General features: G+C 34.6%; 16 protein-coding genes, 1 non-coding gene and 2 pseudogenes across 27 annotated transcripts; 9 read left to right on the top strand and 10 right to left on the bottom strand.

Moving 5' to 3' along the window:
* Positions 1 to 10,309: 10,309 nt before the first annotated feature.
* LOC129305122 (uncharacterized) lies at positions 10,310 to 11,573 on the bottom strand. Its single transcript, XM_054945056.1, has 2 exons — positions 11,330 to 11,573; positions 10,310 to 10,718 (listed from the first exon to the last, which is right to left on the bottom strand). Exons 1-2 carry the CDS (start codon positions 11,484 to 11,486, stop codon positions 10,450 to 10,452), a joined length of 426 nt encoding a protein of 141 aa, XP_054801031.1. The 5' UTR covers positions 11,487 to 11,573; the 3' UTR covers positions 10,310 to 10,449.
* A 19,061-nt stretch (positions 11,574 to 30,634) lies between these two features.
* Positions 30,635 to 35,810, top strand: LOC129305289 (protein REVEILLE 8). Of its 4 annotated transcripts, XM_054945313.1 has the most exons (10): positions 30,639 to 31,049; positions 31,680 to 31,737; positions 31,826 to 31,949; positions 32,036 to 32,194; positions 32,303 to 32,428; positions 32,528 to 32,637; positions 34,884 to 34,943; positions 35,104 to 35,205; positions 35,290 to 35,418; positions 35,497 to 35,810. In XM_054945313.1, exons 1-9 carry the CDS (start codon positions 30,898 to 30,900, stop codon positions 35,395 to 35,397), a joined length of 999 nt encoding a protein of 332 aa, XP_054801288.1. In that variant the 5' UTR covers positions 30,639 to 30,897; the 3' UTR covers positions 35,398 to 35,418; positions 35,497 to 35,810. The 4 variants fall into 4 exon arrangements, with proteins under 4 accessions (XP_054801289.1, XP_054801288.1, XP_054801291.1 ...); XM_054945314.1 differs by lacking the exon at positions 31,680 to 31,737 and having other exon boundaries at positions 30,635 to 31,049; positions 31,789 to 31,949; XM_054945316.1 differs by lacking the exon at positions 35,497 to 35,810 and having other exon boundaries at positions 35,104 to 35,195; positions 35,290 to 35,421.
* A 1,227-nt stretch (positions 35,811 to 37,037) lies between these two features.
* LOC129305288 (60S ribosomal protein L4) lies at positions 37,038 to 39,665 on the top strand. Its single transcript, XM_054945312.1, has 2 exons — positions 37,038 to 38,378; positions 38,940 to 39,665. Exons 1-2 carry the CDS (start codon positions 37,275 to 37,277, stop codon positions 39,051 to 39,053), a joined length of 1,218 nt encoding a protein of 405 aa, XP_054801287.1. The 5' UTR covers positions 37,038 to 37,274; the 3' UTR covers positions 39,054 to 39,665.
* A 2,807-nt stretch (positions 39,666 to 42,472) lies between these two features.
* On the top strand, positions 42,473 to 43,425 carry LOC129305624 (serine/threonine-protein kinase-like protein CR4). Its single transcript, XM_054945608.1, has 5 exons — positions 42,473 to 42,512; positions 42,577 to 42,645; positions 42,732 to 42,832; positions 43,079 to 43,117; positions 43,213 to 43,425. The coding sequence occupies exons 1-5, from the start codon at positions 42,473 to 42,475 to the stop codon at positions 43,423 to 43,425; spliced, it is 462 nt and encodes a 153-aa protein (XP_054801583.1).
* An 807-nt stretch (positions 43,426 to 44,232) lies between these two features.
* Positions 44,233 to 46,971, top strand: LOC129306391 (nuclear transcription factor Y subunit B-10-like). Of its 3 annotated transcripts, none has more exons than XM_054946982.1 (7): positions 44,233 to 44,422; positions 44,559 to 44,786; positions 44,893 to 45,022; positions 45,238 to 45,243; positions 45,352 to 45,426; positions 45,524 to 45,574; positions 46,584 to 46,971. In XM_054946982.1, exons 2-7 carry the CDS (start codon positions 44,572 to 44,574, stop codon positions 46,620 to 46,622), a joined length of 516 nt encoding a protein of 171 aa, XP_054802957.1. In that variant the 5' UTR covers positions 44,233 to 44,422; positions 44,559 to 44,571; the 3' UTR covers positions 46,623 to 46,971. The 3 variants fall into 3 exon arrangements, 1 of the variants encoding a protein (XP_054802957.1); XR_008592206.1 differs by adding an exon at positions 46,201 to 46,269 and having other exon boundaries at positions 44,255 to 44,422; positions 44,893 to 45,243; XR_008592205.1 differs by having other exon boundaries at positions 44,244 to 44,479; positions 44,893 to 45,243.
* A 906-nt stretch (positions 46,972 to 47,877) lies between these two features.
* LOC129305902 (pentatricopeptide repeat-containing protein At3g09650, chloroplastic) lies at positions 47,878 to 50,494 on the top strand. The gene has a single exon (XM_054946098.1). It carries the CDS (start codon positions 48,085 to 48,087, stop codon positions 50,302 to 50,304), a length of 2,220 nt encoding a protein of 739 aa, XP_054802073.1. The 5' UTR covers positions 47,878 to 48,084; the 3' UTR covers positions 50,305 to 50,494.
* LOC129305901 (probable DNA helicase MCM8) lies at positions 50,289 to 57,620 on the bottom strand. Of its 2 annotated transcripts, none has more exons than XM_054946096.1 (17): positions 57,397 to 57,620; positions 56,768 to 56,908; positions 56,551 to 56,668; positions 56,213 to 56,435; positions 55,899 to 56,062; positions 55,409 to 55,672; positions 55,094 to 55,189; positions 54,754 to 54,906; positions 53,353 to 53,423; positions 53,109 to 53,227; positions 52,670 to 52,799; positions 52,463 to 52,508; positions 52,177 to 52,360; positions 51,872 to 52,046; positions 51,405 to 51,575; positions 51,197 to 51,310; positions 50,289 to 50,881 (listed from the first exon to the last, which is right to left on the bottom strand). In XM_054946096.1, exons 1-17 carry the CDS (start codon positions 57,580 to 57,582, stop codon positions 50,831 to 50,833), a joined length of 2,406 nt encoding a protein of 801 aa, XP_054802071.1. In that variant the 5' UTR covers positions 57,583 to 57,620; the 3' UTR covers positions 50,289 to 50,830. The 2 variants fall into 2 exon arrangements, with proteins under 2 accessions (XP_054802071.1, XP_054802072.1); XM_054946097.1 differs by having other exon boundaries at positions 56,213 to 56,420.
* Positions 57,621 to 65,604: 7,984 nt separating this feature from the next.
* LOC129305623 (uncharacterized) lies at positions 65,605 to 74,730 on the top strand (annotated as a pseudogene).
* LOC129307563 (small nucleolar RNA R71) lies at positions 66,101 to 66,206 on the bottom strand. The gene has a single exon (XR_008592451.1). It is a non-coding gene; the product is annotated as a small nucleolar RNA R71 (small nucleolar RNA).
* A 9,087-nt stretch (positions 74,731 to 83,817) lies between the features above and the next one.
* Positions 83,818 to 87,206, top strand: LOC129305980 (PWWP domain-containing protein 5). The gene is given in 4 exon segments (XM_054946234.1): positions 83,818 to 84,077; positions 84,219 to 86,409; positions 86,412 to 86,618; positions 86,621 to 87,206. Coding segments are annotated over 3 exon segments (2,649 nt in total). The 5' UTR covers positions 83,818 to 84,077; positions 84,219 to 84,227; the 3' UTR covers positions 86,881 to 87,206.
* Positions 87,207 to 87,989: 783 nt separating this feature from the next.
* Positions 87,990 to 89,735, bottom strand: LOC129305979 (40S ribosomal protein S23). Its single transcript, XM_054946232.1, has 4 exons — positions 89,575 to 89,735; positions 88,663 to 88,818; positions 88,450 to 88,576; positions 87,990 to 88,301 (listed from the first exon to the last, which is right to left on the bottom strand). The coding sequence occupies exons 1-4, from the start codon at positions 89,577 to 89,579 to the stop codon at positions 88,161 to 88,163; spliced, it is 429 nt and encodes a 142-aa protein (XP_054802207.1). The 5' UTR covers positions 89,580 to 89,735; the 3' UTR covers positions 87,990 to 88,160.
* Positions 89,736 to 91,492: 1,757 nt separating this feature from the next.
* LOC129306401 (mitochondrial import inner membrane translocase subunit TIM14-1-like) lies at positions 91,493 to 93,733 on the bottom strand. 3 transcript variants are annotated; one of them, XM_054947000.1, is made up of 3 exons: positions 93,611 to 93,733; positions 92,837 to 93,035; positions 91,493 to 91,877 (listed from the first exon to the last, which is right to left on the bottom strand). In XM_054947000.1, the coding sequence occupies exons 2-3, from the start codon at positions 92,995 to 92,997 to the stop codon at positions 91,721 to 91,723; spliced, it is 318 nt and encodes a 105-aa protein (XP_054802975.1). In that variant the 5' UTR covers positions 92,998 to 93,035; positions 93,611 to 93,733; the 3' UTR covers positions 91,493 to 91,720. The 3 variants fall into 3 exon arrangements, with proteins under 3 accessions (XP_054802975.1, XP_054802974.1, XP_054802976.1); XM_054946999.1 differs by having other exon boundaries at positions 92,837 to 93,009; XM_054947001.1 differs by lacking the exon at positions 93,611 to 93,733 and adding an exon at positions 93,081 to 93,318 and having other exon boundaries at positions 92,837 to 93,009.
* Positions 93,734 to 96,061: 2,328 nt separating this feature from the next.
* LOC129305753 (protein IQ-DOMAIN 2-like) lies at positions 96,062 to 100,684 on the bottom strand. Of its 3 annotated transcripts, none has more exons than XM_054945792.1 (6): positions 100,273 to 100,684; positions 99,493 to 99,592; positions 99,081 to 99,398; positions 98,574 to 98,792; positions 98,330 to 98,449; positions 96,062 to 97,072 (listed from the first exon to the last, which is right to left on the bottom strand). In XM_054945792.1, exons 2-6 carry the CDS (start codon positions 99,565 to 99,567, stop codon positions 96,392 to 96,394), a joined length of 1,413 nt encoding a protein of 470 aa, XP_054801767.1. In that variant the 5' UTR covers positions 99,568 to 99,592; positions 100,273 to 100,684; the 3' UTR covers positions 96,062 to 96,391. The 3 variants fall into 3 exon arrangements, with proteins under 3 accessions (XP_054801767.1, XP_054801766.1, XP_054801768.1); XM_054945791.1 differs by having other exon boundaries at positions 99,493 to 99,634; positions 100,273 to 100,683; XM_054945793.1 differs by lacking the exon at positions 100,273 to 100,684 and adding an exon at positions 100,176 to 100,267 and having other exon boundaries at positions 99,493 to 99,634.
* Positions 100,685 to 103,479: 2,795 nt separating this feature from the next.
* Positions 103,480 to 105,604, bottom strand: LOC129305622 (beta-1,4-xylosyltransferase IRX9-like; the record flags this gene model as incomplete). Its single annotated transcript, XM_054945607.1, has 3 exons — positions 103,480 to 104,214; positions 104,675 to 104,906; positions 105,270 to 105,604. Coding segments are annotated over 3 exons (735 nt in total), but the record flags the coding sequence as incomplete, so codon positions are not given.
* A 110-nt stretch (positions 105,605 to 105,714) lies between these two features.
* LOC129305621 (beta-1,4-xylosyltransferase IRX9-like) lies at positions 105,715 to 106,376 on the bottom strand (the record flags this gene model as incomplete). Its single annotated transcript, XM_054945606.1, has 1 exon — positions 105,715 to 106,376. A coding segment is annotated over one exon (657 nt), but the record flags the coding sequence as incomplete, so codon positions are not given.
* Positions 106,377 to 109,770: 3,394 nt separating this feature from the next.
* Positions 109,771 to 116,499, bottom strand: LOC129305620 (DEAD-box ATP-dependent RNA helicase 57). The gene is given in 18 exon segments (XM_054945605.1): positions 109,771 to 110,199; positions 110,202 to 110,279; positions 110,282 to 110,332; positions 110,741 to 110,871; positions 110,873 to 110,889; positions 111,410 to 111,532; positions 112,141 to 112,232; positions 112,314 to 112,519; positions 113,196 to 113,237; positions 113,239 to 113,430; positions 113,502 to 113,556; positions 113,559 to 113,579; positions 113,642 to 113,757; positions 114,121 to 114,212; positions 114,312 to 114,433; positions 114,530 to 114,586; positions 116,194 to 116,333; positions 116,423 to 116,499. Coding segments are annotated over 18 exon segments (1,677 nt in total). The 3' UTR covers positions 109,771 to 110,134.
* Positions 116,456 to 122,182, bottom strand: LOC129306872 (importin subunit alpha-9). Its single transcript, XM_054947646.1, is given in 20 exon segments — positions 116,456 to 117,023; positions 117,189 to 117,485; positions 117,487 to 117,501; positions 117,577 to 117,603; positions 117,605 to 117,636; positions 117,772 to 117,804; positions 117,807 to 117,852; positions 117,979 to 117,992; positions 117,995 to 118,090; positions 118,093 to 118,127; positions 119,078 to 119,157; positions 119,408 to 119,460; positions 119,463 to 119,492; positions 119,495 to 119,590; positions 120,372 to 120,431; positions 120,434 to 120,473; positions 120,710 to 120,863; positions 121,289 to 121,325; positions 121,328 to 121,436; positions 121,439 to 122,182. Coding segments are annotated over 20 exon segments (1,626 nt in total). The 5' UTR covers positions 121,646 to 122,182; the 3' UTR covers positions 116,456 to 116,858.
* Positions 122,183 to 128,021: 5,839 nt separating this feature from the next.
* Positions 128,022 to 129,852, top strand: LOC129305619 (uncharacterized; annotated as a pseudogene).
* A 10,727-nt stretch (positions 129,853 to 140,579) lies between these two features.
* On the top strand, positions 140,580 to 141,586 carry LOC129307212 (uncharacterized). Its single transcript, XM_054948101.1, has 3 exons — positions 140,580 to 140,803; positions 140,916 to 141,106; positions 141,309 to 141,586. Exons 1-3 carry the CDS (start codon positions 140,719 to 140,721, stop codon positions 141,327 to 141,329), a joined length of 297 nt encoding a protein of 98 aa, XP_054804076.1. The 5' UTR covers positions 140,580 to 140,718; the 3' UTR covers positions 141,330 to 141,586.
* Positions 141,587 to 142,071: the final 485 nt, after the last annotated feature.

The raw sequence follows: 142,071 nt of genomic DNA, 5'->3' as shown, positions 1-142,071 counted from the left end.
CAATCCACGATAATTTAATATTACTCAAGGTATAACCTAAAATGTATTAAAAAAATTTCTTATTTTGATTATTTTTAAATAATTTATAAGAGTAGAGATTTAATTAACTAGCATTGGAGCTCGCAGTGATTTAGTATCACTCACGGTGCCTCACGGTGATTTAGTATTACTCGTGAACTTTTAAAGTTATAAGAAAGATGGAATTGAAATATAAAATATTAAGTGAGTATTGATTGTAAAAAAAAAAAGGACAAATACGCTAGATCACAGCATTGCTACATAACCTCTAATTAAAGAAGAATAAAACATTAAAATTCATCATGTGGCATGAGATCCAATACATGAACATTATGCCAAAACAAGTGAAGACAAAATAAGTACGAGAAAGGTAGACTTGGCAAACATGAAGTTATTTTGGACAAGAAACGAAATGCAAAAAGAAAAGTCACATAATATCAAAAAAGAAGTCAAATAGAGATAAGAGAATTTAGTAGTCAGATGTATAATTATAACAAAATAAAAATCATCTGTGGATTCAAAAGTAAATCTAAAATGAAAAAATTGATATAAACATAAGAATGGTGTTCAAAAGATCACTCAACTTTGCACTTAACCTAATATGAACATAAAAGTCGTGTACAAAAAGGTCACTTACCTCTAAAGTTTCATCAATATATTCAGTCGTCTCTTCTTTTAAAAATTCCCTCCTGATTACCTCTCCCCCTTCTCCTCTGTAATTATCTCTTTTATAGGTGCTAACTAAAGTTCTCTTACTTAATGATAGAATTAAAAAAAAAAAGAAAACTTTTATTTTGACTTTTTTCATTATTTTAGGTTTCAAATTTTCCTTTATTAATTAAAAGCAAATCCTAGTTAAGGCATACTTTTCTCAAATCAGATTTCAAATATTTTAAATTTTATTTTTTAAAAAAAGTCAACTTTAATGGGAACATAGTTAAGAAAATTTGGGGTAAAAAATATTATTGTTATTATTATCACAAAAGCCTCTCCTTTTTTATTCCTCTATTCTTTTATTTTATTTATTATATTTTTATCAATTTTTAACTTACACTTAAAAATTCAAACAAAATACAGTATTTACAGAAATTATGTGAAAATTAGTTAGGGTTCCTCTTTTTTTTTTCCTCCTTTTCCTTTCCTTTCTCAATTCTTGTCATTCATGAAATTTTTAATTAAAATAAATTTATTTAATAAAATAAAATCAATGGTGAGAATTGAAAAATGAGAGAAAATGAAGGTAGGAATCCCTCTCCCTATAAAAATGTCTAGAAAACTCACTTTACCAAGTCAACGAGTGGATGAAGACAAAATATTGAAAAGAATAATTATTTAATTCTTATAATAATTATTTAATTTTTATAATTTTAATTTAATTGTAACATAATTCTTAAATTTTGACTTAGTGGCTTAAATTTTATAATTTTGACTTAATTGTAATTTAATTCTTAAATTTTGGCTGAGTGTAACTCAATCCTTATAATTTTACAAATTTAAAATATTAGTCCATATATTTTACAAAATAAAATAAGATTAAAATTATTTTAAAATTTTAATTTTTATAAAGATTAAAAAATTTATTAATTTAAAATATTAATCCTTAAATTTAAAAATAATTTAAGTATTCATAATTAGAACTTGCGCATGGCAAAGTGAAATGTATTCATTTGGGGCCTACTTAACAATAGGAATGCAGAATATTTTTGGAAAAGGGAATTCACAAACTCTTGCTTGTGCTTAGATTGATCAACCAGACACTAAAAATAAACTTGTTCAGACAAAAACTTCTAAGGGCAGAATAATAAGAAACCAAAATAATAAGTTAAATTATGGTAGAAAATAATAAAAATACATTGCTCATATATTTAAATAGTGATATAACATAATCTGAATATGATCAAGACAAGATTAAATAAAATATTTTATTATACTTTGTTTTATTCACGTAATAGTTTATTTAAACTATTTTGATTGTAAAATAGTGTTACCCAAGCTAGCGGATAAAAAAAAATTGGTTGCCCTTTTGATTTAAAAAATAAAACATATTTATGAAGAACTTACCATATATTATATTATCATTTTAATTTGAACATAAAAGGACAAAACAGATACAAAGATATTAGAATATTTAGGTGGTATGAACTGAATATATTGTGAGTAATAATCTAATAGCCAGATTTTAAATTATCATTATTTTATTTTTTAAAAATAATTGATATTTTAAATTGGGGCATCAATTTTGTAGAAAAAATGACAAAACAAGATGAAAAGAAAAGGAAATAAACAGAATATTTTTATTAATTCATATATGTATAATACTGATCAATCATGTAAAAGATTAGAGAATAAAGATTTGCAAAAATAAATTAATTTATATTTAAGTAGTAATATAAACATGTTTTAATTAGAAAGATTTTGATTGTTATTTGGATAATTAATTTTTAAGGGGAGAATATATGATTTTTTCATCGTGAAAAAAATAATAATAAGAGGTAAATTATAATTTTTAAAATTTAAAAAAATTATAAAAAATACTTTTTTACTTGTTGTTGGCCCGTTAACCCACCAACTCATTGCGAGTTGTGTGGGTTGACAAAATTCAACTTGCACAAAATGAGGGTTATGCCAACTCATCCTGTCAAACCCGCAATTGTTGTGGGTTAACCCGTGGGTTACGGATTGATTCATATTACAAGCTCTATTGAAGGCTGTTCTCCAACATTTTTGTGCAACAAAAAAAATCAAACTCTAGAATTAACGAGCCACCACTAGATGATTAAATGGGAGAATCTTTGTTTGGTTGATAATGTGTGCCCCTTGCAATTTTATTTATTTATTTTTATTGGCAAGGATAGCATGATAATGTTCTTGTGAGAATTTGATATGTTTTGTCTCGTGTAGTGTGCCCCTTGCAACCATTGTTCATTGGACTCGACTTCTCTCCTTTAAGAGAAACCTCCTCTGCCTCTCCTTTGAGGCAGAGGTTTAATCTGAACCATCTAGATCTAATTTAGAGGGTTCAGATTTAATTTTTTTTATTTTTATTTATGTTTTTAAAATAAAAAATATATAAAATTATAATTTTTTTAATAAATATATTTATCAATTTGACAATTCAAATTTAATATAGACGATCTAAAATTAATAATAAATTTTTTTAATAAAGTTACTGTTCTATTCAAAATATATTTACATTGTCTAAAATATATTTAAAAAATTAATTTAAATTTTTTATATTAAATTTGAAGCATTTATATTGAATATGGATTGTCAAATTGATTAGTATATTTATTAAAAAATTTATAATTTTTATATATTTTATAATTTTAAAATATAAATAAAAATAAAAATAAAACTATTAAATCTAAACCATCTAGATTAAATCTGAAGGATCTAAATTTTTCTCTGACTTAAAGAAGAGGTAGAAGAGATTTTTCTCCTAGGCTTCTCTCAAAGGAGAGAAGCCAACTCCTTATTCATTGTTGAAAAGTTTATGTTGTTTGAAGTTTTTTTTTTTGGTTATAATAATATGTGTTTGTCTTTTTTTAGATCGGTGCATTATGATTGTAGTTTAAATTTTACCGGTTTATTTATGGATGCTTTATCTTTTGTTTTCTTTTTGGATGTCAGGTTTCAATCTTTCTTTGTTGTCATGAAGAGCATCTCAAACATTCATTTTTATCTTGATTTTTTTTTTTAAAGCGCAAGGACTAGATTGCCTACAATTTTATTATAGGTGTTATAATTTTAGAATCTTGTTGGCTTGTATAGAATATCATCCTTATTGTGCAACACAATCTCAAGGAGGTGTGGTGTTTGCAGTGAATGTTCTGGATGGAGGTATATATTGATAAACAAGTGTGTGTTTGGTTTTTTAGTTTGTTAAAAATCCATTTGATGAAAGTTCATTTAACAAAAATTAATTTAGTAAAAATTAATTATTATAATAAAATTTATATTTGGATACTTTTTTTAAAAATCAGTTTGATACATTAAAAGTTGTTTAGATTATGATTGTGAAATGTACTTTTAAATGTATAATTATTAAAAAAGACATTGATTCATGATGATTTATAATTTTTATTATACAAATGTAATATATTTAAAATATTTTAAATACGTAATAAAGATTTTAAATAACATAAAATTTGATATATAATGCTAAAAACTTGATCTCTAATTATTTATACTTTTTTAATTTGTAATTTTAGAAAATGTGAAAAAGATTTGTAATTTTTATTATATATTGATGTTAAAAATTAACATGATTAAATATTTAATTTATAATGATAAAAACTTGGTACCTATATATTATTATTGAAAAGATAATTATATTTTTAATGAATTGACTATTTTTAAATAAAAGAATAAGAGATTAAATTTAAAATAGTATGATCAAATAACATCTTACTTTTTAAATTTATTTTTTAAAAGTTTCAAATAGTTATGTTTCTTAAATTTACTTTCAATCATTGTTTAAATGTGCTTTTAATATGTGTTTTTTTATAAAATATTTTATACAAATAACTTTTAGTATTTTAAAAATAAAATTTTATTTTTTAAACGTAAAACACAAGCAAATCAAAGGGCCCCTTAAAGCACAACAGACACAGCAAGACATGAAAATTCAAACAAATGAGAGGATTTTGTGCATTGAAGGCAAGCCTACCCCGCCGATAAGCACAATGTCTATGTAGGGCTCTAATGCACTCCCGAAACAAGTGAGGACAGGGTTTCGTGAGAAATTTGAGGAAATGACAATAAAGAAGCGCACAAAACTCTATATCCCATTAGCATTTCGAGGACTGCCCAAAGGCTATATCATAATCTGTGAGAAATATAAGGGAATGCTCCTTTATTTGAGCAGGATTAATCAGTTCATCGCCTACTTGAATGCTTACAATCCCAAATTTTACAAGCAACCCTGAACCTCCACCTACACGGGATCATTAGGTTCCAACATAAGACAATCTCCCATCACGCACATGTCTCTCCATCTGCCCTGAACATCATAATCAACTGTCAATAGCCTACTCTCACCTCTCCCAGTGACCTATGTCTCTTCAAGCCATGAAACGCATCAACCCCAAATCCAATTCATCAACAAGTGCAATGTGCTATGCTCCTAGTTGATCAAAATCATGAGTGAAAAACGGTGAGCCAACATAAATAAGCTTTTCGTTCCCTGCTTGACTGGGCCCCGTTTGTTTATAAATTATTTTTATAATCTCTGTCTAAGCTTAATAAGAATACGGGAAAAAATATATTTTTTATTATTTTGATAAGCTATTTTGAATACCTTATGAAAATAATTTGATGCGGTAGATGAATAAGAATGCCATAAAAATGCAGAGTTACATGAATATGTTTATAAAATTTTAAAATCACTAAATAATAAATTACTTTTTATAAATAGAAATCCACAAAGATATCATAAAATTTGAAGAGAATTAAATGATAATCACTTTTCATTGTTATAACTAAATATAAAATAATATCTGCTTTTATAAAATCTTTACTAAATAAATTATTATAACGTGTAATTTTTACCAAATTCTACATGCACTCTTTCTCCTACCTTATTTGAGAAAAATCGTACATTAGATCTCATTTTTTTTTTAAAGTAACAGTCTTTTATTTAAATTTAATGTTGGTGGCAAAATTATTTCAACTTTAATTGTTTGGGATTTAAAATGTATAAAATAAAAGTTTGAGATTCAAATTACATCTGAATTATTAATTCAACTTCAAATTATATATTAACCCCATATAATATAGGCCAACTTTTGAAATTCCCTCCCCTCAAGATAACGTTGCACGAATGCTCTGTTTTTTGTCTTCTCTCACTGTGCACCGAAATGAAATTCTAATGGGGAAATGAATTTTGTCTTGCCACTTTTAACATGTGGCGAGACAATACTGGCCGTGGTGTTTTGCTCAATAAAATATTCATAATATTAAGATATTTATAGCATGTTAAGTTGAAAATATATCTTCAATAATTTAATTTAATGTCACCTAACTTTATTTATATTCATCATTTTCTAAAAACATGACTTGAAATAAAATCCTCAAAATTTAATTTCACATTAACCCCAATCAATTTTTAATTTATTTTAATGGGTTAAATTTAAACTTTTGGGATTTTTCACAGTTTCACCGTTTAATTTTTGAAAAAAGTTGCATTGAATACCCTTCGTTAAAAAAATTAATTTTTACCACTGGTTGGGCCAAAAAAATGCAAGACCTACAAGAAAGGACCTCAAAAAAAAAAAAAATCGATATCAACTTTTTTAGGATACTTATTTGTCTTACGACTCTTTGAATTGAATGGGACCACTCAAGACCAGTGTTTGTATGCCATTAGGGCAACAGGAAGGCACTTGACTTTTGTGTTTGATGCTGCATTTTAGTGTCCTCAGTGCATTGTATTTTATTATTTCCCATTTTCAAGTAGCCTTTTATATGTTACATATTTTACTAATAAAAAATAATAATTCGCCATTAAATTTTAGTAAAGTCATCATTTTCCATTCTCAAGCAATCACCATTGTTTTTATGTTTAATGTCAAATTTTAAATTGGAGGCAAAATTATCATTTCACCAAAAATCAACATGTGAAATCAATTTCCAGAGACTATACAATATTATCACATCTCACGAGATTGTTTTGTCATTTGCATGTTTTTAAGAGTATTTTTTAATAATTTATTTCTTGATATAATGTTGCATATCATCAGTACACCATTTTTAACTTTTCTTATTAACTATTAAAAGCATAAAAAAATTGTGAGTTAAAAAAAAAAAAAACACTTATTAGATGCCTGGTTAAGACTCAAGGCTCTTTGAATTGGATGGGGCCACTTAAGACCGGTGCTTGCACGCCATTAGGACAGCCGGAGGGCACTTGACTTTTGTGCTTGATGCTGTCTCCGTGAGAGACATGGTTGTTCAACGAGAAAGAAGAAAACTATCTACACGCAGGCACTGACGTCGATGAATCCGACCTCTCCCAGTGATCATGCGCACGTGTGCTCGATTAAGACCATTGACTGCTATTTAGTTGGGTAGCAATAATTCTCACGATCCCATTTGGCAGTTGAAAATGGTCAGTACCTATTGTCGTTGTAATTGTCTGAGACGATACTGTGCTTTTTTCATATTCTGACCAGTCCACGAGGCTTCAATAAGTCAAAAATTCTGAAAATATGCGTTTATCTATAATTATCCATATTTTGTTTTGCCCCCAATCAGAGATGTAATCTTCCGATTTCCCATTCAGTGAACGACGATTGTACATGAAATCGTATAAATGGTTGAAGTAGATTCTAATGTTTATTAACGTCGCTGACAGTTAATAAAGCCTAGGAGATTCTCCCTGCATCGCTGTCGCTTTGCTTTAAGCTAATAGCCATGGAGTGTGGACCCGTAAACTGATTGACCTTTTGCTTTAAGGCAAAGAACAATTTTCGGGGCTTTCACCGGAAAACCCATCATTGAAAGTTACTGCTTAAAAAAAAACTGCAAGAGACAGAATTCATCTCGCAATTGTTTACCATAGAGCTGAAAAGTTTTAAGGTAAGGGGAAAAAAAAATCAGATAAAGATAACAAGCAAGATCTGGAACGTGAGAAGTTGAGAATGAAAGAGTAGAATCTGCATATATCAGAGGCTATGCACCTTAACAGGGAGCACAAACAAAGCTACAACTGAGACACAGAGGCAGAGAAATAGAGCAGCATGATAATACAAATACAACACCAGAGAAGAATGGGGTGGCCTGCAAATTATGGGGAACTCGCAGAGACAAGAAAACTACCATGAAGTTCATATAAATTCCTGAACTCAGATGCGAGCAGAATGATCAGTTTTGGAAGGACGTGGCTCATCTGTCACCTTTTTTACCTTCATGAACCTGCACACGGCTCTTCTTCCTGAGTCCTGTATCATTCTTACAAACTTGTTCATTATTCTAGCTTTGATCTGCCCTCTTTTTGGAAGAGACCTACCCCTCCCGGTGCTTGTAGAACGAGAACCACCCTTTTCTTCAGTTCTTTCCATTTTAATATGTTTTCGGAAAACAAGCATAAATAATAGGAGAGGAAAAAAAGAATATAAGTGCTCAAGTCTACAAGTATTGAGAGGAACAAAGGAGCAGAGCATATGTATATACGCAAATGACACGTTCTTAACTAAAATTTCTTTCTCCTCAGGAGAAAAAAGACTAATATAACACGTATCCAATGCAAATGACAAGGGGGGAAATAAAGCACATTGTCAGACAAATAACTTCACTTGCTTCACTGCAGTCACTTAAGGATCCATCTTCCGCGTGGAAAAGATTGAGCTGTCAAGTTTATGCTGCTTGAAACTTTTGTTGCAATAAAAAATAAAGTCAACGAGGATTCATCCATTAGTTATGTTATATATACATGGAAAGTTAAAAATCATCACAAATATGACCCACTAAACAAAAATAACAATAAAATACAAGCAGCTTGAAAGGCAAGTCGGCAAGTAACTTAGGTAATAATAATAATAATAAATCAGCAACTGGGTAAGCACTTAAATCTCTTTTCTCTAGTATAAATAGGTGCATTGATAAGTCATTTGTGGGAAAAAAAAGTGAAAGCAAGAAAGCAAGTGTGAAAAGAGAAGGAGAGGACTGGTCAAAAGAGAAGGTGGCGTGGGTGAGTGAATAAAACGAAAGAAAGACGAAAAAGAAGGAGAAAGGAGAAGAGGACTCACGGAGGGAGGGAGAGGGAGAAGAGAAAAAGTTTGCAATTCGTGTATTTTGTAATTTGAGTTTGGAATAAAAGTTTCTTTTTCTCTCAAGACCCTTTTCTCATTTTTCTTCCGGCTCATTGTAACCTAGACAACTCACCTAACTGTGTTTTTGTAAAACATTAAGAAAGTTCAAAGAATAAATTTTATCTCAGTGCAGATTGAAGCGAGCATTCAAATCTTGATTAATAGCCATCCGTACAGTGCAAAATCCAACATGATGTCGGGTGATTAACAGACGAAGTGGGGAGTTAAATCATTCAGACACTGTTTGGGTGGATGATTAGGTAAGTCACAGAACACAAAAGTCAGTTTCTTGCTATAATTAAGTAATAAGCATTGCCTTACAAGATCATAACACTTTGAATTGCGAGGCCGTGCATAGACCTCGATCCGTCTTGTTTACTTCGATTGGGATCCTCCTCGTTTCATTGTCTGCCATGAAAGGGACTTGAAAGCGTCATCTACTTTACAAGGGAGACAAGCCTAACTTGTGTGTTCTTTTTGTGAAAGCAACGTAAAGATTTTATATGCTCAGCGATGATTAGCAGATAGCTCTGCTCTATTACTCAGTGATAATCTCATGAACCGTCAAAGATTAACATCTTCGTCGTTTCTCCAAGAATGAAATGAATGAATCTTCTGAGTGCTGTAAAAATTCATAAAGGAAAGCAAAGCAGGACAGTTGAACTACTAGTGGCGCTTTTCATTTTTTTTTCCTCTTCAGTGTCCGTCACTAGTTCTGAATTGGTTGTTACATAAGCAGGACGAACTGTTTAAAATGGATTAACAATCAGAGTGTCGATTCTCGTCCACTATTCACGGACATTCTGTATAGAATTGTATTTCCAATCAATTGCTCGCGAACCTAGTTCATCTTAATCCGAAACGAAATATCATGTAATCTGTTAGGGCCGAGAATAATTTATGACATTGATGAAGTCTTTCTATCACACATCCACACTGCCATCCGTTGGCCAGCAGGCATGTTGTGATACACGAGCCGAACTATAATAACGTGGGCTTGGACTATGAGTTAAATTATATTAACAGGCCATATTATTATTGCAGAAAGCTAGGGGTATACAGCTTAGTTGGTCACAAGGTGCTAGGGTGGTGTGAATAAATTGGTGAAGTCTTTCCCTCTGATGAGCTTCAGCTTCTCCCACTTTCCTCCTGTGAAGTCTCTCCCTCTTCCCTTCTGAGATATTTTCTTCTCACTATTGCTGCTGCTACTTCATCCTTCTGGGGTTCTTTTTCCTTCTGAGAGTTTCTGTTTTAAATTCTTGATTGCTGGCTTGTTTGCTTGAAGCTATTTGACAATATATTCAGAGAAATTTCTTTATCCTGCTATTTAGAGGTTTAAAGCATTTGTAAGATAACCATAACACATGTTTCAATGTACATCTCTCCTAATGTCACTTCACTTCAGCTCGTTTCATCACCAAGTCTGGATACTCCTGAATTTGTAATGTTGTTTGGGCCAACATGATTATGCAATGTCAAAGTAACAAGAATTCTGAGGATAATATTTGTTGCCGGTGGATGAATCAACATGACAAAGAGTAAGAGATTAGCAACCACATTGATAGGCAATTCACAGTTTCAGTGAAGCCATGGTTTACTTCTGAGATATAGAGCAAGGATATCACTTGATTGGTGCAAGAATGGTATATAACAAAAGGAATGAAACAATTAAAATAGCCCCCACTAAAGTGAAGCCAGGACTAGTCCACAACATGAGGTTTGATCTCTCTGTTCTTTTGATCGGATCAGTCTCCTCAGAGATTGGGAACTCTGATCGCCTTGGATTCCAGCTCACGTACTTGTCTGGAGAAAACTGGGAGAAGAGTGATTTTCTCCCTTGCTTCCTGAAGTTTGACCATGCCCTGTCCCAGTCTCTTGAAAATTTGTCTCCTGGGACATTTAACAAACAGTTTCAGTGCGAGTCTTCCCGAGTTACATTCCACCTCAAAAAAATTTATAAAACTTACATTATGTCGTGACAATCCTAAAGCAAAGGGTGAAAAATTGCCCAATAGATTCTTTGCATTTGGAGAGACAATACCAAATGATACTTAGGAAATTACTATTATGCTGAAGCATTGAGGATTTAGACACACACACATACACACAGCCATTTAAGCAAAAGAAGAGGGAATGATCATGCACCAATTAGCATTCTTTTCCATTGATCGCAGAAATAGAAAACATATGCTTCTAAAAAATTGACTTTCACCTTGATTTATTGTCTGGCAACGACCGACAAGTCGGAAATTGGGCATCTTGGCACATAACTTGAGCAATTTCAGATTTAACTAGATTAGCTATCTATTTTGAGGACCATATGAACCGCCCTAGAGCAAAGATTAAAGTAGATCAAGCATATTGATGCCTGGAATTTAAACAAGAGAGAACTGAAATAACTCCAAACCAACGAAAATAAGTTGATTTAAAAACTTCATCACTTCTCAAAACAGGAAAATGAAAAGAGAAAAAAAAAAAAGATGATTGGTAGATAGCAGTACCGTTATCATTATCATCGCCGTTTTCTTTAGATTCTTGAAAATCCCTTCTGGAACAGAAACTTTTGTAAGGCGAGCAAGATGACGATGATCTTTGGTTTCGAGAGAGGAAGGGATGGGATATAATGCTTCGGATCCGAAACTGAATATCCATTTGCATGATGACCAAGATTCCGATTATGACTCCGAGCTGCTTCAGCTGCAAACTCCGGATGTGCAGGACAGCGTAGGCCAACGTCTCCCGCTTGGCCCTTATCCTTCATTGTTCTTTCATGTCTCAAATTTAGCCACGTCACCCATCTGTTTAACACGTGTCGTTTTCTGGAAGCTTATTCTAAAAGAAGCCTTGCAAATTAATGCGATGGTATTGATGAGTACAAATAAATTTGATTGATTCGACATTGATGATTAGGATTAAATATAAAATATTTTAAGTTTAAAATAGTACTAATTTGATTCTTAAAATTTATATTGATGGTCACAGATTTAAAACTTTTTATGGAAGATTCGAAATTGAAAATTTAAATGGCGGCTGTATTTGCCGCAATTTATAATTTATATTTTTTATTATTTGTATGATTTTTATCTTTATCGTTGAAGTTTAAAAATATCATTAATGGTTGAAGTTTTTCTTCTTAATTTTTCGAAACGGTTTTAAGGCAAGAAATTCCTTATTTCACCGACAAATATCGGGTCCAACAAAAGCTTTCACAACATGACGGGTTAAAATTAAGCACTCTCAGCTGTGATTATTGCAGGAAGATGCTGTGTGCAGTAAAAATTTTCCTTTATTTTGTCGAATTTGGACTTTGGAACTCAGATTTAAGCTTGCATACCCTCAATCAAGTTATTGCTAACACTCATCTACTTTCCTTTTCAATTTAATAGGTGAAAATTGAGATTTATTGGGATTATTTTTGGGTCCTATTTTTTGGCTGGTTGATAAAGTTTCATAGCTTCCAGAGGTGAGTTTAATAGTTCCTTAACCCCATTCATGATCTTGATTATTGGATTTTTACATATTATGATTGATCGGAAGAACCTTATTGTTGGAAGAGTAATGTTGAATTTTTGAGCATTCAATGATTGAGAACATTGATTAATTGACTTGAGTACTTGATTATTCTTGTTGGAGTGTGAAATTGTGGTAGGTTTGGAAGCTAGCCGGAGTTTGAATTATAAGATATTTAATTTTTTTTAAAATTTTGGTTTGGTTGATTAGATGGTCATTTGGTTTGAAAATTTATTCAATTAAAAATTCTAGATATTAAAGATTTTGAATTTTGTTGGGTTTGGAATTGATCTGGTTTATTATTTTGAACTGAAGGTTTTTATAACAATGACTCGTTTAGAATTAAGTGGTAAAATTATTTCAATTAGTGGTGAATGAATGTGAATTGATCATCTAATTATGATGGGATAATTCTGACACTTGAAAAGATGTTATTGAATATTAACGTGTGTATGTGTGTTTTGGTCATTGATTGGGCCTTGTAGGCGTTATTGTGAACTTTCTAGTAGTTGAGTTAATATCTTTGGATTGTGGTATGGAGTTTTTTAGCTTTACTTAATGGTTTAGGCTTTTTGCTCTTCTAACTTGAATGGTTGAAGTAATTAGGGTTTAATTTTTGCTGTAACATGTGTGTGTGTGTAGTCCTTGAATGTCTATGAGAATTTTTAGAAAATTATTATTCATTGTACAAACCTTGTTTTTTATGTTGAATCGTGTAAATATTGATCGAGTACAATTTCATGATATATATATATATATATATATATTATGTTTGCAAAATGATATTTAAAAATACATATTGATATTGACACTTTGAAAAGGGGTTAGAATTAAATTGTTATATTGAATGCAGTTTAATATTTGAAAAGTTATGAATTTATACTGAAATCACTTGACCTCAAAAAGGGGATTAGAAAATTGGTCTAAGCAAGTATGTTTAGCTATACATGTATACATTTGAGAAAACATGCTATCATTAGTAGTTGTAAGGGGATGTGAGTATGACTTGGAATGATTACATATTGTTTTATTTCGTACCCTAAGAGGATTATTGTTGTTTTGAAAGTACATTTCATTTTTCTTGATATTTAAATGAGATGACATGACATGATAAGAGAATGATCTTGTGTGGTGATTGGTAACAACTTATTGAGTTAAAGTTCCTTAAAGTCATGTGGTACTTGTTGATCCTTAAAGGTACATCCTATGACAAGAGGAGAAGGGGATGATATATAATACCTACTTCCTTAACTACTATCCCTAGCTTAAAAGTGGAGGGTTAAAGTAGAAGAAAAGGTGTCCACGAAACCTCTAGTGGCTAAACCATAAAAGTTGATGCAAATCCATGTCTTTTACATAAATTACAGTGACCTCTAACCAAGTGCTACAAAAAGCGAGAGTCATGGGTGCAGTCTTTAAACCTCTAATCTCTTAATTAAGAAGGAGAGTGTTGGGTGTGGTTGTGGAAGATGATTTTGACTAATTACCCCTTACTGAGCATAAAGGCCTCTATTTAGCGTAATTAAGATAAATCGTTTTATGCAAGGATAGAAATTGATAGTAATTATATATATACATATATATAACAATTATAGATTGAACTTTGAAATGGTATTTTGTTTGGAAGCATGCATCTCCCTTTTTATAAGACTATATTGTATCATGGTATGCTTGTTTAGCTTAAAATTACTCTTCAGTTACTGAGTTTTCCTATTTCACCCCTCATTCTAACATTTTTTAGGTGAAAGTTATAGCTTGCTGTTTGCACATGGTGTTAAGGCTAGTTTGACCTAGTATATGGTCATCCTTTTACACTCCTATGCATGTAATTTTTGGCCAAGTGTCTTCTTTGTCTATTATAAACTACTGGAATGTGATGCCTTTATTATGATTTATCGATCGGTAGGGATGCCATCTGTTGCGCCTAGTGTAATTATATATATGTATGTATGTATATGTATATATAAAACAATCATATGTTGAACTATGAAATGGTATTTTGTTTAAAAACATGCACATCCCTTTTTATAAAATTACAAAGTAAGAGTCACATCTTACTATTTGTGCCTGGTGACGAGGCTAGTTTGACCTAGGTATATAGTCACCCTTTTGTACTCCCATGCATGTAGTTTCTAGCCAAGTATGTTTTCTGTCTATTGTAAAATACTGGAACATGATACCCTTGTTATGATTTGTCAGTAGGTACAGATTGTCGGATAAGGCTGACACTTAAGAAGGGGGTGAATTGAGTAAAAATTAATCTTTTTGGAGAATCTTAAAGAAAGGGAGACAGGTACAAGGAGTTAAAAGATTTGATATAAGAGATTTATCCTAGTTCAGCTTAAATCTTGGCCTACGTCTAGTCTTCAATATCACTTTTAAGATTTTCAACTATAATCACAAGCTTAAATGGGTGCTTGCAACCTCAGTACAATTCACAAGACTTGACTAGTTTTGTTCTAATTAACTAACCTTTCTACAACTAGCAAGTTGTTATAAATCACTTGAAAAAATTTCTTTTCAAGATTTTACTTATTTATAAAGTAAAATTCTCTTAAAGATAAACTCTTTAAAAAGAGTATATTAAATATAATGAAAGCTTAAGAAATATGAGAGCTTTTTTATAAGATTTATCAATAATGATAAACAAATGAATGTAAGACTTTTTAATGCACCAATTGAGAGCTTTTAAGAATGTTTAAATAAGGAATAGTTCACTCAAATATCAGAATTCTTATTTTAAACTTGAATTGTGTCATATATATTTTTGGCAGTGTACAGACCATTGGAGTAGTAATTGTAGCCATTGGTGACATCTCTTACATGCAATCAGAAGATTCATGTGTGAAATAAAGCTAGGTAAGTTCTAGTCAAGCATATATGATAATTCAAGCGTAAATACCAGGGTGACTCACACTTGTTTTATAAGATAAGAAGATACAAACCATTTTACATAACAAAACAGGCGTGGTTCCCTCAAGCTCTCATGTGTGAATTGGCTAGTAGAATGTCAAAGCCAATCTAGATAGGGGTAAGCAAAACTGAATTGAAACAAAAAATCCAATCGAATTTTGTCGATTTGACTCAATCTATTTAGTTTTTTAGTTTGATTCAGTTTTCTTTTAAGAAAAATTTTAGTTGATCGGTTTAATTTAATTTAGGAATTATTGGACTAAATAAACTGAACTAACTAAATTATACATATTTTTCTTTTCATATTTATGAAAATGTGTGTCGCACCCAGAAAAATGCGACGCGGACGGCACGCGAGCGGAGGTCCCAGCCTTCACGGCGGGAACCGGATCGAACGAGGAGTCGCCACCAAGATTTTGAGGTAAATCTCGGGAAACCGATTAAAAGGAGGATAAGGGTGGTCTGCAGAAACAGAGAATAGGTTCGGGAGTCGATTGAGTGTGGAGAAGGTGTTAGGCACCCCACAACACCCGTTCGTCAGAACAGTTACCTGAAGTTTGTTGTGCTTTTTTAATATGATTTTATAATTATTTTAATTATCCCTTTTGTATTTATGTGTTTGATAAAAATGATAAGAATTATGTGAGAAATGTTTATTTATTTACGAGGGAGGACGGACTTAACTCAGAATCTGACTCTGAGGCCTACGTACCCTGTGATGGGGATCAAAGTCCACGTAGTTCGAGCTTAAAAATTTGTTGGTGAAAATACTTTTTGAAGGGAAATTAATTAGAAATAACTCATCATTTTGCAAATAAAACAATTTCTGAAATTTTGATATGTGTGTTTTAAATTACAAAAGGTAATTTGATTTTAATTATTTTCTCCATTTTTGAATTTTTGGAATAAAGAAAGGAAAGTGTTTAAAATTATTTTCCTTTATGTTTTATGATTGGAAATTTTAATCGCAGTACCTACAGAACCTTACTGGCTTATACGGTAATGCAATTACTCTAAATATCTGCGGAGATTCTGAAATCTCACACGATAAAAGAGTTTGGCAATTTAATTTATTTATTTATATTCTTGTGTACATTTTTAAGTATTCATAATAATTTTTTTTAGCATGTAAATACATGTTTTGAAGAATTTTAATCAACATACCTGCAAAGCCTTATTGACTTATACGGTAATATGATTATCTTAAATATCTGCGGAGATTCCAAAATCTCACACGATAAAGAAATTAAAATTATTTAAATATATCTTTAATTAATTTAATATATAATTTATATATATATATATATATGTATTTTAAAAACTTAATCGTTATATCTGCAGAATCTTATTAACTCATACGATAATACGATCATCTTAGAAGTCTACGGAGATTCAAAAATCTCACGTGGCTAAAAGATATAATTAGTAAATTTGATTACAATTTAAATGCATTAATTTGATTAATTAATTTTCTAAATTGTGTATTATATGATTATTTACAAAAATCATTTATTTATTATAAAAATTGAGAATCACTATATCTGGAGGACTTATTATCCCACATGATGATGTGACTAATTTAAGTCTCTACGAAGATTCTTGAAATCTCACATGAGATTTAAATAAATTATTAATTTAGATTATATAAAAGAGATTTAATTTTAATGATGGGCCTTTAGAACCCATATTAACATATAAGTTTTGCTCTCGTATCCGTGAAACCTTATTGATATACACGATACGAGATTATCCTAAATATCTACAAAGATTCAAAGTCTCACACGATAAAAGGATTAAATAATATTTACCTTAAATGTATTTTAATGCGTAATTATACATCGCATATTTTTAAATATAGAAATCTTAATCGTTATACCTGTGAAGCCTTATTGACTCATACGGTAGTACGATTATCCTAAAGGACTACGGAGTTTCAAAAATCTCACATGACTAAAAGATCCAATTAGAAAATGTGATTATAATTCAAATTTATTAATTTATTTAATTAAAACCATAAAAACATTTATTATTTTATTTGCAAAATTTGTTTATTTATTTACCATATAAATCGTGAATCACGATATCTATGAGGATTTATTATCCTACACGATAAGGTAATTAATTTAATTCTCTACGAAGATTCTTGAAATCTCACGTGAAACTTAAATATTTATTATAAGATTGATTCTCATACCTGCAAAACCTTATTGATTTGCACGGTATGAAATCATTCTAAGTGCCTACGAAGATTTTAAAAATCTCACATGACAAATAGATAGCCAAAATATTTGTATTTACAGTCAGTGTGTAGTATTGTGTGTAGCTAAACAATTCATGCAATAAATGCCATGGAAAGAACAGAGAAATAAAATATTTTGACAATTCACTATTCTTTTGACTTGAGGATATATTCTAAAAAATTAGATTTGGCATAAACTTTTAGCAAGATCATAACCACGATAGATACGACTCCAAACCCCAATCAACCTCACAAATTATTAATATTTTCACAAGCTCTCCTTTTTTATTTTTTTGTCAAACACCTCTCATGTATGTTCTAAATTCTACATAAAAAAATATTTAATTCTCAAATTTTTAAATGCCTAAACATACATCTAGAGTAGTGCCTAAACATATCTGGATCAGTCCACACCCTTAACATCTATCAATAAATATATGTTCATCAATAAATCCGAATTAAGGGAGATGATATAATTTAAATATTACCTGAGCAGCTTATGATTCCAGGCTTGCATTCTTCTTCCTCTCAAGACGACGCTTTCATCACATCAACCTCAAGTTTTGAATGTGTTTCAGGTTCTCTGTTGCTTGTAAAACATCCAGAACTCGTGTGACTGAGGGAAGAAGAACATGGTGATCTCGTTTCATCCACAAACTAACGTGAGCATGCATGCTACTGTTTATGCATGTTCTTCTTCTTGCTCTCTCAGTTCCAATCCCTATTCAGTCATCCTCCAACTTCTGCTCTGTCTCTACTCTTGGTCTCCGTTCTTATACTCTATTTTTCTTCCTCTCCCCCTTTCCAGTTTCGGTCTCTTTGTTTTTTCTTTGTTGCACTTTGTTTTTGCTTCAGTTTCCTCCTCTCTTGGTCTCTTTCTCGTCCGTCTCTCTCTCGCATTTTTGGCTCTCTTTTTTTTCAATCTCTCCTCTCTCGATCTCTCTCTTCTCTTCCTCGGTCTTCGTCTTCCCTCCTTCCTCCAGTTTTCCTCACTGTCTTTTCCTTGCTTAAACCTCTTGTTCTCCATCTTCGACTCTCTGTCTCTGTTTGTCCTTGTTCCAGCTGCTGTGCTCTCTCAATCTCCTTCTCAGTCTCTCTCTCCTCCAAAAATCCCTCTCTCTTATTCTTCTTTTCTGCTCTGTTTCTCGTTCAGCCGTGTTCTCTTCTTTTCATCTCTGTTTTCTTCCTTTTGTTTCTCTTTTCTCCTCATCTCTGTTTTTTCAGTTTCTCTTCTCTCTCGGTCTTTTCTCGCTCTCTGTCTCTCGCTCAAACGCTCTCAGCTCTCTCTCTTGTTCCATTTTTCTCTCCTCACGAAATTTTTCTCGTCCCCCCTCTGTTTTCTAGTTTCTGTGTCTGCTCTTTTTTTATCCTTCTACTTGCGTGCGTCCTGCATTTTCTCATTCTGTTTCTTTTTTTTGTTGGCCGAAAGTGTATGTACGTATGTTGGTTGCTTGCTGCTCCTTCTGCTCTGTTTTACTGTGCATGCATGCGTCTAATCTCTTTCTGCATTTTTCTCTGTGTGGCTGTATGTTTACGTGCTTCCTTTTGCTTTCTTTCTCTGCTGCGTCTGGGCTTTGCTTCTTTTCTTCTTGTTCTGTTGCGTCTGCGTGTGTGTGTGCGCGCTCTATGCATGCTTGGTTCTTCTTGCTTTTCCTTCTCCTGTCTGCATCTGACCGAGTAGAGAGATTTTGAAACCAATGGGTTGAGATTCAACCCCTTTTTTTTTATTTTGTTAAATTATTATATTTTTAAAATATAATCCTAAAAAAATATTAAATTTTATTATTTTTTATATATTTTTTGTTTATTTATTAAATTTAAAAAAAATGCCCGGACAAAATACGGCGTTCACAATGTGAATAAATTTTTATCTAGGTAAGTAAGAAACATCTTTCTACTACTTGCAGTAGTAGTTTTTTTTGTTTAATGTGATGTTCTAATTTCTTTATTTATATAATTTAGTTTTTAATGTAATAGTACTAAGTCTTATTAATTTTCTTATGAATTATAGTATAAGATTGCTATTTTTTGTTGGCCTCTAACATCAAGGGAAAAAAATTGGATAGAAAATTATATGAACAATTAAACTCCATAGACCTAAATCAAAGTCCATGAATTGAATAAACTAATCGAATCAAACCATTATAATTTGGTTTAGCTTTAATTTAGTTCAATCATGTATTTTGATTTGATTCGATCTAAATTTTTTATATAATTTGGTTGACTAATTTTAGAGAAAGTAGAACTAAACCAACTGAATGTTCACCCATAAATCTGGGTGAAAGATCAAGCATGAAATGGTTGGTTACAAAATCCAAACCATTCTGAAAGACAAATTAAGTGTGGAACACTCTTCCTCTCGTGTGAAATAACTAGTTACAAAACCAATCTATTCTGTTAGACATATCATGAGTAGAACCAGTGTGCATTCAAGCGTGGATTGTGTGATTAAAAAGACTTCAATGAATAAGTGACAAATCATGTAAGTACATGATGTGAAATAGGCTTGATCATACGTGATTTGAGTCTTTATATTGTGCAAGTGCACAATACGATCATACAATCACTCATGTTCACACTAGCATGTTATCAACCACAACAATGTACCTAATTATTTGTTAGCATATGAAATGTAATAATCATATATCTTATCTCATTATACATTTTCAAGGGCACACAAACAAACAATTACAATCACTTAACATCTTATATTCCAATTCTCATCATTTCATCATCATATATTCACATCACATTTCTCACCATATCATATCAAGTTTTCCCAACAACACATAAAACTATACATTATCATGTTATAATATCATTATCACATATTGTGTAGATATCATAATTATCATCATAACTAAACATGTGATTTTGATCATTCGATCATCATATTATCATAGCCTTGTTTATGCTTTTCAAAAACATGTTACATAATAGTAAATATAAAATTTCAACGATTCTTGTCAATCACTTAACATTATTGAAATGTAAATCAATTAACATACAATTACACAAGATAGATTCCCTCGATTGCTTTAAATTTTAAAGTGGTCAAAGGTTTATCTATCTACTATTGCTTCTATAACTTGATCTCAAGCTCAAAATGATGCACAGATGATCAATCTACAATTAACCATATCCATACTCGTCAATACCACCATTTACATAATTCTAACTTCCTATTTCAATAACGAAAATACCTAAAACTTTAATTTCTAGCACATAGGCTTACCTATTGGGTTTATAAACTCCCTTTGGCTCATATTAACTTAAATAATCCTTAATATTTTGTCTAACAATCCATAATCATACTTAGAGAGTTTATGATTCATTCATTAATGAGAGCTCAAGCCTAAGAACACCAAAAATCATTAAACCTAGGTTTAGATACATTAAACAACTTCCATTAGCCTTATTTAGACTAATGAATTTGGATCCATCACCATATAGGTTCGAAAATCATTTCCTATAATTAAACCATAACCAAAAGTCTATTAAGGGAGGAAAATGGAGGAAGAGAGAGACTTAAGAAGCTTACCTCAAGTGATTAGAGTCCTTAAAATGCTCTAAATTACTCCACACTCCAAGCCCTAGTAGAGCAAAACTCATGCTCTTCATTCTCTCTTTAAAACCTCTCTACCTCCCTTTATTTTTCAAGCCAATTCATACCCTTTTAACTGTTAGATTTAATCCATGAGTCACTATGCTTATCATATGTGCCACAACATATGGCATAAATAGGGTTCCTTTACTTTTTTATGACTTGTGTATTGCCGCATGCCATGCACACACTACAACATATGGTACAGAGACACCTCCCCTAGTTTTTCTCCCCTATTGAAATCCAAGTTATAACATCCTCAAAATTTAAACTTAATTAACTAAGCTTAATTAGAGTAATTAAGTTTATTGATATGATGTATGGCCAAAGAGGTTTAACGAGCATATTTAGTTGTAATGTTAGCCTTAAATGTAGGTCCAAAGTGAAATCAAGTTACCCGAATGTGAAAAGGGAAGAAAATCTAAAGGAGGAGATTTTATGCCACACGCCATGGTATGTGGCTTATCTACTACGCCAATGAGCTTGGGCAAGACTTCTCTGTTCTATGTGCCATGGCATGTGATGCATTCGCCATGGCATATGGTCAATTTTTTACATAAATAAAAGCATTCAGCAGCTTGCGAAATAAAGAAAGAAGGGAGAAAAATGAAGAGAATCACAAGGAGCTCTGCTAGGGCTTATAGAATTTGAGTATTTAGGGTATATTAAAGCTTTTAATACATCTAAGGTAAGACTTTTAAGCTTGCTTCTTCCCTTTCTCTTCCATTTTCCATAATTAAAAAGTTAAGGTTTGGTTGAAAAAGATCATATTCATTCCATAAAGACTATGGGTCCAAACCTATTGACTTAAATAAAGTTAATAGGAGTTGATTAAGCTATTTAAACCTAGCATTTATGATTTTATGGCTTTTTGGTGGTTGATAGCCATAAATAAACAAAAATCCACCATCAATAAGGTGGTTGGAGCAATGTGGCTCTATTAATAATTACTTAAGAGTCCAATAAGGTTAATGGAAGTTATAAGAAGCTTATAAACTTTATGGATACCCTTGTAAGTGAAAAGATTGAATTTTATGATTGAATAAATGTTTGATTTGATAGTAAAGATTGTGTTAAAAAGGGATATTGATAAATTATATTGTAATTAACTGTAGAGTGAGTATATTTGGCACCATTCAAGTTTCATGGAAGCTTTAGTAGAGTATATTTGATAGGTAAAACTTTTAACTTCTCAAAATTTTAAGGTAACCGAGGGAATTATGTCTTGTGCTTTTGTGTGTCGATTGATTTATATTTAAGAATTTAAATGTGTGAAATTGATTGAAATGTAAGTGTGGCACAAATTACTTAAAAAATCCACTATGATAATGGTTTTGTAAAGTTTAATGACTTAGTACATGTAAAATTCTGTGAAACATTATTAGTAGAGTGTTATAACATTGTTTCTTTAGAGTTCCACGATGTAATTATTGTGGAGTTCAACGATTATATGTTAAGTAAAGTTCATTAAGTTGATGTGCGGACAGTTCAATGAAATAGAGTTTGTAAAGTTTAATTACGTGATATGTATGGAGTACAATGAAATGAGATGAGTACAATGATAATGTTACATATGCTTGAATATTGAGTAATTGTATGCCTTGAAAATGTTGCATTATTATGCATCATATGATTTTGAGAGGCGGGAATTCGCTTGAGAAGAGGAATAAATAATTAAATTCATATGGTAAAGCTTCTATCAAAGCTCGATGGTTAGCCTAGACCTATTTATAGTTTTTGTTCCATTTGTTCAATGAAGGATTGTCCCCCTAGTTCAACGAGGGGCTCAAATCTAGCTTTTTTTTACTTGTTTAATAAGAAAGTGAGTTTAAGGAAAATGACACCCTATAGTGCGAGAAAAGGAGGGAACTGTGACCCATTAGTAAGTTGGGCAACCTTTATTAGGTAACCTCTCACTCATGTTTTAGTTAGGATAGTCTTAATTTATAGACGATCCCAATCTATTATAGCCCATAATTTTGTGTTAGAGGCATAAGGAGGATATAAGGAAGGTGCGGTTATGCATATAGTAATAAAGGGACATATGATTGTCCGTATTGTGACCTTAGTGAAACAAATCACGTGAATGGATTTAATTTTATATAAAATTGTATTACCAGTTTATTATCTCATAAGCGAGTGTTACTATGAATGAGAATTCTAAATTTGCGCTCTTAATCATGTTAATGGCTTAAAATTGATATTATTTCCTCTTGTATTTAAATTGATTAACATGCATTAGTATAAGTTAGATGGACCTTAGTTATTGAATAGTTGTACTCACCCCATTATCTTTAATATTACATGAACTGGCTCATCGGAACATGAACGAGGGAATCAGAATAAGGCCTAGGATTGTGATCTAAAATTAGTTAGCCTTATTTACTTTGATTTTTTATTTGTATAGTTCAAATGATGTTGCCAACTAGGAACAGTTCATGTCGTGTTTTACTTACACTATGTGTTTTGTTAAATTATATTGTGTATTTTGGGTCCTAAGGTGCATATGTACTGATTGTAAAATCTATAGTAGGGCCAAAATATTAAGGCAAGTAAGGGTTGTGTATGACACTTGATTTAATATGATTAATTAATGGATTGTGTAATTAGATGCTCCCCTTTTTTTTGTGATAGGGGTTAAGATATGAAAATGTATTATATATGGTATGTTAGTGATGTGGTATACTGCACAAGTCTATTTTAGTCTATGGAGTGTGGTTTGGGTTGTGTTTGTAACTTGTAGCTTTTGGAATGAGTTTTGGGCACTTTAATTTTGTGGGATTGTGAAAAATAATAGATTTTAAAATGAGTGTCCAACTTTTGATTAAGTAAAAATTTAATTATGAAACTAAAGCCATTAATTAGAATTAAGAGAAATCTCTTTGTAGGCATTTAGATTGTCTCAATTAGATGTTGGACTGAGGAATAGGGTGGGTCGAAAGTTTGCCCTAGTTGTTGTTATTTTTACAATAACATTGTTATCAAAATCGTGTGATATGATGCGGTGCATGGCATAAAGGCATAAAAGTGGCAATACATGTGTGTCAAGCCATGGTGCACGCCTCTTTTCTACATTGATTCACTATTTTCAACTTTTCAGCAAATTCCTTGATTCCTTTCTGAGATCTCATGCTTTTGCATATTGATCAAACTTTGATTTTCAATTTCTAAATATTTTTTAGGATGCTTTAAAACTTCACCTCATTTCGGACCTATATCTAGGGCTAAAAACACGACCTAAAAATATTTTTTAGTCCTCTATGTCCACATACCACACTAATCTCACTTAACTATCCTTAATTAATCTAATTAACAAGAGGTTTAATTTTCAAGATGTTACAAGATACATGATTAATAATGTAACAACTTTAAAATTAACCTCATGTTTAATTAGGCTAATCAAAGGTGATTAAGAGAATTAATATAGCGTGCGATTATAGAGAATTAATGAATGTTTTAAGTTGTGGTTTTGACCCTAAGATTAGGTTTGGAGTAGAGTTGGGACCCTAAAACCTTAAGAAGAGTGAAAAATAAGGAAAAGTACCTTTGTGCCATATGCCACGATGCACGAGTCATAAAAATGCGAAGGCCACCTTTCTGCATCAATTGCCGTGGTGCGTGTGACATGCACCACAATGCATGGCCACAAAGTATGATGAAGAACGTGTGTTTCAATTAAAAAAAATAAAGAGAGAGAGAGGAGAGTTGAATAAGGGATGAGGGAGTATGAGTTTAGCTATGTTGGGGCTTATATGCTTAGAGGATTAGAGATATTTTAGAGCTATCTAACATCTTGGGTGAGTTTATATAGCTTTAACTTTCTTTCGCCTTTTATTTTCTCAAGATTTTGAGTTAGGGTTTGCTTAAGTAAGATGATTTTCGGTTTATATAGGCTATGGGTCTAAACCCATTGATTTAAATAAAGTCATGAGAGTTGTTTAGGTTATTTAAATCTAATATTTATGACTTCACACGTGTTTGGTGAAAGGATGTTATTTATAACTGAAAATAGCTATAAATAAAGTTGTTAAAGGAGTTAAGTGGCCATTAATGATGGTTTAAGTGTTCACTGTAACTAATGTGAGTTAAAAGGGAACTAATGAACTTAATGAGTATGTTTAAACGTTAGAGATTGGAGTTTTAAATGTTGAAATCTATGTTGAAAGACTGCCATTCAGAGCTCAATGTCTTGCTTCTACATTTTATTATCCAACTTGTCATACAAGGGACTTAAATCTAACTAGTTTTTTACTTGTTCAACAAAGAAGCTAATTAAGGGTACGATACCTTATAGTTTAAGATTTGGGAGAAACCATGATCTACGCATAGTAGCCTTAGCCTGACAACTCCTTATAGTTGAAATGCTTAAGTAGTCTAAACACATGGATGAATCCCGTTGAGTGAAATAGCAAATGGTTTCATATTGAAGGTATTAGGAGGGTATAAAGATGTCATTAGTAGAGGACATTGTTTGTTAGCTGAAATACAGGTTTGTATGATTGGATTCAAAATGGCTTATGACGTGGGGTTTCAAGAAATTTGATGGAAACTAACTCTATGAAAATTTTGGATCTCCTGTGCTTTGAACTAAGGCCTAAGCAGCATGACCATGGTCATATTAAGGAGGCTTGACATCTTCTTAGAAGAGAGTGAGAGGTATAGATGCAGCATGTAAGGTGCGACCATAATAGGGCAGCTAATTTGCTAGTTAGGCAAAAACTAGATGCTATGCCTAAAATTCATTTAATTATTTATCCTTTGACTTTATTAATCTGTTGAGTTGGATTAGCCTAACTATGCTCGTATGGGGATAACTTAGGTAGCTTTGTTGTGCCTTTTGGTAAAAAAATGTAAAAAAATAAAATTGATAAAACTTAAATTTAAAAGAATAAATCAATAATTGATGAAAAATTAAGAAATTGAAAGTTTTATTATACTTAATTTTTATAAACAAGTCAACTTTATCAAAAAAAGTTGAACATTAAATTTCTAGGCTTCTAGCTACTCCTTAAAGAAAGAGCAACCCCTGCAATGAAGCTAGCTATAGTTTTTTTGGATGAATTAAGAGCATTCTTAATTGTCAAGAGATATTAATATTTCTTTGGATATTTAAAGCATATGATGGGTTCATTTTGGCTCTATTTACTTTGTAATGGACGTTTATCTTTCAACTTCTTACTTATATAATTTCAAATGAGTATAAATAAAATACTCCATCTGTATTAAATTATAAGGTATTTTTAAAAAAGTTTCTCCATCCCAAAATATAAGTCATTTTGAGAAGATTAAAGTTTTATTAAATAGATCAATTTTAATATTACCCATTTCTTTTTTTATAATTAATTTTCATCACTTTTCTTTTTAATATATTAAATTATGAGTATTTTAAAAAGTTTATATTTTTATTTTGAGAAGATAAAATTATTAAGTGTATTTAACAAAATTTATTAATATATAAAATTTTATTTAAAAATGTTTTATAATTGAAGGCGGAAGGAGTATTTTAAAGGGAAAATGACAATTAGGTCCTAAAGGACTAATTTTATTCAAGGTAAGTCCCAAGACATTCTGAAAGGTAAGTTAAGTCCCTAGGTCCTTGAGTAGCATTTTAATATAATGAAAAATGATCAAAATACCCTTATTTGGCTGATGAAAATTTAATGTTTTTCCTTTTCTACTCTTCCCTACCCTGTTCGTCATCCCTTCCTTCCCTGCCCTGTTTGTTGTCTCTTCCTTCCCTACCCTGTTCATCGTCTCTTCCCTGTCTCCTTGCAAGCGAGTAAAGCTCTCTGTCGTCTCTTCCCTAAGCTGTTCAATAAAGCTGTCTGTCATCTCTATTATAGTCCTGTTTGACGTCTCTTCTCTGCTCTAAGTGATCAGTTGCTTAAGTCATCAATCTGTAATCCGTTTTGGTCATTAATCTTTGATGGGTGTGATGTATTTGCCTAGCTGAAGAGTCTGATCCTCATCGACATTCACCATTTCGATTATGTAAAAATTGCTTCTTCTTCAATTTTTTTCCCTGAGTGTCTTAACTGAAGGGGGACTATGTAGTTTGTACAAGTGATGACATGCTCAAATGGATTTTAAGTTTGAAGTTATACATTGTACCCAATTAATCAAGTTTGCAACTTTGTAACTCTGTAATTTGTTTTCACAATTTTATTCCCAACTTCTAATATTAAAACATATTTATAATGTTCAAGTTATACATTATACCTAATCAATTAAGTTGTCAAGCAACTTAGATACCCAAATTTACAATTAGCTCGAGACAAATTTGCCACTGATTGTTAAAATTTTGGATGGAAGAACCATTGAATTTTTAAAAAAGTTATTATTCTAGGACAACGCTCCAGTAATTTGTAATTCAAACACCAGATTTTGCAACTGTCTTATGAATAATTTGCAACTTCTTTTCAAAATTTTGGGTGGAAGAACTATTGAATTCTTAAAGTTATTATAGGATAATGCTCCAGTAATTTGTAATTGAGACACCAGATTTTACAACTTTCTTACAAATAATTTGCACCTCCTTCTTAAAATTTTAGGTGGAAGAACTATTGAATTCTTGAACTTGCAAAGCTTCCAAATTATTTTAGGACATGGCTCCAATAATTTGTAACTGACATACCGGATTTTGCAACTTCATTACAAATAAATTGCAACTCCTTCTCAAATTTTTAGGTAGAATAACTTTTAAATTCTCGAACTTACAAAGCTATCAAATTATTTTAGGATAACGCTCCAATAATTTGCAACTAACATACCAAATTTTGCAACTTTACTACGAATAATTTGCACTTCCTTCTCAAAATTTTGAGTGAAATAACTTTAAATTCTTAAACTTGCAAAGCTATCAAATTATTTTAGGACATGACTCTAGTAATTTGCAACTAACATATTAAATTTTGTAACTTCCTTACGAATAATTTGCAACTCATTCTCAAAAGTTTGGGTGGAATAACTTTTGAATTCTTGAACTTACAAAGCTATCAAATTATTTTAGGATATAACTCCAGTAATTTGCAACTAACATACTAAATATTGCAACTTCTTTACGAATAATTTGCAACTCATTCTCAAAATTTTGGGTGGAATAACTTTTGAATTCTTAAACTTGCAAAACTACCAAATTATTTTAGGATATGGCTCCAGTAATTTGCAATTGACATACTAAATTTTGCAACTACCTTATAAATAATTTGCAACCTCTGTTTGAAATTTTAAGACAATACACTTTTAATGATTACAGAAGATATGAACTATACATATAAGTTGCATGTATTAATTCATCTAATGCATCTGCACATATCAGTTGTCCACATACACAAAAGCATGAACTTGGATTTATATAAGAGGGGTTTCTATGTACCAAAAAAATCCCTCAATACTACCAATATATATGTATAAAAACCTATATATGTTAACCAAATCTAACTTGATCTAAAACTACCCATATATATATATATATATATCACCTAAATCCAAGTTCATGTGATAACCCATTTACAATAACATCAACTTGGATTTAGATTTCTATACCTCTTTCGTATACGACCTGCTTCATGATAATGAGAACAACGATAAACCTTCTTCTACTGATATTGAGACTCAATCCTCATATGACAAGGTCTTCCAGCTAATTGAGATGTTCTAGGAGGCAGCAAAAAGGTTTGGCTTATAAGCTTAGATACTGTCAATGCATTTGGCTTTGACATCTTATGGGTCTCAACATGATGCATGGTGCTATTGTATATTTTCTCCTATGAACTACGAAGATAACATGCATAGTACAATACTATATTTGTAGATTTATTGTCTACAATCATCAGCACTCACAAAAATCTGCCCAGGTCCTACTAGCAAATCCTTCCACTTTGTTGCATTTAGCTCAGGCATTGGTGCTGGAATACTTTGTATTGCACATGGTAGAACTTCAAGATCTTGTGTGACATGTGAATTCTTAGCTGAACATCCTGCTCTGCATTTTCATTCAAATCATGTTTACTACTACCATCCATATTCACATTAGCATAATATTAATTATGCAATTATTAAAAAAAATTACCCATCAATTGAATCTCTTGTTGCCTTTGTACTTTGCTGTGTCTTCCCAATGATGTACACATGAGCAAAATTATCATTTAATTTCATTAATTGATTTATCCCTTCATCATCTTTAAGGTCTAAAAGAGCATTGCAATCAAATTTCACTGTGTACTTCAACTCTATTTTATCTAAGTCACAGTTCAAGCATGATGAAATCAATTTAACAAGTCATTCAAGAGATATTCCTTCTCTAATCATTTTTCCATTACAACTCCCTCCATCATAATGCATTGTCCCATGCATATCTTTTACAATATCTCCACCAAAATGAAAATAACAAAATTTTTTTAAACAACTATTTTCCATCGTACCCAATAATATCAACCTACAAGAAACAAAATAAAATATAATAATATATCGCTTAGAAACAAGTTGCTTTTGACATAAGTAATTTTCGCATCAGTTAAACAGTGACAACGTTTCATCTTAAAATATGGACACTTGATAGTATTTCTTACACTTTTAGTTGCAAAATGTTGAATTTTCATGCCAAATATTTAGAAACACGAAATAAAAAAAGATCTTTCATGTTCAGTTGCAGAAAACCGTTCCATCTTTTTCCTTACGAAAGCCATTTTAGAAGAAATTAGATCTTCATGGAGTAAACCTTTTTGTTCAGATGCAAGGATTTGTAAAAAAACAAAAAATACCTACCTACACGCATCAGCACAACTCCTTAAGCTTCCTTGAGTCAATAATTAAGGCAACTCACCTCTTCCAAGCATAACTATTTCAAGAATAGATGTTCTTTAACATACAGCTCTACCACTTACATGAAGTTCTCATTAATGGCGGGAAAGAGACAAATTGGGAGGAAAATATTGAAGCTGATGAGTGTACATGTTATATTTACTCATAAGGGCATTTTCGTCATTTCTTTCATAATTCTGATTGGGAAAAAACAGTATGGAACTTGATTGGCCTTTTAAAATTAATTGGGATTTAATTAATATAAAATTAATTTTTTGAGACTTGATTCTCATTTTCCCTATTTTAAACATTAATATTATCTTTGATAAAAAAAATCTAATATTATCTTTCCATACAAATTTTTAATATAAGGTCATCCTAGATAAAAAAAAAAATGAAGTCATTTAAAAAATATTAAAATTTTTGACAGACCTCATCCTGGCTTTTCAATTACCCTCCCAGAAGGGTTGCGTTCTGCGTTGGTCTTATCCTACTGACACGTAGGCCAACGAGTCCCTCCAATTTAGTGGACGAGAGACACGCCCACGTAGTGATCACCAAACTTAGGTGGGAACCACTGCTTTTCAAAGCTTCCCCGATCATTTCCCAATGCTCCAAAAAATCGGCCACCATGAACGGTCCGTGTCCTATTCTCTACATCAAGGTCTATCCCTAGTCCCTACGAGGCTACAACATCATTCTCGCGCTCTCATGCGCTTCCATATGTTTAATTCGGGTGCATTGCGGGTGTTTATGGTGCAGGCGACCACACCGTAGTGGTCCTCCTCGTAGGGACGGAACATCGCGTGACTGGAAATCGGCGTAGTGGAAGTAATCTTTGGAAAGCGGCCTTGGCGATTTCCCGGCCTCATGTTGGGCACCGCACATATACGCAAAACCACACATTTAGGCAGACCAGCCCGCCACATTCGAGTTCTTCTCATTCTCTCTCCTCTACTTTCTCTCTCTAACTTTTGAGTCCATGTGCTTCTGCTCTGAGCATGAACTCCACCACTTCGAATTCTCAATCAATGGCGACCTCGACGCCCACTGACGGGTCTGGCAAGAAGGTGAGAAAGCCTTATACTATAACCAAGTCGAGGGAAAGCTGGACCGAGGAAGAGCATGACAAGTTTCTTGAAGCTCTTCAACTGTGAGTCTCAAATGCTTCTTCCCTGTTAATTTTCACTCAACGATGTCTCCACTTTCTGTTTTTCTTTTGAGCGTTAATCTGATCTAGCTTCTCTACTTCCCGCGCCAAATTGAGTATTTCTAGATTGTTTTAGATCAAGCTGAGAATGCGTTTCTGGTTCTTTATCTTCCTTCTTGATCCTTAATATTGCCGCCGCAAGTCTCCCAGTCTTTGATTGCCTCCACAATTCAATTAGCCTTTTTAGTCATTCTTTGAGTCGGTAACCATTTCGAATTCCTCTCGACCTCTTGGAGAATCCATTGGGGCAAAGGCGTGTAGGTTGAACATTTCTGGACTGGAATGGGTGGACGGGGAGCTTGTTTGAGAAAGTTTTCACATTAAAATAAGAAAATGAGAAAATTTAAATGAGAGAACTTTACCAATTACCATTACTGTGCTAGCTTTTTGTCAGGCATTTTTTTTTTTAAAAAAAACGCGTCAATGTTCATATTCTATCATGATTCGACGGATAACTCGCCATTTTTCACTGCATTTATATCAGGGTAGTTTATTTGAGTTTTCAAGAGTACTGCAATTATTTATCAAATAAACTCTGCAATTAAATTTCTGACGTATAGTTGGATTATTCAGATTTGACAGAGATTGGAAGAAAATTGAAGATTTTGTTGGTTCAAAAACAGTTATTCAGGTTAGAAGACAGTATTTCGTCTCTGATTCTTAATTATTATGTTTCATTCAGGCCTTATTTGTTGCTAGTTTCTTTTTTCTCTCCCAAGATTCGAAGCCATGCCCAGAAATACTTCTTAAAAGTTCAGAAGAACGGGACAATTGCACACGTGCCTCCTCCTCGACCTAAGCGCAAAGCTGCTCATCCGTACCCACAAAAGGCACCAAAGAATGGTATTCTCCTATGTCGATTGTAACATTCTCCTGTTCCAAAATGCATAATGTTTTTCACACCCCTGACATCATCTCTGGGTTGGCAGTTTTGGTTCCATTGCCGGCATCCATGGCTTTCGTTTCTTCAACAAATACTATTGCACCTGGGTATACCACATGGGACGAAACTTCAGTGCCGATTAATGCTGGATCAAACAGATACATACCCTGTCAGGAAGAAATCACCACCCTTCATGGGAATGAAGGCATGCTTACGTATTTCTTTTGTTTTTAATTTGACATAGACAGTATGGACTGGCTGAATTAAAGGGAACTTTCCACCACTTATTATGCATATGACGTTACTGATTCAGCTGATATTGGATCAAAGGGGATATCAAGGATTAGCAACAGCAGTCTCAGCGGTGTTGAAACCTCTACTAGAATGCTACAAGGTTCTGAGATGCCAAAGCAAGGGAAACAAGGTCCAGTGCTTCATGGTAATCTCCTTCTATATATAATTTTTTATTTTTTTACATTCTTTTCCTCATTGATTATTATTAGCTGGTTATAATTGGTCCGTTGACCATATGCCACAGGCTTACCAGACTTTGCTGAGGTTTATAGCTTTATTGGAAGTGTATTTGATCCAGATACAAAAGGACATGTCCAGAAGCTGAAGGAAATGGATCCTATAAATTTTGAAACTGTGAGTTCATTTATATCTATTAGAATTTCCTAGATGCAACCCCTCTGATACGTGTGTATCATCCTCTCTTATTGCTAGAAGCAATTAAAGGTTAAAAATAAGCTGAAAAATCTGATTCTGAGTGTTATATATATTCCCACGCTTGATTTAACTTTAGATTCCTGGATATGAACCTTGTTTCCTGTCATAGTTACGTAGTGGAACCATAATGCATCTTGACATATTTTTTCTTTTTTGAATTGCAATTTACATTTCGCTTGACATTGCTTAAACTAGAACAAGTTCTCGAAGTCATCAAGTATTGATCTTCTTCTTCTTGTTTTTTTTAAAATAGAGTATTTGTGGGTTGATACAATGATACTATTTCCCACTTTACATTCAAGGCTTAAATAATGCATTGGTCGTATTTTCATGGCATCTATTAGTCACAAGATAATGGAACATCTCGCTTAAAATATACTTTCTACAGTTTAGGCATGATAATCTTTTACAGATCTAGTCAATATCGGGAATGATTGTGGGACATGAGGCTGATCTCACCCACCCTTTTAAACTTGATATATATTGTCCCCAGACCGCAACAAAAAAGAATGAACAGCAGGGCAAAAAGAAAGCAATACTTAGGGCGTGTTTGGGATATCAGAATTGAATGGAATAATCATTAACAAAATGGAGGGGAGTGACAATTCATGTTTCATGCTTCATTCAACTGTTTGTGAGTTTTATGGGGTGAAAGGATGGTCGTAATTGACCATCATTTGAGAGTTCTTATAGAAATATTATAGAATATAATGGATTATAATTTCTTTTCAATATTGTCGTTATGAGATAATTTAAATGGAAGAGTGTGAAATAAATTCTTATTTCATGACTTTTTCATGGCTCGTAATAGCTTAGTAGGAACATATAACCCAAAAAAAAAATTATAATAATACACTGTACATAAAAATTTATTCATAACCTCTTTTATGCATGTACTGGACCTTTTATTTTTAAATTAAAATTTTTAAAGATAATCAATAATCATTTAAAAATTATGTTACTGGACAAAAGTATTATTGGAATTTTATTGGCCGCCGCCGCCACAAACAGAATACAACCAAAACAAAAAATATCTGGAGATATACTTGGGTTTTGTATTAATACAACAGAATTACCAGTAGGTGCCTTTTTCTCTGCTTCTTTTACTCCTTTCTGTTTACTGCTATTGGTTTTGGGGAAGAAATATTTAGATTTAGGCTGAGTTCTGTCACAATTCTTTTAGAATGACATTATATATGCATGTGTGGCCCTTGCCAATGGCATTCTTCGTTAAATAACTAATTTTTTGACACTTTTCTTAACTGGTGGTGGTTAATAGCAAGGCATAGACTTTAGTCTTGAACGTGAGTTGATAATCTTGGCTTTTGATAGACCAGTTGAGAAAGAACGCTGGGATCAAAGGACACATGAACTTTTGTGGGAGAACTAGCCATGCATGAAAATCTGTCAGTTTTCATCGACAGGATTTCAAATAAGAATCAGTTGATTATGATTTTTGTGATGTAACTAAACCATTATAGGCATGAATTCTTCAAACCAATGTAGAAACTCAGTCCAGTTAGTGCAAACAAACTCATAAATATTTTCAAAATTAAATAACATAGAAGGTGTAAATCAGTGTTTGAGTCTTGTAGAAACCCTTATGTTATGAAATATGAATATAGCCAAAAGGCTTCTGAATCCTGGTATCATCATATTTTGAATCTCGGCAGGCGCATCTTGTAAGCTAAACGGACTTTCATAAACTCATGAATGTCAGTTATGAGTGAAACTTGGACAAGCAAGTTAATTCTGAATTTCTTGAAGGAGAGGGAGTTTGTCAGAACAATTTTTTGTATGTGGTTTTTTGCGGGTGATATCCACGGATGAGGATTATTTTTCATATGATTGGGGTGAGGGGTATTCTTATAGTTATAATATATATATATATATATAATTTTTGGTTATTCTATCTTTGATTCCCACTTTGGGAGACAGGAAAAATTGGATTCATGATAGCTAATGATTTTTTGAAAGGCCATTCCTTGCCATTTTAATTCCTTCTCAAAATTTCTTCAGAACAATGGCTAAAGTTTTTTTGCATTCTACTCGATCCAAAATAAAATTCCCAAACACATAGTTATTTTATAACTTGCTTTGATTTTTCATTTCTGAGCTGACTGTGGATTGACAAGTGTATAATTTTATTTGGTTGTCTTCTGTAGGTTTTGTTGCTGATGAGAAACCTCACTGTCAACTTGTCTAGCCCTGACTTTGAGCCTTTTGTAAGCTTCAATATCAATTTTAAATATTGTAATCATTTTCTTTTACAAATCATTTTATCTTTTAATTAGATAGTGCAATAGTGCAAATCATTTTCAGTGGATATCCTTTGCCGTGAGTGATTTAAGATGAAAAGCTTATCCTCTGCTTTGCCTTTGGTAGGTTATGCAGCGACTGAGTCAAACCAGTTTTATTTTTGGGATGCCGGGAAGAGTCATATATGGAAAAAGAAAACATTTTTATTGTTGTCCATGGTTGATCTTGGTTTATGACTAAACATAGATGAACATTTTATACGATTTATTTGTGAATTTGAGCTGAACTTGTTCATTTTATTGGCTTGTTTAGAAGGTGGTTTTGTCATCATATGTTGCCAGTACGAAGACAGCAGAAGTTACCGCAGGAATTGCTGCTAAAAAGGAAACAACAAACGATCTATCATGTCAACCTGCTTAACAACTGGAAATTAGCTGAATGGTATGCAATTTTCATGATCGCATGTTCTGTAGTTTTGTTTTATTTACCTATTTATGCCTGTAACGTCTGCTTCTACAGTTAGGAGGGTCCAATTTGCATGGAAAGATGCCATTTTGCTCAGCCTCCAGCAAGGCAGGGAAGTGTCTTGGCCTCGCTGTGAACTGAAACCTGTAAATGTGACAATATGCCTTTGTAACCCCAGCCCATGAGAATACGTAAAGGAATGCTGAAAGAGCAGAAATGTTATCCAGCTGATTCTAAGGTCCATAGGATCGTAGTATTGCATGTGGTTCTTGTAGCTGTACTAGAGATGTTGCCCCTTCCAACTCACCCTTAGGTCAGTGTTATAAAATATTTTTGATGTTCTAGTGCATTTTACAATTAAAAATGAACTCGAAAGTCTAGCATACTTGGTTCCGTGGTTCACTCCCTAAACCCTAACCCCACCCCCCCAACAAAAAAAAAAAAAAAAAATCCGGTTGAGTCGCTATTTTAACGCTCATTAGCTTCATTAGTTTGAATGAAGCGAGCATTTTATTATTAAGAGAGCTTTTAATTTTTCCCGGTTGGTTATTCATTTACTTTTGTTGGGGTTGTGTTTGCATTTATTTTTCTTTCTTTTTTTAAAAAATGCAGATTCTTCTCATGTAACAGTCATTTGTATGACCCACTCCCACTGCCTATCTTGAATATCAACAGGAGGGACTAAGGTCATGTTTGGCAGGCGAGATGAAACTTTATAAGGGAGATTAACTGTCTCATGATAGCTTGAGACCGTGCTTTCCTAAAAGTAAAAAAGGGGTGGAAATGGTGGAAGCTCTTCGGAAAGAATGATTTCTTGACAACGTTTCAATTATTCCAGTTACCCTAATAACAATATGTTAAAATTATATCTTGCTTACGAATTAAAAAAGCAGACATAATATTTAAAAATAATGATATAATATTAAAATAATTATAATTATAATATTGCAGATAATGTACACTAAAATGTTTCAAACGCTATTTTTAAAAATATATCGAGTTTAAGAGTTAAAAGGTTATCATAATAAAAAATTTAATTGGGGGTAATATAAATCTTTTTAGCATGCTTGCTCTGCCACATGGCATTGATTGTTCGTATTCTATTTTGAGCTAAAAAATTATTATTCATACTCTCTCTGTCCCTTAAAAAGAAAAAAGTGCAACGAAACGTCTCCTAATTAGGATTGGATGTCTCAGAGACCTTTTGATATATTTATTTCAAAAACTCGAGATCTCAGATATTCTCTCGCCCAGAAGGCCGGAATACAATAATACCGGTAACTAAGCGAGCGCGTACGTGTAAAGAAATGAAATCCAATCGAAAAATACTTAAATAAATTGAATATATCACGTGATTTATAATGTATTCAATAAAAACATGATATATAAATAATATTAAATATAAATTAATTTTAATATTAATAATAGTTGAAAGAGAAAATATAAGAAATTAAATATATATTTTGTTATAAAAATAAAATTAATTTAAAAAATATCACACAAAATTTTATTTAAATCACTTAAAATATTTTAATTAAATAAATTATAAATAATGAGGTACATTTAATTTATTTAAATATTTTTCAATCTCATCACTAATCCGGAAGAAGGCTCACCTCAACCCAACTGTCTTAATTTTCTTTTTTTTCACCCAACATTTTACAACGGCTTGTACTTGGCCCATTTTGCTGAAAGGGCACAGACCCAAAACTCAGTTGTTAAAATTACCCATTTGCCAAGGTGCTATATATCTGATTGTAAACAATTGGAAACACCGAGTCCGCCCAAAACCCTAGCGTTCCATCTGTTCCTCGACCCTTCCCTCATCCGCGATGGCTGCAGCAGTTCGTCCACTCGTCAGCGTACAAGTTCTTGAGGGCGATATGGCTACCGATGAAGCCCAGACAGTTCCACTTCCTGATGTTATGAAGGCATCGATTCGACCCGATATCGTTACATTCGTCCACTCCAACATTTCCAAGAACAGTCGGCAACCCTATGCTGTTAGCAAGCACGCCGGACACCAGACATCCGCCGAATCATGGGGTACCGGTCGTGCAGTGTCCCGTATCCCCCGTGTCCCGGGTGGTGGTACCCACCGCGCCGGTCAGGGGGCTTTTGGTAACATGTGTCGCGGTGGACGCATGTTCGCTCCTACGAAGATTTGGCGTCGCTGGCACCGTAAGATCAATGTCAATCAGAAGAGATACGCTGTCGTTTCAGCTATTGCTGCTTCCGCAATTCCATCCCTCGTTTTGGCCCGTGGGCACAGAATTGAGTCTGTGCCCGAAATGCCTCTGGTGGTCAGTGATTCTGCTGAAGGTGTTGAGAAAACTAAGGAAGCCATCAAAGTGCTGAAGAAGATTGGTGCTTTTCCCGACGCCGACAAGGCAAAGGACAGCCATGCAATCCGTCCTGGTAAGGGTAAAATGAGAAATCGCCGATACATTTCTCGCAAGGGTCCTCTGATTGTGTATGGAACTGAGGGAGCAAAGGCTGTGAAAGCTTTCAGAAATATTCCTGGAGTTGAGATCGCGAATGTGGAGAGATTGAACCTTCTTAAATTGGCTCCTGGTGGTCATCTTGGGAGGTTTGTTATTTGGACCAAGTCTGCTTTTGAGAAGCTGGATTCGATTTATGGATCGTTCGACAAGCCATCTGAGAAGAAGAAAAGGTACTTTCTTCCTAGAGCTAAGATGGTTAATTCTGATTTGGCGAGGATCATCAACTCCGATGAGATTCAGTCCGTCGTGAGGCCCATCAAGAAAGAAATTAAGCGGGCCCCACTCAAGAAGAACCCGCTTAAGAATCTCAATGCTATGTTGAAACTGAATCCATATGCTAAAACTGCCAAGAGGATGTCACTTCTGGCTGAAGCGCAGCGTGTGCAAGCAAAGAAAGAGAAGCTTGATAAGAAGAGGAAGTCTGTCTCTAAGGTGCGTTTTTCCATAAGAAAGCCATTCTTGTGCAATCATCACTGTCTTATTGTTAAAAAGCATCTTCGGTTTCCATCTCTTGAGTAAATATCGCTAGTTTACTTAGAGGTTCAATTGTTTAGCTTAATCCCCGTTCTGTGAATGATGTAAGAGTTGGTTATATTTCTTATCATCAATTTAAGTCATTTGATGTGACGTGCATAGATTTATTTCACATCCCATTCACTGCTAATACTATGTTTTTAGTGAAAGAATATTGTTTTTATGATCGGAGGCATCTGTAAGTTGTTTCATTTCTTGGATGTTTATTTGTGACTTTGTGTTGCGCTATGATCTAGCAGCCTGTTTTACTTTGTCAATGGAACGTGTTGAGAAATGAAGACAAGACATTAGTATAGGTTCATACAATATGTTTGGAAGAGTCTAAGTTAAGTAATGATGTTCCACGTATTAATTTTGCTGGCGTACCCCCTTTTTTTAGCTTTGATTATATATTGTTGCTAGTTATTTGCATGCTTTAGATTAGAAATTGGTTTAATCGAGTTTCGTCTGCATTGTCAGGAGGCGGCTTCTGCTATAAAGGCTGCTGGAAAAGCATGGTATCAAACGATGGTGTCTGATTCTGGTTACACGGAATTTGAGAACTTCTCTAAGTGGTTGGGTGTTTCCCAGTGAAGTAAATCACAAAGATTTTGTCTTTTGTTTCGATTCTATTGCATCTCGTTTGCATTTTTTTTGACATATCGATCATAGCCCATAGGTGGGAGGAAAGCTAGCTAGACGACGGAGATCATAGATTTTTTGTGCCTTTTATCTCCCACCACAACCTAACTGGCCTTTACTGGTTAGTTGAGAGAGATTTTATAATTAGGATTGCATTTGAATACTTTGTGATCCCAGTTGTCGCCATACCGCATTTGAAGTCAGACCATATGAAATTTTCTCTGTTGAGTGATATCATCACCCATTTTCTTTTTCCCATCAGCAGTATATCATCAAAGTATATATACCACAAGCCAATTTTCTCCTGTTACTTTGATATTTATTTGTCCTCAATTTTGTATTTGCCTAGCAATCTGCACTTTAGAATTATCCTAGTTCAGATGTTGAGAACTGCTGCACTGAAAGTTGGGTAATCACTCATGAAGACATCCTAAGCGTAGGGGAGATTTGTTATTCTGCATTTTTGCACTTTTTCGTTCTCTTTTTGGGTAAAATTGCCTATATGGACTAAATGATAATCATATTCCTCCCTGAGGATCTCTGCATTATAATTCAATTTCTCAATTCAAGCATGTCGTTTAAATCCAATTGAAGTGAGACTAACTGAACTGTTAATCACTGGAATTAAATAAATAGAGTGTTCTGGGGAAAATAAATAAATAAGTGTGTGTTTGGTGCCGAGCTGTACGTGATCTGGAAACAGAAAATGTGAAGTGGGAAATAGTAACTTCAGCGCCAAATTATATATCGTCCAGGCGAACCGAGTTCGGTTTCTACCCAATGAGTGACGTGTCATATGAAGTTTGAATCCTTTTGTAAAATGTACAATGCATTTATCAATGAATGAATCAAAACAACTGTTAACAAACTAAGCAGGCGTGGGTTCTCAACAAGTGGCCAGTGGCCACTGCCATTTATCCTACCACACTGCCAATTACTGGTACTTTTGGATATGCGGTCGTCTTTGAAAATAGCTGTGAACTCTGGAGTAAAATTAAATGGGTTGATCAAATTTATAAACTAATCTCTTAAATTTATAAAAGATTTTGATCAATCCCATATTATCATTTGATCAATTTGTTTTTAAAGTTTCATGCAATTCTAAGGGCCTATTTGGATATTGTCTATAATTAATTTTAGAATTCAAAATCATGATTTTGAAAACATTTATCCAAACACCTTCATTGGAGTGTGTTTGGATTTTAATTGACAAAAAAATTGATTAACATAATATGAGAATATTTGGATAAGGGTTTTTAAAATTGGTTTTAAAAAGTTGAAGATATTTGAATAATTTTTTTAAAATTAATTTTAAATGTGTAAATTACAATAAAGGATATTTATTTTTATAATGTAATATTAATAAAATTAATCTATGTAAAAAAATAAATCACTGTATCAACATGAAATAAATTTAAATATATGTATGCTAAATATGAATTATGATCTTCGTGAAACAGGATGGCACCATAGCATTTAATTATGCTCCAACAAGGATCTCAATGACCTTTAATTATTTTTATACTAAAAAGAAATGCACAGTCGGAATTCTAAAAATAAATTTTTTTTTTGAAAAGGATGGATTCGAAACAGTTCCTAGGAATGAATTTCCTGTACCCCACCCTCAACTGTCAAATCCTCTTTTTGATGGAATAATAGCAAAAATCACTGCCATCTTGCTTTACAAAGCAAAGGGGGCACCGCTGCAAGCATAGGAGACCTTGGAGAAGACGCTTGGTGTGAGGGGTAGGAACAAGAGTCTCAGATTTTTATCCCCCATCAATCACAATGGATTCACCAATGGAGGAAAATTTAGCTTTTTCAAAATGGAGTTTTGGAAAGGAAATGGAGCTTCAGAAATAATTTTGCCAAAGCCAATCTCACATTTGCAATGATATGCTTATTTAAGAAATCGGGCCTGTTACAGAGCCGTCTGAAAAATGCGAAGGCAATGTCTGGTACAATTTGGAGTTTTGCACTGAACACAGGGCAGCTGCAATTTTTTTTTAAATTTTAACAAATAAATAAAGAAAAACTTCTATTAAGACCCATAGACTATAGTTCATAAAAAGGAAAATCTGAGAAATTTTGAAAATTTATTGCAAATTAAGACCATTGAATTGAAATTAAAATGGACAATAAAAAAACATGATTATCCCTGTTGAAAGAGAACAAAATAGCGGGAGGAAGAGACGGAAGCGCGGGAAGGCTCCCTATCATTATTATCATCCCTATTCATCGATTCTATTTGCTCCGTCAACAAACCCAGGATCGTCCTTTCTTCTCGGTCTCTCCGAATTGATTCCATTTGCTTTTATCGGTTGCAGGTATGTGCAAAATCACATGTTATCTGGGACATTGCTACCCGGCCTTTTGAGTAGAGAATTTTACTTGTTAAAAACAAAAAAACTTTCATTGCGAAATATTAAAAAAATAATTATCCAGAAAAAGTGAAGGAAATGATGGGCAGGTTCAATCTAAGGATAATTGCTGATTATAATGAAGTTATTTAGAAGGCTATTTACGTACACATGGCTGGATTTTGGAGCTTAATCTTCGCAAAAGCTATTTTGTTTCTCAACAACTACGTACTCTGCAAACATCAATCTTCATAAAGAGAGCAGAAAAAAGACCCCCTTGTCCACTTATTGCTTCATCTGTTGCGGCTGGAATTCTAGCTACATTAATTGCTGTCACATGTGGCCTGTTTGCGTTCTTTAAAGGAAACATAGGAACTAATACGCGAGGTAGGAATCGTGGATAATTTATATATTGTCTGTCAGGATATGTTGAGGTCTAACATAATTTATGTATGTTTTCCGCTTTTTATAGATGATAAGGGTACTCAAGAGATTGCTGCTTCCGCAGAAGGTGCTTGTCACTTCAGCCGTCGTGAACTTGAAACTGCTACAAAAAAGTTTTCGAGCAATAATCCGGATCAAGGAGAAGAAGAGTTCTTCTTCAATGAGGTAAGTAGATAATAACCTGCATTTAATAAGCCTCTTGGAGTATTTTTCCCACATTGAAGATATCGATCCCTGCATGCTTCGTTTAATGCCATTTTCATATCGTCATCTATGTTGTTTGCTTTATTCTAACAATAAGCCCCTTCAATCTCATTAAAGGGGAAAAATTATTAAAAAGCACATTGTTTTCGAATAAATCATGTAGCTCACTTTTTTATGGGAACAAATACGGGAGCTATGAAATTTATCGTTTACGTTTTAATCAAGTCATTTTTATGTTTAAAAATCAATTTCTTTTTTGCGTTGATCCAGGTAACGCTTCTTTCAAAGATGCATCACAGAAACTTGGTACAGCTTCTTGGTTATCGCCTAGAAGGAGAAGTCAGAATTCTTGTTTAAGGGTTAATGCATAATGGAAGTCTGAGGAAACAACTTGATGATACCGGTAAGCCCACTTGATTTAAACAAAGCGCAACGTCCATATACTCAACTTTGCTAACTTCTTTCAGGCCCATCATCACTTCAAAGTAATCTCAATTGGAGCCAGCGCCTTCAGATTGCAAAAAATGCTGCCAGAGGTTTCGTTAAGAATAATAATTTAGACTGAAAAGTTTGATTGCCATTTCTCTTGTTGAGAGTTTGAGGCTTTTATTTGTATGCTCAGGGATCGAATATATTCACTGTGGCCATGCTGCTGTGGTCGTCCATGGAGACTCGAAAAGAGATAATATTCTTCTTGACGACAGCATGAGAGCAAGGTTTCAGGTTTTGGCCTTCCGAGACTTGGATCTGGCGGCCGAATAGGGGATATGGACCCTGAGTGAGGCCTTTGCATGCCAAGCGAAATCGTAGTCTTCCATTTTTAATAGTCAGTCAGAGTTGATCAATAACCATTGGACGTTTCATATAATTAACACGTCAGAAAAACTTTCGTTAATCAGGTTCCGTAGTCCCCACAAGGATGTTTATAGTTTTGGAGTAATTCTTCTGGAACTGATGTCGGGTTAACAGGCAGGCACTGATGATGGGAGCCAAATGATCGTGGAGTGGGTGATGATTTTGATTTCCCCTAAAATTCTAATAAGTCGATGAAATATTTGTGCTTGAGCCAAGTTTTGAACTTGAATGAATTAATTGTATGACAGGCAGACTCGCACATCGGCACAGGAGATATACAGGCTATTATGGATCCCTCTCTAGGCGAGGATTGCGACGTGAAATCAGTAGAGAGAATAGCAGCGTTAGCGAAGAAATGCGTGAAACCTCAACTGGTTGAGAGGCCGCCAATTTCAACTATTTTGGAGGAGATCCAACGGGCAATCTCTGTAGAGATAAATAAGGGAAAGGGCATTCATTGAGCGGCGTCATTGTAAAGCAGCACAGAGTCTTACTTGCAGGTAAGCACGCTGTTTTCCTTTCTCTTTTCTACTTCTTGCAAATGACAAGTTGACTAAGCACTCTCACGTAGCCGAGAAACCTTCAACGTTAAACAGTGTACTCTTTCGCCCTTATCCTGTCTTGTGTTCATGACGTTTTTTCCTCCATGCATATTAATTACTTGACCGCATCAATATAACCGGTCACATATTAACAGCGTGTAACATGCTGGTGCCATAACCTGATTCCAACCCCCCACCCTCCAAAAAGAAAAACAAAACAAAAACAAAAACAAAAAAAGCAAAAACAAAAAACAAAACAAAACAAAATAAAAACAAAAAAAAAAACTGACTTCCCTTTTTTACGCGACAGTTCTTTCTTCACATACAGTTTTAACCAAGGTGAATATAATTGTGCAGACATTCTCTTAATTTTTTAACTGAAATGGTTTTTACTGATCTAAATATATCAGTATATAGTATGTCTAATGTATAGAGAAATGGATATGAATAAAAAAAATATTTTGCTTTGAAACATTTATAATTTATTATTATTATTTAAAAAAATAAGAATAAAAAGGTGTAAGTTTCGTTCCCATTAATTTTAACACAAAATTATAAATTTTATTATTATTTTAAAAAACGTGAAAATAAAAAACTTAACGATGGCGTAATTGGTACGAATCGGCGCCTGATAGGGCCGAAACCCTAAAGAAACCCGGCATCGCAGATCTCAACACGTGGTCGAATGAAACCGCCAGCACTCAACTGAGAGAGAGGGAGAGTGTTAAAAAGCGAGCAAAGGAGGCAGAAACCCTTGTTTGTCGTCTAAACAAAACGGACGGTGCTGATAGGCCTCGCTCTCGCATCTCAATCGTCTCCGCTCTCCTTTCTTCTCCAGCGTCCGATCGCTCTCCATTCTCTCCGATCCATACCTCTTTAAACTCGCGCCAAATACAAATTCATTCCTTCCTCTCAGGTTTCCATCCTCCTCCTCCTTTCCCTTCATCCCTAACACGTCCTTTCCCTTCCCGAGGTATTCGCTTAGATCCGCATCTAGGGTTTCTCTTCACGCGATTTTACCATGTTTTTCTTTGATTCCCCTGTTGCTTTAGGGTTCCGGCGACGATGGCTGAAGCTCCGGGCAGTCCAGGCGGCGGCAGCCATGAGAGCGGTGAGCATAGCCCTCGCTCTAATGTCCGTGAGCAGGACAGGTTTCTTCCCATCGCCAACATCAGCCGAATTATGAAAAAAGCACTTCCTGCTAATGGAAAAATAGCCAAGGACGCAAAGGAGACTGTGCAGGAATGTGTTTCAGAGTTTATCAGCTTCATCACCAGCGAGTATGTTACTTACTTTATTGTGCGTGTACACACTCTTCTCTACTGTATAGAATGTACTATAAGGCTGTTTCTCTTGGCTTAATTATTTTGAGCTCATCTGATATAGGGCGAGTGATAAGTGTCAGAGAGAGAAGAGGAAGACAATTAATGGCGATGATTTACTTTGGGCGATGGCAACTCTAGGTTTTGAGGATTATATTGATCCCTTGAAGATTTACCTGGCCAGATACAGGGAGGTAATTTATATTTACAGTGTCGTTCATTTTTCTTTAAATGCTGAGAAACACAAAAAAGAAAAGGTTGGTGGATAAAGTCCAGAGTCTTGATCTATTATAAGTAACGGAAGTACTGCACACAATCATCGTGTTATTCTGTTAAGCTTTGCAATTTACTGATGGCATTATTTCATGTTTTTCAACGATTTCCTCGGGGGCTGTTGGGAATGTTGCAGATGGAGGTAAATATTATTAATCTTTATGCTATTTGAGTACTATTTTCACTTTCCATTTTTTTGGACTTCTGTAACTTCTTGTTTATGATGTGTTTTCTAATTATGGCATGTCAGGGTGATACCAAGAGTTCTGCAAAAGGTGGAGATGCATCGGCCAAGAAAGATGTTCAACCTAATCCTAATGCTCAGGTGGAATATATGTAGATGCACTATGCTTTAGATGCTGAACATTTATCTTAGGTTGCAATAGCATCTTATGTTGCCATATTGTGTGTGAAATTGACAGCTTGCCCATCAAGGTTCATTTCCCCAAGGTGTTAATTACGCAAATTCCCAGGTAATCCCTTTCTGCCTGACTCTTCTCTTTTCTATGGCATCATGTTGATAAATGGAGTTGAGAGTGTGTTTTTAAAATGTTTACTTACAATATAATTATATATTTCACCTATATTTCCCTCAAGATAGAAATTTAGTGCTGGGGAATACATTTTTTTAAAATTTTTGGAGAAAGCATTTATAACTATTGGTGATAGATTCACTGAAGGACTTTCTATGATCGATATCCTTTCTTTTCAACAGCTTTTAGTTGAGCTTAGTTAACGAACTTTTACAATATGGTGTTTCCAGTAGCATTTTGATTGGTTTTTAAAAACATATTGATTTTTGATAAGGTTCATCTTCTAATTAATGCCTGATGACATTCTAGTCTCTACAAGTAAGTTGTTAAATTTATTTAGTGGCTAGTTGGAATTCATGCCCCCCCCCCCTGAAGTAGCTGGAGATAAAATTATCACCACAGGTTAATACTTAAGTCCAGTGCGATCTTTTGATCCCCCTGTCTCTCCACTCTCTAGGATTCGTTCAGTAGATTTGTGTTTGGATATTTTTATTGGTTGACTTAATTCTGGTTGAGCATTTAAAGTGCGTCATTGATTCTGTCTTCTCATTTGATTGTACAAACAGTGGAAAATGTTAGCACTGTGCCGGCCCTTGATAGATAGAAGGTGTAATTTGGACAGACTTTAAAGAGAAGTTAGTGTGATTTACTTTTTTTTTTTAAAATCTCTTACTAAAACTTCTAATTGTGCGAATGTTGCTATTGGATTAGTCTATTGCTTGCTTCCTTTTGGAAGTTCTAATTTGGCTCTTCCTCAAATGTATTGTTTGTGAAACGCTATCTTAATTGGGGTTGTGCTTTTTTAATTTCATTTTTTTTTCATGTATAAATTATTTTTTTGGATAAAATAATAAAATCGTTTCATGTTGGTGGCAAGACATGTGATTTACCTCGGTTATGAATTTATGAGACAAGTATTTATTAAATCTAACTTGTATTTTTGCCACAGGCTCAACATATGATGGTTCCTACGCAGGGTCCAGAGTAGTCATTGGTATTTGTTAATCCGTCCCTCCGTTGTCAGTGGAGTTATGGTCCCCAAAAATAAAATCTCCAGTGGAGATTTATTCGGTGCCCTCGGCTTTCTGAATGCATTTAATATTTTGTGAATACTGACATTAGGAGATCGTGGTTCTCGTGTCCAGATAATTTTTATCAAGGTTTGTATATTAGTATTGGAGCAGTTTTACTATTTCTGGGAGCTTTATTGTAAATCCTGGATTGCATGTTTGTTTGATTCCATTAGGAGGAAGGCTTTAGCATTATTCACTCATGATTTTATGTAACTGATTGGAAAAAAATAATTTGCTATATTATTTTCGTATCCATTGGACAAAGCGGGCGTCTGGCTCTTGTTTTTTCTTCTTTATCCCCCCTTTAAGTTAGGGAAAATTTTCAAGTTATTTTTTCTACTCAGTAGGTGGATAGATTAGACGAAAAACCTGATGGGAGATAGACATGCGTTCAATTGTCCCGAACATATTTGCATTGAGATTTGAGAATTGTGGGGCCATAAATGTCTCAATAAAAAAATAAATTCTAGGTTGATTTTCTTTTGATCATAGTTGTAAGAAATAACAATACATTGTTTGTTGTATTTACTTTTTTTTTTTTGGGTCTTCATTAGAAAGGAATTTTATTAATGAGACCAATTATTAAAAGGAATCAGATAATTGTTAAAAGAAAGTATTTTAAGAAAAAAACTTGCATTTATTACATGTTTATTAGTTGACCTAATTTTAAATGTATTTCTTAATTCTTAAAAGTAGTTATTCACCTTTTATTTTCAAAATAAAGGTTGAGAATCATGTGTACATTTTTTGTGTGACAAATTTGTGTTTAAAGTTTTAATTAATTAATTAGTAATTGATTGATCTTGGTCTTTGCATTTTTTTTGAAAAAATGTAGTGAAGTCTATAGTCTTTATTATTTAAACTCTTGTTAATATAATTAATCTAGTTATTTTTTAGTTTTATTTAAGGGTTAAAGTGTATTTTTTGTTTTTGAAATATTTTTTTAAAGAGTATTCAACACCTTGTTTTAACATAACATTTTTATTCTTTTTATTAAATTTTTTTAATTAAAAAAACAAAAACACTTCATTTTAGTAACTTTAGATAAAATCATTTTAATAAAATGTTAAAATGTTGGGTGTTAGTACAAAAATTTTTCAGAGGTAACTTTTACTCTTTATTTAATTTTGAACGGTTATTGTCTTATTGACCGATCAACACCGTTTTGTGGTTGAAGATTTTACGTTTTTGTTTGCGATATTATATCGTGCGAAAGGCACCAGGCTTCATTAGAAACTACAGGACGTAATGCCCAAAACGTAGAACCTGCAATTTCCATAAAACCTGCAAACGGATCCAGCTGGTCTCTTATCCTCTGCTCAAACTCAAGACAGTCCTCACATCACCTTCTTTCGTGCTTTCCCAAATGAAGCAGTCATGAATGCTTCCCTGCTACCTCCTCCACTGCCACCCATCTTCTCTTCTTCTTCAGTCTCTAACCCGTGCCCTCTTCACTGCGTCTCTTCTCCTTTCACTCTCGCCGCCTCCAGACCCGCTCGCTCCTTTCTCGTTGGCGCGGCTGCCAACTACGCCGATCCATCAGACCTGTCTCCGATTTCCACCACTTCTGACCTGACTGTCGAAGCCCTAGATCAGAAACTGCTAACGCTCCTCCGCCAAAGGAAAACAGAAGAGGCCTGGATTGCCTATACCAATTCCACCCACCTCCCTAACCCCACCTGCCTCAGCCGCCTGGTTTCTCAATTATCCTTCCAAAATACGCGCTCGGGTCTCACGCGCGCCCAGTCTATAGTAACTCGGCTTCGTCATGAGCGTCAGCTCCACCGCTTGGATGCCAATTGCCTCGGCCTGCTTGCCGTGGCCGCTACTAAGGCCGGCTATACGTCCTACGCCACGTCAATCGTCAAGTCCATGCTTCGCTCTGGCTATCTTCCCCACGTGAAGGCCTGGAGCGCCGTCGTCAGTGATCTTGCTTCTTCCGGCGACGACGGTCCCCTGGAAGCTCTGAGGTTGTTCCAAGCGGTCACTCGGCGTGTCCGTAAATTCAATGACCTTCAAATAGTTTCAAACTCGCGGCCTGACACGGTTGCATTTAACGCCGCATTAAATGCTTGTGCGAACTTGGGTGATAGTGAGAAGTTCTTGCAGGTGTTTGATGAAATGCCCCAATATGGTGTTGAACCTGACGCCTTGAGTTACAACGTCATGATAAAGCTATGTTGTAGAACTGATAGAAAAGACCTGCTTGTGTTCGTGTTGGAGAGAATCTTAGAGGCAGGAATTCCTCTATGCATGACTACTTTGCATTCCCTAGTCGCAGCCTATGTTGGCTTTGGTGACTTGAAGACAGCAGAGAAGGTAATTCAGGCAATGAGGGAACAAAGAACGGATCTTTGCAAGATACTAAGGGAGTCCAATTCAGTTATTTTTGGCCAAAATGGTGAATCCGTTTTCAAGAAGTTGCTTCCAAATTTGAAAAACCAGGGTGACAGTGAGCCACCATTGCTGCCAAAAGTATATGCTCCCAATTCCAGAATTTACACCACTCTAATGAAAGGTTACATGCGGGCAGGTCGTGTGAGTGATACAGTGAGGATGCTTGAGGCAATGCGCCGTCAGGATGATCAAGCTAGTCATCCCGATCATGTATCATACACCACTGTGGTTTCAGCACTTGTGAAGGCAGGTTCAATGGACAGGGCTCGTCAAATCCTTGCTGAAATGATGAGAATTGGTGTGCCTCCAAATCTGATTACCTACAATATTCTGCTTAAGGGTTATTGCATGCAGCTGCAAATAGATCAGGCAAGGGAGCTGCTTAAAGAGATGGTTGGTGATGCAGGGATACAACCCGATGTGGTTTCCTACAATATTCTCATTGATGGGTGTATCTTAGTTGACGACAGTGCTGGGGCTCTTGCCTTCTTTAATGAGATGAGAGCAAAAGGAATAGCTCCCACAAAGGTTAGTTATACAACTTTGATGAAAGCTTTTGCCTTGTCAGGTCAACCAAAGCTGGCTCACAGGGTTTTTGATGAGATGCTCAATGATCCTCGGGTGAAGGCCGATATAATCGCCTGGAACATGTTGGTGGAAGGATATTGCAGGTTAGGGTTAATTGAAGAAGCAAAGAAAATAATTGAAAAGATGAAGGAGAGCGGATTGTATCCTGATGTGGCCACCTATGGCAGTCTTGCCAATGGAATTGCGTTAGCGAGAAGGCCAGGAGAGGCACTTCTACTTTGGAATGCAGTGAAGGAAAGGTGTAGGGTTGAGAAGGAAGGAGGCAAATCTGATTCATATATTGCACCGCCACTCAAACCAGATGAAGGGCTTTTGGATACTTTGGCTGATATCTGTGTGAGGGCGGCTTTCTTTAGGAAGGCACTGGAAATTGTGGCCTGCATGGAAGAACATGGGATTTCTCCCAACAAGACTAAGTTTACTAGAATCTATGTAGAAATGCATTCAAGAATGTTCACAAGTAAGCATGCTTCAAAGGCAAGACAGGACAGAAGGATAGAGAGGAAAAGAGCAGCTGAGGCTTTCAAGTTTTGGTTGGGATTGCCTAATTCTTATTATGGAAGTGAGTGGCGCTTAGAACCTATTGATGGGTATGATTCTGACTTGGTTTAGTGATTGAGTCACTAGCAACGCAGCGCGTCCAAAAAAAAAAAAATTGATGGTATATCCACTTGTGAAACTGAATACCAATGTTAGTATAGGAAAGTACGACACTGTTAAAAAATGTACTGACACTAGATACCATGTCAAGGCCCCTATAAAAGGGGTAAAAAAACATTTATATTACATACGTTAAACTATACATCTTTTACTATTTAACTTCTGTTAGATGTCCGTTTCATGATAAAAAATAATGCTGCAAGAAAGTGATCAACGTGCATGATTACATATTGTGCCTTCTGTTTATCTTTCTTAATGAAGGATCAGCGGCTGTATGTAACTACGTTAGTCTCAGTTTAAAGCACAACTTAATCACGAGTTCTTCGAGTCAAGCTCAGCCTTCTGTGCTGTACTCTTGTAACAGTTATTACATTCCATGGCGCATCCTCAGTTTTTCATACGCCTAACATACAGTATATGGGCTGGCCCAAAAAAAGCATTCTGTATATGGGGGGAACGGCCATCGCCTAACCTCAGTTTAGCCCTTTACCCTAGTTGATTGGCTTCGTGTACATGAGGAGGATAACACCTGCACAAGTCCAGGGAAGATGCCTGGCCGTCAGACTCGATAACACATCATGACATGATAAATAGCTAAATGCTCTGGCTTAGAATCTGTGATTAGTGGATTGTCAACGTAATATATCATCCATTCCCTACTTAAAGACTAGAACTGAGGTAACGTCATAAGCCCATCAATATTATGATGATGAGCTCCAATCTTAGCAGGTATTTGAGATGAATGCAGATTTGGGTTGAGGTTTTATATTCAAGTCGTATGTCGGCAGAATATCCTGCTACGCAGAAAAATTCACGACGGAAGAAAGCTAGAATGCCACCATACCTGGAATGTCTTGGGTCCCTTTTTGAGTAGATAACCAACGCTATTTAAATTATCGATGAAAGTGTCAATATCAGGCACTTGTAGGCCAATCCTATCCGCCAGACTATATATTTCCTGAAAATGTGACACACACACCTCTTTGACTGACAAAGTTACAAAAAAAAATAACCAGAAAAGTTTAAAAAAAAAAAAAAAAACTAATGCATACGGATATTGAAAAACAATCTTTCTGCTGGAATTCTGATTGTTTATTGAGGGCACTTAGGAAGCGTTTCGCCTCTTTCTGTTGACTCATTCCCCCACTTCGTCCAAAATCCACAAATCCATGCTCATCAACATATTTATCATACAGGGATTCCTTCATTATTTCAACTACATCCTGCAAACACGATGTTGTTATCTCAAAATATTGATGACAAAAATATTGCCCATGAAGAAACAATCGTCAATACACTTGTATTGGTAACCGGGACTCCTATATGATCATTAATTCCTATGAAGCTAGGGGAACAAAACGACTATTTACCGTTTAACTTGTTTCTCTTTCATCTCTTCAAGGTATTTTTACGTCGGCTATTGATTTGTGTAACCCCCAGAGTAGCATCTTAATTAAACAAGGACCGATACAACTAGATTATTCAGTTCAATACTTCAATCCCAAAAACCAGAACTAACCATGGCATCCTGGGCCGTTATTTCTTCTCTCAAGTCTAGCCGAGCTCGAGCTTCAGCCAGCCTCACTAGGCTTTCAAGTTGCCTTGCCGTTATCGGTGTACCGTCAGCTGAAGTATTATGATCTCTCAGTCTAAGGTAAAACTTTTGTAGGATTTCTGCTGCGGGTTTGGACATCCTGATTAAGCGGAAGAGACAAATCAATTAAATAAGATTCTGCTTGAGATGAAATTATAATTAAAATCTTATAAGCTGTCCAAGGGATAATTTCCGCTTGAATCAGAAGATAGAGTTGACCATCTGATCACCTAGGGAAGACAAAACTCCTCGCATAAGCAATGTATTTTCGAAGAAGTTGAGTAGGCAATGGAACAAAGTCACTATCTCTTTGTGGGTCAAGTCTCAACTTTGAAACTAAAGAACCAGATCTAACCCCTAAATCTATGCTTTCAGCATTCTGTGGCACCATAATTCTCGAATCAGAAGGTAAATCTGACCAAAAGCAACAGCCTCCGTCGGTAAATTTGGATAAATCAGTAAGTTGGATACTCTAGCAAGCACAAAAATTCATGATAGAGGGAGGAAAGAGGTAACCTCTACGTTGCTTTTTGACTGCTAGTTGTCCATTCCCAGCATGCAGCTGCAGGATACATTTGAACCATTCATCTTTGGAGCCAACAGAATGACGTAAAAACATAGAAACAGAGTTGCCATTGCCATCCGCCGCGGATGAGATATGAACGTTATGCAATTTTGCCCACCAGCAGCACCATTTAAAAGTGACAAGGAATGATTACTTACTGACATTATGTGCTCCGAGACTCGCTTGTCCAGAAGTTCATCAGGTTTATCCAGCAGTATGAAAACTAGATCAAATCGGGACAGCAGGGCGGCACTCATTTTCAAGTTTTCATTCACAGTTTTTGCACGGCTGCGATGGGAAGAAACATGTTAGCTGCTTTGATATAAAATTCACGTAACTCTTTGTAGAATTTATCAGCAGAAACAATTTCCTTGAGTACAGACTTGAGTTACGGGATAATAAAGTCATACGAATTCGTAGCAAGCTAAAGAATTCATTTATATATATTTATTTGAAATAGAGCAAAAGGCGAGGAATATTATCCATTTTTAACTAGTTTGTGACTTTTTTTGTGATAATCCAAGGCAGAATATCAAGGTAAGATCAGTCCACTGATAAAATAGTGGGATTAGATTAAAAAAAGAGAAAACAAAATACTTATAATGACCGCCGACTGGATTTGCTGCCGCTAACACAGAAGTTCGAGCTGATAAACTTGCGACCAGTCCTGCCTTTGCAATAGAGACACACTGTTGTTCCATGGCCTCCAGTAGAGCCTGTATGATTGCCATAAGTGAAGGCTTAAGTTCAAAATCGCAATTGGAGTTGAGTTACTTGAAACTGATCCTTTCACTGGGAAAAAATTACTAGAAATTGATCACCGGACTACCAGAAGACATACCTGATGTTCAGCTGACATTTTATCGAACTCATCAATACAACACAATCCACTATCAGCCAGCACTATAGCACCTATGAATAATATCATTCCAAAAGATGCGAAGTTAAGAAATATATTATTTTACAGAAACCACAGCAAAAACTGGTAGACCCAATTCGATGGAGAAGTGATGAGAGAAAGAAGAGGAAACGAAAGTCTTTTTGCACAACCAAATAAAAGAAAACAAAACAAGGGCAACAAAGTTAAAAAGAAGCTATTAGAAGTACGAGCACGCACACACACGCGCACGCGCACGCGCACGCGCACATTTATCTTGATTCTTTTTGTCCTGATTGTAAAGTGATAACATCACACATAGGAACTGTACAAATATAATCTTAATAAATAGCATGCATCTTCAGATACGGACAGCCTCAGATAGACAAGGGCATCATTTTGTCTATTTATCGTAAAAGCAACTCAGCTCTTGTCCAGCTAATGGTTTGATAACTTAGGTTCCTGAGTTATTGAGCCCACACTCGAAACAAGAGTTTATGTTGAAGCCATGACAACAATCATTCTTAATTGTTATTTTAAGTTTTATTTTTTGTTCGTCAAGCTAGGAAGCATGCATCATAATCACGCTACAAGCCAGACAAAAATACTTATTTACAGAAGCTCGTAGTCGTCAGATGTGGCCTACACTCAAACTAAAACACCAATTACAAAACAGCAGATATTATTTCTACTATAGAACATAGATAAGATCATAATTTCGATGAAGAAGTAAACAACTAAAGTTAAAATATAATATGACCCGAACCAATATCTCCACAGAAACAGCAATAAAGACAATAATAACAATAAATGAGAGGAAAATGCTGAGGTTTTGATATTAATAAATTGAGAGAAACAGAATCAGAGTTACAAGTCTTCCTCTGATTCTGGCCAAAACCCTATCTCCCCTGAATGATCACAAAAGTAACAACATTACAAGCTCAAACCTCACAAAAGGGTTCACTCCTTCTGGCATTCGAGAGGCCAGTCTCTCCTCTCCCTTCTCTTCCTCTTCCCCGGATATCCCCACAATACAAGCAAAAAGATAAAATATACCCACAGCATGGACAGCATGGCTTCCCCCCTAGCCCATACCTCCCAAAAGATCTTAGTTATGGTCAAAGATCCCACGCTACTGTTCCTTACGGCTAGAGACCGAAGGATAAACCTCTGGACCAGTTACCATTATTCTACTAGAGTCATTCTTCCCCTTTGACTTCCTTTGATAAGTCTTAGTAAAATAATGAGGGGCTCTATCAAAATATCACCAAGGTAAAATACTGAAAACAGTTCTATCAATCATGACCGACCACAAATAAACCTTAAGTTCTAGAATCAGTGAACTGAAGGAAGAGAAACGTATACCGGCCTCAAAAGCATAGTCACTCGTCGTAGGATCCTTTACTACAGCTACTGTGAGGCCGGCTTTTGTTGTTGCATTACCACAGACATAGATGCCTCGTGGAGAAACAGCGGCTGCTGCTTGCAGCAATTGGCTCTTGCCCAGTCCAGGATCACCTAGAAAATGAAATTAAATGGTACAAGCTAGTAATTTTATCTCCGTCACTTTCCATCATTTCACCTTAATTCGTTTAACTAGTTTAGAAAAAGTCGTCATAAAAAAACAATTCCACTTCCTCGTCAGATAAACAAGATTCCGATGTTTGAGTCCGTTTAAAAGGTAATGAAACGACACTAAGCATACCGACGATTATGACATGAATGTCGCCCCTTACAGGAACCTTATTCTGATCGATAGAATGTTTTCGTACTCCCCCAAATAATGCCAGCGTAATCCCAGCTGTCAAAATAGCAGCAAATTAGCATTACGTCACCATTCTATACGATTGATTTCAGAGCTCATGCTCGGAGAGCATCATTTATGTACCTGAGGAAGCAAATAATCAGAAGTTAGCAACATTATAACCAATGAATTTACAATTAAACAAATTGCATAAGTAGAGTACTTCCATCCAAAAGTATAACATTTTCAGCCATTGGATGTGCAACATAAGCATACCTTTAACAAGCTCATGCCCATAGATAGATGGGCATATAGATTGAAGGATTTGCCGAAATAAATCCGAGCCATGCTCCATTGAAAATTTCACAATAAACTCTAAATCCCTGGAAGAAAATGAAAACAAATCAAGCAGCTCAGCTGGTCTTGCTTTGGAATTAGTATCTTGCAAATCCTCATTTGCAGACTGTGACTTGGAATTTTGTATGGAAACAGCTTCGAGATACAAATAGTAAAATCCCTGGCTTCTGTTCTTCGATTTTCCTGCGTAAATACCATCAAGCTGCATTAGACGTGACTAAATCCAATGTCGAACATGAAAAAAAATAAAAGGAAAGAGATTTGTATTGGATGATTCGTCACATGAAGTTTTCCAAAACAATGGTTATCCTTGCTCACAAACTTGGTTGCTTTAATTTCAATATCCATGTAAAATGTTGATGCCTAATACAGAGTACCATGTGCAAAGGGAGAAAATTGCGTTTCATACCTCCTCCAATATCCATGTAAGTGTTAATTCCTCTTATAATTCCAGTAACAGTCAACACATCTCCAGGTATGCACATATCAACGAGATCTTGGATAAGCTCGCATTCCACTGTTCGAGGAACTCTTCCTTCTTCATGGTCTTCGGGTTTTAGGAGTTCTTGCAACCTGGTGCAGCATGAAATTCATACAGCAAAGCACAAAAACTCATATAAACGTTAAGGGTTTTAAGAACCTGAAACTCCCACAGGAAAGTATAAAAAGTTGAAGACGACTTGCACAAAAGAATAGAAGTTAGCGAGGAATTACAAGGCTTACCTTATTTTCTGAAAATCTATAGCTTGAGCTGTAGATCGTAATGGGTTAAACATTTTGCTCTTGCAGCCATTCAGATTGCAGATTGAGGGTGGTGAAAATTTTCCATCAGGAAATATACGCCTAATTCTTTGTTTGCACTTTCCGCATTCAAAACTCATTTCTGTCACGAGAGGCCTGACAGTGGTGGCCTTCACCACAGTACCACGCACTGAAACAAGTTTGTCTGTCAAGTCACCAAATGTTATACTATATCTTTTTTCTTGAGGCATAGGTAAGTTTAACCCTCGTACGTATGGAAAACAAAGTAACAAGCTACTACAAGGGGTATTATAATATACCAATATATGCTGCTTTCAAGTTTTTCAGAGCAATCATAGTTTCTGGACAGTTATGCAGTCGGATGTCTACTTTTGCACCATCCTCAAGTTGGTCACTCTCCCATTTGGTAATAAGAACCTGTTTCCAATTTTGAGCAAATTATGCCTTGGCCTACACATGATAGACAATGCAAGAACAGAAGAGACAGAAGCAAATGCCACCGTGCAATCCCCATACCTTATGAACTGCAGCGCTCATGCACAAGAGAGCGATTTTAGGCTTCTCCTCTAACATCTTATAAAATTCCTCAATATGACATATTTTTTGAAACTGCTGGAAGTCAAGTGACAATGCAAAGCTGCCGTGATGATTTTTTACCTGCCAACAGCATATTAAAAATCGTCCCCACGTTGACGCCTTATGAATATACAAGGGTGTTCAGAAAGCATGAGAAGGTGCAATTAACCATTTAAATCCAGAAGTGAACCAAAATTAGAGCGGGCAAAAAAGAACAAAGTTACCCGGTGCAGAATCAGAAACTCGAATATCTCTAGACTCTAGAGTCTTGGTTTCTATTTCAGGTTACAGCATAATATAAATAACAACGAAATTCGTGCAATTATAAATGGACCAAATGGTTAGACCTTGATTGCTCATAAAATGAGAGCAGCATAAGTGTTCGTTATGTACAAACCATTGTCTATAAGTTAATTACCGACGACTCTTGATAATCAATCGAAAAAACATTTGCAAAGTTATGGGGAAAAATCCATCAATATAAATTTCCAAAATATTTTAAGACCGGTAGGAGTAAAAAAATAAAATAAAATAAAGGATCGGAAGGTTCGACGACGCGGGAGTATTACCTGGGAAGTTAGGTTTTGGCCCGATGGAGAAGAGAAGAAAGAGACGAGAGCAGACGTAAGGTCGAGCCAGCTTTGCTCGACTGTGAAAAGCTGCTGAGGAAAATAAATGCCCACTACATCCACGAACCCACTTGGATCCAACGAGCCATATCCAGCTATGTGCCTCTCTAACGGAGTTCCGTACATCCCGATTCCCTCCGATACGTTGCCGCTCCCGCGGCTTCTTCTTTCCTCAGCTTTTGGCGGGAGTCTTTTCTTTTTCTTTTTAAATATCAAGAGCAAAGTATTAAAAATTGAATCGATCATTAAATCGATTCGAATTAAGGATTAATGATTTAATGAGAGTCAACTCACAGTCAGACTGATTTCAATTAAAATAATATAAAAAAATTTATATCCATAAAAATATTCATATTTAAATGTGAAGAAATGAAAATTTAAATAAAAAATATTAATTCTACTTAAATAACTTTGACAAAAATTTAATAAAAAGAGAAAACCTTATACATATAAATACCATCACAACTAAAATTCAATGAACTTAGTTAAATTCCAAATAAAAAAATTAAATAAGTTAATTTAAATAATATCTAATAGTAAAAGCAACTCTTTTCATGTGATGAAGATAGTATGTACTGATTTTTGGTAGAGAGTTAAGGGGAGGAAAGAGCAAAAGTAGAGTAGGTAAAGCAAGAGGGAGGGAGAGACTAGATCTAAGGTCTAAAAGTGTAGATAGAGATGAGCAAATGTGAAGCAGATATGAGCAATGATGGAGACAAGCTCCAGCTCTTAACACTAACACCAATAGAGATGGCGAGGTTTCAAAGAAGCAAGACTGATAACAAGAGATAGTGAATTGATGGCAATGATGAGGTTTCAAACAAAAACATTTTGAGAAGAAGAAAACTTCAACAACAAGAGGCTGAGATGAGAGGTTTTAGATTCAGGCATGAGTTTCTTTTTTTCTTTTTAAAGCCAACGATATCATTTTAGGGCTTTAGTAAACAAAAAATATAAATCAACTAACTCGTCCAGCCTATTGGGTCACAACCGAGTTACCTGGGGTTGGCTGAGTTGGTCTGAGCTAGCAATACTCCCAGTTTGGTCATAACTCATAACTCAGACCGATCAACTAGCTTGTTCAACGAGTTACTTTTGAATTGATCGGTCCGGTCCAATTTTCCATTCACTGATCAAGAGTAAAGAAATGTGACCAAAAATAAATAAATGAAAATGAATTGGATATTTTTTTTTTTTGAGCAAGACATACATCTAAATAGTATATAATTTATTGAACATTTTATATCAAATATATTAATGACAATTCACTTGTAGTGGGGAGTTGGTTAAAAAAAGTTATTAATGAATTAAATTGTATGAAATATTTTTTGAGTAAATTTTTATCTAATAACGATGTGACTATACTTGTTTCATTTTATTATTGATTTCAATTTTAAAATGCACCAAAAAAACCTAAAACCTTTGTTGGAAACTTTATCCATTACCCCCATTGCATTAGGTGGTGTATATATGCCATTTTATTCTTATTTTTTTTAATACACCAGAAAAAAATATAAGGGAAAATTAGTGAAAAGGATTTGGTTAGAATCAAAATTGGTCATAGAAACCAAAAGTACTTGAAGGACCAAGCTAAATCTTTTATTCATTTAACAATGTTATCATTTGATCAAAATGCCCTTGTCTTAAACAAAGAAATTTGAAAAAGAAAACCACCCTTTCTTCTTCCTTGCTTTGCACAATTCAAAGAAACGTAAGAGTTTAGAATGTCGTGCAACGATCGGTAATAAGGGATAGACTTAATGGAGTAGCAATAGCCATTTGAGGTGTAACATTCGGAAAAATTTAACCCTAAATTAGCTTAATAAATGAGGGTAATTAAATAAATTTATGTGATGTGTGATTATAGAGAGTTAACGAGCATTTTAGATTGTAACTTTAACACTAGGATTGGATTCAGAGTGAAATCAAACCACTCAAATGTTAAAAAGTGAGAAAAATAAAGAGAAATAACTTTATGCCACATGTTGCGATGTGCGCACAAAAAGACACAGCATATGGCCAGTCAAGACACGAAGAGCCCTCTCTGTATTACATGTTGCAGTACATGGGGCCCAGAGCCACAACTTATAGTACGGTTTCTGTAGAATTAAGATGCGAATCTGGTGCAAAAAATAGAGAAAAGAAAAGAGGGATTGGGAGAGACACAAAGAAGATGAAGAGAGCTCTTACAGGGCTTCAATTCCGAGAAGATTGTAAATGTTTCTAAGCCATCTAACCCTATGAGTAAGTCTTCTAAACTCTTCTTTTCTTTTTTCCAATAAATTTTTCTCCAATTTTAAGAGCTAAGGCTTGTGATAGAAGTAATTTTCGATCCATATAAGTTATAAGTCTGAATCCATTAACTCAAATGGAATTTAATAGAAGTTGTTTTGAGCATTTAAATATAAAAATTATGGGTTTTGACATTATTGGTTTGCAAGCCTCATGAATGTCTGAAAATGAGACATTAATATGGTTTTTAGATGGTTGGAAGCCATTAGTGACAATGTAAAAGTTTAATAAAGTTATATAATGTTAAAGAAAGTTAATACACCTAATGGATAAGCTTAAACGTGAGAAATAAGGGCATTGGATGTTTTAAAATGGAAAATGAGAGTTTAAAGTATATCTTGTAGCAATGTTAATTAAATTTAGACTTAATTAATTATATATTAATCATCTGGCCACCATTTTGGGCTTGAAAAGCAAGTTTGGAAGCGAGATATCAAGGAATAAACATTTGACCTCTCAAAATTTTGAGATAACTGAGTGAACCTTACTTTGGGTTTTGTTAATTGAATTTTTAATGTGAAAATGAGTCTACTTGCATGTATGATTGAATTTGTAAATGTGAAAGCATGTTATAAACTATATCTTAGTATATTAATTTTAATCCTACATAAATGAAAGTTGAATTTGAAATAAATTTTCAAACTATAAATGTACATTGAAATAAGAAATTTATTATGTGTGATATGTGATGTGATGGTGATGTAGTTGTATTAGTATGTGATTATGACATGTGAGGCTAAATGAGAATTTGAATTAGGTACAAAATTGAGAATGAAAGTGGATAATGTTGTGAAAATAATATTGATACTCAATTGGGTAGTGTATTATCATAAGCCCCATATATTAATGTTGAATTAATGAAATTATAAAATGAGTTAGCATTGTACATTGTATGATCAGTTGGCAAGAGTTTGCCTAAAAAAAATAGTAGATAAAATCCACACAGTACTTATGGTTGCCTTTTGGTGTATGAAGGCATAACATTTTCCACTATTTGTTGAGAGATTGTTTTATAATTTGTCAAGGGATTATAACCTAGCGAACTCCACCTGTTTATCAAGTAAATTAGCTTAAAATATATGACACCCTAAAGATTTGATAGTAGGGGAAATCATGGTCTAAGAGTGAGTTTTATGGTCTTTAGCCAAGTCACACCTCATAAATTAGTGAACTTAGGTAGTTTAATCACAAAGACAAAGCCTTGTTTGGTATTATAGCTCAGGATTTAAGTGGGAAGATATAAGGAGGATACAAGGTGGAATTAAGTTTGTGGCAAGTTATAATATTAAATATGTCATTGCCATATGGTTGTGCGTATTGTAGTAATATGGACGGAGTTGTGAATTAGGTCATTGCCACATGTTGATGAGTACAAGGGCAGTGTACCCTATGGTTTGAATTGTGAAATATGTATATGAACTTAATAGGTGAAAGTTTAACTTGTGTCATATATAAATACAAAATTTAAGAATTCAACTTCCTGTGCTTTTTTAAATCAATTGATATGTAACTACATAGAACAGGCATACTTTAGTTATTAAGTGACTAGACTCACCCTTCTCTTTTAATATTTTACAGGCTCTAGCTCTAGTGTAGAAAGGAACAAAGCTCTAGGTGTTTAGGAATCTAGAATTCCTATTATAAAACCTCTTATCTAGATTTTTTTTGTGTAATAAATAATATATTGCCAATTAGGATACATTTTATTTACACTTATACTATAATGTTGATTAATGAGGTTTGCGATGTATCTTGGGCTTTGAGATGTTGTATGTGAGATGCTAAAGTATTCAATAGGGCTAAAATATTAGTGTAAGTGAAAGTGCGAGGATTATGATTTGACCATAGTTGGGAATGTTGTTTATAAAATGTAAAGTCAAAACCTCCCCCTGCTATTTTTGATATAGTGATTAAGGGGTGAAAATTTATTATGATTAGAATCATGTGTGTGTGGTGTGCTGTACAAGTAGTCATGAGTTCGTTAAGTATGGTCTAGTTATTAGGAATGATATTTGGCACTTGTATGGAGTTTTATATACCTTTGAGTTGTGAAAATGATTGAAAATATGTTAGGATATCTAACTTCCTTATGTAACTTAGTTTAAAAGTAAAACTTGTGTCATTAATTAGTTTATGAAAACAACTTTCCAATGTCCATAGCCTAAAGCTTTATGTTTATCCTAATTTGTTGGGGCTTTTGCATATATATTCCATTTTATAGAACTAAATCCAATAAATAACCTAACATTTGTTATATTTTGCATTATAACCATTTTAATATTTAGTTGAGTTTTATATGATAAAACTACCTCTCTTTGCAAATAATATGACCTTCTTTTAAATACTTTTTTTGGATAAAAACCTTCTTTCAAATACTCAAAGATAGAAGAGAGTTTCATTTGACCTTTTTTTTTAAATGATGAGATTAAACATCTTATATCTACAAGATTAAACGGCATCGATAAGTTTTCACTCATATGATTTATCAATAATACATAATTGTATATCACTAATATACTATCGTAGATTAGAAACACAAAGAAATATAATAATTTTTTCAAAACAGATCAAGCACAGTTTGTAAAAAATTCTACACATCTTAACTTATCAAAGAGAATCAAATACTCAAACTAATAGATCTCATTTTCCATCATAAGAAATGACAAGATTAAACATTTTTATATTTACAAGATTAAATGGTGTTGATAAGTTTTTACTGATATGGTTTATCTAATATACTATTATAGATCGAAAACTAAAAAAAGGTCATCTGCCCAAAACATATCAAACGCAATCCGTAAAGATTTTTAAACATCTTAACTTATCATAGTGAATTAAATACCCCTATGTAATTAAAATTATGGGTTTACTTTCATCTTCACCTAAGGAAGTCTAGCAATGAGACTCATTTACAGGGGAAAAAAATTGAACTACTCATGTTGGGATGTCTCTTGCAGGAGAGTACACTTATCAAGACAACAAGAAAGCAATATGTGAATATCACCTAATTCCTTCACCTACCAAGAAATGGAAGGAATTATTTTGCAAGGGAGAGAGATGAAACGTTCTTACTCTACTAAGCACAATTAATGAATGAAACACATGGTAATCAAAAGATTAGCTCAAAGAGTGATTACCAAGGTTTAATTCAAAAGTAAGGGATCCCAAGTTTTCTAAATAGAAACGAGTTAAAATCGATCAAAATCTTTCATATCAGAGTAAAAATAAGTTTCAAAAGCATGAGATACCTCAAAAGAGCGAAGGAAGTAAAAAAACAATTGAAAAATAAAACATGTGCTGTGACACAGGGCAATGTGCTACAACTCGTGCATGCTGCGCCGTGGTGTGTTGCTCTCTGTGCCACGGGCCGCGGTGTGTTGCACAAAATTTTCACTGGTTCTACTGTCATTTGACAACAGAATTGGGGAAACTTCTGACTCGCCCTGATTCTCCGTCTGACATCCGAATAAAATGATCTAAGTGTTTACGGAAAGCTCTTTACCTGAACTAGCTAATGGCATAGGTTTCACTTTCAAAACAAGTCATACTACAAAGTTAGACACCCAAACACATTTTAACTACTTTTCAACACTTTTACATAAAATGGATGTCCAAAACTCTCAATAAGTGCCAAAAGCTTTTTCTAACACTTGAATCATGTCCAATGGATCTAGGAATATCAGTACAACACGTCACAAGCACTAAAATATTATTATAACAAAAATTCACTCCTCAACCTCATTTTACCAAAAATAGAGGGGGAGGTAATTTGTCATTGCATTTCACTCAAATCATTCAAAACATACTCAAATCTTTATTTTTACATTTGCACTAGTATTTTTACCCTATAAACATACACACATATATATATCAACATACATAAAGGCTAAGGACCCAAAATATAATTCTAACATTTTTAACAATTAAAATAGTGTAAGTGTGGTGATATACATCTTAAAATTGACAAGTCATATACTATTACACAATTAAATCTAAACTAGAGGCATATAGTAGGAACATGCTAATTTCTCACGTCTTTAGTCTTCTCCCTCTCAACACCAAAGCTAGAGCCTGAAAAATGTTAAAGGAAAGGGATGATTTAACCATTCAATAACCAAGGTTAAACTTATCCTATACAGTTATATATCAATTACAAATCAAATACATGCACAAGGAAATCAAGTATGTAAAACAAGTCCACATATATCACAATTTATCATTCTATAACTTTTTTAACTCTCATAACTAGATGCATTGTCACCATATTCTCAGATATGTGACATGATCCATACTCATATGACTTGCCACCACTTAAGATGTGTGACACACATCATGTAGTTACTATTAACCTCTAGAAGTTCATGTTATTTCATCACATTTTCCTTAAATTCTAGTCCATTTTGGTTTAATTGTATATGTTTTTATTGCCCAATTTAGGAAAATGTGCATTTTGTTTTGGGCTTGTGTTCTTGGCTTTAATTTGATATTTTTAGCCTAATTTCATGTTATTTTGATTGAAGTTTTGATTAGAAGCATTTCTGGAGCTTTGTGGATGTTTTTGGAAGGCTTTTGGATGAAGAAATCAAGAGCAAAATGAATAATTTTCGTTAGCTGTAAAAACAGTGTAAAACTGCCAAAGTCGTCCCAAAGTCGTGACTTTCGTTCGCGACTTTCGCTGCTGTCAGAAAAACGCTGCGTTTCATTTATCAAAAATTGGTTGGCTAGGTACATATAAGCTGAGAGCTCGACCCAGAACGCATTCTTCAGACTTTTAGACACCTTTGGAGCTTGGTTGTACTAGGGTTTGGGCATTGGAAGAGTTGGGATCAAGAGATTGAAGCTTTGAAGACATTTGGAACTCATTTTCTTCGGTTTTTCTATTCCTCTTCCCTTTCCTCTCTTGTAATCTGAAATGGGTCCACTTATTTTGTATATTTGTAGCTTGTGGATGATTATGAGTAGCTAAACCCTTTGTTCTAGGATTATTTAGAACCCTTGTATGGATTAACACCATATTTCTCCTCTCTTTTTGTGATTAATGATATATATGTGTTTATTTTACTCTTTCCTTAATGCTTCTACTTGATTGGCCACCATTTAGATGTTGGGTTCACTTAATTGATGCTTGAGAGGGCTAGGTTGAGTGTAGAACTTGGGTAAAATTGTGTAAGAACTTGATATTTGCATGTTGAATGGATGGTTTTGCTAGTAAGATAGAGATATACTTGCTAGCCTTGCATAGCCACATTAGGGTTGGTGTTTAAAATTGAGTTTTATTAATTGTAACAAGAGATTGGGCAATTAATTTAACTAAACACTTGTTCATGACTTGAGAGAGCTCGTCTAAGTATTTTTAGAACCCTAGGTTAGCACTTATTTTCATTAAAAGCATTTATGAGAGGAGGTAATTTTGGTGTTATGAAATGCAAGGGGGATAAATAATCCTAGGTCCTAAATTGTGTTGGAAGTTTGTGAATCACTCACTTTTCTTTATTTTCTAGTATTAGCTTTATAAGCAAAATTATTTTCACCTAACTTTGTGTAGCTCAACTTGATCAAATTTGCTTAGTCTTTTGCTTGATCATTGTTTTTGAATAAATCCTCGAGGGAACGATACTCTACTCATTTTATATTACTTGCTACAACCCGTGCACTTGCGGTGAGCAACAAGTTTTTGGCGCCGTTGTCAGGGATTTGCTTTTGAAAATATTTTGATCAACCTTAGACTAGTAATATTAGATTTCGCTTGAGCTTTGTAGATATTAGTTCTAGATTTTTATTTTTTTCTTTGTTCAGTGCTTTTGTTTTAGTTTGATACTTCTTGGGTTGTTTCTTCTTCAGGTACCCATTTGGCATATGCAAGTCATAGGCCCAGAAGGATTGGAAGTGATACTTGAAGGATTGACAATCTTTGAAGAAACCGAGTCTCTTAATTCTGAAAGAACTCCTGAATCAGGAAACATGGCAGAAGACCAGTATGACACCGCCTCAGTCAATGACTTTGCTAACCGGAATCTGAGGGGTACTCAATCTTGTATTCGAATGCCGGAGTTTCAAGCACATACTTTTGAGATCAAGCTCGCCATGATCACAATGCTTCAAATAAATGGTGTGTTTCATGGTTTATTCAATGAAGATGCTAACAAGCACTTGATGTCTTTTGTGGAAGTATGTGATTCTTTCAGACAAAATGGGGTGCCTAAAGATGTCTTGTGCTTGCGATTATTTCCAATTTCTCTACAAGACAAGGCTAAAGAATGGTTCAACAATCTTCCCGAAGGTTCTATTGGTTCATGGGAGGATCTTGAGAACAAGTTTAGAGCTCGATTCTTCTCTGATGATAAAACAGTGGAAGCAAGAGATGAATTTCTTAGCTTTAAGCAATATCCAGAGGAACATCTCTATGCAGCTTGGGAGAGATACAAGATGTTGATGAAGAAATGCCCTAATCATGGAATGGACAAATGGGTAGTGATTCAGATTTTCTGTAATCGTCTGAATCTATCTTCGAAGGCTATGGTTGATTCTATCATAAATGGGGGATATCGGAATGTGCCTGTCAATGAAGTTTTTCGCCTCTTAGACCAATTGTCTGCGAATAACACTCAAAACACGGATAGAAGGAATACATCAATGGTGACTAGTGCTAAAGATGATTCCTCTTCCCAGATTGTATCCATCTTGAATGCAATGAACAAGCGTTTTGATGTGTTGGAATCTCAAATGCAAAGGGGAAATTCTCATAATGTGCATGCTGTCCAAGCCATTCCAATTGTGTGCAATCAATGCAATGATATGCACATGCCCGATCAATGTCCTCTTTATATGACCACTGAGTCTGTCAACTATATGGGCGAGTTTCAAAACCCTCACAACAACCCTTACTCTCAAACATACAACTCAGGATGGAGGAATCATCCTAATTTTTCATGGAGTCAAGGGAATTCTTCAAATCAACCTTCATCCTCTAATGTCGAGCCACTTCACCCTCCGGGTTTTCAAGCTCCACCAAAGTCAATGCCGGTTAAAGAAGAGGAGTCTAGAATGGAAAAGATGCTAGCACAAATCTTGAGTAATCAAGAGTCTGCAAGAGTTGAAACTAAGGCAACTCTTACTCTTCATGATACCGCAATCAAGAACCTCGAAGTGCAAATGGGGCAATTAGCTTCACAAATGAATGCTATGTCAAGAAGTAATCTCCCTAGTGACACCATTCCAAATCCTAAAAGGATGGTAAGGAGGAGTGTAAAGCCATCACTTTGAGAAGTGGGATGCAATTACCCGAAGTTCTTATGCCAAGTGCAAGTGGTGTGAGTAGTGGTGCTACTAAGGTGATTATTGATAATGAAGTGATTAATGAAGAAATTATGGTTGAAGAGTGTGATAACTCGAAGAATGACCAAGAAGAGAAAAAGATTGAAGATCAAGCCAAAAGGTTGGTGATGAGAAAAAGCAACTAGAGGCCAAGCCAAAATATATGCCTCCACCACCTTTTCCTCAAAGGCTTAGGAAGCAACAAGAAGATGGCCAATTCAAAAAGTTTCTTGATATGTTCAAGCAATTGCATATCAACATTCCTTTTGTGGAAGCTTTGGAGCAAATGCCCAAATATGCTAAATTCATGAAAGATGTGCTCTCTAAAAAGAGAAGGTTCAATGAGTTTGAGACGGTTGCTCTAACAAAGAGTTGTACGGATATCATTAAGCAACTACCTCAAAAGTTGAAGGATCCCGGTAGCTTCTCAATTCCGTGTCATATTGGGAATAAATTTTTGGGTAAGGCATTATGTGATCTTGGAGCTAGTATCAATCTTATGCCTCTCTCTATTTTCAATAAATTGGAGTTGGGTGAAGCTAGACCAACAACCGTGACTTTGCAATTAGCGGATAGAAGCTTGGCTTATCCACGTGGTGTTATTGAAGATGTTCTTGTAAAAGTGGATAAATTCATTTTTCCGGTTGATTTCATTGTCCTTGATTGTGAGGTGGATCGTGATATTCCTATTATCTTAGGAAGACCATTCTTGGCAACTGCTAGAACCTTGATTGATGTTGAAAAAGGTGAGCTTACTATGAGGGTGGATGATGAGCAAGTCACTTTTAACATGCACAAGTTGATGAAATCTCCCAAAGATCTTGAGCAATGCTTCTTTGTTGATATGCTTGATCAAGTTGCACAAGAAGAATTCAATAAGGCAATTCCTAATGATTTTTTAGAAGCCTTGTTACTAGGAGCTCAATTAAAGACTCAAGATGGAGAAGAGTGTATGGCTATCATGAATGCATCACCGGTTTATCCTAGAAACCGTGTCCAATTTGAATCTCTAGACTTATCTTCTCTTGGTAGACCATCTTTGAAATCCTCTATTGAAGAGCCACCATATCTTGAGTTGAAGACATTACCTTCTCATCTTCGGTATGTCTATTTAGAAGCCAACAACACTTTGCCAGTGATTATTGCTGCGGACTTGAATGAACAACAAGAAGAGCAACTTGTGGAAGTCTTGAAAGCTCACAAGAGAGCTATTGGGTGGACTATTGCCGACATAAAGGGTATTAGCCCTTCAATTTGCATGCATAAGATTTTTCTTGAAGACAATCATAAAACTTCTGTGGAACATCAAAGAAGGTTGAATCCTATCATGAAGGAAGTTGTGAAAAAGGAGATCTTAAAATGGCTTGAGGCGGGCATTGTCTATCCTATTTCTGATAGCTCTTGGGTGAGCCCAGTTCAATGCGTTCCAAAAAAAGGAGGCATGACTGTAGTGGCTAACACCCACAATGAGCTAATTCCTACTCGCACTGTCACTGGGTGGAGAGTATGCATGGATTACCGGAAGCTAAATGCGGCCACTAGGAAAGATCACTTTCCTCTTCCCTTTATCGACCAAATGCTTGACAAATTAGCTGGAAGGGAATTCTTTTGCTTCCTTGATGGGTATTCAGGCTATAACCAAATTGCCATAGCTCCAGAGGATCAAGAAAAAACGACATTTACTTGTCCTTATGGAACTTTTGCTTTCAAGCGCATGCCTTTTGGGTTATACAATGCACCGGCCACTTTTCAAAGGTGTATGATGGCAATTTTCTCTGATATGATTGAGCAAACTATGGAAGTCTTCATGGATGACTTCACGGTTTTTGGGGATTCATATGAGGAATGTTTGATCAACTTGGCCAATGTGTTGAAAAGATGTGAAGAGACCAACTTGGTCTTGAATTGGAAAAATGCCACTTCATGGTTAAGGAGGGCATAGTTCTTGGCCATAGAGTCTCCAAAAATGGCTTGGAGGTAGATAGAGCCAAAATTTCGGTGATTGAGCAACTTTCTCCACCTACTAATGTTAAGGGTGTGAGGAGTTTTCTTGGTCATGCGGGATTTTATCGCCGCTTCATTAAAGACTTCTCCAAAATAGTCAAGCCTCTTTGCACTCTTCTTGAGAAAGATGCTGAATTTAAATTTGATGATTCATGCTTGAAAGCATTTGAAGAGTTGAAGAAAAGACTTGTGTCTGCGCCTATCATGATGGCTCCTGATTGGAGTTTGCCTTTCATTGTGATGTATGATGCTAGTGACTTTGCTGTGGGTGCTATGCTTGGCCAAAAGAAAGAAAAAGTACTTCACCCAATTTACTATGCTAGCAGAACACTTGATGATGCTCAAGAAAACTACACCACAACTGAAAAAGAGCTTCTTGCAGTGGTGTTTGCTTTTACCAAGTTTAGATCGTATCTTGTGGGTACTAAGGTGACAGTTTACACTGACCATTCAGCTTTGAAGTACCTATTCAGCAAGAAGGAGTCTAAAGCAAGGTTAATTCGATGGGTACTACTTCTACAAGAATTTGACTTGGAGATTATTGATAGGAAGGGTACTGAGAATCAAGTGACGGACATCTTTCTAGGTTGAGTACTGATACTCAACTTAAATGTAATGTTGTTATTGATGAAGCTTTTCCTGATGAGCAACTCTTTAAGGTTGACAATATTCAAACACCGTGGTATGCGGACATTGTCAACTATCTTGTTTGTGGCATCTTGCCCTTTGATTTGAAGTTTCATTAAAAGAAGAAGTTTCTCCATGATGCTAAGTTGTATTTTTGGGAAGAACCCTATCTGTTTCGCCAATGTGCTGATCAAATGATCAGAAAGTGTGTTCCTGAGTGTGAGCAACAAGAAATTCTAAGATGTTGCCATTCTTCTGACTATGGAGGCCACTTCGGGGGTGACAAGACAGCATCTAAAATCTTGCAAAGTGGTTTCTATTGGCCCTCTTTATTCAAGGATGCATATGACTTGTTTTAAAGTGTGATAGGTGCCAAAGGATGGGTAATATCTCTAGAAGGAATGAAATGCCACTCAACAACATGCTTGAAGTAGAAATGTTTGACGTGTGGGGCATAGACTTCATGGGACCATTTCCCATGTCTTTCAACAATCAATATATCCTTGTGGCTGTAGACTATGTCTCAAAATGGGTCGAAGCGGCGGCATTTCCCACTAATGATGCTAAAGTGGTGCTCAAGTTCTTGAAGAAGCATATTTTCACCCGTTTTGGAGCACCAAGAGCCATTGTGAGTGATGGTGGTACTCATTTTTGCAACAACCAATTTCAATCTCTCTTGAAGAAATATGGTGTCAAGCACAAGGTTGCACTTGCTTACCATCCTCAAACTAACGGGCAAGCTGAAATCTCTAATCAGGAAATCAAGAAGATACTTGAGAAGACGGTAGGAGTGGCAAGAAAAGATTAGTCCACCAAACTTGATGATGCATTGTGGGCTTATCGAACGGCTTACAAAACTCCTATCGGCATGTCTCCATACCGGTTAGTTTTTGGGAAAGCATGTCATCTACCCGTAGAGCTAGAACATGGTGCTTATTGGCTGTCCAAAAGCTCAACTTTGATTTTAAAGCCGTGGGTGAAAAGAGACTTCTCCAACTAAATGAACTTGATGAATTTCGGTTAAATGCCTATGAGAATGCTAGGCAATACAAGGAAAAGACAAAGAGATGGCATGACAAGAAAATTTTATGCAAAGCATTTGAGCCAGGCCAAAAAGTACTCTTGTATAACTCTAGATTGAGATTATTTCCTGGCAAACTCAAGTCTAGATGGTCGGGACCGTTCAATGTGGTCTAAGCATTCCCTCATGGTGCTATTGAGCTAGAGAGCAATGAAGGAGAAAGATTTAAAGTCAATGGACAACGAGTGAAGCATTACTGGGGTGGTGAGGTAGACCGTGAAGCAATTACCTTACCCTTATCTGATGCCTCTTGAAGGAGAGAAGAGTCAGGCTGAATGACTATAAAACAAGCGCTACTTGGGAGGCAACCCAAGCTCTAAACCTTATCTTTTGATTTTTCTTTTGTAGTTTAGTTGTTTTGGTGAAGTTATGTGTGATCTTGTCTCTTTTGTAGGTTAACAAGAAGATATGAGGAAGTATAAGCCTTTGGAGAAGCAAGAAATGTGCCTAAAGAACAAAAGAGCACAAAAGGAAGGAAAATTTCAGGGAAGTCAAGCTATTTAAGTTGTTTTTATGCTTATAAACTTGTCTTGGTAATCATTTTGAGCTTATTGAAGTAAATGCAATTTTTTGTGGTTTGATTCTCATGAAAAATGATTCTTTTTGGGGGTTGATTGCATTTAAATTGAAGGAAATTGTGTATGGTTGATGAATGATGGTTAGAGATTGATTTTGGAGTAAATTGAGTGCTTGGAAGAGGTTTTAAGGGGTGAATAAATCAGATTTTTGAAAACAGAGTGCTGCAGAATTTTACTGTCAAGAAAGTTCTGACACAAGTCATGACTTTGAGCTCACGACTTTGAGATTCCAGAGAAGGTCAAAGTCGTGACTTTCATTTCAGTCTTAAATCCAAAGTCACGACTTTCATATCCTCTGGACCTGTTTTGAAAAAAAAAAAATTTTCTTCTTCTTATCCTTCCAATTCTGCAGCTCTCTTATGAAAAAAAAAACATATTCTCCCTCTCTTTTCCATTCCAGTATCTGTAGCTGTTTTTTTTTAAAAAAAATTGGGTTCAATATTTGAAAAGAATAAAAAAATAAAAAAAAACCCTCAGCTTTCCTTAATGTTGCTCACTCGCCCGAAACTGCCTCTCATCTCCCTCTACCGCCCTCTGTACTGTGATTCAAATCACCATCGTTCTCCTACTCCTCCACCAGCAGAAGCTCCGGCATCTCGTTTCTATTTTCCAACTTCGTTCTCCATACCACCGTCTGCGTCTTCCACTTCCTCTTCGCCATTCGCCCAAGATTTCACCACTGTAGCTCGCCTTCACTGTTCACTGTAACTCCATAGTCGTTGCCGCTGTCTCTGCACCGAGATCCTCAGCTTCATTCTCAAGTGGTGGAGCTACAAGTGCTCTCTCTCCCCTTAATGAGCTTCAATCTTAGCTCTTCCCGGGTCATTGCTGTCAACTGTTTTCGTCCAGACGCTTAGAAGCATTTATCATTAACCATTCGCTTAAGCTTTTGCTGTCACGCTGTTAGTATCTGATCTGTGATGCCTCCATAACTTATCTCCACAGTGCCATTACTAGATCCACAAGTTGAAATCTCAAGCCATTTAGCTACAGGTGATCCTCATCATCCTTCTCCCTTATCTCTTCATTCTTATCATCATCTCCCCTTACTTTTGCTAAAAATGATGAGCTCCAGCTATCTCCTTCTCTGTCGCTTTTCATTTCATCATTTGCTCAGAGTAGCATTTTATTTGAAGTTGGTTTAGTCTCAGTCATTTCCTTTCTCCATCGAGCTGTTTCAAGACTCAAGAACCTTGAATTTCATCATTGCCCAGCTGCTGTAATGTGCATTTTGCTGTAAAAAAAAACTCATTTCATTTCTGAGTATTGCTTTGATTTATGCTTCTGCTGGATTTGAAATTGCTCACGTATTCCTTGTTGTAGAACTGACTTGTCATGTTCTTAACTAACTATCATGAATTTGTTATTTCTCTGGGCTCTGAGGTACATTTTCTTGTCAAATTTTATGCGTTTATTGAAAATATTTGGTTTGCTTACAATATGGATGGAAGTTTCATATCTTAGCTAGCTTCGAATGATTGCAAAGATAGGCACTGACTAATATTGTGCATGCATAATGGATATATTTGTGATGAGTTCCTAATGCTGACTGTGACAATTCTCTACTATGAATTAAACTCTCATTTGTAATGTGCTGTCTGTCCTTAAGGCTAAGCAATCAGCTATTGTGGGATTTTGCTCATCAATGGTTGAGCTTTGCTTGCAGTTTATTTTCAATATTCTGATGTTCTGGCTGGCTATTTGAGAATTAAGGACTTGTATATATGAAAATTTTGTTGATGCTCTCTTTGGTAACACATTTTGCTAAAATATTTGTTTTCTTGCCTCTAGGTAGCTTGAGGTTTTGACAATGGGATCTAGAAAGTTGCTGTGGGATTAATTTTTAATTTCAACAATTATGCAAATTGCTGATTGCATTGTTTGATTAGGAAAATATGTTGGTTTAAATGACACCTTGATTTTGTCACTGTATATTTGTCCTTAGGGATAAGAATGGATAATGTTGGCATATTTGTACAAGTTGAATTTGGTAAGCATGAATGAGCTATATTTCTTTAGTTGAATACTCTCATTATGAAACTTGAGCTTATGATAATGACTTGGGCTCAACACTCACTGTCATGCTTCTTGATTCTGGACTTAGCTTTACTCTTCATGTTTTAAATCCTTAGTTCAAATCTGTTATGTGGAAGCTAGACCTTGTTTAAACATGTTATGTAAAGTGCCATTTTGTGCTAGCTTCATTCAATCATGTTTGCTTTAAGTTTGAACCTTTGTTCTTCCTTATACTGGCTGTTGCTCATTTGGTATTTCATTGAGTACTTTCTTGCAGGCCATGGGTAAGAAAAGTGTCCCTCTTTCTAAAAAAGCCAAGGTCATTGAGGTTGGTGAAAGTTCTAAGGGATCGGGATGGGATAAAACTCGATTTGCCACTGCTACGATTCAAGACTATTTTGAGCAAAATTTGAAGGAGAGAAAAATAGTTCAAGAAAGACCTTTCCCTTTGAGATGGTCTGAGCAATTCTACAATGATTTGCATGATGTGTATCATGCCACTAGCCTTATCCGTGAACAGAGCCATACCTCTCAGCCGCTTGTGGAAGCTTACTATGTCTACGCTGCTTGCAAGGATACCTTGCGATGTAAGGTACGGGGCAAATGGGTAGAGATCACTGAGGACACATTTCAAAGGTGTACAACCTTTCTCCCATAGAAGAGTGCCAATATACTGTCTACAAGAATGATAGAACTCAATTACCATTTGATGATGTAGTCCGAGTGCTATGCCTTCCTGACAAAAATATTTGGCAACATGACACCCATGGCAATCCCAAGAGTATTCTACGCTGTAATCTGAACAGGACAACTCGTATTTGGTGGCACTTCTTGGCATCTAATGTGATCCCAGTGACCCATATGAGCGATGTGACTGTTGATCAAGCTGCCTTGTTATATACCTTGATGATGAGGCAACCTGTTGACTTTCCAAAAATCATGTTTGAGTATATGCGAAAGTTGCCTAGAAGCAGATATCGCAAGCAGCCATTTGGGTTCCCACACTTGATTACTCAAGTATACTTAGAGAAGAAGGTTCCTACTTATCCAAAGGATCTCATGCTCCCTCCTTTGCCCAAGTTCAATTATAGAGAAATTCGATGTGCTGAGGGACCAAGAGGAAATCAAGCTGCGGATGGTAGGAGGCATATTGATCCACCTCATGTTGAGCCTACACTGAGCAACCTCATAGCACTCATCCAGAACATGCATGAGGGCCTCCAGCGCCAGCTGGATCGGATTGACTTCAGGCTCCACCACATTAAGCTATTCTTGCACCAGAGATTTCAAATGGAGTTGCCCGAGGAAGAAGAGGCGGCCAATACTGATGTTGGCCAAGACTCGGACACTCACGCTGACTAGCTTCACCCTTCCTTACTTTACTACCTTTTATTTCTGTTTTTAATTCTAATTAGCTGTTGATTAGTTCTTTTTGGGTAAATATGGTTAGCCATAATCTTCTGTTATCTTTTGTGCAGGGCTAACTTTGATCTTTTTGTAGCTAATATGTGATACCTTGACTAATCTCTTGCAACTAATTACTCTATGATAACTTGTGTACATGCTGGTGTAGTTAGTTGTATTTTTAGATTGCCTGTGGATATATCTCAATTATACTATTACAGGTTTCTAGATTTTTGTGCCTCTCATGCACCTTCTTTTTGGTTGTTAAGTTGCATGAGAAAGAGCCCTCATTTTACCCTTTTGACAGTGCGGGCACTGTTCAATTTAAGTTTGGGGGTGAGGGTATTATTTTGGTTGATTTGACATGAACTTCAATTTTGAAACTTAGCTATTTATTGTTCCTCTCTTTTAAAATTTGAGCTAGATTGAGAAATTATTTGTTGAATAGAATGTGTGATCCAATGATAGAATGTTGCTTAAACTGTATGTTTTATAGGAAGTTGTGATAAATATTTTGGCATGCTTGATTTGCAGGGTTAAGGCTTGCTTTCTAATAATTTTGTTTTGCACTTTTGAACCAGACAATGATTTGAATGCCTCTATTAGGAAATTATGTGGCAAGTTTATGTGCATTTTCTCTCTCAATTGAGAAACTCTAGAACCTATCTTGGAATCTCTTGAGGCATTTTAATCACTTTGCATGATATTAAAATATGATTTGGGCATTCTTTCAATTGCGTTTAAGCCTTTCAAGCCCACCTATTGCATCATTTCCACTTGAACCCCTTTTGAGCCTAGAATTGAAAATCTTATGTATTTTCTTTTTGAAACCCTCATTAGACCCTAGCCTTTATAATTTGAAAAACCATGAACTACCTTACTCTTGAGATAAGTGATAAAAAATTTTTTGTATGCTAGTAGGGAAGTTTGTTTTAGTTGTTCAAGGAGGTGTTGTTATTGTAAATTTGGGTGTGAGGAATGGAAATGAAGTTTGAAATTCTACTAATTGTGCTCCTCAAAAAAAAAAAGAAAAAAAATATATAGAAATATACATGAAAAAAAAATTGCAATGAAAAAAAAAGAAGAGTTTCAATATCAATAAATTTGGAGTACAAGGAATGGTATTTGGGATAAGTTTGGGGGAAAGTATTTGGCTAGCAAGAATGGAATGGTTGGCTTCTCATTGTCATTTATCTCAAGTTCTTTGAATTCCATTTATCATTTCATTTCAATAAGCCCAAAACCTTTGGCCACGCTACAAGCTTACAAAGTCCCATTGATTTTGAATTATGTGAAGTGATCTTTTAGTGGAGAGAGAAGAAGAGTTTAGGCATATGAAGTCTTGATATTAAGCTTGTTCCATGCATATTGAGTTGTTACATTTTGACTTGATAGTTGCAGGAAAATCATTTTCTGGTCTCACACACACACATTTCTAAATTGTTGGAAAGCATGATCTTAATTTGTGAATTGGGCATTCCTTTATATTTCACTGCTATCCTCTTTAATATATATTTGGAGCAACTAGTGAGGATATTTTCATACATGCTTAGTAGATGAATAATTAGTCAATCTAGTTGTTTTATTACTTGTTTTACTCGAGGACGAGTAAAAATCTAAGTTTGGGGGTGTGTTAACCTCTAGAAGTTCATATTATTTCATCACATTTTCCTTAGATTCTAGTCCATTTTGGTTTAATTGTATATGTTTTTATTGCCCAATTTAGGAAAATGTGCATTTTGTTTTGGGCTTGTGTTCTTGGCTTTAATTTGATATTTTTAGCCTAATTTCATGTTATTTTGATTGAAGTTTTGATTAGAAGCATTTCTGGAGCTTTGTGGATGTTTTTGGAAGGCTTTTGGATGAAGAAATCAAGAGCAAAATGAATAATTTTCGTTAGCTGTAAAAACAGTGTAAAACTGCCAAAGTCGTCCCAAAGTCGTGACTTTCGTTCGCGACTTTCGCCGCTGTCAGAAAAATGCTGCGTTTCATTTATCAAAAATTGGTTGGCTAGGTACATATAAGCTGAGAGCTCGACCCAGAACGCATTCTTCAGACTTTTAGACACCTTTGGAGCTTGGTTGTACTAGGGTTTGGGCATTGGAAGAGTTGGGATCAAGAGATTGAAGCTTTGAAGACATTTGGAGCTCATTTTCTTCGGTTTTTCTATTCCTCTTCCCTTTCCTCTCTTGTAATCTGAAATGGGTCCACTTATTTTGTATATTTGTAGCTTGTGGATGATTATGAGTAGCTAAACCCTTTGTTCTAGGATTATTTAGAACCCTTGTATGGATTAACACCATATTTCTCCTCTCTTTTTGTGATTAATGATATATATGTGTTTATTTTACTCTTTCCTTAATGCTTCTACTTGATTGGCCACCATTTAGATGTTGGGTTCACTTAATTGATGCTTGAGAGGGCTAGGTTGAGTGTAGAACTTGGGTAAAATTGTGTAAGAACTTGATATTTGCATGTTGAATGGATGGTTTTGCTAGTAAGATAGAGATATACTTGCTAGCCTTGCATAGCCACATTAGGGTTGGTGTTTAAAATTGAGTTTTATTAATTGTAACAAGAGATTGGGCAATTAATTTAACTAAACACTTGTTCATGACTTGAGAGAGCTCGTCTAAGTATTTTTAGAACCCTAGGTTAGCACTTATTTTCATTAAAAGCATTTATGAGAGGAGGTAATTTTGGTGTTATGAAATGCAAGGGGGATAAATAATCCTAGGTCCTAAATTGTGTTGGAAGTTTGTGAATCACTCACTTTTCTTTATTTTCTAGTATTAGCTTTATAAGCAAAATTATTTTCACCTAACTTTGTGTAGCTCAACTTGATCAAATTTGCTTAGTCTTTTGCTTGATCATTGTTTTTGAATAAATCCTCGAGGGAACGATACTCTACTCATTTTATATTACTTGCTACGACCCGTGCACTTGCGGTGAGCAACAGTTACTTAGCAATAATCAACCAACCTTATATCCTCTTTATTTTTTTAGATCGAAATGTGGGCCATAACACTGATTAGGGCTCCGTCTGTGTGACTAGACTACCCAAGCTCACCAATCGTGAGGTGTGACCCGACTAAAGATCACAGGACTCACTCTCGAACCACGGCTTTCCCCATTCTTGAATCCTTAGGGTGTTTCATTCCCTAAGCTATTCTCCTCATTGAATCGGTAGAGATAGCTAGGTTATAGTCCCTCAACAAACTATGGGACAGTCCCTCGACAAATAGTGGGATAAGGCTATAGCCCCCGTACATCGGAGGGCAACCTAAATACCATATGAATTTTTATCTACTCCTAAATCCCTAAGCAAACTCTCGCAACTAATCATGCCATAATCAATACTCACTTGTTTTTACTTTTTTGCTTTTATTTACTCACTATTACAACAATCACATTGGGCTCATGACCTTGCACTACCCAAGTGTGTATTCTCATCATTTCCTTAAAATTCATTTCATTACTAACATACAAATATTTCTATACATCATCACATTTATTTTTCAAAAGTATAAGCATTTTGCATTTTCAAGATAAAAATAACTTTTTCACGCACTCAATGAAACTAATATATAGCTTTTACTTTAACAATCCATTTCATACATGAAACATTTAAAATTTGCATTCAACAATCAATTAACAATCCATCAACAATCAATTAACATACAGCTACCTAAAGTAGAGTTTTCCCTCCGTTACCTCAAACCTTTGAGAGGTTAAAGGTTTACCCCTCAATCAACTAGCTTTCAAGCTTGAAATTCCAATCAAATGGGTGATCAAGAGCCAAAACTACAATCAACTAAGTTGAATTTCTTCAACATAACAAACTCAAATATTTGAACCCTCAATCTCTATTCCTAAATTTCCCAACATTCACTCTACAAAATTTAATAATTACCATTAAATTTAATAATTACTTTAGCCCCCAATAGCATTAATGTGCTATTAAATCTCCATTAATGGCATCACAAACTTCCAACCACCCATAATAAATAAGATTTTTAGGTATTAATAGTGCCCAACAACCTAAGATACTAAAACTCATTATACTTGAGTTTAAATACTCAAATCTACCCCCATTAACACTATTTAAGTCAATAAATTTAGACACATAACCTATATAGATCGAAATCCCACTTTTACTATTAAACCTTAACCATAAACTCATAAACGTGGAAGAAATGGAGAGATTAATGAGTGTAATACTTACCTTGAATGTTTGTAGCCTTTAAAATATTCCCGAAGTCATCCCTAAGTAAACCTTAACAGAGCATTGGCGTGCTTCTTCTTTCTCTCTTTTCTCTTATCTCTACTTCTATCTCATTTATGTCTAATAAATTATAGAAAATTGTCATGCGCCACGGCGGACGCACAATGCACTGTGACGCATGGCACAAAGAGGTCCTCCTTCGCTCAAAAATGGTTGTGCACTATGGCTAATGATCTATGCATCGCGGTGTGTTGCACAGCAACTTCAACTCTTCCTTTTCTTCTCCTTTCGATGCTCAGGTGGCCCGCCTCGATACCAGACCCATAACTAGGGCTGAAATACTATCAAATATAACCATTAGACCTCTTTAGTCACACACCACTTCAACTTACTTAATTATTCTAATTAGGTTTAATTAATCAGAGAATTAAAATTCAAGATGTTACAAGAGATATGATGGACGTGTACACATGAATTTGATTTAGTTAGTTAAATATTAAAATCAATTAGTTAGTTAGAGGAGATATATTCATGGATCAGTTTATACAAAGCATTGTGATAATATATTTGTTTTGTGGATAACAAAAAAAATCACCTCTAATTGATTGTGTGAATAGGCCATATTCCAGAGTATTCAAAAACCTCATCCATAATTTATGCAAATTGTATTTTTCATGGCCATTAGGTAAATTTACTCATTTTACTTTTACTAACATGCTTATCCTAAAATTTTAAAGTCATTGTATAAGTATTAGTACATCTAATATATTGGAAACACGCAGCATTTAATTGATTGCATCAATTGAGGTGAACATCAGTTGGATTGTTCCAAGCAACCCATTTTTTAAAAAAATGATAATAAAATTTCTCTAAATTATATAAACGATAATTTGATCTCTCAAAATGATATAATTGTGTTGAAGTCTCTAGAAACTTTTCTGTCATTAATGAATTAATATAAATAATCAAATTGCTCTTGATTCATTACATTGTTGAAGTATAGCAAATAATAAATGATGAGGACAAGTTTTGTTTAAATAATTACAACTTTTCTTCTTAAAATTATAAGTTTGCATTTTAAATTCTTGATATTCCCAAAGTGTTGCAAATAACAAGTACCAATTATAAGTTTTATTTAAATAATTATAACTTTTTTTCTTAAAATCACAAGAATGTAATAGAATATCACAAGTTTCCATTTCAAATTCTTGATATTCCTAAAGTATTGCAAATAACAAGTGCCAATCATAAATTTTATTTAAATAATCAAAACTTTTTTTAAATTGCAAGAATGCAACCAAAAATCACAAATTCACTTGTTGACAAGAATATTTGTTACACTTTTCGAATATCAAGAATTAGACATGCAAACTTGTGATTTTTTGTTGCATTCTTGCGATTTTAAGAATGATAGTTGTGATTATTTAAACAAAACTTGTGATTGGCACTTGTTATTTGCTACACTTTAGCAATATATTCATTAATTCATTTAGATTAATTCATTAATGACAATTAAATTTTTAAAGACTTCAATGTGATTATGTTTTGTTTTGAGTGAAAAATGATTCAATAAATTAAAGGAAAGTACTAAAGGGAATCTGGTTTACAAATACTAGATCTCAGTGTGCTCAAAATACATTAAAATGGTAAAACCCAAGCAGTTAAGTGGGAATAGGAAATATGAAGGGTTCCTTAAAGTTGATAGTGTGATTAGTAGGGGTGATGACTTTATTAACCAGATTGACTACATTGAAGCATTCATTGTTAAAGATGCATTGATTTCTTGTATGCCAAAACTTCCAACACATAAGTCCAAAAGTTGTGAGCCATGTCAAGAAGGTGTTGTGAGGATGAAGGTTGAGGATCAGCCAGTCATACATTTGCATGGTAATAAGCTTAGGGAGTTCATAGTCATAGACAATGAGATTCCACCAATTTGATGCAAAGGGGTATCAACAAAGAACATAGTCAAGATCTTCAATCGATCAATTACAAGCGGTATCATGGATCATATGTCTCATGTGCCTTTCCCTATTGGTGAGTAGTTTATTCCTCAAAGCTAGCCATAAAAAGGTACGAACTCATTAGGCTCCCTTCCATTTCCAAGCTACGTTCTATCCAACATTCTCTTCATCCCATTGATTAGAAGCTAGTAATTGGTATGTAGAGGAAACAATACAAGTTCTAGAACTAGTGGGGCTCCAATAGCAGTTGGGTTGATTAGGATCAATATGGATAGGGTTCACAGTATTAATTTCTTGAAGAATCTCCTGTAGAAGGAGATGTTAGAATGAATTCCAGTTCCAGGATCCATTCAATCTCAAGTAATTTGAGATAGGCTTGTCTAAATTAGTAGACGATAAAGGTTCAAAGGTAAGGCAATGCAAAGGCCCTAAATCTCCAACCCAGTAATCTCTCCAAAACTTGAGGTCATTCACAGTAGAAGGGACCCATTTCAAGCCTAAGTCAATGTTATCCTATATGTTAGTCAGGCTTCGCCAAAGATAAGAGTATGATCTTTTCCTTTTCTTGATTGTTGCCCTATCTTTCCAGTTATACTTTACTTTAATTATTTTAACCTAAAAGAGATTTGGTTGTGAGGTAATAGAGAATGCAAGTTTTATAAGAAAAACATTATTGAGAGTTTCAAGATCTTTAAGCCCACAACCTCCATCTTCCTTTAGTTGACAAAGTTTTTTCCAATTAACAAGGTGAATTGCCCTATGTTATGTAGTAATACCCCAAATAAAGTCTCTTATTAAGGTGGCAATTTTAAAGTAGGTTGAGTGGGTGATCTTGGTTGATTGCATTGCATACATAGGAATAGTTGAGAGGATAGATTGGGTGAGTGTAATGCAACCAGCAAGGGACAAAGATTTGGCTTTCCATCTAAACAATTTCCTTTAAATCTTTTCCTCTAAATAACTATAAGTGTCTTTTGTGACTCTACCATGTAATAAAAGGAACTGCCAAGTATTTACCTAGGTTATCAATATGTTGAAAACCTAGCCTAGTACATAACAGAGCTATATCCCTAGTTGAAACATTTTTAGAAAAGAAGACCTTTGTTTTTGCTTGGTTGACCTGATGTCCTGTAGCTTGGCAAAAGTTATTCATAATACACTTGATGATGTTAACCTGTTGGAGAGTAGTAGTATTAAAAAGGACTAAATTATCAACAAAAAATAAATGAGAAAGGGGAATACCTTGCCTTCCCATCTTGATGGGTTGCCAAGTTCCTTCAACCATTGCATTGTTGATTGTTTGCCAGAGCCTTTCCATGCACAAAACAAAGATATAAGGAGACAGAGGGTCACCTTGATAGATGCCCTGAGCTGATTAGAAAGGGGTGGAGGGTTTTCATTCCAAATGATTTGCATAGTAGTGGATATGACACAGCGTATTATAACTTTTATTAGTCTATCTGGGATACCAACATCGGTTGGAGCGTCTTCAATAAAGTCCCAATGCAATCGATCAAAAGCTTTTTCCATATCAACTTTAATAGCCATCCATCCTTGCTTGTCCTTCTTCCTCCTTATAAAATGTATGACTTCCTGGGCAATAATTACATTCTCAGTAATGTTTCTACTATGGATGAAGCTAGTCTAGCAGGGTGAAGTAAACATGGGGCATAAATTCTTTGAAACAATTGGCGATGATTTTGGTGATAGTTTTGTTGACCACATTACATAAGTTGATAGGCCAGAATTCCTTGATGGATTGAGGTTGCTTTAACTAATTAGGGATAATTTTGTAGACCACATTGTTATTATGTTATTTTGAGAGATTAAAATTGTTATTTATATCATTCGGAGGAATTTTATTATTGTTTTCCTTTTTTTAAAATTTGATCTAAACAATCCATTTCATTAACTCAGTGATACACTATAATATAATATGGTATAGAAAAAATTAATCATTTAGTTCTTGTAGTTTTAACTTCCTATAACTCAGTTCCCGAACTTTAACTCGTTATAACTCAATTTTTAAATTTTTAACTTAGTTGTAAATTAATTCTTGAACTTTGCCTCTTGCTTAGTCCTTGAAGTTTTAACCTCTTAAATATTGATCCATTTATTTTAAGAAATAAAATTACAAATATTAGTAATAAATTTTAAAATATTTTTAATCTCTATAATTTTATTTTTTAAAATATAGAGATTAATATTTAAGATATTAAAATTTTAGAGATTAAATTATAAGAGACAATGTTTAGGAATTTATTTATAATCGAATCAAAACTTAAGGATTGAGTTATAATGAATTAAAGTTGAGGAACTGAATTAAAATTAGGTCAAAACTATAAGAATCAAATCATTAATTTTCCTTATAATATAATATAATACAGGATCGAAATATTTAAATATGGGGTTTTGATCCAACATGCCCAAATTTTTTGTTGTTAAAAAAGAAATATTTAAACACGCATCACTTATGTATACAGTATACGCGCTAATTTCGACAAAAACACATGCGAATGATCTACATAACAAGGATGAACAAATTAGCTAAAGAACTAAAGTCGCGGAGAGAGTGAAAAAATGAACGCGGTGCAATGTTATAGCAAACTCGTGGGTTTTAATTTAAGTAATTAATTAATAATTAATAATAACTAAAAACGGAAAACAAACGGGAATAGAAGTTGTAGAGTCAGTCGATGGAAAGTCGCTCTCGCTTAGGCAGCGTTAGCGAAGACTTTAGGACTGACTCACATATAACCGACATATAATTCTCTGCTTATCGATCACTCGCATTAGCATTAGAAATAATAAATCACAGAATACATATCTTATATATTTGTGACTGTGAATACTTTTTCGGTATAAAGTTACATGTACACACACCCCACGCGTCCTGTACGATTTTCGGGTAGTATTCTGATTCGAAGCTAGAACTACATTTTCTGGTACCACGCCTGCTTTCCTACCCACCACCCTTGCATCTCTTCTCATAAAAGCCTCTGAGATATTCCAGAACTGTTAGCGTGAATTTTGAAGCTTTCGCCTAGCCTAGCCCTGCCGTTCTGTAGTCTCTAGCCGTCAACAATTAGCCTAAGAAGAACGATTTCTGGAAACAGGTTTGTAATTTCTCATTATGTTCTGTCCTTGTATCGCGTTCGTAGATGTTGTGCCGCGCTTTCTCTATTAAAAAATGTTTGACATAATAATGATAATAATAATATTAAAGGGTACACGTCTTTACTTTTACATTGTTGTAGGCTCTCCCCATGGCTACAAATTCATACCAAATTGATTTAAATGCTGACGCTGTTTTGTTTGATCAAGAAGATGAGACTTTTGGGTCTAAATCAATAGAACACGTCAACGCCGGAATATCGGGGCTCGAAACCCTAACCGAGCATGTTAACGATAAGTTTCAGGTTCAAAATCACATGGTTTGCCAGGCTGGGGATGATGGAGCAGCCAATGGATCGGTGGAGCCACCATGTGAGTCGTATTTGGGTGGAAAAGAGGGTTTTGATCAAGGTACTAAATTTGTTGATCGAGCTAATGTCTCTGGGGTAGGAACGGAACTTCTTAATGTGGGTTGTGACGTGGATGCAAGCAACTTTCCGAGTGGATTGCTGAAGAACGAAGATGAGGAACACATAACTGAATGTTTAAACGATACCCGAGTTTTATATGGAGGTACCCAAACCGATGAAAGTTTAGTTATTGGATTAAGTTGTGGTGCTGCGGATGTGACAGAGGTTACTAAAAATGCTCCGTCGAGCATAGAACTTGAACTAAATAAAATCGCTATTGGACATAAGAATATGACGGAGTGCCGAAAGGAGGACAAATATGCTAATGGAGCTTCTAGCAACGAAGAGGGTATGCAGTGTCTTAATGAGAAAACAAACAAGGGAGCTAGTAGTATGAATTTAAGAGGATTTGTGGGGCATGGAAGTGAGATTAAAGCTGCTGCTGATATTCTTTACAAGCATGGCCTTGAAGATTGTTATGCCAGAGGACTCACAGAATCTACCCGTGAGTTTCAGGATCTGATTCCAGATATAGAAGTCCAGGATGTCAGTGCCATAGAATCTTTGCCCAGTAAAGATCCCGTTTCAGGCAATCATCTTTATGAACAAGAAACTTCTCATTGTTCAAAACAGCCAGCCCTCAATGTTCATGAACAAGCAGAGGCGATGCAGAGCCAAACCACAGACACCATAGTTGAAGAAGCAGGGCCTTTCAATAATATTCAGAATGAGTTTCAAGGCATTAATCTTTTTGTAGACCTTAATTCATGCTGGAATTCCAAGAGTGTTGATGCAGATAGGAAGTCAGTGTCTTCAGAGCTGAATCTCCAAGTATCTGATTTAGTATGGGGAAAGGTGAGGGGCCATCCTTGGTGGCCTGGTCAGATCTTTGATCCCTCATCTGCGTCAGAAAATGCAAAGAAGCACCTTAAGATAGATTGTTACTTGATAGCATATTTTGGGGATCAAACATTTGCTTGGAACGAATCATCTAAGATAAAGCAATTTCAAATGCATTTCTCGCAAATGGAGAAGCAGAGCAAGTCGGAAATTTTCCATAATGCTGTAGATTGTGCCTTAGGTGAGGTCTCCAGACGGGTTGAATTTGGCCTAACCTGCCAATGCATTCCTGAAGAAGTTTCCAAAAAGCTCAAAACTCAGGTATTTTATAATGCTGGAATCCAGGATCAATCAAGTAGAATAGATGGAGGAGACAGGTTTCTCAATGCAATCGCTTTTGAACCAAAGAAACTTGTCAATATTGTTAAATCATTAGCCAAGTTGCCGTTTATTGAATTTGATAGATTGGATTTTGTTATAGCATGTGCTCAATTGTTGACTTTCTATCGGGCAAAGGGTTATTCTCAGTTACCACAGTTCACAATGCTTGATGGGTTAATTGAGGATGATATGGACATTCTTTTCACAGGGGAGAAGAAGCAATATGATAATCAAACTGACAGTCGAGGAGATCCAAAAGCCCATCTTGGCTTTTCTCACAAGCGGAAGCATATCTCTATAGATAGCACACAATCCAGGAAAAAGCATAAGTGCTTGTCGGATTTGATGTTGGAGGATAAGTTTTGTATTCCAAATGGTGAGAATGTATCAGAAAGAAATGCTGCTGGCCCTGGGTCGATTTCAGTCTCCTCAGCCAAGAAACGCAAGGCAATCCAGGATGCTTCTAGTGATTATTCCCGTAAGTCCCAAAGCAAAGGGCTCTTTCAGTTGTAGTGTATTTATGTGGATGAGATGTTGCCACAACTTTATCTCGCTGCCCAATATCCATTCAGAGAAACCCACAAAAGTGTCATTTTAAATTTCTTTTCTGAATTCAGAAATTTTATTATGCCAAATGATTCTGCTTCTCTAGAGCAAGGTATGTCCTTAGAGCAAATGCATGCTGAAGAGACTGGAGTAAGCTCAATGTAAGCAGTAGTTTATGTGACATTGCAATGGAGCCTTCCAATGATTCATATTGGACTGACAGAATAGTTGAGAGTGTTCCAGAAGAACAATCATTATTAAAGAATCAGAATGAAAGAGAGGAGTTTCTGCCAATTGCCAGGGGCGCTCCCTCTGTCATGCCACAAGAAACTGCTGAGGAACATTTGGATGGGAATTCTGACAAGGACTTCTGCCCAGTGGTACTGATTCTCCTTGACTGTCATTTTTTTGCCGCTTTGGACCGTTGATTGAATCACAGACTGAACTGCTGAAGAAGAGTAACCGTGCCAGAGTGGTTTTCAAAAGACGATCTGATGCAGAAAATGCTTTTAGTAATGCTGGTAAATATAGCATATTTGGACCTTCACTTATTAGTTACAGCCGCAAGATCATGCCTTCTATGGCCGAAAGAGTTACTGAATGCAAAGGAAAGCAACAAGTTCTGTAGATGGCTCTGCTGTCTGATCCCTTGGCATGATCCTTCAACCTCATATAGGATGTTAGTTTTTGGTGTTGTAATGTAAATATCCGCATTAGCATAGCTAGCTTGCAAATACGCATCATTGCGTAGCTGAATAGGTAACATTTAGAAGTCTTTTGGGAAAGGATCGTGTCAATATGAAGGAGGGTATATATTTTTTGGACTGGTACGAGGGAAGTGTTAATCTTCAACTGAAATTACTCTCAATCAGGATTTTCTTGAAAATGCGTGCATATTTATGAACGTCATTTTTAGTTTCGCCATTCTAAATATAAAAGCTTCTCGTTACTGTATTTTGTTAGTTATGGAATTTTTTTTCCCTTTCAATAGAAGCTAGGCCTCCATCTGATATTTTATGGACATGGGGAAATTCCATTTCCTAAAGGTTTATGCGCTTTCAAGTCATGATATAGGCATTCTTGATATATGTTCAACCGAAAATAGGGATGCAACTGAAGCGTGGAAGAAAGCACTAGTGCTTGCGAGTCCGGTGGCTAATTAAAAATACACGTCTGACTAGCGGTCAAAATTCAGACTCGCAAGTGGTTTCAATGTACGACTATCAATTAGGACCGATATTTTACAATTTGCTGCAAGAAACTCCAGTTGCAAAATGGATTGGCTGTTTTCGGGGTCGGCAACAATTGCAGAAGCAAATTAAGCCAACTTGCTACCGGCCGAGGATTATGCACAAGAGACCAAGAGTAAGTTTTGTGAAGCTCGATATTCATTTTTGGACTCCCCTATCCCGTACAAGATCAAGACCGTAGAAATGCTTTCTACATATCATTTGTGAAGCTAGATATTAATTTTTGGACTTCCTATATCTTGTACAAGATCAATACCGTAGAAGTGTTTTCCAAGCATTATCATGAACTCCTCAACCAGAAGTCAATGACTTCTGTACAAAACGTATTCGATATTTATTTTCCTTGTATTCAACGCCGAGCATCCATTTTCCATGATTCATGCTCAAAGAAACCAAAATCAGAATTGTCTGATTTAGTTGAGTAGCACAAACTAGGCCGGCAACTATTAAAAAACACAACTAAAATCTAACTATGAGCGGTTGGGGGGAAGTAAACACATGCAATCCAAATAAAAGAATTAGTTTGGGACCACAATTTAACATAGTTTGGTAAATTACCTAAGAGGAATACAAAAATTGACCATGCAACCCTCTCATTTTTTGACCGGAAAAAGTAAAATTCAAAACTTTGATAACTATCACAAGCCGTCCCATAAATTTAAGACCTCGGCTTCTCTTTCTTCTCCTTGAAGAGTGCCAGAAGGGAAACACCAGAGACCTTCACAACCTTGAACCTAACCCCAGGAATATCACCGACGGCATGACCTTTTCGCCCAAATCCAGCTATCAACACTTCATCCTACAAACACGTACACACCCCATTAACATCATAAATATGAAAACCATATAACCAGAAACATATGAAGAATATCTCAACACAATCTCAAATGTCAGTGCAGGAAGGATCTGTAGAAAATAACTGCGGCCATCTAAGGAGGAACACTTACATTCTCTTCTATAAAGTTTAAGCAACCATCGTTTGGGACAAATGCAGCAATCTTCTTGCCATTTTTAATGAGCTGAACCCTGGCACATTTACGAATGGCAGAGTTGGGCTGCTTAGCCTCAATCCCTCTGCAGGTAAAATATCATATTAATTCCTTGCATTAATTACTCCAATCAAAGAAAACTGGAGTAAAATATATGACAAACAATCTTACATCTTTTCAAGAACAATACCCTTTGCATGGGATGAGCCAGCAAAAGGCTTCTTCCACTCATTTCCAAGGTGAGACTTTTTGTATGCCTTGTCAGCCCACCTTTGCCTCCTGCGGTGGGATCTCAGCTTGCGGGCAGCTCCCATACCTCGAGTCTTCCTGTAACAGCAGGAAACCATGTAAGAAGACTTAACATGCCAAATCTGACGTTCTAATTGAGATTAAAATAGAAAATTCATAATCATTGTGATGGCATGCAATTCTGCTCAACGAATGACAGAGTTCAAAGATTGCAGAATAATGAAGACAGTCACCCATGTAAAAAGCTAAGCTTGGAAGTCTATTCAATAACAAATCTTTAAAACTATAATAATAAAATTGTTGAAATGAAATCTACATTACATACTCTTCACAAGTGACATGTGGCTGGGTCCTAAATTTATAGAGCCATATGGCAGACGGTTAAAGATCGTACTTCTCAGATTTCACAATAATGCCACTCTGATACTAAGAACACTAAATTCTCAAAACAACACGCAAATTTAGAAAAGATAAACAATTTATGCGCTGTAGTTACAGTACTGGACTCAAATAAGTATAATATTGCATGTTCTCAAGAAAAATTGTACATATTCATGTGAAGATAAATATTTACGAAATAGTAGGATGCATCCCAACAAAAATCGAAGATCACAAACACATAACAGAACCAATAAATTGCAGTAAGAACCATTTTCAGATACTTGGTCTATTTTAGCATCAAAACACTGAAGAGACCAAGCATTTTACGTCTTTTCTTTTACTTTCTTTTTGGTGTAAAAGTCTAAATCACCAATAAATACATATACACGACAGACGAGAACACGGAGCGAAACAAAAGCAGCGAGACCGGAATCTAAATGTAGAGGTCCTCACCCCATATTGACAGTGAGTTAGTTCCTTTGCGCTCGCTGTCTGTGTTGAGGAAAATTGGGGACGATGATGCAGCTGCCGCAGCGTAAAACCCTAACTCATCCAAAAGGGCAGATTTATATAGGAGGAGAGCAAGGAGACTCTCGGCTATCGGGCCATCAGATCTGGGCTTATGACTCTCAAGTGTCCATTTAAATATAGAGGCAATTATTTAAAAATTTTTAACACGAATTTATGATTTAAAAAAAATTAACACGAACTTAAAATTGTATTATATTAATCATGGGCTCTGTTATTTTTCCATTTTTTTTCTCTCATTTATCTTTCTTTAGTGTCATTCGTTTGTATTAGTATTCTATAAGTTTTTTTTTACCAATTAATAATTTTTAATTTTTTAAAGTTAATAGTTATTATATTTGGAACTTTAAAAAATTCAAGGTAAATTAAAGATTTTAACGCAGATTTCTTTTCTGGTGAATTTTTAGCCCAGAATTCTGTCGCATAGTTTCCCCTTTCCCTCACAAAACTTTTTATGGTTAAAGCATATATTTAATCTTTTAATTTTATATAATATTTTTTTAATCATTTAACCCTAACACTATTAATTTCATCACAAAAAACTTATACATTAAACTTTTAGATTTTGATAAAACATTTTCAAATATCAATACATTTAGTTTAATTTTTCAAAAAAAATAATTGATATAAATAATAATTATTTGAAATTAGTAATGTTAAGGTTAAAAAATTTAAAAAATATTTTTTTAGGAAAATTAAAGAATTAAATTAAAATTTTATATAAATATAAAGAATTTTAATCCTTTTTTGACAGAGCAAGGAAACCTGACAACCTGACCTCAGAGAACAATATCTTAGCCTTTTTTAAAAATTCTACCAATTTTTGGGGCCGGGGAGGGGGGGAGGATCCTGCGCCTCAAGGGGACCTGAAACAAATAAAATATGACATTATCTACCTAAAGACAGTGCAAAAATTTTCTAATCTGATCAGATCTAGTCCAACCTGAAAATAGTCATATCCTGTTCAATTTTTATAAATGTTAATCCTTCAAAACCAAAAAAATTAAAAAAATCAAACTATTTTTTTGGGTTGAACTGAACAGGAGACTGAATATTTGGATCACTTAATCCAATCTAGTCCTTTTGATTTATTTAATATAATTATAATTAATTTATTTTTAATAAATGTTTCAAGAGTAATTGACGCAATGAAAATAATTGCATAAAAATTTGTCAAGTTTGCTTTTAAATTATTGTTGTAATGTAGTGTTTTTAAAGTTTATTGAGTGTTATTTTTGTTGAAGTTAATAAATTTAAATCATTTAAACTGTAATTGAAATATTTTTTTCTTATTGTTGGAAATAATTTTAGAGTTAGCATGATTATTAGTGATTTTATCCTCTTAATTACATTTATTAAGTTGAAATAAATTATTACCTCTCATGGAGAGAAAAAAATAAAGCAAGCAAGTACTAAACTAATAGAACAAGTCTCTCAATTCTATAAACCAAATTCAATCCTGTTAATCTTTGAATTATTACTAAACAAAACTAGACTATCAATCCTTTTTATAAAACAAACCAAACTTTAAATTAGACTAAAATCCAGTACTATCCAATCCTTTCTATCTTTAAACTCTTTTAGTGTGCAATGAAATTTCATTTCTCTACATTTTAAAGTCGTTCACACTAAATTTCAGACATTGTCATTGATAATTAATTTCTTTTTATTATTGCCAACATGATACTGAAAATCGCTCAATTTATTTCGCTTGCGAGCTCCTAAAATAACAGGTATCAATGGTAGTGAAAACACATAGACTACAGAACAAAGCGTTTATTTTAGAACACGTGCAAGTGAGGAAGAAGTGGTAGGAGATAGGAACTAGTGACCGCCAGTAAAATAACTTAAATCAACAGTCTCTTCAACTCAGGGAAACATCCCAGTACTACAAAGCTTCCTCATCAGGAAAAGAAAGAAAAAAAAATATTTTACGTCACATTTTATCGCTTCATATGATAAGGTTGAAAAAATGATTGCTCGGAGACCAAAATAATTTACGCTGAATTGTGGCGAAGGACATTATCAACACTGTCAAGGTAGAGGTTAAGTAGATGGGAAGAATCGAGCTTCAAAATGCAGACCCACCTCCCTTGGTCTTGCCAAGTAACACATCTTTTGCTTCATTAATTTTCGATGCAAGGTAATGGCTACCACCAGCATCTGGATGGTTTGCAACCATCACCCTCCTATGCGCTTCCTTAATCTTCTCCGTTGGAGTTCTCTCCCTGCCATGGCAATTTTAATTCAGCAAGAAATAGTAATGGAGGCATACGTCAAGGCCATGATGCGTGGCAAGGTCTCAATAAGAACCAGCGTAAATCTAACAAGCCATGGAGGAAGGAGGAAGGAGATAATCAAGACATTGTAACATCTTTCTTTCTTTTCTTCAGGAAAAAAAAAAGGGGTACTAACTTCTCAGAGACTGACCACCATAGTCCTAAATTCCTCCAAAGTATACGAATGGAATTTCATTGTATAATTTCCCTGAAATTTATTTATAAGTGCTAAAATGTGCATATTCATCACCCTTCCAGAGCAAAATGGAAGCAAGAGGGCTAAGGAACAAAACCTAACAGGTATGCATGAATCATTTAACAATATGTTTCAAAAGACAAGTCATTAGGCATGTAAATCTCTACATATTTTCCAATATTCTGAACAGATCACAAGGTATATGCTACAAATTCCTTTGGGTTTCAATTAATCAATCAAGACTTAAAATGCACATAGGGAGCTTGAGGGCTGCTGAGGCACGCGCAGCACAATTGCAAGGGAGATGTCCGCATTTCCTATCCATTTGGGTCTCTAATAGTACAATATCAATTCATGGCCAAAAAAAATTGCAACATCAATAATGATGGGGTAAAGGCAATCTATCATCCCAGATCGCCAGAATTGAATCGGCTCCGTGAACTGGTAAGCTGATTGGCAGAGACTTGCAACCCCCCCCCCCAAAAAAAAAAACCCTAAATCCATAACATAAATGTATACTGTGCATTGCATATTCTAACCACAAAAAATGAAGCGTTAATTTACTTAATTAATCTCAAAGAAAAACTCATTATCAGTGCTTCAAACTATCAGTCACCAACTAGAATATAATATCTTGAAAATTTTCCAAGTTATTGCAGGGGTGAATGGATCACATCAAAATGCTTGAAGCTTTGAAAAAGGATGCAAGTACCTGACCCCCAGTATAAGAGCGGCTTCCCTTCTAGTCATGGTTGGTTGGAAACCACCTTCATAAAATTTACGCAAACTTGGTGGCCTTGCTTTGAATGCTTGCCAGGCTTGGATCCCGTATCTGCCAGCATAAGCAGCAGCAGCTACAGCAAGCCCTGCCATCAATGGTGTAGCCTGTGACAAGTAGTACTTTCAGTTTCCTGAAGGAGATTAAGAAAAGACCACAGTTTTGATCAGAAATAAACCTCTCTTTTCGTTGGCGCTATCAGGTGGTCACACTCACACACAATCTAAGCCGTAATTGTGAAGAATGATCGGGAATTCCAGCTTCATATTAATATAGCAAGTGCGTGAATGTGATATTCATTATTCAACATAGCATGTGAAATCATGTTCCTCGTTTCCCACCCAAAACATAAATTTCATACCCTCGCTATCCAACAAAACCTCATTTTCGCCCTTGAAAAATATGACTAGAAATAATCTGATATAAGAAACAATAAAATATCAAAATTCCAAACTCCAGATATAATTACCAGTAAAAATAGCAAATTGAAAGCGGAGAAAGGCTGGATTCCATAGAGAGACCGAGGAGTGATAATAAGATGTTAAAAAGAATAAAGAATGCCAAAGAATATTCCAGTCGCAGCGGGCATAGCCCTAAGATTCGCATACCGTTCAGTAGCTTGTTAACGATTATTTCCTCGTTCAATAGAAACCAAAGTTTACAAATAAGTTGGAAGTATAGATGAGGACACGCATGAATAGCGCTTACCATGTTGATATCACCTGGGAGAACTGCTAATGGACATTCGCAGTAAGCGGCTTAGGGTTTGCCTTTCGCGCAAAGACGGCACCGAAGACCAGAGCGGACTTCTTTTTAAAACAGAGAACAAATGTTTTCCCCGTATATTTTATGATGATATCAATGGGTTTTTTTACTTTTTTTTTGGTCGTTTTTTTTTTTTTATGTCCATGTTAATGGTCCATCAATATTAAAAAAAAGAAAAGAAAACCTCAAAAGAAACTGTACAGGTAAAAAAAAAAAACTCCAACTTTCTTTTTAACTGAAAATAATCTATATTTCTGAATAATTTATTTTTTTCAGTGGAGTTCTAAATAGTTCTCGCAATCAAATCAAATCACCAAATTAAGATCAAAATAAGAAAATCAAATAAAATTTCAATTATATTTTTTTAAAAAATATATAATTTTAAGTTTTTACACTTTATTTGCGTTTTATTTTTAGTTCCTATATTTTTTTTATATATTATAGGTCTTCAAACTTTTATTTTTATTATTTTAGGTCCCTTCATAGAAACTTGGAGGGACATAAAACAACAAAAAATAAAAGTATAAAGACATAAAATATTAAAAAAAATATAATAACTAATAATAAAATACAAATAAAATGTAAAGACCTAAAATTACATACATACACATATATATATATATATATTTTTTACGAGTCAAAGTGATAACATTAATTAATTAATATTTAAAGCAGTACGATGGTCAAAAAAAACATTCAAAGTAATATACAAGAAAGGATTGCTTTTTTCCACCACCTTCCAGCAATAAGATGACACTTGATCAAAAGAAATAAAAAAATCCTAATAAATTAGTACCATAAGTGGCTAACAAGTGGGCATAACACATTTGCTTCCCTCAACATAAAGGATAAAGAAACATAAGTACTTCTAGACCAAAAAACTAGCATAATCAATTGTCTCTAAAAGGATGTGTTACTGAACTTGAGTGTGTGAGAAGCTTCACCCCCTTAGCATAGTCTATAAACAAATTGATGTGTTGAGGCCCTGTTTGTTAGCAAAGTTCTAGACCTTGAATAATGGCAATGATTTCAGGGATAGTAGGAAGAAAGTTTTTCACATTTGAGTTGAAGTCAATAAGCCAACCAATTTCATTATTTTCTACCACACTACCACACTACCGCATCTATAGATGCCTTTTCTATACAAACGATCTATGTCAAGCCTCGTGACATTATCTTCTCATTCGAACCAATCACTATTCTCTCTTATAGCATCATGATATATATTAGATGATGAACTTCATATCATTCTGCAGTCTCCAAATAATATCTAGATTTTGTCTTTCCTCCACCTTCTTAGTTGCTGTAAAAAGTTTCATGCATCTATTACACCATAAATCCTAGCATTCACAACGAAAGAAGGCATCCCATAGTAAATAGTTTGTCATCTCACTATCAATAAAGTGTTTCAAATTTATAGGACCTAATCTGTTCCGTCCAATCAGTTGCAAGTATTTCTCACCTCCACTCTAATGAGAATCTTCTATAGTTCCTCTACTTTTGAAAAATCTCTTAAAAGATGCATTGCTTCTTCCTTTTGATTATGCCCCAGCTAGTAATTAAAGCTAAGCAGAGTTTAAATATCCATGCTAGTAATTATAGATTTTGTACTTTTTTGGGTGAAATATAAATTTTGTACTTTATGCTAGTATCAATATTATTATAACCAATATTTTAGTAAATTTAAAAAATGTCAAGCTTTTATTTACTCAACTTAATAGTGTTTAGAATCTTTATCTTTAACCAACAAAAATTAATTCAATTAGTAAGGATTTGGCCCATAATCTATAAGGTTGTAGGATTAATCTCACCACATTAAAATTTTTTTATTGTGCCTTTTGAGTATTATGACCTATAAAATTTTTTAATAATATATTTTTATGAAAAAGCATATTAATATATTTTTATCACTTTATAAAAAGATATAGTATTTTGGTGCAATGGTTCATTGGAGCACTGTTGTTCTACAATACATTTGGGATATCAACAAATTTTTTTTTATATAAAGAATTGGTATTTATTTCTATTTTCTTCCTTCTAAAATCATCTGCAATGCACAAAAAGTTTAAAAAAATAGTTATTTTTTTGTTTGTTGTAGTTATAAACTTATTACTATTTTGACAATTCTATTTTATGCCTTCCAAATACTATTTTTATACTATAATTATCAACTTTATCAATATTTATTCAATATTCATCTTCTATTATTTTTTAATATTCCTGGCTCAATTTTTTTATGCATTGCTAGTTATCATTATATCATTACAATTTTAAATGAACCGTATTCCCTTTGTCTAGGTCCACTTTTTCTTCAAAATTACACTTCTCTTCATTGCATACCCCACTACAATCAAGCGGAAATAAATACACCATCCGAAGAAACTGAGCATAGCCGCCTAATATACACTTCATGTAATAAATGAGGAATCAACAAATTTAAGCAGTATATTAATCGTCCTTAATGAAGATCCAAAAGGACTTGGCCCATTCTCCTGCCACAATGACATCAATAAGCTTTCCTCCCCTTCAGTAAAATAAATTTCAATTTCCATCCCAAATACATACATTCCACAGCAATAAGACACAGATGATTACAATAAAGTAATAAAATAAATAAATGAACACCCAATTGAGATTGAACTTGTTCGTCTTATGAGTTATTTCTTCCATGATCCTCTTTTAGCAGCACTTTCAAGTCTTACGCTCCACCTCTTTTCCTCATGATCAATCAGCCACACTATTACCGACGGTGACCTCTGCATTGAAGCTGCTTTCTACCTTTGGTGGACCTGAATGCCGTCTCGGCCTTGCCGGTGAAGGAGGGAAGGAAAGCCGTTTCTTCACTGTCCCAGAGGATCCCTTCTCTACTGTGTCATTCTCTACAGTTAATGGACTGAGCGGCTTGGACTTGGCTTTTGCAGACTGAGTTGGCACCATGTAGCTTGGAACAGCCTGAAAGCTTGCAAGGCTCTCGTCGTCTCCCACAGATGATCCAGCGATGGAGTGCCTCCGAAAACCAGACTGCACACTGACCATGCTTTTGGTGTCATCATCAATAACTGAGGTGACCTTGGGGCTCACTTTTTTCAGTTTCTTGATAACTGAGGCTGAAGAAACAAGTGCCTTGGAAGGAGTTGAGTGGGAATGAAAGCTCGGGGAGCCTAGGTTTTGGCTGGCTGTTGGAGAGTGCTTTTCAGAGTTGAGCTGGTATCGAGCATAGGATTTACTGATCTCTCCGCCAGTTATGCTGCGGGTCGAGCTTTTGACCGATGACTGGTCATTCACATCTTTGCTTTCCCAGGGCCGGGCTGCCATCCATCGCTCCAGCCAGCTCCAACCCCATGCCGGATTAGTTGGATCCATAAAAACTGGGTTTATAGATCTAGTTGAATTCTTTCCATTTTGCTGTCAAACATTTTTTTTTTTTTGGAGCAAAGAACAAACTTGTGTGAGTTCAGAATCAGCAAACCAACATAAGTTGCAAGTTACATTGTCAGCAGTCAGCACTACAAAATATAAACCCTAGTTAAACCAAGCCAGTTAAAATGGAACATGTCAGATAGATCGTGACATTGAAAAGTGTTTGGCGTGCTCATATCTTTCTTCAGTATTTGCCTGGTCTACTTATCTTTGTAGAGAATAGGTTTGCCTAAGAATTTCCTTAGATAACCAAATAATATGATTTTCATTTACAAAAGAAAAGTAGGCATGCTGCCACTTTACCTAGCAAATCATACAACAGGCAATTTAAGGCTCTGTTTGTTTCACTGGGGAAAAAATCCATGAGAAAATATTAACAAGAAAAACAACCAAAAAAAAAAATTGTTTCAAAGAAAAATACTCGGCCAATATTAATTTCACTTAAAAAATAAATTAGAAAACTATTTCTGTGGGCCAAAGGGAATTCCTTAACATATCAAGCCTTGAGATATATGGCATCTTTTTCCGTCAGACTTCCGAAACTTGAGCTCGCGGTTATTATTCTCCTTTGTGAACCAAATACAATGGTGTTGTGCAGTCAGGTAACCAACCTCACTTAGTGAGATAAGGTTTATTGATATTATTGTTGAAGGCAAATAAATCAAATGTTAAGAAATGTCATCATACTCACTTGTGAATTCATGCATAAGTATATTCAACAAAAGTGGTTCACGACTACATACAGATCAGAAAGCGATAATTGGAAAATAACAATTCAACTTCATTATATCTCATAAGTCATAAATATTGTTTTTCTCTTAGACAAAAAGAACAATGCCTGGCCAAAATGGATTTGACCCAATGCCATAACAGAGGCAACACTGCAGAGTTTAAGTCTTTGAAATTGAATACAGTAGAGACACCCAAAAAGAGAATTCATGTCTATGTCAAGTCTGTGTTGAGGATAGATCAAAGAAGAGGAAGAACTTTGAGAGCTAAGGAAACCTAGAATTTAAAATTAACCATTACCTATTAATTTTAGAATAATATACCAAGAACAATTTGGATTCTTAATCAAATTTGTCAATTAAGCGTGATATTGTCATGCAAAGTGAAAGAAACTAATAAGCTAGTTTTCCTACTATCCTTTTCCATTCAGTTCATCAAAAAATTTCATGCAATTCCATTTTTCCTCTTATTCCTTGAGGAAAATCATGTGTCAAAATTCATAGGAGGAAACACCTGGTGAGAGAATGCATAAGCCAATGCTCTTTCTCTCCTCACTGTAGCCTCGTACTTGCTCAGCAACTTGGCTTCAATTTGTTCCTTTGATTGGAGGCTATCATCCCATTCATCTCCCATCTGTCATTAAAATTTGAAACAAGTTATAAATTTCAATAAAACGACATTACAAAAACAAATAATATTAATCGTATGCAAGAGATTAGCACCCTGTAAACGTGATAGATAAGGAAATAAAGCAAACCTGAAGGCTAAGCTCTTTTGCATGCTTCTGTAAGAACTGTCTCTGAAGAGCTTGATTCTCCTCTAACATTCTGATCCTCCTGGTTCGTATCTGAGCTTGCAAACGAGCTAGAGTCTGCATAGAGCGAAGAGTACTAGTGGCTTGGCGTTTTACAGCTGGCCCTTCCATCAAAGATTTCAACCTAACCAGGCCTCTTAAAGCCCTCAATGCTCTTCTTGCCTAAATGATCGCCAAAGAAAACTGAGTTTCAAATGTGACTGGTCATGCAATCAATAAGTGTCTTCTTTTGTAGCAATTATAGACTACCAGCGATGACTTTAGAACTTGGTAAAATTGAAGAGGGCATTTAATAAAAATAAAAATTCTGCAAGAAATGCCAGTTAAGAAATGACGGTCAATTGATCTGACTTTGTCAGTTTATGAGAAAAATTAGAGGGCTAACCCAAAAAAAAAGGTATATGCAGTTATCTCTAATGTTTTTCCCCTTTATCAGAATGCAGTTTGTACCATGTATCCTCGAAAAGCTGTTTGAATCTTCATTGCTGCTACTTCAGCACTCAATTTCCTAGAAGGCAGAGGAATTATAGAAGCTTGAACTGGAACAGGGGCTGTTTGAACTGCAGGAACAGGTTCCTCAGTATCTACAGCATTTGTAACTTCAACTTCAACATCAGCATCAGGAGCATGATTGTTTTCATTCTCAATATTAGTTAATTTGACCTCTTCTGGTGGTGAAAGAGATAGTGCTTTATCAGTTTCCAAGTATGAGTCTGAAGTCTGCAATTTTTGCTTCCCAAACCATTTCTTCTTTGATTTATTTGATCTCTGCAAAGAAAGTTAACGAAACTATCAGAGACATCCAATGAAATAGAGATGACTATAAAAATATATATTAAAAAAAAGAGAGAGAACTCCAAACCTCGTCTTCCCTCTTCTTTGACTCAGGACTGAGAGCTTTCTTCACACTAGAAAACCAATTCCCCTTCCTCCCCATCTTCTTGGCATTCCTCAATTGGTCCCTTGGATAGAAAAATTTAGAATTTTACGATCTCAAGTCAAGCCTGATGAACACCATAATTTAGTTTCAAATACAGCAAATATAACCAAAAGCCATGTGCGTTTTGAAACTTGAAAGTGAAAAGCAAGGAATCCCATAGATGGAGTAAGCCTCATTACTCGATCGTTTTATTTTAAGCTAGAGGAATGACCATTCAGCTTTTGATAGATGATATTATCATGAACACAGAGGGGAAAGAAGGGAGAAAAGTAACTGAAATTACAAAGAAAACAATCCGAGTAAGATCCTCCTAGATGAATTCTAACAGTGTCGGCAAACTAAACAGAAGTCTCGAGATCCTCGTTCAACAAATACTGTTGGACCATCTAGACTGCCAAATTATCTTCCAGAATTTTCGTAGCGAGGAGACAGCAACAGAGAAAAGTAAATTTTTCCATCAAGATTAGCGAAGGGCAGGCCTCCCCACGCATTAGCAGCACAAAAAGTTGAAACTGCGAGATATCTCTCCAAATAATGCAAAAATTGCAAGAAATCCAAGAGACTCACGAAACTCAGCTGAATACTAAAGGTTAACAGTGAATTACATGTTCTAGGAAAATGAGGAAGTGAAGCATAGCATAATAGATGAAGTGAAAAGCCCGAACTGAAACTGCAGGTCCATTGAAGAAAAAGTGAGCATACCTGAACTGAAACCCAAAATGGCAGATCTCAAATATCTGGTGCTCCTCCCCTGGGGTCGCTATACCTCTCACTATCACTCTCTCTAAGCAAACGAAACAAAAAGATTATAACTTGAAGATTACAGTTCAACCACTGTGTCCCTCTCCCCTGTAAAGAGGGAAGCGAAATAAATCAGATCTTGCCACAAGGCCTTCAGTTCTCTCCCAACGATGAAAGAGAGGATACGAGAATGAGAGCGGCAGGCAGGAGCCCAGCTGGCTTTTGCTAATATATTGGTCTCACAACTTGGATTGGCTGCGGTGGGCCCCACTCCATTATTATCAGCCTAAAACCCCCCAGAGCTTCCCTTCGTTGAAAGGATCCAATTAGCGATTTGGTCGCCGACGATGTAATTTCACTGCGGTGCTTCAGAGAGCTGGCAATTGGCTAACAATCAGGATGTATTTCTATTTATATGCTGAATTGGATGTTTAAGTGTCGTTTAGGTTAATTTTTTAATTTTTAATAACGCAAGCATTTAAGTAGGCATTGAAATTTTTTTCTTCCACAATGACATCTCATTATTATTATTATCATTATCAGATATAAAAGCTTCTCTCCTCCGTTGGCCACCCACCGCGCGTCAATTATTCACCTTTCCTCTTTCTTCATAAACCATAGTTACAGTGAAACTATAAGCTAGTTGCTCAATTATTTCTCTCCACATAAATTATGGATTTGAATTTGGTGGTGATACTTAGTACAAGCATATTGGATATATGTGGGTATATGTGGCATGTGAACCATTGAAATAAAGTCAATAATTTTAAATTCATGCTTCACTTAAAATTATTAGATGAGTAAATTTATTTAAATAATTAATCTAAATTTTAATAGTTTAAATGTTATAAGCACTCAATATTTATATTAAGTATAGTTATAAAATCTAAATTTTAAAAAACCATAACAAGTTGTTTATAAAATTAAAGTTGCATTAATACCAATTGCTTGATACAACAAAATTCACAGCACCACACTATACACACTGTATTCCTTCCCTCCGTTATATTATATTCATACCATTTAGGTTGGTAAGACTGAGCCAAAATACCAAGCGTTGATTATCGCTAAGGTGGGGTCGGATTGTTGATCTGACAAGATTTCCAAGTCATAATGCAACCCAAAACGGTGGCTTCATGTCCAACGCTAATTTATTTTATCAGTGAAGCCTGAACGTTTTCCACTTTTATGTATGATTGGGCAGGTCAGAAAATGGAGCGAGCCCGCAACATATATTCTCGTGAGTGTATTTGATCATTCGATGAAGGTTGGCAATTGCAGACAAAAAAAGCGTGGTTGCCTATCAACCCAACGGCTAACTGCGCCTCACTGTTTAATTGGCTGCAGACAGAAAAAGCATGGTTGTCAAATCATTGATGGAAGATGTCAGCGAGCTTCAGGGCAGGTGTGTGTGATTGTAGTTAATTATTCAGCAAAAAATATTTGAATCTTCAAAGCGCGTTGGAGAGTAACTCCAAACAATCTATCTATCAGCGCCTCCAATCTCTTCTTCTTATTAAAAGGTATAAGAAAAAATAATAAGAAGAACCTCTTAAATTACATAAGTGATAATTTATCTTACAAAATATTATAATTTTACTTAAATTTTTAAAGACTTTTATATCAATAAATTTTAAAGTGAAAATACTATGTTATTATCAGGAACAAGTTATGATTTATTATTCAATTATTGTAATTTTTTGAATAAAAGTTATTATTTCTTAAATAAAATTATTATTCTTGTAATTTTTTGTTTAACTCTTATAATTCATATAATACAAATATTATTTCTTAAGTAAAAGTTATAATCAGAACTTGTTTTTTAATAATAGAAATTACACTTGATAAGTTATAATTTTTAATTCAACTCTTGTGATTTATAAAACACAAGTCGTTATCCTAAGTAAAAATTGTGATGTGATTTGTTATCTTTAATAAAAGTAAAATAATTTTTTTTGCTTTAAAATTTCTTAACATAAAAGTCCCTATCAACTTCAATAAAATTATGATATTTTAAAAAATAAAATTGTTATTGTAAATTTAAAAAGTTTTTTATTGTTTATTTTCCCAAAACACAAGTGCTCAGCATAAACATAAATTTTATTCATAAACTAGTATATGAAGCAATACTGATGATAAAATTATTATTACAGTAAAAGTAATCTTTCTAAATCACATGGTAAATGCGATGCATGATATCACGTGACATAAATCCACGCAAAATGTTCTGGTCAAAAATATCTACAGCAAGTTAACAAATAAAAATATCTCCTGAAACCACTGAATGTATTTACGTCTCATTTTCAAGAGCCACGTGCTTCATTCGATGGTTTATTCGGGCCAACTAGTAAGTAGTAACCAATGATCAGTGAAGCCATGATTTTTTTTTTTTTTTTAAAGAGTAACCAAGGAAGCTATCAAGTAGAGCCACTAATTTAGATAGATCGGGCTTATTTGGACAATGCTTAAGGTATCATATCTTCTTAAAAAAAGCTTATATAATTAAATTTAATCTTAACTTTTTTCAGCCCAATTTGGATTCACCTGTCAGATTTAGTTGAAATTACCACCTTTATATGCATGTAGAGATATAAATTCTAGCGATTGGGCTAATCGGGTCGAGCTCAATTTGGGCCGACTTATTTAGATCAAGTTCAAAGTATCATTCCTTTTTAAAAAAGCCAATACAACTAAGTTCAAGTCCTATTTTTTTTTTTTGAGCGAGTTAAGACTAGGTCTGACTTACTGGCTCTACTATCAAGAGCAATAATTTGTATATTAAAAAAATCGAGTAAATTCTTACGTTTTTATCATGACATCGTGGACTAATATCATTGCATGCATTTTTTTTTTTAAGTTCATTCGTTGAGAACAAAATCTATTTCTTATTTCTTTATCTGTACGCATTTAAGCACAATGCATTTGTACATTTAGGTTATCGAACAGTACACGTGTCAGAAATTTTAAATTGAATTATATATTTTAAAGCATCCAACGAATTTATAATTCCATCATTTCTTTAAGTGCATAATTCTCTAAAATACAGAGGTCAAACCTAACATCAGCAACGCGTTTGGGTGGTTCCGTTTTTATTTGAGGTAAGGTTACTTTTTTTTTTTTTTTTTGGCCAAACGAGGTAAGGTTCACTCAATCATCGCGAGCCCGAAATATTATAAAGCTGTGTCTTTATTTACTTGGATTGGAAGACAAGGATATATAGAAATAATCAAATATACTCTACCCTGTTTTTGTTTCTTTTGTCATCAAATCAAAGAATATAATCTTCTTGGCTAAAAAAAAAAAAAAACAGAGAAGAATATAAATCTTTTAAAAAGGATCTCAAAACAGGCATTGCTTCAGGATCACAACTTTTCTGTGCCATGTCGGCAGGGACTCTCATGGGCTTCACTTCACATAGACAGGTGGGGTCAGCCCAATGGAGCCTACATTTGAAAAGGCCAAAGACTTCAGCTGATTAATCACTGAAGAATAGCTTTTTAAACTTTAAAAGATGGCCCAAGACTGAATGCTACTCTGCTTCTTCAGTACTACAAAACATTGAATTGTCTGTGAACCGATAAAATTATGGACATACTGCGGGAGAAATGTGTATACGTAACACTAACGGAAGCTGAAAAAATGAAAACAAAATCCTCAAAGTATGAATGAAATTGCTGCACTCGCCCATCCTTAAATTTGCTGCAATGTTTGTTATTTTCTGGATACTCTGTTTTATTATCTGGGGCCACCATTTGATGAAGATGTTAAAATTTGATATCTTGAAGTGACAGGAGGTTGAAAATTGAAACGCCATTGCATGATTCTGGAGCAACCCTCCGGCGGAATCCCACTTAACTTTGATTCATCTTCCAATACGACTTGCTTCACAATTTTGATTGAATTCTGAGAAACCCAGAACAAAAAACCACATAATAAGAAAATGAACTATTTCAACAAAAAAAAAAAGAACTGTTAATCTCTGATTTGGATATTATGGAAAGTGGGTTCTATGTTGGAGTAAGGGGAAAACTACATTATTGTTTGTGAGCACATTATGGAGGAGTATAGTGCAATTCAAGCTTGCCGCCTGATTAGCTGAAAAGTCAGTCAAGTTGTCATAATATTATTAATTATTACCTAATACTTACTCTATTATTCCTTTTTCATTTTTCCTATTTAAAGTAGTCGGGAGTTGGCCAAACCTCAACTAAACATATCCTCTAGGCTCAAACAGTGAATTCTTATATGGACATAATCATTAACAAACACCACAAGTCCTTGGCTTAATTTTTCTTGAAGAGATTTCTTCACCCACTTTAAAAGAAGCATAGAATAAAAGCTGGGAGTTGAAAATAGCAAGTACCTGAGATGTGTCTTGAACAGAAGAAGTGCGACCCCACCTTTCAGGGTCCCAAAGAATGGAACTATTGAATGCAAAACTGGAAACATGAATGGGAGGAGTGGGAGAAACAGATTCATTGTTGACATTCCTGAGATGCCAACCAATGACTCGTGAAGAATCACACACTGGCCCTTCTATTATTACTTTCTTCCTGGTTGCTGCTAATAGCGCCACCGGCCATGTTCCAAATACCCTGCCCAGTTTCCATTTCAATTTTTATATATTGACATAACATTATGATTTATAAATGTGAATTATCAGAAAAATTATCACACAACGTGTAACAGAAAACCAAGACCTGAAAGTGTGAAAGGTATTGCATACTTAATTATAATTCGTGGTTGGTGTACCTAAGAATTTCTATTTGCCCTTCATTAATCAATTTGCAAATTTAATCATCTTTTATCTTCCATGCAGCACGCCATGGACAAGCAGAATACTACCACCAGGTTCTTAAAATGTTGAAAACGACTAAAGGATGGTATATACAGGGGAAAAAAAAAGCAATAAATAACCATCAATTTAAAAGTAAGAAATAATGGGGAAGATGTTATACTCAATATCTCTAAGCTGGTGGAAGAATTCAAGATCATAACCATTGGAAAGCCCAGCAAAGTGGACAATCCCACTAAGCCTATGGTGTTCAATGTGCTTGAGAGCAAGATTTCTCTGATGATTCAGCTCAGCTTCCAGGCTGTGAAGTTTTCCTTGGACACCAAATGTCTGTACATGATTCCTGTTTTTCCTTAGTATCTCCGACAGTTCTGTGGACTCCGTCGGTGGTTCCACAACAATCCACAACAATGGCTGAGGAACCAACTTTATAGTATTCGCCAGCCTCCTCAACAACACTTCTTGAAATGGAATTTTGCTGCTCGTTGGTGTGACAAATGATTACGTGTCTTCCAGGCTTCAAACCAAGCTCTTCTCGTACATATGACCCTGTCTTGTGTTTGGGACCCTAGAACTTGGAGATATCAAGCTTCTATTTCTCTGATGATTCAGCTCAGCTTCCAGGCCTGTGAAGTTTTCTTGGACACCAAATGTCTGTACATGATTCCTGTTTCCTTAGTATCTCCGACAGTTCTGTGGACTCCGTCGGTGGTTCCACAACAATCCACAACAATGGCTGAGGAACCAACTTTATAGTATTCGCCAGCCTCCTCAACAACACTTCTTGAAATGGAATTTTGCTGCTCGTTGGTGTGACAATGATTACGTGTCTTCCAGGCTTCAAACCAAGCTCTTCTCGTACATATGACCCTGTCTTGTGTTTGGGGACCCTAGAACTTGGAGATATCAAGCTTCTATTGACATTTGTTGTCTGGTCGTGTGACATTTCAATGGCTTGCGGTGCAAATTGTATCCCATTAGAGGCAGAAGCTGCTTGTGTTGAAACGAAAGAAGATTTACCTGTTGGAGCAAAGCCTGTGAAGAACCCCATCACAAAACATAGAGAGAAATGGATCATGGCTTTCTTCCACAACTGAATTCCCTTCTTTGATCTTTCTAATGCCCATTTTCTGTAAAAACAGTCGCTGCAACAAAATGCGATCTTTTGATATATCAGTGAGGAAGGATCGGAGATGAAGCAGAAGAAGGTTAGATAATATAAAGTAGAAGCTTTAAGGGGCTCCACGTATTTGTTAGAACTATAGAAAAAGGTTAGAACCAAGAAAAATTATGATAGGTACAGCCAAGTGAATGCTTAAAATTTATGCTCAGGGGCGTTTCGTTGGGAAGCTATTGCTTCGCTTTGGTGTCACTTGAAGCAAAAGGCATAGGAATAGAATAAAAAAAATAGGTTGGGTTTGAGCGTGAGTTGCTATCCAGCACCAAATAGCAGTTGGGATGTTACACATCATCATTCAACAATTGAGAACTCTGCCATTTAACTAGTTTTATTCGATCAGTTTTTGTTGAATTTTTAATTCCTAGCTGACCTTAGTCCATTATTTTTAAGGTATTCTGTTAAAAACAAAGAAATTGGCACTGAAAATTGATCCTTGATATCGTCTTGTCAAAATAATCATGCATGTGCTGGAAAAGGTTGCATTATAATATCCAACAATCATGAGCCTAATGAATTTTTAATTAATTTGTTATGATTATGGGTTGAGTTTCGGATCTTAGCTCTGACAAATTAATAACAGTGGCAATGAAGAATTTGATTGCTCTTTTTGTTTGAAAAAAAAAGAAAAAAGAAGCTCGGCCTCAACTAGATGCAACGTAACTATTTTTTTGTTTTGAATTACATTTAACGTTAAGAGCTAAAAAGCTTACAAGAAAGAAATTTAAGGTGAAATTTTCTTGTTATTATCCACCACCTTCAAACAAAAAGGTGAGGGTTGATCAAAAGATTGAAACACACCTATTCTATCTAAAGCAAACTTAGCCAAAAAATGAGCACAATAATTGGCTTCCCTAAACATATAGTTAATTGAAATATCCCATTCTCTACAAAGAAGGGATTGTGTTGATTAATAATATCACAAAGGGTGATAATCCTGGTTGAAACTAAGAAGGAGGTTCATTGCACTTGCACAATCAATAAACATTTTGACCTTTCACAGCCCCATATCTCAACATAGTTGAAGACCATATATAATTTTCAATAACTCAGTCATAACAACAGGGTCAACACAAATATTAAAACTACACCCAATTACCCCACCCAATTAATATTCCAATCTCGAATTACGCCACCACATTTGCCTAAACCATTTTTCACATATCCATCTACATCTAGTCTTACATAGCTCAACTCCGGCCCTCCATCAATCTTTTATAAAACTGCTTGCTTTCAAATGTGAATGTTTGCTTAGCAAGTTGCAAGTCTTGCTTTGCTTTGTGAAGCGTCACGGTTCCATTCCCTAACTTTTCCACATCCTCACTAGCAAATGCCTTTCTACATCTATCACACCTTATGTCCCAACATACATATCCAAAAAGAATATCCTAAGGTACTTGTTTTGTGAAACTTTTCCAACATCTTTATGAAAGTTTCAAGATATCCATTTTGTTCTACTCAAGACCCTAAATTGTTGCCAGTATTCCTCTCTGATTAGCCCCTTCAGCATTCTACCACATGAGGACAGTCTTGAAACATGTGCATTTCATCCTCCACCATGCTACACCCAAGTGGACATCTACTAGACTTCACTAGACCCCATCTCAATCTTAGCTCTGCTGTGTGAACTCTTCTGTTAGCAAACGGCCAGAGAAGCACTTTGATTTTTTCTTGTCCTCGCCAACGCCATATTCTGCTCCAAATATCAACCACTTGATTTTCAATACTGCAAAAAGAAAATCATATGCAGATCGAATGTTAAATGAACCATTAGTGGATGGTCATCAAATAAAGTTATCCTCTCTCCTCTCATCTCTCGGAGTTAGAGTGCGAGAGAGAAACGACATGGCTAAGCAACCATCTTCCCATTTTCATAATATCCTAATAACCTTTGAAGTCAACAAGATCAGCAACAGTATCCTTTACATTAAAGGAGTGTTTAGCGCATAATTAATCAACAGCTTACCAAACTAGCTCAGTTGTTAAACCAGAAGCTGTTGTTATAACCGTTTCTTACCTTTTTTCTAACTCCATCTGAGAATTATCCCAACATTTGATTATATTCCTTCAAGTCAAAGATAAACTTTTTTTCCTTCTAATTAATGGCACCATTCCCAAACCACATTGTCCTCAGCTTTCAACACCTTAACTCACAAGAAATCATCATTATCGAGCAATTTCCAGCATAACTTAAAGATCCAGAGCAACGTAACTGTTTTGGTTTGGCTTGCTTGGATCGTTTTGGGTTGTGGGCTTTGGTGAATGGTGACCATTGTGGTCTTATCAAAGTCGATTTCTGATTCTGAATTTTCTCTGAAGTGTCCCATATCCGTGTTCTGGGGCAAAAATCCGAAGTACGAGGCGTACCCAGAAGAATGAAAAAAAATCAAAAACAAGACGAGCAGCTCAGTTCAGCTTCTCAGTAACTGCAAACACAAGCTGTCGGATGACGCTGTTTCTGATCCATGACGGCTTTCAAAGTTGCTTATGGGTGTCTACTGATTACCGAAAGGATAGTTTTTTCTCTATTTCTACATTAATTTTAATGCTCTACTTGCCGTTCGAACTTGAAATCTGGAAAGGAAATCTTCAATTTGATTTTTTTTTCTGTTTTTTTAATCAATAAACACTAACACGAAATTCCTTTGCCGACTTGCTGTAAATAACATTCGTCATAAAAAGGTTACGTATGTGAATAAATCGTTACTTAACTGTGATGTCAAAGTCCTCAATTTAGCAACATTCAACAATCTGATTTATTGTTTACCTTTGCATCAAATTGGTAATCTGAATTTTAAGTATTGCATATCTCTATCTCATCATTAGCATAGGTAGCATCTTTGACTACTAACGTGTGCATGCTACAGAGATGTTTATGGAGGCAAGATCATGAGTCGGTTGTCCTCCTCTAGATTCAAATCTCTATCTCACAATTGAGATTTATTTTTATGAATTATGTTCATATAAGATCACAAAAAATGCCTTGCATGCTACCACCTTTATTCTATATTAGAAGACAATTTAATACAAGAATAAATATATCAATAAAACTTAATAATGACAATTTACAAATTTACTCTTTAAAAACAAAAATATAAATCTTTAAAATATCCTTCAGTTATATAATTTAAAATCTATGTATACTTAATCATTACATTACATTATATTCATTTTAATTAATCATTACACTACACTATATTTATTTTTTGGAATTAATACTATTAATAAAATATTAGTTTTATCAAATCATATATTTTATGATAACAAAATACCTCTAAAATTATCTTACAATTTGTTACAAAGGAATATCATAATTCCAACACAACCATGGAGTCATTCCCCTAAGTTAATATCAACATCGCATCGAAAAACCCCAGGTCAGAGAATTAGTCGCACTGATGAATCATAAGCTTTAAATTTGATGAATCGCAATCCAGAGAGGATACTAAGGCCTTTTCGCAAGGGATAGAATCGGTACACCAAGGGATCTTAAAAAGGTCAGTATGAGACGGGGGGAAAAAAAATCCTGTACTGTGTATGACAGTACAACATGAACACGAAATGGCTACAGCGCATATCAGACAGAATTATGGCTTTCCAAAAACAAAAGAAAAAGAAATCTCAGTACTCTTTTAATTAAAGCCAAACGTAATTTCTCCAAGGCAAAACTGATCACTGCCCTCTGGCGTGAAGATTCTAAACAAGTTGTTGTTACGACTTATGACCAAGCCCTATTATCGACCTAGATTAGAAGTCACTTGCATTTCCCCCTCTTCCTTGCGCATCTTCAGACATTCACCAGGTTTGATAGATATTATCAGCTCGAAACATGGGAATAAATAGTAGGTGTCTTATACATTCGGTTTTGTTGAGATGGAATCTCTTTTTGGGCGGTGTTTCTTCCACTTCTTTTTGGCAGCTCCAGGAGCCAAGACGGAACGTCACAACCTGATGCTGCCATGAGATTAGCTATATTACGCAGCAAGGGCATGTCTCCTCCGAATAAAATGTTATAGCTTCTCCAGCCCTCCCTGCTCTGCCAGACCGACCTATTTGCAAACCAACATAATCAATCATTGCGGCAGAAATACTTTAATGAATACAGAGAGGTAGCAACCATGACCTTGCTCCGCGACAAAATTACAGAACTTTCAATCATCACCGTTCAACACTCGACGGAGGAGTTTGAGAAACCATGGTATCTTTGATATTACAATTAAACGATGGAGTTTAGTATGCTAATATATAATGAGAGGATAATATCTGATACAACACTAACATCACATCCAGCAAAAACTGGGTTATCTGGTAACATGTTATACTACGATATCTCACAACGTCATCCGTGTCATTAATTTTATAGGATCTTATACTATGTCATCTCATACCATAATGGGTATCAAACGCCCCCTAAATATTTCTTCAAAGAAAAAGTATCTGACTATAATAGCACGTACCAATCCTATGAATGTAAGCAGCAGCAGAATCTGGAAAATCATAGTTAATGACACACTTCACAGCTTTGAAATCCATGCCTCTAGCGACTACATCAGTGGCAATCAAAACCCATGTTTGCCAGCTCTGAATTATCAACAGCATCTTCTCGCTGCATGCAATTTTAGAGGTTAGCAAAAAAAAAAAATTAAATCCCAGTAACAATCATCAAGCCTCTTATGGTAGTCCAGCGCAGAGTGGTCAAGATGACCTAGAGCCCCAAAGGCACCCATCATTAGCATGAAGATAATACTGTTAGACTACCAAAATACTAACGGGTTAAAAAGCACTCGAAATATCAAAACACATGCCAGAGACGGATCCAAAGGGAGGCAAGCACCCCAAGGTACAAAAAATGGTTAAATTTACTTGGTTTTTCTTTGTTAAAATTGTTAAAATTAATTTTGCTCCCCACTATAATATAGTTTTGCATCATGGGCCTCCATAAAGCTGGTTCTAGATCCGTCCCTGCACATGCCACACAAAATGTGATGATTTATCATATTCATTTATTCCATGCAAATTATTACAGCTCACACACATGCACACATGTTTCCCCATTTTTTGCTTTAACTATCCTCCATATTTTACAGACAGAATGCAACTTTTTGTTCAAAGGGGCTAGAAACTACCTCCTTTTGAGACAAATCAGAATGGATAACACCAACTCTAAGGCTGTCAAATTCTAGTTCACCATAGAGTTCCTTTGCTCGCTCCTTGCTTTGGACAAAGACCAATACTGGGGGATTTAAACTCTAAAGGATGACCAGATAAAAAGTGAATCAACAAATGCCAGTGATAAGAAAATGGTAAGAATGGATCTAAAGAAGCAGCTCTACACTATCATATTATTTCAAGTTCCAAAGCATGTACTAGCATAATTATCATTTCAAACTAAATGCTCTTTAAAAGCACGATAAATTTTCTAACAAAAAACCCAGATGTTAATAGAATGTTTACACAAAATATATGCAGCAGCAGCAGAGCAGTAACTCTCACCCCAAGATAAAATAATAAGAAAAACACACAAATCATAAATAATTGTTCCGTTCATAATTTCTTGCCAAACAGAACAAATTAGACGTGTTTGGGGAGTTGGACTGCGCCCCAAACACACTCTCCATCATGTATAGCTTCAAAGGTGGAGCACAAATAACACTGACACCAAGCTCTGAGATCACGAAATTACATATTATATGCAAGAATAAACTGGGTTCCATAATAATAAATATCAGAGCTCAAAAAAGATGCTGCAACAGTCATGTGTGATATAGGGCTGTGATATGTAGTATGAGCAATCTTGTAACACGTAGTCCTATATGTAAGCGTTTTGATCACAAACATTCAAATTATAGCATAATACCTCTGCAAAGCTTTGGCGAATTGCCAAAAGTTTTCCTTCTTCACTTCCAGTAAAGACTAATTTTTGTTTTATTGTTTCAGATGCCCATATTCCTGATTGACACGAAAAAAAGAAGGCATTAATGAAAAACAGTGGACTGGGATTGTATGTGCTATGGTTCTGTAAAGACCTGCACCAATCTTACTTTCTACCAACAATAACTCTAACCGCATCATGCATAAGCTCCCGAGCACGATCCTCAACAGAATCAGGCAAAGTGGCACTGAAAAGTGAACGTATTATTGAAGGGTTTGAACATGCTTGGATAACAGAATCAATCTGTTCAAATAACCCAAGCTCAAAGAGCTTATCAGATTCATCCAGGACAAGATACTCAACTCTGCATAGCAACCGAAGATGAAGAGAAAGTATATCAATGGCAGAGCAAAAACAATTACTGGTATCTCAGACACAACATAAGATACAGTTAATGATATCATTGCCAGAGTATAAATGCTTAAAAATAAAACCATATAGGTACCTGGCCTTAAGCTTAATTAACAACAATTGAACAATAAATGCTTAACCATTTAATTCCTATAATTAAAAATGTGTGTATTCAATTTTATATTAAATTATAAAATGCCTAATGAGTCTCCTCGCTAATGAAAATGTTTTTGCTTTTAGAAATGTTGTCATGCCACCAATTTCCCATTGGCATTAGGGGAACTTAAATAAATAAGTGTTCCAGACTAGAGGTTTTGATTCTATTCATGCAGAAGATTCTCTTATCGATCATTTGTGATGGCCATAACCACAGCATCTGGTAGGCATAGCAGCTATAAAAGGTCTATCAACCTCAATAGGAACTTGTCCACCAAATTCATAATCCCTTACAAAGCCAATAACTTGTCAGTCTGGGTTCAAATGGCTTCCAGAGATTAACTTATCAGTCAATGAAGAATTTCACAGATTAAGACTTAGATCATACCATCTTCTATAAAGATCTGTATTTCAATTTCAAACATTTAAAGTCATCTCAACTCCAGAAGACTGAAAATATTATTATCACATACCTGCTGAGGTCAACCTTTTTCCTCCGATTGCCAAGTGCAATCGAAGGGGGTGGATATAAGTATATCACATGCAAATTTAGAAAAATCACCATTTCTCGCTAGCTCTTTAGTCATCAACTTAATACGGATTCTTTTTCTTTTTCCTTACCAGCTTCTTGCACTCTCTATAAGTTGGGAAGATAATTCACGAGTGGGACAAAGGATAACAGCTCGAATACCATTTTTTGAAGGATCCGTGAATGAAAGTTGATCACATAAACAAAGGGCATGGGAACTGAAAATACAAACTAAAGGGTTAAGCCAACCTTAAGCTTTATAAGCATAGGACACACAAACGCCAGGGTTTTTCCAGAGCCAGTTGAGCACAGGCAAAACATTCACGATCTGACCACAAATTATCAGGAAGAAAATAAGGGGAAAAATACCTCAATAAAAGCACAGGGAACTTAAATAGAAATTCCTTACCTGTAAAAGAACAGGAATAGCCTGTCTTTGGATTGGTGTTGGTTCTCTGAATCCAAGTTCTGCCAGATTGCGTAACAAGTATGGTTCACATTTATATCTGCCAGCAATTTATTTAGAATATAAAACACAGTAATTTTATAATGATGAAGCATAATCAGAATAAACAATTACACACAGACAGGCTGGTTGCAGCATTCAAGATAGACCGTCTAAATCAAAATGTCATATCCTTAAGATATAAACAGAAAAAGAAAAGAATATCAATTTATGCATCAGCAGCCAAGTCAGATGGTATGTGAAGAATATTTGTAAACAATATTTAGTCTGCTGGAAAATTTGCTTCCATAAATGGGATAGCATCAGAAGACACAAAAGTTGGGACAAAGTATTCTATAGTCATGTGACAAGTGCAATTATCATATAGACACATATACACAGAATGACAGAAGATTGAGAATACCTTGAGCTCAACTCCTCAAAATTTTGAAGGGGGGACGGTACATTGTACCCAGACACATGAATGTTGTGCCTCTTCCTAAATAGAGCATCCCGCTGGGCATAGAAAGCAACAAGAATCAGTATATAATAGGAGTAAGTAAAAACCAAAATAATAAAAATATTTTTTTGACGGGACAGGAAGGAAAACAGAACCTCAAGTTGCCTATTTTGTTCTTTGGTCTGCTGAACGGACTCGACCACATCTTTATCTTCATCTTTAGATTGAAGTATCACAGATTTGGACTTCTTAAAGACATTGAATCCCTCAACTGTTTCTGTTCTTGTTTAGTTTTCCCAACAGAAACGAGTAGAAATAAGATAAAAGTTCACCAATGAGTATACTAATCCAGAAGCGCAGAGAGGAATATTACCTGAAACCACTCCCTTCCACTTCCTCTTCTTGGCAGGCGATTTTCCATCAACTGGTTCTGTTTTTTTAATTTCAACAGAGCTCGAAACCTTGATGGAATGATCTTTTCATTTTTCTTTCGGGAAAAATGTAGATATCAGTAAAAATAAACACTCGAAGCACGAAGAGAGTACATTACACACCAGAATCTCAAAGGGAAAGAAAACCTCAAAAGCAAACAAAAGAAGAAAGATAATTCTCACCTCGAACTTAGCTATATCACTGCCGAACTTTTTCTATCGAAGCGAATGCCGGAAAACAAAAAAGAGGAGCCGTTGGTCATTCTTCGAAGACAAGAAGGCTCGTTCGATGCGACCAAACTCACTTTTAGGGATTTCGCCCCGCCAAACACCGCCGCCGCCGCCGTGATAATGTGAGCCACACTCAAAATTTATTTATTTATTTACCCCTCCTTCCGTACTAGGTGTGTTTTATTAATAATTATCATTATTATTTTATTCAAGTAGGAGAAGGAGCTGGCTCTGGTTCCCTGGCTGAACGTGTGAACTGGGCGCTTTGAGTGTGTTTAGTTGGTTTTTATCATACTTCTTTCAGTACTGTTTATAAAATTAAAAAAAAATTAATCTTATTTATACATATATTATTAAATTTTTATTACAGATTTTTATTTTACTTTTCATTAAATATTAGAAAAAAAAATATGTTATTAAAATATATATATTTAATAAGAATAAAATTAATAATTATTAAATTTTAAAATAGAATTAATAAGTTTTAAAATATTTTTAATATTAATGAAATATATTAGAAGTGGTTTATAAATAAAATTAAAAAAAATATTTTTTATTCAAGTAGAAGAGGCCTCCCATTTTGAAGACAGTGAATTGAAGTCGTTGAGCTGAATTCTCCACCACATTTATTTTGTTTCTTCTTCATCTTCTTCTTGGGTGGGTCTCTAACATTTATTTTTTTACATAAAATATTATTTAATTGTTTTAATTTCTGTTACACACACATATTCAGTTGTAAAATCATATTTTATACAAGAAACAATCAAAAATTTAAATTAATATAGAGAATATAATAGTAAATTAGTTGTCATCCTTACTCTCCTCTAATTTAGCCAAACGAGGAAAGATGAGAAACTTGTTGGGCAACCTGTTCTAAAAGTTGTTTTTTGTGCTCTAGAATAAAAAAAATATCTATTTAATAACATATTTTTAAAAAAACATGTTGAAAAAAAAAATCAAATAATGTTTTAGAGGATAGAAAAATGAAAACATATTTTAAATATTGTGAGATTATTGTGTTTAGAAAATAAAAAGAATGTGGAAAACGCTTGTTTTTATTATTTTTTTTCTTATAACATGTTCTACAAAAATATCAATTTTTAAAATAATACAATAAAAATAATTTCAAATAAGTTAAAATACTCATGCTCCCTTCCTTTGAACCAAACATAATGTTAAAATTATTGTTGGACTTGACCCGTAACCCTCTTTTTCGGCAAAGAAAAAGAGAGTCCATACTAATATTTGATGATTATGGGCTTATATAAACTAAACGTTTAGGGTTTAGGGATTAATCTTGTATCCCCAACTCTTCTTCTTTCGGCCTCAACTCAGCTTTTCAATGAACGAAGTTTGATAATTTCACTTGAGAAACTTTGCTTCCCGTGTGTTCGCAATACGCACAGAGATATGCATGTAATTTTGATTCGGTAGCTGTAATTATTGATTAGATCTTCTCTTCGAACCTCGCTTTTTGCTTCAGCACATTGATCCACAGGCTCCAGGTCAACATTTCTGCCCAGCCATAATTACATCGGCTATTTCAAATAAAAAAGTCCCGTAAACTGTCAATCGAATTAATAAGGGTCAAAGATCTGAAATACCCAGGAAAAAATATCATTTTAACGGCCGCGATGTTATCATCTGGAAGTAACCATGCAACATTTCTTTCTTTGGCCATCGTATCCAAGCTACACATTGAATTTTAGAGAAATCCAAATCCTCAAATTCAATACCAATAAAGAGGAGAAATGCTTGCCCATGGTGGGAAAACTCAAGACACTACATTCACCCGGAACCAAAATTTACATTTCCAGTACGTTAATATATTCTCACAAAAAAAAGCCACAAGGCTGCAAACCCAGAAGTCCGTGACAGCTTCATCAAACATGTCCACCCCAGATAAAGTTCCACCTAGTCTTGGATGAAAAATAGCAAGTAAGGTCGGTAGTGTAACTAATTATAATCTGGACGGACCATGAACCAAGTATACCGCTGTAAGACCAGGGATCGGTCGCTAATCCTGACAACACCGATCAACTAGTCATCAAGTCCGTAGTCCTCTCCAAAATACTTGTCAACTAGACTATTTGCCATGGTTCTCAGATCTTCATTTTCATGAAATTGAAATCTTTCCATGGCTTCAATCCCATCTTCTTGTTCTACAAGCTTGGGTCCCCCGCCGCCTGGCATCCCCCTCAGGACCTACAAACATGAGTAAACCATTAAGAGATCGCAACAGCAATATCAAAATTGAAGAACTTGATATTCGAACTGATAGGCTCAATTTAGTAAGATCAAACCAAGTGAAGTAATAACCCAAACAAAAGCTACAGGTTATCATTTGATGCAACAATCTCAATTTCTTACCAGCTCTATGAATTGAAGTCCTAACCTAGCAGCCTCAATATCAGCAGATCTAACCAAATCGATATAGCCAGGCAAACATCCTCTTTCGACAAGAGGAACCAAGTGGTCCAGGATCAGACTCGGTCTCTCACCACTTTCACCTTTAGATGGCGCAACACAAAGGTTGCCCAATACATACGCTGCTTCCTTTCTTATATCAAATGGTGCTGCAGAAAGAAGGCGCAATAGCAAAGGCATTGCCTCACTGGAAAATATTAGCTGCTTGTGCTCAACAGAACCTGCAGCTATATTAGACAAACACCCATGCTGCTTCCTGCATAGATAGCAAAGTTCACATCAAATTAGTCTGAAGTTAGATCATAGAACTAAAGATTAAAAAAAACTATACCTTTTTTAAGACCCTGTGCTCACTTTTTCAGACACTTCACTAGCACTTCAATGACATTATCTGAAAATGCCATTATGCCATCAAATGCAAGAAAGTCACAGCCTTGTGATGAAATGCGCCTTTTAGACTAGGAAAATACAAGTTTTTTTTTTCTTTTTTTGGGGGCCTGAAATATAATAGCCAAGATTAACTAACCTGTAATTTCACGTCCTGGGACAATAACAGCATAATTGTAATGGAATCGCCAGCAATTATATTACCTAAACACCGCAAAACCTAGATATATTTCTCATTATTGATATACAGAACAGATAAAAAATCTGCAAACAAAAATATATATATATATACTGACATAGAGTGTTAAACTTTTTAACCAGGCAAAGAACTAATGGAGATCAGTACCGGAATCAGTAATGCAAACTGCTTGATGCTGACAACCTGTTTACAAGCAACTGAAGTACATCACTCTTCACCAGCATACTAGTAGCTACATTTGATAGTGCTGATAGATAACAATTACCCAGGCAACTTCTGTAGCTAGTTCATCGTCCCTGAAATTGATAAGGAAATTAATTTTACAACAATTAGAGGAGGCCATTGGACATACATAATTGATGAGTATAAGACCTGATTATCTTCGGTAATACTTCCAGGAAATAATCTTTCCGTAGAATCAAAATACTGAAAGAGGGTTTGCAATTTGCATTACCACCATTTCAGAATTCTTCAAGCCTACAAGCCTATATAGGAAAAGTGAACTTTATGTTTAGAATATTTATAGCCTTGTAGGCACACAGCTTTCAGTGTTAATCAATTTTTTTGTTAAAATCATGTGTAATATTTAAAAAAGTTTCATCAAGGGGAGATACAGCTGAGCACATAGGAAAGCGTTCTTCCCTAAGCAACAAGTGCTGACTAAGAAATTAAGTTTGGACTACATATCACACTTGTTTACAACATAATATGATTATAAAGAATTTTAAGAACAAATTGGCAGATTAGAGAGGGAATTTTGAGTTGATTCATTTGTACTTTTCTGGTTTCTAGGTGGCTTCATTTTGTGCATATTTTCCAGCAAGTTTTGTTTATAAATTTCTGATTCATAAAAGCATATAAACTAGTGTAATTACATTCCAACATTGAGTATCCCTTAAATCTAAGTGGGATGAAATATAGAAACTCCTAACACTGACAAGTAAATGCATATCAAGTTAGTCCAAAAATATTTTTGCAAATAATATATGCACAAAATTAATATTATCAAAAGTATGTATTGTATCTTTATTATGGTAAACGAGAAAATATAATACAATCAAATCTACCAACGCAGTAAAACTTTAAACAAGGAAAAATTAACAGTATTCCATGCACCATAAAACTAGCATGTACTATGTTTACAAGTAATTAAGGATGCAGGTGTGAAGCAAGCCAAAGTCCATTGCAGCACCAAGACCTCTGGGCAGAAATACTAAAAGTAGTTCCAAAGCAAAGTAAGTCTTACGCTTTTTTCAAATGACGGATTAATGCATCCAATACTCCATCAACATGGATGAGTTCTGATGCAGCCTTAGGATCTGGGCCCTACATGCAAACAAGCTCGAGTCATGATATATTTTCAAGGACCATAAAAACAACGCTGCAAATGCGCATGCACTTGCACATGATAATGCAGAACATCCCTGAGAAATTTTGACCATGATTGACAAGCAAACACAGTAGCAAAACAGATATAGATTGTCAGGAAAAAAAAAAACTAATATTTAACAACGATAAAAAAAGGCCAACCACAAATTACACGTTACACAGCTTATTCTATTGATAGATTTGCAACCTTTATTAAATTGGACAAAGCCCAGGCAGCTGTTCTCACGGTTGATCCTTTGTTGGCAGCATCATTCTTGCAAGAGGTAGTAATGCCCCTGAGCAAGCAGAACATTTCTCAACTCCTCACCTTCACCAGCCACATTTCCTAGTGCCCAAGCACACTGTTCAGCAACAGGCAAGGAGCTCTTTTCTGCAGGAAACGTGCAATCATGAGCTTGTATGGTAGCCATAAAGGCTAAAAAGATTATGACAATCTCAGCCTTCAAGAATAACTTCTAAATTAAATATATCATATTTACTATAAATACAAGAGATTGATTATTAGTCAAGATAAAGTAGCAAAACTTAGAAGCATATTGCAGTTATATATATGTGCTGGCTTGAACAGGACCGTTGATAGAAGACCAGCTCCCTAATTACTTACAAGTTAATCTTCAAATTGCCGATATTTCAGTTGCATATGCGATGTTAGAACATTTAAAATAAAGCATAGTGGCTTTTATTTTCACGGAACATGATTCTCACAAGATACTTGGCACTTAAGAAACTCCGTAGAAAGTCATGTACATCATAGTAGGTTCACACTTTTAACACTGTATCAAGACTCATGGAGATAGAGAAAGTGCAACCACATCTAAGCTTCTTCCAACCCTTTTCCCACCAAAGTCTGCTGAGCAGTGATTCTTTGATTTCTTCAATTCTAATTTACGTGACCATGAAGCCTTTCCAGAATAAGAACTTATATTCTCTCATAGCAAACAAAATTTTATCCCATTACATCATCAGCTGATACTGGACTAACATTTCCCACTATCCTCTAGATATTATAGATGCTTCGACAAAGAAGCCAGTAACTTTTTTTCTGGATAAAAGGAGGTTTTAAGAATTTCTCTTAATCCTGATGTTCAAATATCAATTGATAAATGACTGCTTCTCTTGATATGCAAAGGAAATCTAAAAGCATCACTAACCCCCCAGATGAGCAATAAGCAAAGGCAATGCAGGCAACAAAGCCTTGTTTCTTCTAGGTTTCCTGCTGCAATATTTGTAAGGCACCAAGCAGCCTCAAGCAGCTGCAGAAGAAAAACAATGAAAAAAATTAAATAATAACACAAATTTCCAACTAGTCCTAATAATATGCTTTAGGATTCCACATAATCTGTGTAGCGGACAAAGATATGTCTGGTCAAGTCTTTTGGTGAGTACGAAAGGTAGAAACAATTAAACATCGTTAGAATCAGCTATGAGTTGCCATTATTTCATGTAGCAGTGCGCATGTTGAATCACATGGTAAGATGAGTCTTTGAACCTGTTCATCTGGGGAACCAAATGAAAGACATTGAGCTAGTATGGATATTGCTCCAGCTTTGACAGCAGCCTCAACAGGAGGAAATTCAGATCTTGACAGCAAACGCCTTAGTTCTTGAAGGGCACTCACTCTTTTCTGCATTGCACCCTTCCCCCTATCAATTAAAGAACATAGTGAAATGCATATGCCAAATCAAATTAAAACTGAATCTACAGTTGACATAACTGAAGCCTTCTCAGTCTCTGTCAAAAATATGATCAAGACAATACTAGATATGAAACACATATGCGCTTGCCTCATAGAGGAAGGTTGAATCAGAAAGTATACAGAAAGAAAAGTACAGAGTATTGTTCATATGCATCATTTGAATTGTCAACATAACCATAAGAAATGAACCAGTTACAAGTGGCAAGAAAAAGAAACAATTGAGGTCAAATATATCTCCAATCCCAGAGTGAAAGGAACTGATTTTCAAGTCAAATCAAGAAATAATTCTTCCCATTGCTTCTATAAAAGCGCTGTATTTCCTTTTATTTTCCTCTTTTTAGTTGATGCATAAAACAAATTTGGAAGGCTTACTGATAAGCAACGGCAGACTTCAGTTCTTCGACTGCAATGAGGTTTGAGATTCCAAAATCGATTGTTCATCATCAATCATCATTTCATTATCAAGAGAAACCTCGCCATCACTACTAATGCCAACCCGACATAGCCGTTTAGCACGCACACTAATGATTCCCTTCTCTCTTTCCCAACTGTGATTGCATGTCGCCGTCTTCTATCGGCAGCAACATTCCCAACTGAAGTAAATAGTTCAATCTCATACAAGGGGAAAAATAGCAGCAAGGCCCAGATTATAAGATAATTATGGGAAGGTGCAGGTTTGCAAGACGATAAACAAAATAAAAATTGGTGATTGGGAGGTCCTACTTCCATTGGATTAATACTTCCTTGTGTTCATGCATTGAGGAAACACAATCACGTCAATATTCTAAAACTTAGTTAATGCAGCAAATTTCCAGCTAGGATCAACAAAAGCATTTATGCTCTTCACTCTCTGCGTGTTCCAGCCGGTTGCAGGGAAACAATGACATCGGTTTGCCCAGTTAACTGAGACCCAGTTAAAACTTCTGGGCTCCTTAAACTGTAATAAATCATTTATAAGAATCGAACGAATGACGTAACAACCATGATATTTCCAATATGTGTTCTTGTGGTCTAAATGAAAACCTAGAGCAGATAGAAACCATACCAGAGAGATTTATTAGAATCCCTTCTGTTATTGGCAAGCCGGGATCGGCCATGATTGAAAAAACCCCCAAACTGTTGCGGCAGAAAACCGTACTAGGAAGACGAACTGAGGTTTCCTTTCGGACCGCGGACGGCTTGAATTATTTTAGTTTCGGCCAGCTACCTACCGCGCATAACGATATGCATCGATTGTGCTGACACTTCTTGTTTTTTTCTTCTTTTTTTTTTGGGGGGGGGGGGTTTTGGTTTGGGGCGCCAGGTTGAAATAAAACAAGATTTATCTTACATGAGTAATCACGGATTCACGGTTAGACATGCTTTAATTTTTTTTTAACCAGTTTTTTAAAATATTGATAAGATGTATTACCCATGAGGCAATGTATACTAATAAGTTATTTTTAATTTTAATAATAACTTGTTTTTTTTAAAAATTATTATTTTTTAATAAACAAAAATATAAATATTTATTTTATTTATGATTTTGTTATGTGTGGACAAATTAAAACGTAATTTGAAAATTACAATCCGTTGTGGATGGAAACTGTTACAGAGGTATGGTCGGGGCTTAGGAAGCGCAAAGAAAAAAAATGGCCTCTTTGTTTAATAGTAGGGGAAGAAAAATATCATAAGTCAGGCTGGAAAGGCTACACCTGTATCTTGTCCTTACAGTGGTAAAAATTGCGGACTTTTTTTTCTAGTTCTGCTCGTCTTGGTTTTTTTTTTTTTTTATCACAGTGAAAAAAGTATGGAGCTTCAAGGAAATGCCACGTGGTCTGGGTGTTCATAGCTATAGTATTAAGCACGCACAGTTTGACAAGTAGAAGCCTCAGTACTTCAGGTGAATAAAGACTCGCTACCATGTCTTCCATTCAAGATTTCACATCGTCTTGTGGAATTATATTACTGGCGATGTCGTTAAAAAATTCGTTTCTGGCTTTGCTGTATCACCTTTCTCGTATCATATATATTTTACCCAGTTTAATTAATGCTTCAGGTAGGATAAAATATAAATCGAGCGTGTAAGCATGCTCTGTAACGAGGTCAAACGCATTGTCTGCCAGTGTAACTCAACCTTTAAGGTTGAGCAAGAAAAATATATAATTTTCCTTTTCACAGCGGGTTGAGCAAGTACTTGTGCAGTGAAAGTTTCAGATTAAGGTTTTCATGCTTGCCATAGACGACCCAGGATTTGGATTGCTCTTAATCCCAAGGCGTATTGGCATCAAAACAGGGCCAGAAACCTAACCGCTTGCCGATTGTGTATGAGAAGGACGCTTCAAACATTGAGCACTAAAGGGCTGCGCCACCGTGCCTTATTGAGCTGCCTCTTATTGTAGGCCTTGTTCTATTTTCTCTTGAGAGCCATAGTTCCAATAATATAGCTTTTTAGTTTTCCTTCCCGCTGAGGTTGCAAGTATCTTCACTATTGCAATGAAGGAATTGAGCTCTTCAATAAAAGCCGTCTATCCAAGATTTATCTATTAGATGGTGTCATGGTGAAACTTAGTCAGGCAATGACCCAGAGGGTGTCAGGGTTTGGGCTAGACTTCAACCTTAAAGACCGAGTCAAAGTAGTCAGTTGTAGGGGTAAAAGGAATCTTGTGCATATGCAGATATATATTTATTATATTATATTCAAGGTTATCAGAACGGGACTGGCCAATTCTACTAGGAACCAGCCAGGCAATCAGTCTGAAAACAAGGCAAGGCAAGGGAGAGAGAATCCGTGGTGAACCGTCCAAACCGCCTTGAATCAAGTAAGATCAAATGAACCTACAGTTCATACTTACTCATTAATTTATTTATAAATTATTTTAATATATTTATTAATATTAAAAAAGTTAAAAATTTATTAACTTTATCTTAAAATTTAATAAATTTTAACTTTACTTTAGAAATATATATATTTTCTCTCTAACGTTTAACAAAAGGTGTAAAACAAATTTATATAAAAATTTAATAACGTGATTTATAAATTAAATAAAAAAAGTTAAAAAAATTAATCTTTTAATCCTTTAACTTTTAACTCATTTGTAACTCAGTTTTTCAACTATGACTCGCTGTGACTCAGTCCTCAACGATGATCGCCTATAATTCAGTCCCTAACTTTTAAATAACTTACAAATTAATTCCTGAACTTTTGTGAATTTTTTTTCATGTTAGCTTATATCTCACATCAATGAGTAAGAGGAGGATATTTTAAAATAATATATTAACATTTTTTATTCCTCTTATTTGATAAAAAATTTTAAAAAAAATTAAAAAATAAGGATGAATTATAGGTGAATCAAAAGTTGAGAGATTGAGTCGCAGTGAGTCATAATTTGAGGGACTGAGTCAAGCGAATCATAGTTGAGAGATTGAGTTACAAATAAGTTAAAAATTGAAGATTAAAAGATTAATTTTTTTTAAAAATTTTCTCCTCTCCTAATAAATAGAATTATAGGGAGTAATTGTTTCCCTCTTTGCCGATTTGCTAAGACGATGCCTTTTTTTGTTTGGTTTTTTAAATTTCTATTTCCTGAACGCAGAAGGACGAACGGCTCTTGCTCTCTTTTCTTTCAGTCACGCACTCAGGCCCTAGCCCATGATTCCCAATTTGCCTTTGCTCTCTTCAGTCTTCACATCGACACTTCCACCTCCATCTTGCGACTGCAGCCATGTTCTTCGTTCTTCAAAGGTCGTCCTCGTACCTCGCAGTCTTCTTACTTCTCAGTCAATCACGTCCCTGCTTCCATGCTTCGTTCATTTGCTTGCTTCAAGTGGGCATTCATTTGAGTTGTGTGCGTGCGTTGCTCTGAAAGTCTGAATCTGCCAAGTTGTGCTTGCATACTTTGTCTGCAATGCGTCCTTCATATCCTTTGAGCTTTGCGCGTGCTTCTTTGAATCCTCAAACTCACAGGTCAGGCCTTCATGCATCATTCTTTGTTGTCGGCTTCTTGCTTCTCTTCTCGATCAGTGATTATTCCCCTATTTCAAAATCACTGGATACAATAAGAATTGAAGAAGATGTTTGTGATCCCCAGCATAATTTCTTGGAATTTAATTTGAAAGACCTTGATGACAACTGAATGTTAATTTTTATACTCGAATGTGGACTATACGAAACCTATTGCGCGTTTCATTATCATCTTAGGACTTTGGACTTCCGTCTTGGTTATATTAGACCTTATTTGTATCATGGCGTGTACTTGAACTATGTGATGCGCTTTAATAGGCTGTGTTTGTTTGACTGTTAAAGCATGGATTAATAATCATAATTTCTTGAGTTTAATTATAATTTTTACTATATAATATTCAAAACATATTAAACTATGTTACGCTATAAACGTTTCCAGTTAGACTATTAAATTGTGAACAAATGCCTCCTCTCTTCACTGCCCAGTTCAATTCTGAAAACATTGCGTGTGCCTGAAGGGCCCAGATGTCAACGAGCTGAAAGCCTGAAGGCATAGAAAGTTTCACATGCAGAGCAAAAAAGGCAAGTCAGGAGGCAGTCAAAGCTAGTGGCTGGGCGTGATGTGGTATGGGTATGGTTTCTTTTGGTAAATAATGATTTTTAAAATGTCAAGAATCAGTGTAACTGTCGGTGGCGGTTGCCTCTGCTCAAATATAACTATAGAAGCTGTCATCCCAGTCACATGAAGTGGTCATGTACTGTGGGGAAGTGGGAACATGTGAATTCGAGAACATGGATTTTGACGGTGAAGCAAATTTTCAAAGTTTAAGGAAAGGGCACTGGAACACATTGTTGACTTTTTGGCCTTGTTGCTGGGAGGTTCGGGGGTTCCAGGCCAATGGATGGAAAACCCATCGATGACTAGGCTGACTGAGAAACTGGTGGCCTGACTCACCAAAAAGAGTTAGGTCACGGAAAAGCCCCGATCTTCGCTAAAATCAGTGTGCTGCTCTGAGATTTTGTGGGTGTCTTCAAGTACGATGAGGTCAGGATGAAAAAAACAACAAAACATGCTCCAAATCCTAGGTGGAGCATGTTGGTTCGCTGTTGGTGGGACTGGCTAGGGAGGGGCGAGGTTATGGTGCAATTTCGAAGGACTGCCATTTCAGTTTTCACCCAATTTTATGAAGTTTTTTACCTCAATCCTCTCATGTGATTTCAAGAAACTCTTAGAAAATTAAACAAAACATTATATAAAATTAAAATATTTAAAAATATAGTCTCGACGAAAAAAAAAAGAGAAAGAACATATTTATCGGAAATTGAATTTAATTCGATGAAAATCCATAGGTATTTGAAAAGTATAAAATTTTCAAATAAAGAAGGGAGTGATTCCAGCTAATGCGTGAATCTGGAAAATGCGATGATGGGACAAAATAATAAAAACTTTTGTCTTTTATGGCTGTTCTGACGCCCCATGAGGACGTTTTCTTGCCCAGGAGATGCACATTCGAACAAGCTGGACTCTATAATGGCTGAATCCAACAACGACTCTAACAACGAAAATAGATAGATAATGGAGGAGCGCGGGGCAGAAGAGGAATTGAATGAGAAGACATTAGTTACCACGAATAAAAGAATAAAGTATTGTGACTCGGGAGGGCGATCAATTCCAATAGGAGACAGAGTTCCATAAATGAGAGTGCGTTGGTGATTTTTCAATCACAAAAATAGCAGTTTCCTCATCATATTGATACTGAAAGTCATCGCAGGCTGGGCATTCATTAATATATGGACAAACAGAGGATCAATCAATGCTGTCAAATCCATGTCCACCCCCTTTTTCCGAACACTCTTTCAGTTTTACTATTTTCCTTTCACTGCTGCTACTGGATCTCAACTCCTTAACAAATTAGTTAGAGTAATAAAATTATTTTAAAAATAAATTATTTTTTGATTTTATTATTAAAATTAAATGATTTACTATATGAAAATATTTTTTAAAAAAAATAAAAATGTTATATTTCTTTTTAAAATTTATAAGAGGATGGTTTTAGAGTTGTATATAAAAATTAAAAAAATAAGATACTCAAGCAAGTTGGGTCTCTATCTTTCATCGATCCACCTTTCATCGACACGTAACGGTTAGGAATGCCCTCGATCTCTGATCGACGATCTAGCGGCTACCAACTTCAATTTCCATAATAAAAACGAGATCAACGGGTGTCATTGCTTCATGGCGCGTGTTTTACCCTCACTTACCTGTCATGTTTTATCTGGTGCTCTCTAGCCACGTCCCTGAAAATAGAGTCAGTGACCTCGAGATGGAAAAGTCAACTAGTCATGGCTGTGAAGCAGTTCCGCAGTAACCAGTCAAGTAAAATTACGATCAACACCTTGTAGTTGTAGTTTATGGAGTAGTAGTAATAATATCTCCTTTGAACAATCGAGTCCATTTTGGTCGAATACAATTAAATTAAATTTCATAAGCTTACATTGTAAATATAAATCTGGCCAAAAAGATATATTGTAAAGATAACATTCATTCCAAACGAGAAATTTAATGACAAACAAACTTATCTATTGATATGAATTAACTAAATTATAATTCATTAACATCTTGACCTCAACTTAATTTTTCTTGAAGGATTATAAGCACTTCTATACTCCATACGTTAATTCACTATTTATTCACCATTGATGAATTCATTTAATTTTTTAAATATTTTTATTATAAAATATTTGAATTCATAAATTTCAATGATCCTTGGGAAGTTAATGGACAAATTCAATATTTTATAATAAAAATATTAAAATATATTTAATGTGAATTCACCAATGATAAATCTTAATAGTAGGGTGAGAGAAGAAGAATTTTAACGACAAAATATAATTAATGCATAATTAAATTTAAGATATCCAATGATCTAAAAATATTTAGATAAATTCTACTGAGTGCATAGCATTCGGATTTCTGAACTGGAGTTACATATATATATATATATAATATATTTTTTTTTTTTTTTGCCAGAATGAACAGGAGTTATGGCTCCTTCTGTTTTTTTTTTTTTTTTTGGTTGGGGACCAGCAGAGTTATCGCTTTAACAAAGCTGTCCGACATAATCTTGCCCGTCCGACTAATCTTGCCCGAGAAGCCTGCAAAACAACTAGAAGGCAACAACCTCGATGCAGAGAAATCATAGCAGATGATTCACCCATCCGTGCGAATGGTAAAATAAGAGAATAGATGAGCACTCGCCCTGTTTGGTCCACACTAGAAAACAAAATCTGCACAGGCCACACAGTCAAACACAGACAATCTCCCTCCCCGTCTCATTTCATCCCATCATATCTCCTTGCTTTCACTCAACCCGCGGCTTCGGAGACACTCTCGTGTGGGTGACGATGAAGCTATCCGCAAAACCCATTTCCAGTCCGGGTCGGGCGGAGAAGTTCCCGCCGCCATTGATGAGATTCCTCAGAAGCAATGCCGGCAGTAGAAGCAGAGGCAGGTCCAGGACGAGCCCCATGTTCGTACGGAAGAGGAGCACCGCCATTGAAACCCAGGAACCTTCTTCCCCAAGGTCACATGTATGGGTCAGGTCCGAGTTAGACGCTCCTCCAGACAAGCCACGGCGAAAAGACCGCGACAGGCCGGCGACGGAGCCAAAACCCGCTGCCGCTGCGGGTGGATCCGTAAGATCTTGTTTTGTCACCGTGTCGCTGCTAAGATCAGACCCCAAGCCCTGCCAACCCGCATGCCCCAAGTGGAGCTTCTGTCGGATGGGAAGCTTTCGTAGAAAACCCCACCAAGGTCACAGAAGACTCTCACTCTTCTCCAACCGAGTCTAATTTCCGGGATAGGTCCAGTGAAGAGACAGGCGTGATTACGAAGAACTTGAACAGGAGGAATATGAAGAGAGAGCTGATGCTAATGATAATGCAATTTCTTTCGTTTCTAAGCCTTGCACGCCACCGAAAAACGCTTTGCTATTGACTAGATGTAGATCGGCACCGTACAGGTCTTCGTCTTTGGCTAACAGGTTCTGGGTTCGCCGTTAAGAAGCGATGAGACAGAGCAGGAGCAGCGAACAGGCCTCGAGAATGGAAACCCCTCAGAGAGCGAAGAACTCAATGAGCTAAGAGAATCAACAGATACAGAATCAGAGGAAAAGTTAAGACTTTGCGGAGAACTTAAAGATTCAGTCAAGGAAAGACTCCTCAAATTTGAAAACTGTGAAGTGTTTAGAAGAAGAGAAGGAGCAGGGGTAGACTCTGCACATCCTCTGGTTCTCACGCGGTGCAAATCAGAACCCGCGAGAACCGCGCAGAAACTGGATGCAGAGGTAAACTTCTGGAAGAAGAGAAGGTCGGGTTGCTCCGATTTGTGATTATTATATATTATTATTGTCTGCATAAACCCGCATATTTTGGTTTTTCATTAATTCCCATTAATGGTCACTGACTTAGCATGGTTCTCAGGAAGTACTAGTTTTTTATCCATTGTTTTCCTCTGGTTACAATATGAGCACCTGTTTTGACACCTGGAGCTGTACGAGGGAATCTCCAGGGCTCCATGGTAAATTAAAAAGGTGGCTTGGTCGTACACAGAACCAATAAACAAGGAAATGACGTCGTGAGCAACATTTTTACTCTTTTAGCGCTCGAGGAACATGGGCAACTGCAGTTATTGCCTTTGGCTCATCAAAACATAACATGCTTCAGTTTCTTATGTTACGTTAGGTTTACTTCTTCTCGCAAATGTTTCTTCAGAATCGAAAGTAACCGTTACTGAGTTTTCTGCCCTTGGATGCTCTGACCAACTATCGCATATTCACTTAAATTTAGCAACTTATTGATGATTCTTAGGTGAACCGCATATTAATGTATTTAATTTAGTGGATTGGTGATCTTGTATGGGTTGGATTGATTATTGTATTTCCTATCGTTCATGTGAAGAATGATTATTTTATAGTTGCGCTCGTGCACGCAATCAGAGTTCAGAGCAGGTGATAATATTCAATATCAATATTTTAAAAAACTGAGCCAAAACTCAGAATAGGCTTGTGTTCTCTTCTATTTGAATTTACTTTTTTCTTCTTACCACAAGCTGATATTCTATTGCTACTAACTAGTATATTATACTTCCATTTTTATATAGAAAAAAAAATAATTGGATCATATAATTTATAAAAATTAATTAACTATAATAATTGTGTTTGAAAACAAACAATCTGGAACAAAATATTTTTATTAATCAAAATAAAGATAAATTCATTGTTTATCTCATGAATGGAAATATGGCAATAATAAATTTTATGAGAGATAAATTAAAAAAGCTGTACTAAATATTTATTAAAATATGTAATTTTAATTATAAAAAATGAACAGTAATAAATGAGTCTTTTAGAAGATAAAACTTGTGAGTGGATCAGTGGCGGGATAAAAATGTGAGATGCATTCATTATAGTGTGATGGAGAAGTGGGAGAAAACTTGATAATTTAGGATTTTGACAGACGGGCTGTCATTGTCCCATTTCTTATCAATTAGACAATTAGACGATTACTCTCTTCTTTTTGACCAATTGATCAATTACTCTTGTTGAACTTCAACATCATCGATATAATATGGGACAGTCACCTGCTAACATCATTTAACAAAGCTACTCACAGTTAAAGATTAACATGAAATGAATTCTTTTTAAACTAAGAATAAGAATTTATCTTTTTAGAATTATTATTAGTTTTTATCTGTAAATAAATTTTTTAATAATTTTTGGATGTGATTCTTAATGTTAAGTCATGTCAACAACTGTGGGATGTCATGTTTTAAAACTGTGAAGTGTGAACAGCAGAGCACCGGGGGGAGGAATTATCAATTATAAATACGTAAGTTGAATGGCAACGTATGGTCTTCGTGATTTAATTAATGTAAAAATATAAATATTATTAGTAATTATATGGTACATGTTTCTATTTTTATTCTATTTCTGCTTTGCCTAGAGAGACATGGACCTAGAATGCATCGCCGCGCATCAATGACATTATTATTCTTGTTGTTGTTGGTCATAATGACAGTCTTTGAATATTCCACTCGTCCTATAAATGGGTAGTTGATATTTATGCTCAATAAGAATATTCAAGTTAAAGTTAGATGATTTGAACTTTACTTTAGTTCTGTAATCATATTATTTGTTGCTTCTAAGATTAAAAAAAAGTGTAATTATAATACTTCCTCTTGTCCTTTATATAAATATTTTTATCCTATTTATAAATTATTTGATTAAATTTTTTTTTTACCTTTCAATGAATATTGAAAAGAGAAGATATATTTGTTAATATATATATATATATATATAATCATAATAGGAATAAAATTAATAATTTATTAAATTTTAAGATGAAATTAATGTATTTTAAGTTTTTCTTAATACCAATAAAACATATTAAAAATAATTCATAAATAAGATCAGAGAAATAATTTTTTAAAACTCTTGACAATTAAATGTTGCATTAAATTTTTTTATTGCTTATTGATATCACTCTATTGAATGTAACTATATTCGAAATATGGTCGGATACTTAAAGTAAACATCCCACCCAACAAGGTTCAAAAGCTTTGTCGGGTAGGAAAAAAAAAGAGAGAAAAAGGCCTGGCTGTCATTCAAATGCATGAAAGAACATTAGGTTTTGGATAAGTTACTACATGGTAATTCCCCTGGTCATGTCTCGCTTGAGATAATATCTATGCATCACAATAGAAACTTTAATTGTAAGTTTATAAATAAGTTTAATTACTGTTATATCATTCAAGTACAAATGAAACTAAGATGATATAGGAAGTCTTATATAGAATAAAACTATACTCAATAACTAATATATAATAAAAAATAATAACTCATAAATTTAAGTCTTAAGGCTGAGTTATGATATGGTGTCTTTTCATTACTCTTGTACTTGTTTCCCCTCTTCCCTTGCTATTGAGCTGTTGTTCCTCATTTATAACAAGTAATATAAAAGCCAAGCACCTAAGAAAGCCCATTAGTGCACACGTGTTTGACCTCTCAATAATGAGATTGGCTTTAGCTATAATAGAAACTTGTGCGTGAAAACCTTTTGGAGTCTAAAAACTATGCTGCCCTTAAAGTAGAGACTTAGTGCTCAGAACATCTTCAATATGAAAAGTTTGTAAACTCAAGTATTAAAGTTTTGAGTCAAGATGTGTGGTTCTTCAACTACTCTTGCTTGTCTCTCCACTCACTATGTTCCTCGGCGAGAATTGAATTCTAATTTTTTACTTTCATCTCTCATGACTCTTTTTATAGTATCAAAGTCTAGTTACTCACAAGTGATTCTTAAAGTGATTATGATTTATAATCCATGCATAAGAAAATCACCTTGGTTTAGATCTTCTTTCTTTAAATCCTCTTTATCTTGCATTCATACCAGGGAGCATCTTGATTTTGAGGTGAGTGTTAAAATAAAGATTCATTCTCTAATTATATATTGTTCATTACGGTGAGCTTCAGGTAATACTCCTTTCATTTATTATTAGAGTATTTTGTGTTCATAAATATATTAGAATATTTATTATTTATTATTATATTCATCTATATACTGCAACCCTTGAATATGAATTGGTATCCACAATTTTTCAAACCTACTTTCTTCTCTCGCGACTCCTATCATTGAGGTTTTTTTTATTTTTTTTAAAATTTTGTGTGGATGAATCAGATATGAAGTGTTCACCGATGTAAAAATATTCAATTAGCATGGGGTTTGAAAAACTAAACGCAAGGACATGTTATGTATTCAAAATTTGAGCAAAACTAGATGTGACGGTATTAAATGTTTGAAAACTATGGGTCCCACATTACTTATTATTAAATTTAATAAGAAACAGGACAGGAAAAAACAACAAGACAAAGTGACAAAAAATAAAACCAAATGAATAGCAAGTCCACCACAACTAAAATACGATCCAAAAACGTGGCTTCCTACGTAGTTATTAGTGGGGTGTGTGTGTTCATTATTTACTCTGGAATTTTATTCTATCCTTGATTAGCTTTTTTTAAAATATAATTCCTCTTTTTTATGATAGTTTAAAATATAATTTCTTATATAATATATATCTCTTCTGTCTCAATTTATAAAATACTTTTAAATAAGATCACATTTATTAATAAAATTAAATACATTATAAAATATTACTTTTAAATAAAAATATAAACTTAAAAAAATGTTCTTCATGTAATCTCTCCTCTCATGCTTTTTTTAGTTCTACTTATAAGTTATTCTCAATATATTTTACTGGAATTAAAAAAAATCTTAAATTTTATTAATTTTATCTTATAATTTAACAAGTTTTTATCTTTACCTTCAATAAATATTTTTAAATCTCATTATTGATATTTTTATTTAAATTATTTAACAAGAACAACAATGTAAAAAGGAGTAATAAAATTGACAAGTGTCTAATAAGTAGAATTAATTTTTTTTTTCTTTCTATCCTATAAATAAGATTAAAAAAGTAAATTCTTTCATTGAGTTTTTTCAATTTCTTTTGTGGATGAGTCGGCTAGGAGGTGTTCCCTGATGTAAAAATATTCAATTGGCGTAGGGTTTGAAAAATTAGATGTAAGGATATATTCCCTCTGTTTTTATTTATAGGAAAGCAATCACATTTTATTAATTTTTTTATATAAATAAAATCACATATTTTAATAAATATTTATTAAATATTTTTTAAATTATTTCTTATAATTTACATTAACAAAAAATAATTAATGCGTGCTTATATTGATTAATATAAAATATTTTAATTTAACTTTTATTTTTAAACATAATTATTATAGTTAATTAATTTTTTAAAACTATGTGATATAATTTTTCTCTTATATATAAAAAAGAAAGGAGTATTTATACTCAAAATTTGAGGAAAACTAGATGTAAGAGTATTAAATTTTGAAAAATTATGAATCCCACATTACTTATTATTAAATTTAATTAAAAGATAGGACATGAAAAAATAATAAAAGAGTGACAAAAAACAAAACAAGATGCATGCTAAGTCCACCTTAATTAAAATAGGAAAAATTAGAGAGAGCGCACTAATACTGCACAAATTTAGTATAAAGAGCCATATAATTAAAATTAGATCGAAGGACTAGGAAAAGCATAATTGACTATTATAACCTTGATATACAGCACATTAATAATAACTTAAAATTAACGTGGAGCGCTATATAAGCTGCCAATATATATATATATATATATATCTTAAGAATAGAGTTGCGTAGATTTTAATTCCACACAAATAAAAAATTATTGCATGTTGCAACTCCTCTTGTATATTTAAACTTGCAAATCTTCAAAGAACAAAAGATTTTTCACTTGCTCTGATTTTTAGTATTATTATTTATTTATCACTGTGAAGTAATGTAGTTGTCAAATTTAACTTGAGACGTGATTGAATAAAATATAAGGGGTTTGATTACGGGGAACTTTGTATTTTAAATTTATATTTTGGTACTTGGTCCTTCCAAATAGTTATTATTTTTAACAAATATTATTTGTTTTAAGTCCTTAACAATAATTTTCCCACTAAACTACGAAGCATGAACGTGGCTTCCTATATTTTATATATATATATATATATATATATATATTCATTGTTTAACAATGAAAAATGTGTATTCATTATTTACGGCAGGAATTTATTTTATCTTTGATTAGCTTTCTTTTAAAATATACTTCCTTATACAGTATATAGTCCTTCCATTTCAATTTAGAAAATACTTTTAAACAAAATTAGGTATACTAATAAAATTCATTTGCACTTTATGACTTTATTTTTTGAAAACAAAAATGTAAATTTTTAAAATACCCTACATTTAATATTTTATCTATAAAAGAATGTAATAGAAAAGATAATATTAAAAATATATTATTAATAAAATTTTATTTTTATTCAAATATTTATATTTTAAAATGTCAAATTTATTTTCATAAGTTTCAGGAGATTATAATAACTCCGTCTCAGTTAAATTGGTAAGAAAGCGGCCATTATTGCAATAAGGAGATGTGAAACTAGATGAAAGCCGCGTGATCAATAATCACCAACCATTAACAAATAGCCATTTGGCCGTGGATTCCTACACACTGAGTATACTAATTATAGTGTAAAGTACTATAATTATAATACTTCACCCAATCTGATTTCTTAAGATACTTTGTTTACACAGAGTTTTAAATTACTTTTAATTAATTATAATTGTAATTTACACAATTAATAAATTATTACTAGTAATTAACGGGTAAAGAATTTATGTCACTTTTTTTTTTTCAAAATAACCTATCCGTTAATGATTTACAATATATAACGTGTAGGCATAAAGTACGTCAACATATAGGGTGTCGTAGAAAAGAAAAATTTATTACATTGATAAAAAAGAAAAGTGTTATGAAAATAGACATCAAGATGAGGAGAAAAGAGAAAAAATTATACTGAATTTTATTTAGATGTGTTGAATATAATTGAAGTGTTTTATATTTATAGGCATAAATATATCAATTAAATTAAATAAAATATATAAGATAATAAGAATTGAAAATATTATGATAATCAATGAAGAACATGAGATAATGAACATCATACGATATCTTATTATTCATAACAAAAAGAACAATATGTCGTATTTAGAATCAAACCAAAATCCTCTTATAGATATATATTTATATGTGCTTAACTTGCAAGAGAAAATATGAATGAGAGAAAATGAGAGAAGAGAAAATATAGAAAAATAAAAGTTCATGGATGCAATTTTCTCCTTTTATGTTTGGCTAAGCAAAATGTAACACACCAAATTTTTTTTTAAATAATTTAACTCAACCATCATTGGGTTACAGCCACCCAACATATTTTTATATCAATAATTTTAATATAAAATATTTTATAATTAGCTTCAACTTACACACTATAATATTTCAGATAAATTTTTACCTCCCACATGTCATTAGGCTAAATCACATTTATCCATTCTTATACTCCTAACAAGTAAACTAAATCATATTTGTCCATCATTATACTCCCAACAAGTAAAATAAGCATTTAGTCAATTTTCAACACAAGCCAGTTATTTGGCCTTATAATCATGCCATTTTAACCAATCCAAAGTAAACCAAATATTAAAATTACAGTCATCCAAATTGTACCAAAAATAGAAATAGTTTGAAAGGCATGATTACATTTATATATTCATATAATTGACAATAACAAAAAGTCCTAATATTGACAATATAACACATTATAAATTATAAATTAAATACACAAAAGAGACAGTGAATTTATACCACTAAGTCTCTAGGACTCCTCCACGTGTCACTCGTGGCTCTTCTCTTGGAAATTGTTAACCACATAATGAGACTCAAAGCCCCAGTAACCAAAGCTAATTTATGATAGTGTATACAAATAGTTAAGTGTGTGCTTACTAAGTAAGAATTAAAAATAATAATTCCAACAAATATAAGAAATATTACAATACACACAAACAACCATCCTTATATCCCTCAATTAACCTCGAGCCGTAGCCCTCACTTGAAGCTAAATTACCCGGCCAAAAGTAGATTGGCCCGAACCCTTACAAGCCACCTATTGAGCTCCAACAGAAGCATACCACGTGGCACATAAATACAACAACAATAGCAAGTCTCCCAACACCTCCCACAATAATCAAATAAATTCATAATAATTTGCACAATTATATAATATTACAAATTTATAATTTTCTTAATAATCACCCAATTAACATGAAGTAACACAAATCACAAATTAAAAGCATGGTTACCTTGTGGCTTTTTCAATAAATTATTCCTTAAAATTTCTCTCTTACCACAATTTTCACCAGTAATATAATCTACAAATAACATATTATTTATAAATATTAGTTTCAATTTTTGAAACTAATAAAATAATTCTAATAATAGAATTAAAAATATAACATAATTTCTAATCTCAATCTTAATACAAATCTATAGTTAATACTATTAAGTAAAATTTTTAACTCCTCTTTTAATTATAAATAAATATTAATAATCTAAAAATTTAATTTTAAACTAATTTCCATTATCAAATTTTTTTTTATTTTATAAATTCGCACCTAAAATACCCAAAATTAAAAATTGAGTCTCTAGCTTAGAATCATAATCCTATAGCCATAATAATTTATTTCTCATCCCAAATAATCATCTAAACCTCAATAAATCAATATATATTTTCAGATCTAGTTTAGAATTTGATTCATAAGCCATAAATTCAAAGATTATCAACAAATTTATACTCTAGAATATTTATTATACTACTGACAACCTCAAAAATCATATTTATTCAACATAAATTCATCTCTCTTCCAGATCTTAAATTTTCTACCACTACAAACTCAGAAATCAAAGAAGAAAGATGATTAAGAAAAATTTTTAGAACACTTACTTAGTATTGAAAAGCTTAAAATCACACCCTAAATATCCTATTAAAAACTCTTATCTTAAAAATTTAGATATTTCGTACCGGCGACTCGCGTTCTCTCTGCCTCAGCATGCACGAAGGAATGAATGAAGAAACGAAGGAACAGGTGAGTTTTTATAAAAATTCAGTAGGTCCCACATCTTTTTTTTTATTATTTCTTCTTTTTTCTCTCTCTCCCTTTTTTTTATATTATTATTATATACAATGATTGCACGGACGCCAAAAGAGGAAGCCAAACTTCTTCTTCTTAGTTTCTTTTTTTTTTAATACATTTTTTTATTATAATAATAATAATTTAATAATATATATTTATTTTTTTTATTTTTTATTTTTAATTTATAATTATATCCTAAGTTAGATTTAATAATCATCTCCTACTAATTTATTTACCTCTAAATACTTTTCAAAATTTCTATTAATCCAAATTAACTATTAAAATTTAAATTGGGATGTTACACCAAAGAAAATAGGAAGGAGAAAAATTATTAATTTTATGTGAATAAATAACCTTATTATTTATAAAAATATTTATATATAATAAAATTTAATATTTTAACATATTATATCTATATATATATATTTTCTATCATAATTATAACACAATTCCAAATTATTTTATTTAGCACTGACAAAAAATTGTTTTATATCCAATTATAATTTTATTTACTACATTATTAGATATATAATAATCTTAAAATTTTGAAACTACAACCAAATATAAGAAACTTAAATAAAATTTGGAATTAACATTTAGTTAATTAATTTAAAAATTAAATGTACTGCTTGTTTAACAAAAATTTATAATTAAAATGTAACTACATTATAGATATTGAATTTGAAAATTGGTGGATAAATTTAAAAATAAAATTTTCTCTTCAAAATCTCTCCATATTTAAAGAAAAAAGTTAGAGATAAAAGCCCATGAGTTTTACATATTATTTTCTTTCTATTTTTCTCTCCTCTTTACTATTTTCTTTATAACTAAGCAGAATTTTTTTTTTCTTCTCACTTTTCTCTCCGGTCATGCACAACATTAAGATGAGAAAGATTACTTGTATGGTATAATAATGACTTTATTTCATCAGGAAAAGGATTTTATCGACGTATTCGAAGGATTTAAAGAATAATTTTAATTTATAAAAAAAAGTCTCATGGATAGCGTGTCACCACGTATACCAAATGAAATACGACCTTCCGTGACTGGAATTATTTGGTCAAAGTGTCAAAGCAGAAAATACACAGAACGCAGCAATCTGATTCTGATATGATTTCCACGGTCCACCAATAAAAAGAACTTCAAGAAACTTGAACCGTTGAAAGCAATGTTCTAGGACTCAGTCCGACAATAAACCGGAAATATTAACAGGCCACAAATCTCGTGGTTTGACCACTTAAATAGGTGATTCAACCTGTAATATAATAATTAAATAAACAATAATTAATATATATACATATTAAAAAATAGATCACGCGGTTCGACAACTTTAAATCTCGGCTTTTATTCCAGCTCTTTAAAAATCGCCTGAATCAAATCAAGTCAACTGTCAAAACAAGCCAAATGGTTAGATCAGACTTTTTTTTTTTTTTTTGGGGCAATGATTCAACTGATCCGACTCTGAATCGTCCGGTCTGGAAACAGTGGTTAAAAGTGGAGAAGAAGACAGGCACGAATAGAGGCAAGCAATTTTAGCTGATTTTCTGAGACACAAGGATTTGTATTTTTAGCTGATCCAACACGCACACACGAGAGGAGAATTGAAGGCGATGCGAGATCAGAATCCGTACTCTAAAGTCTATGATACGAGCGAGAGTCCTAACTCACTTTTATCTCTCGTTGACCTCGTGCCACGCCATGAAACCTAATCTCGTTCATTCAAGCCCTTTCAATCCATTTCATTGCCTTTAATCAAGTCTCTCTGATCGTTGGTAAAAAAAAATCAAGTCTCTCTAATCTCGACAGTATCTCTACCGATCACATTTTGTAATTCGTTACGTTTTAGAATTTATGGGTACCACAGATATTCCCATCGTTTCTCTGCTGGCATTAATTCCATTTATCCCTTATATTCCCCCATTGAAAGGCAAAGGACCCACTCTTTATTAGTTTATTCCCACGAAAATGATTTCTTTTTTGGTTTAAATTCCGGAGCCAACATAATAATAATAGTAAGAGTTGTGGAATGAAAACTTTGGTCTAACTTGGCTGCAATTTTGTCCGTCACGTACGGAAGTCTGAAGTTGGGATTCTAATAAGGTCATCAGGCCATCTGTTCTGATCCTATAGAGTGCCAAATAAAAAAATTGGTTCGGTTATTATGGCTTGTTTTTGTTTCAGGGTATTAATCAAAACGCACTCCCATGACTGTATTTACGTATGTTAAAATGAAAAACCACCTTCCTGGACGTGGATGAGCAAATGGAAACAAAAAGGTCACTATCCCGGTTATCCGAACCTTTCATTAGAGAGTCGATGTGCGAGCTTGATCATCATATGGATAATAGGGTATCCTTTTTGACACATCGTAACTAACTGCCTAGTGTGGCCACAAGCTGTGTCAACCAGGTCTCAGCAAATAATTCACACACACAAGCATGCAGTAGTCGAAAAATTAAACTTGAAATTTTAGCTAGTTTGTGCGACAAGCTCAAGTCAAATAAAATAGATCGAGGAAGAAGCCAGTGATTATTACTAGCTAGCATTCTGCTTAGCAGAGAGATGTTGGACAGCTGAAACGAAATTAAAGCGAGGAGTGTGATGTACAGCTGGGCGATCTCGATGAGGTGTCCCTTCATGGGACAGTTTTCAATTATGAACACATGCACTTGTCTCAACTACAATTCTTCAGTATATAATCGCCTCTTTTTGCACCCTGAGACTTGAAAGAAACAGGGAGTTTCAGCAAGTTAATCATGAAGACGCCAGGAAATTTGAAGCTAGCCTGTTAAATCACTTGGGGGGGGGGGGGGGGCGCTCAGTCAAAATTATGCCTGTCTTTCCTTCTTTCTCAGCTCCTCCTTCCTTGTCCAATAATGTTGGATGATTGGATCTCGAGATAAAACATGAACAGAAAATAAAATAAACAAATAAATAAAATACGCGTAGGATATGGGTTCGTTATGGAGTCATTAATGTTCCAACCCAACACATCCACGTCGCCCCTTGCAACTTATTGCTGTGGAGATTGATGGCTTCAATTACCAAAAGCAACCTCTTGCCCCTTATAATCACTCATTTAAAAGCACTTCCTCCTCCTCCTCTTACTTACAAATCACTCCAAAGCAAGAAGCTTCTGATAGTCTTCTTGCTCTCTCACGACAGCCTCCAGAAATCTGAGCATGCTGTATATGATGGAGATTAGGTCCACCTTCACCACATGTTTCTTTCTCTTCCTCCTCCTCTCTGTCCCTTATTTCTCCACAGGTTTGCTTCTATTTCTAACTCGTCTTCTCTCTAGCTTTCGCGCCCCTTTTTATGCGTGTGCGTGTGCGTGTATTTGGACTCGGTATATTCTGATTAATTTGGAGTTGTATAGGGGCATCGCAAGCTTTGGAATCTGAGATATATGAGATTGATTATAGAGGTCCTGAAACCCACTCGTCCTCTCCTCCTCCGGATCATCATCGATCTCACGCCAGCCCTCTTTCAACTCATCGAAAGGGCTTAGGTTCGGCCACAGTTAACAAGGGCTTAATGAGCAGTGATACCCATACCAAACAAGAAAAGGCAAGTGATTATGGATCGAGCATCGTTCAATTTCCGTGTTAACTTATATTTATATTTATATATTGGTCCTGGTGAACTGGGGTTGTATGATGCTGTTAATGGACAACGGATAGCACAAGGGTTTAACATTCAGTATGTGATTTTGGAATGTTTAATTATTATTGTTCGTAGTTTTTATCGTGAATGCTCTTGTACTGCGCAGGTCAAGAGAATCCATGGATGAACGGGTTTTTACAGGTTTAATGTATGTCTGTGCTCTCGTGTAATGGAGGACATCATGTTGGGAATTTTGGGATGTTTTATCATGTTTTTACATAAAGATATGCAAAATCTGTATAGAAGAGAAGTGTGTGGTGATTAGGGGAACAAAAACTATGTGGTCTCCAGTTGGAATAGTCCGATACATGTACTTGTAACTATCATCAGATCATCATATGTTCTCTGTGTTTTTTCTGGTATAAAGAGATCTAACTTCGTCTATCTCCTCCGTATTTCCAAACAATCACGTGACATAACTTCGATTATTAATGTTTCCCGATCTACTTGTGGCCACAATGCCCCCCCCCCTTCTCGCAAACACACATTTTCTAGTATTATCTGCTTCGCCTCTACACGAGAGATGAGACGATAATTATTTTGCGTTGATTTCTGTGCGCGCGCGTGTTATCTTCGAAGGTTTCCTGATAATCTTCCATGATATTCTAAAAGATTATGGTATTTCTTAGTTGATTTGTGTGCAAAGCAAAGGGCGAGTCACGACCAAGTTTCTTAACTGTTGAAAGCATGATTCTCGAGGGCAGCTTCACGCCTTCACCATCAAAAAGAGAGGTTGCATTGTTCAGGATACCCTCTGGCTTTTAAAATAGCAATCAATATTAGATGTGACAAAGTAGATGTTATTATCTTAGAATCCTGGAATGTTTGGACAACGAACATTTGCAAAACACGGGGGAGGGAATTATTTA

The sequence above is a fragment of the Prosopis cineraria genome, unplaced genomic scaffold (genome assembly GCF_029017545.1).
Source record: "Prosopis cineraria cultivar Desert tree isolate PC_DT_omini unplaced genomic scaffold, ASM2901754v1 PC3, whole genome shotgun sequence".
Lineage (NCBI taxonomy): Eukaryota > Viridiplantae > Streptophyta > Magnoliopsida > Fabales > Fabaceae > Prosopis > Prosopis cineraria.
This window is presented reverse-complemented; position numbering and strand designations above follow the sequence as displayed.

Coding starts and splice junctions, on each gene's coding strand:
- LOC129305902 (XM_054946098.1), top strand. CDS start 48,085: ATGAATGCTTCCCTGCTACCTCCTCCACTGCCACCCATCTTCTCTTCT.
- LOC129306401 (XM_054946999.1), bottom strand. Junction 91,878..92,836: donor GCTCTTATACTGGGGGTCAG/GTACTTGCATCC, acceptor TTGCCATGGCAG/GGAGAGAACTCCAACGGAGA.
- LOC129305122 (XM_054945056.1), bottom strand. CDS start 11,486: ATGCAAATGGATATTCAGTTTCGGATCCGAAGCATTATATCCCATCCC. Junction 10,719..11,329: donor CGGCGATGATAATGATAACG/GTACTGCTATCT, acceptor TAAATGTCCCAG/GAGACAAATTTTCAAGAGAC.
- LOC129305901 (XM_054946096.1), bottom strand. CDS start 57,582: ATGTACGGAACTCCGTTAGAGAGGCACATAGCTGGATATGGCTCGTTG. Junction 53,228..53,352: donor AAATGTCAGCTGAACATCAG/GTATGTCTTCTG, acceptor GCAATCATACAG/GCTCTACTGGAGGCCATGGA. Junction 51,311..51,404: donor AAGATTGTTTTTCAATATCC/GTATGCATTAGT, acceptor TCACATTTTCAG/GAAATATATAGTCTGGCGGA.
- LOC129307212 (XM_054948101.1), top strand. CDS start 140,719: ATGCTGTATATGATGGAGATTAGGTCCACCTTCACCACATGTTTCTTT. Junction 140,804..140,915: donor TGTCCCTTATTTCTCCACAG/GTTTGCTTCTAT, acceptor GGAGTTGTATAG/GGGCATCGCAAGCTTTGGAA. Junction 141,107..141,308: donor CCCATACCAAACAAGAAAAG/GCAAGTGATTAT, acceptor TGTACTGCGCAG/GTCAAGAGAATCCATGGATG.
- LOC129306391 (XM_054946982.1), top strand. CDS start 44,572: ATGGCTGAAGCTCCGGGCAGTCCAGGCGGCGGCAGCCATGAGAGCGGT. Junction 45,427..45,523: donor AACCTAATCCTAATGCTCAG/GTGGAATATATG, acceptor TGAAATTGACAG/CTTGCCCATCAAGGTTCATT. Junction 45,575..46,583: donor TTAATTACGCAAATTCCCAG/GTAATCCCTTTC, acceptor TTTTTGCCACAG/GCTCAACATATGATGGTTCC.
- LOC129305753 (XM_054945792.1), bottom strand. CDS start 99,567: ATGGGGAGGAAGGGGAATTGGTTTTCTAGTGTGAAGAAAGCTCTCAGT. Junction 99,399..99,492: donor CAAAGAAGAGGGAAGACGAG/GTTTGGAGTTCT, acceptor CTTTCTTTGCAG/AGATCAAATAAATCAAAGAA. Junction 98,450..98,573: donor CAAAAGAGCTTAGCCTTCAG/GTTTGCTTTATT, acceptor TTTTAATGACAG/ATGGGAGATGAATGGGATGA.
- LOC129305624 (XM_054945608.1), top strand. CDS start 42,473: ATGCATAATGGAAGTCTGAGGAAACAACTTGATGATACCG. Junction 42,513..42,576: donor GAAACAACTTGATGATACCG/GTAAGCCCACTT, acceptor AACTTCTTTCAG/GCCCATCATCACTTCAAAGT. Junction 43,118..43,212: donor GCCAAATGATCGTGGAGTGG/GTGATGATTTTG, acceptor ATTGTATGACAG/GCAGACTCGCACATCGGCAC.
- LOC129305289 (XM_054945313.1), top strand. CDS start 30,898: ATGAACTCCACCACTTCGAATTCTCAATCAATGGCGACCTCGACGCCC. Junction 31,738..31,825: donor GTTCAAAAACAGTTATTCAG/GTTAGAAGACAG, acceptor TTCTCTCCCAAG/ATTCGAAGCCATGCCCAGAA. Junction 32,429..32,527: donor ACAAGGTCCAGTGCTTCATG/GTAATCTCCTTC, acceptor CATATGCCACAG/GCTTACCAGACTTTGCTGAG.
- LOC129305288 (XM_054945312.1), top strand. CDS start 37,275: ATGGCTGCAGCAGTTCGTCCACTCGTCAGCGTACAAGTTCTTGAGGGC. Junction 38,379..38,939: donor AGAGGAAGTCTGTCTCTAAG/GTGCGTTTTTCC, acceptor CTGCATTGTCAG/GAGGCGGCTTCTGCTATAAA.
- LOC129305979 (XM_054946232.1), bottom strand. Junction 88,577..88,662: donor GGTATTGTTCTTGAAAAGAT/GTAAGATTGTTT, acceptor TTTTACCTGCAG/AGGGATTGAGGCTAAGCAGC. Junction 88,302..88,449: donor TAAACTTTATAGAAGAGAAT/GTAAGTGTTCCT, acceptor ACGTGTTTGTAG/GATGAAGTGTTGATAGCTGG.